Source organism: Triturus cristatus, chromosome 2_2 (genome assembly GCF_964204655.1).
Source record: "Triturus cristatus chromosome 2_2, aTriCri1.1, whole genome shotgun sequence".
NCBI lineage: Eukaryota > Metazoa > Chordata > Amphibia > Caudata > Salamandridae > Triturus > Triturus cristatus.
In genome coordinates this window covers 733,159,439-733,303,617 of record NC_140582.1, presented here as the reverse complement: position 1 = coordinate 733,303,617, position 144,179 = coordinate 733,159,439, and positions in this window count along the sequence as shown.

Genomic DNA, 144,179 nt, shown 5'->3' with positions numbered 1-144,179 from the left:
TGGAGTGGGGGTCCGCACCGTACATACGGGGGGTGGGGTGGGGGTCTGCACCATACATACAGGGGTGGGGGTCTGCACCGTACATACGGGGGTGGGGGTCCGCACCGTACATACGGGGGGTGGGGTGGGGGTCCGCACCGTACATACGGGGGTGGGGTGGGGGTCCGCACCATACATACGGGGGGTGGGGTGGGGGTCCGCACCGTACATATGGGGGGGTGGGGGTCCGCACCGTACATACAGGGGTGGGGGTCCGCACCGTACATACGGGGGTGGGGGTCCGCACCGTACATACGGGGGGTGGGGTGGGGGTCCGCACTGTACATACTGGGGGGTGGGGTGGGGGTCCGCACCGTACATACAGGGGTGGGGGTCCGCACCGTATGTACGGGGGGGGTGGGTGTCCGCTCCGTACATACAGGGGTGGGGGTCTGCGCCATACATACAGGGGGGTGGGGTGGGGCTCCGCACCGTGCATACGGGGGGGTGGGGTGGGGGTCCGCACCATACATACGGGGGTGGGGGTCTGCACTGTACATACGGGGGGTGGGGTGGGGGTCCGCACTGTACATATGGGGGTGGGGGTCCGCACCGTACATACGGGGGGCTGGGGGGATGTCGCAGACATATGGGGGGCTGGGGGTATGGCATGGACATACGGGGGAGGGTGGGGGGACGTTGCGGACATGCCGGGGAGATGGGGGTACGGCGCGGACATGGGGGGTGTTTGGCGCGTATGCGGGCACATGTTTGGACGTCTCCATGGTTGCTGTGGAGGTTCGCTCTGTACGGTGTTTTTACCATACGGTTGTGGATTCGGACGGACAGGACGGATCGTACTTGCACGTTCGGACGTCGGTTTACCGAGTCATATGTAAAAACGGCCTGGGATGTGTCGGACACTTTTTCCGACCCGAGGACGTGTCGGGGTATATTCCCAATGCGATTCGTATGGTGTTTTTTACATACGATTCGTACTTGCCAGTTTGTACGGGACTTGTACCATTCGTACGTAAAAATATCCGGATACGATTCGTACGGGGAATATTTCTCCAGGATCGGAATCGACCCCTTAATGATATACATTAATACAACTTAAACAACACATTTCACCAATTTCAAAACTAAAAAAGTAAGTAACTGAAATACAAATACAAATATTAATACATATATACAATAAAACACACTACAATGAATTATATACTAATTAACACTTACACATGATATTACATAAAACAATATTTGCACATCAATGCCTTTTACACCAATATTAAAAACAACACTAAAACATTTTTTCCCTTTGATATTCCTGTCAATGATATGTTTGATACATCTTGACATGATATTTTTGCGACACAATATTTTTTCCAATATTTTGTTCAAACACTGCCTACAGCAAAGGCTCTTTCTATGGTCCACCTGAGAGCATATCAATTTCATAATATCAGATACATAAAGCTGTAAAATGGCATAAACCAATTTGTATTTATGATAATCCTCCACATTACATGAGATTTCTGAAAAGTACAGTCAAATTAGTGTCTTTACTTGCCAGTTAAGATGGGATTGTCCTTGTCAAGGATTGCAAGATAGATAACTCTGTCCCTAATTAGAGCTCATTGAATATTAAGACCTCAAATAATCTTTCATAGATGTGCACATACCAGAGACATTTGTGTGTTACAAACAACAAACACTAATCATGGCAGGATATCAACAATAGTTCTTGCCTACGGGAGAGTTATTGACTTTGTAATTTTTTTTTAGCCATGTCGTACAACTGTGTGGCTGCTGTGCAGCTTGGCTGACAGTTAGAGAAAAAAGTTCTATGGCATGTCCAGCACCGACCGAGAAGAGCAGGGGTCTGTTTTCTTAGTATGAGATTATCGTCCACCATCACATAAAAAAATCATTTAATTATCTTACATCCAAACTGAAGTTCAGCGTTTTGACACCGCATGAAGCTAGCACCAAAAAAGCATCTTGACACCTGTCAGGATGACTTTTAGTCACCTTTTTTTCTGCGGAGATAGGAGGCAGCGAGCTATGGAGAGAGAGGGGGTTGGAGGTGGACAGGGCAAGCAATAAGACAAGAGCGTCAAACCTGGCAAGCATCAATGCAGAAAAACAATGGGCCACAGGGCAAACAACAATGCAAAAGAGGGGAGGGAAGAAGGGGGAGCAGGTAAGAGGAAACAAACATACTCTGAAATGATCGAGCAGTGGAAGAAAACTAGGCAAGGGAAGCAGTACTTGGGCCATGTTCCAGGGTAGTGGCATACACAAGACAATGAAGTGAAGCTGCATTTCGCTAACCAAAGTGAAGGAAAGTAGAGTGACCATGAAGTCAACCAATTGTAAGCAATGGATGGGTTCTAAGTCCCCTAAGTAAACAAAAGGTCTTGCAAGCGACAACACATGTGCTGTTATGGGTGAGATATGAACAATAGGGTGGGGAGAGAAGATGAGGAGGGAGGAGGCAAACTGTCAAAGAGGTGAAGGCGCCCTCCAAACAGAATGGGCTGGGTAAAGGTGAAGGGAGCGTGAGAGACTTGAAGATTCAGGGTGGGTGAGAATAAAGGGAGGTGAGGGGGACTTCAGGATTTGAGGGTGACTTGATGTTAGAGGTAAAGGGAGGTGAGTGTGAGGTGAGGGTTCAGGGGTTGGTAGAGTTAGGGGTGACTTCAGTGTTCATGAGCAGGGAAAGAGAGATGAGGATGACTTGAGGGTTCAAGGGCAGATAGAGGTAAAGGGAGGTAAGGCTGACTTAAGGTTCAAAGGCATATAAAGACAAAGGGAGGAGAGAGTGGGTGAGGGTTCAGGGGTGGATAGAGGTAAAGTAAGGTGAGAGTGATTTGTGAGTTTGGAGTGGGTAAGAGGTAAAGGGAGATGAGGGTGACTTGAAGGTTTATGGGTGGGTAGAAGTAAAGGGAGGTGAGGATGGCATGAGGGTTCAGGAGTGGGTAGAATTAAAGGAAGGTAAGGGTGACTTGAGGGTTCAGGAGTGGTTAGAGGTAAACGGAGGTGAGGGTGAGTTGAGGGTTCAGGGATTAGTGGAGGTAGGGGTGACTTCAGGGCTCAGGGGCAGGTAAAGAGAGATGAGGGTGACTTGAAGGTTCAGGAGCAGATAATGGTGAAGGGAGGTGAGGGGGACTTAAAGTTCAGAGGCGGATAAAGGAGAGGTGGGAGTGGTTGAGGGTTCAGGGATGGATGTGAGGTGAATTTTGGGTTTAGAGTGGGTAAGAGGTAAAGGGAGTTGAGGGTGACTTGCGGGTTAATGGGTGGGTAGAAGTAAAGGGAGGTGAGGATGGCATGAGGCTTCAGGAGTGAGTATAGGTTAAGGGAGGTGGGGGTGACTTGAGGGTTCAAGGGTGGGTGGTTGTAAAGGAAGGTGAGGGTGATGAGGTTTTAGGAATTTGTAGATGGATAGGCTATGTGAGAGTGACGTGAGGGCTAATGGTGGGAAGAAGTACAGGGAGGTGATGGTGACATGAGAGCTGATGGTGGGTAGAAGTAAAGGGAGGTGATGGTGAGTTGATAGTTCAGGAGCGGTCAGAGGTAAAAGGAGGTGAGGGTGACATGATTGGATAGTATGATATGGTACAGCCTGCCATTGTATAGTATGGTATGGTATAGCCTGTCATTTGGTTGTATTGTATGGTATGGGTTGTTATTGTGTGGGATGTTTTGGTCTGACCTGTTATGGTATGGTCTGTTATTCTATAATATGAGTATAATTTTGTGTGCTATGGACTGTCATTGTATTGTATAGTATGGCCTGTTGTTGAATAGTATGGTGTTTTATGATATGGTATGGTTTTGTTATTGTGAAATATGGTATGCTATGGTCTGTTATTGTATAGTATTGTATGGTGTTGTATGTCATTGCCTATTACTGAATGTTATAGTATTGTATGAGTATAGTATGATATTCTATTGAGGCGTAGAACCTATAAACTGCTAACAGCATGCGTACGCATGCATTTAGGCAAGCATCAATATCACAAGTTGGTACAATATCAAAACAGGTACCTTAAGTTGACTTTCCCAAATTAGGGAGGAATGCGGCATTACCGGGAATGTGACCAAAACAAATACAAGTCATAAATAAGCACACCCGTAGTGATGCAGCAATTACATTTATTCAAATTCGATAAATTATTTTGTTATGTGGCTCTGAAGATACGGGCCTGAGAAAATGGCTTACATAAATATGAAGTTTTGTAAACTCTGGAAAGCAAACAACAAGAGAGGGGAGTGGCGGGCCCACGATAAAGAAGACATGAAAAGGCATAAAAGAAGCTAAAAAACAAGATAGAGCTGCAGAAGAGCATGTAAAAAGAACATATAAACAAACACTACTCACTCCCCCAAAAAATGACAACCCATGCTCAAGCTTTGCGGAAGCACTCTTATCAAGAAATCAATCAACACTTGTTTCATGCTTCAGGAAAGAAAATATAACGCCTTAAACAAAGTGAAGCTGGCATGTGCTCACCAATGAAAAGGAAGAAAATAAGAGTAACAATGAAGCCTACTAATGGGAAACAACGGGCAGGCTAAAAGTATCTTCTTAGAGTTTTTTATTAGTAACAGTAGATCGTCGCAAGTGGCATCGCATGGGTGCTGTCTCAGGCGAGACCTTAATATGGTAATCTTGAATCTGGTATTAATAGTCACTTCAAAATGTTGAAACGATACACATCACAGCTCTTAGACTGATTGTTTATGTGGGGTACAGATTACATATAAATCTATGCAACATGCATGGGCAGCATTTGAAATATCTCTTCAAAACACAAAAACGATGAAGAGTTGAAATATATTGACCAAAAGAATAACTCTTAATGCTCCTGAGAATAAATGCTAATATTACCAAATTCAACTGTTTTCACCCACATTGTGTTTGTTATATATCACAGTGTGGAGGTAGCTGCTCTGTAGTTATAGTTAGGATTCCCCGAGATTGTAATAGCTCCAATCTTTGATTGCTAATATCTTTGCTGCCATTTGACAAATCTCCATGAAACTTTGCAGACCAACTGCTTTTTTCTGCAAAAAAAGGAGGTGGTCACAAAAATATTTTTTCTGCCTTTGCATTTTCCATAGACTTTGTACTTGGGTGTAGCAGGAAAACAGCCAGTGGAATTTTAATTAGGTTTGGCAGGCATATAGCTCATGATGTGTAGATGATCCTTTTTGGTAGTAGATGTAAATAGGGTAAGTATTTTTAACCCCTTCGACGCTCATGACGGAACGGTTCCATCATGAGCGTCGGTTGAGCTGTGCTCATGACGGAACCGTTCCGTCATGACCACGCCCGCGCAGGAAAAGATCAGCACAGCAGGGGAATCCGCCCAGCATGGAAGGGGCTAAGCTTATAAGGCACAACAACAGAGTGATATCTTAGGCAACTGTACACCGCAGTAATTTAGCTGTAAATTAGCCTTACTTGCCAATGACATGGCATTATATGATTGACTAATTATTGCCTTTACAAATGGCAGCAATATTGTTTTTTCTACATTTAGACTGTGTGCTAGGATAGGGCCTTAGATATAGGTAAGTGGTAGGTTGTATATTATTCCCTACCTACTACCACATTTTAAAATGGTATCAATCAATCAATCATATGTTTGTTAAGTGCTACTACTCACCCGTCAGGGTCTCAAGGCGCTGGGGGAGAGGGGGTTTCACAGGTTCCAGTCCATCAAGGAGGGGGGTCTGTCGAAGAGCCAGGTTTTGACGTTTCTTGTGGAGATGGGGAGATATGTTGTCTGTCTGAGGTGGAGAGGTAGGGCGTTCCAGGTTCTGGCTGCGAGGAAGGAGAAGTATCGGCTGCCTGATCTGATCTTTGTGGTGCGGGGGACCACAGCGTAGGAGAGCTGGGCCGATCGTAGGGTCCTTTGGGGAGCATGGAATTTGAGTTGGCTGTTCAGGTATGCTGGTCCGGTGTCGTGGAGGGCCTTGTGAGCATCTTGAAGGTGACTCTAGCTTTATGGTGAGCCAGTGGAGTGTGCGCAGGTGCTGGGAGATGTGGCAGTGACTTGGCAGGTTGAGGATCAGTCCTGCGGCAGCGTTCTGGATGTTCTGTAGCTTGCGTGTGAGGTTTTTGTTTATTCCGGCGTAGAGTGCGTTGCCGTAGTCGAGTCTGCTGATGACCAGGGCATAAGTGACTGTCTTTCTGTGTTTGAGGGGGATCCATTTGAAGGTCTTGTATAGGAGACGGAGGGTGTGGAAGCAGGAGGACGAGACAGCGTTGATCTGGCGGTCGATTTTGAGTTTGGAATCCAGGATGATTCCCAGGTTGCGTGCACGGTCCGTGGTGGAGGACGGGCTTCCGAGGGTGGGCGGCCACCAGGTGTCGTTCCAGGCCTCGGGGTGTGGGCCCATGATGAGTACTTCTGTTTTGTTGCTGTTTAGTTGAAGGCAGCTGTTTTTCATCTATTTGGCGACGGCTTCCATGCCTTCTCGAAAATTGTGTCTGGCGGTGTTGGGTTCGTTGGATAGGGAAAGGATGAGTTGGGTGTTGTCTGCGTATGACACAATGTTGAGGCTGTAGGTTCTGACAATGGGGGCGAGTGGAGCCATGTAGACGTTGAAGAGCGTAGGGCTGAGGAATGACCCCTGGGGGACTCTGCAGGTGGTTGGTGTAGGGTCCGAGAGGAAAGGGGGTAGTCTGACCCTCTATGTTCTGCCAGAGAGGAAGGAGCAGATCCAGTTGAGGGCCTTATCTTGAATCCCTGTGTCGTGGAGTCTGCGTATTAGGGTGCGGTGAGAGACTGTATAGAACGCCGCTGAGAGGTCGAGGAGGATGAGAGCTGCTGTTTCTCCTTTGTCCGGTAGGGTGTGGATGTCATCTGATGCTGCGAGGAGGGCAGTCTCTGTGCTGTGGTTTTTTTCTGAAGCCGGATTGGGAGGAGTCGAGGATGTTGTGCTCTTCTATTAATGTAGCGAGTTGGCTGTTGATGGATTTCTCGATGACTTTCACTGGGAACGGGAGCAGGGAGATGGGTCTGTAGTTTTTGAGGTCGGTGGGGTCCGCCGAGGGTTTCTTGAGGAGGGGGTTGATCTTGGCATGTTTCCAGTCATCGGGGAACGATGCGGTTGCCAGGGAGCGGTTAATGGTGTGACGGAGCATGGATGCGATGGTTTTGGCGGTTCTGTTGAAATTGTGGTGGGGGCAGGGGTCCGTGGGGGCCCCGGAGTGGATTGAGTTCATCGTCTTCAGTGGTGAGGGCTGTCCAGTTGTCGATCGTTGGCTTCATGGTGTCGGGGTGGTTGGTGAGTTCTCAGTGTGTTGGTTGTCTTTGTCGAAGTTGTCATAGATGCTCTTGATTTTGTGGTGGAAAAAGGTGCAGAGTTTGTCACATTGGTCTTGTGAGGGTATGATGTCGGTGGACTCACTGGAAGGTTGGGCGAACTTCTTGATGATGTTGAAGAATTCTTTGCTGTTGTGTGCGTGGGTGGAGATTCTGTCTTCGTTCTCTTTTTTCCTCATTTTTCTGATGAGTTGGTGGTGCCCTTTGGTGGCGGCTCTGAAGTTGTTGTGGATTTGGTGTTCCTCCAGTCCTTTTCGAGGCGGCGGCAAGTGCGTCTGGACTCTCGAAGTTTGGTGGTAAACCATCTAGATTTCTTGGTGTGGGTGTTGTTGTTTTTCTTAAGGGGGGCTAAGGTGTTGGCGCTGTCGGTGATCCATTTGTGCAGGGTTCGGGCTGCAGCGTTGGGGTTGTCATTTTCTGTGATGGTAGGGGTGGAGTTGCTGAGTGATGAGGTTAGCTGGTCGTCCGTGATTCTGGTTCAATTTCTTCATGGGAGCAGGTGCTGGTGTCTGTGGATGGTGGGTGTTCTGTAGGTGAAGTGGACGCATCGATGGTCGGTCCATAGGAGTTCGGTGGTGTGGCTGAAGGTGATGGAGTTTCCTGTTGAGGGTGTGTCCTGCTGACTGCGTGATTTCGGTCATGTCCAATCTTGTGGAGGTTGTCCAGGAGGGATGTGGTGGTGCGGTCTAGTTGGTTGTCGAGGTGGAAGTTGAGACCTCCGTTCAGGATGTAGTTGGTGGATGCGATGGCCTGTCGGGGAGATGATGTCCGTTATAGATTCGCCAAAACGTCCACGGGGTCCAGGGGGTCGGTAGATGAGGGTGCCTCAGAGGGTGGTGGTGGGGCTGGCCAGTATCTTAAAGTGAAGGTGTTCCATCTGGTCTGTGGGCTCGTCGGGGAGTGTGCTCAAGCGGAGGGTGGATTTGTGGACAATAGCGATTCCTCCTCCCGGGTGGTTTGGGCGGTCCTTCCTGTAGATCTTGTATCCTTGGGCGATGGTGATGACGATGTCCGGTCCCGAGGAGGTGTTGCTCCAGGTTTCGGAGAAGAATGCTATGTCTGGGGTGGTGCTGTCGAGGAGGTCCTAGATTTTGGTGGCGTGTTTGTGGCGGGATCAGATGTTGAGGAGGTCTTCTGTTCGGGTGGGTTGCTCTGGGTCCGTGGTCTTGGCGGTGCTGCAGGTGTGCCGGCAGCAGTGACAGCTGAAGGATCCATGGGTGTCAGCCGGTGATGCTAGCTTGCAGTTGTTGTTGCTGTCTGGGTTGAGGGCGTGGAGTGTCGCCGGGTCATAGGGTTGGCAGTGTGGAGATCCAGGGTACCTGGCACGTGTCGCGGTCGGGCGCAGATGGGCTTGCCTTTCGCCCGGCGGCGTGCCCGCTGAGCAAGGCCGCACACTGGCCGCCATTAAGTAGGGGTCGGGAGGGCTGGACAGCTGGGAGGCGGGAGCGGGCAGGGGAGCAGTATTGGTCACTCTGGTCATGCTGGGGGAAGGGGCCGCGGGGGCAGCAGCAGGTAAAAATGGACAGGAGAGGAGAAGTAAGGGGGGTGAAATGAGAAAAAGAGTGAAATAAGGCAGAAAGCAGAAAAAAGCACAGAAAGCAGCAAGGTGCAGAAACGATCTGAAAAAGGGTGAAAAACGAGTGAGGAACAGAGCAGACAGTGGAGCGAGGCAAAGGAGAACAGAGGTCCACTAGACCACCAGGGAGGCTAAGGGAAATAAGGAAAAAGTGGAAAAAATGAGAAAGGTAGGGAAAGTGAAGAAACAGAAAAAGACAGAGGGAGAAAAAAAACAAGTGACAAAAACAGAGAGGAGAGTGGGGCGAGGCAGAGGAGAACAGGGGTCCACTGGACCACCAGTGGTGAGGCGCAGGTGATCCTACGGGGGGAGTAGGGCCTCGAACACCAGCACATGAGAGTGCAAGTGCAGGGGCAGGCCTCACTTAATGGTGGAGCTGCGAGGGAGGGAGAGCAATTTCACTGACAATGAGTGGTATTAGGTAGTGAACTTTTTTATATTTTTCTACAATACTACATAGGAAATACCATAGTACTTTAAAAAGTATGTGAAAAAATTATGAAGTACCGTAGTACTATCTAAGAATTACTAATTCAAAAAATATTTTTACTCTTAGTCTGCATTCCGTGTTTTAAAGGGAAATATAGTGCACCATGCACTACATTTCCCCTTAAAACCCAGAATGCACACTAGCTGTAGTCTGAACTATTTATCACTATTTTGATTTCTGAAGGGTGAAATTTTGTTTAGACCACACATACTCCGAGTTCTGGGTTTTCAGGGGAAATATAGTATAGTATAGAGTCCTTATTTTGAAAAAATTATTCAGAAACATAAAATAACACTGTACTGCACTATATTAACCACTAATACCAGGAATGCAGTCTACGTGTAGTATAAATAATATGGTAACACAGTGATACTCTGCAACCTTTTTTTTAATATATAAAGTGATAAAACAACTTTTACTTACCTTTACACACATATAAACTGACTCAATACTTCCGATACACTTATGAAAAATCCTTGGGCGCAATAGTTTCATTTCAAAGTAAAAACCATAGTCTAGTCTAATTAATATGACACGCATTTACTTTTGTGAGGGCAAGCATTAGCCAAACATATACTATTTTGTCATCCACATGTACTGTGGATGACAAAATAGTAGACTAAAAAAGAATAAATATATCGAACAACCAACCCCCAAGGGCACTATGGGTGGTCCTAGCACCTCAACTTTCATGGGAGGTCCCCGCACCTCAAATACATCGGGTGTCCTTAGCGGCACAACTCATAATGGTGTCCTCAGCGGCACAAAATATCTGGGTGTCACTAGCGGCACAAAATATAGAAGTGCTCAACTTAATGACCTCCAATTGGGAGACGATGATTTTCAAGATGATGATGCCTCTGATTTTCCTGATGAATATATCTTGGACTTAGATGAGGATGATCAGGAGTTTAGTTCTCAACCTTTTGAGGAAGATCTCCCTTCCTCATCTAAAGACAGTATTGTAGATCCCTTAGGCGAAGAAATGTTTTCTCCCCTTAATATAAAACATCCTAGGAGTTCAGAATGGGTTCCTCAAGAAAAAATGAGCAAATTCATTAAAAAATGGTTGAGGAACCCCTTGGAGAGAGATGCTCACAATTTACTAAGAGGTGAATGCTCCAACCCTCCATTGAGGATAGAGCTTGCCAGACCCCAAATCTTCTTGACCCCGAACTTATCAAATATCTCTTTAAGCTTGGGAGGGATCCCAGGAAAGGAATGGAGAGATCCCTTAAAGGTTGTCAAGATCGGGTCCTTGATATCCTGGGTCCTTTAGCCAGGATCATCGATACAGCTGAAGATAGTCACATCAAATGCACACCCCTGAACACTGAAGTTATTAGAGGCCTGAGCCAGAAGGCCTTAGTTTTATTGGGCAACGCCAACACCAGCCTCAACTCCGAGAGGAGAAGAGTGGTTCTCACCAAAATCACCCCTAAATTGAGTGATCTGGCTGAGAAGGAGCCCTCCCTCAACCCTAAGGGTTTACTTTTTGGTGAAGATCTGATTAAGACTCTAGGTAAATATGTATCTACCTTTACGGCTTTAGACAAGGCCCATCAAAATATGAAAAGAGTCTTTAACACCAATAACCTTTTTGGCAGGGCCAGAAGAAGGGGCCTCTCTTCCGGCCACTTCAACCGCAGGCCCTACTCTAGATCTAGAGGTTACAGCGGAAGGGGTTACCAACCCTCAAATACCCCTAAATGTTTTACGCAAAGAGGAAGAGGATTTTGCTCCAGAAACTTCAGATCACAAGGAGCATCCAACGACAACAACCCTCAAAGTGAGTATAATATCTCTTTCTCCTCCCCCTTGTTCTTCCCCATAAGTAGGAGGCAGACTCAAATTATTTTATCACAATTGGAAATTAATCACTCAAGACCCTTGGGTTCTGAACACGGTAAAAGGATTTATGATAGTCTTTATAGAAACTCCCTCTCAATCTTCTTTCCCCCAGAGACATCCCTCTCACCTTAGATCAATAAAAAATAATAGAGGAAGAGATATCCTCCATGCTTCAGAAGGGTGCAATTATAGAAGTCCCCATGGAGATGTTAAGGTTTATAAGCACACTCTTCCTCTTAGAGAAAAAAGACAAGGGTTGGAGACCCTTCATAAACTTAAGGGAACTCAACAAATATCTTGTTTACAGGCACTTCAAGATGGAGGCCATTCATCTTCTGAGAGATTCATTATTAGAAGGAGACTGGCTAGTCAAACTAGACCTAAAAGACACTTATTTTACCAACCCTATGGCCAAGACTCATTAACCCTTTCTTCAATTCATGTGGAAAAATCATCTCTTCAAATTCCAAGCTCTCCCTTTCGGCCTCTCCTCGGCACCATGGTGTTTCACCAAAGTGATGAGATCAATCGCCTCTTCCCTAAGAAAAAATGGTATTCGTTTGATTATATATCTAGATGACATCCTTATTCTATCCCAGGACCATTCTTAGATCATTCAAGACCTGCAGACTGTAATAAACCTCTTAGAAAAACTGGGATTCATCATAAACAGAGAGAATTCGATACTATTCCCCTCCAGAACTCTGGAATTCTTGGGATTTACGGTAGATACCATGAAATGTCTTCTCCTACTCCCATCAAAGACAATATCCAAAATCAGGAAAGAGATAAGACATGTTCAGAAACAAGAGAATTTATCCTTGAGAGAACTAGCCAGGTTACTCGGTCTCGTTTCATCTTCTATCCAAGCTATCTTTCCGGGTCCCTTAAATTATTGTGCTCTTCAGAGAGTAAAAGCGAGGGCATTTCTTTCGGGCCTTTGGTACGGGGATCGCATTTCCCTGGACCAAGAAGCAAGACTCGAACTGATCTGGTGGTTAGAGAATTTGGATGCTTGGAATGGAAAAGCATTTTTCGGCTCAATACCAGAATTTGCCTTAGAATCCGATGCAAGCCTTCATGGCTGGGGAGCCTGTTTCCTAGATGAGAACACGGGCAGTGTTTAGTCTCAATAAGAATGCTCTCACCACATAAACTACTTAGAACTGACCGCCGGTCTCTATGCAGGGCAGAGCTGTCATTCTAAAAATGGACAATATGTCCGCGGTTGCCTATATAAATGGCCTAGGTGGAACAAAGTCTGCAGACCCCTCGAACCTAGCCAGAAAACTTTGGATGTTCTGTCTGGAACACAAGATATCCCTAAGAGCGGAATATCTTCCAGGGAAAACAAACATATCAGTGGGTTGGAACTCGAGGTTCCTCTTGGACCACAGCAATTGGAAGCTCAACATCTCTGTCTTCGATTCTCTCAACAATATTTGGGGTCCTCTGGAAATAGATCTCTTTGCCAGCAGACTGACCTTCCAACTGGAGAACTATTACAGCTGGATGTCAGACCCGGGTGCTCTAGCAGTAAACGCCTTTCTTCAGTGCTGGAAAGGGACCAACGCTTATGCCTTCCCCCCTTTTGCAATGATCCAGAGAGTTCTTCAGAAAGTGAGACATCATCGTTGTTTAATTGTCCTAGTCACTCCGTTCTGGCCATCTCAGGCTTGGTTCCCCACCACCCTAGAGCTAGCTTACGACCTTCCCTTCCTAATTCCTTCCCTAGTGGATCTTCTTACAGACGTAGACGGAGAAATTCACCCCCTAGTTCAAACAGGGAAGTTGAACCTTCTTGCCTGGAGAGTGTCAGGAGATCCAATTATCTCGGAGGCCTTTCGTCAACAGCGTCAACTCTCCTCGGAGGGTCTTGGGCACCCGGTACACACTACCGGTACAACAACATTTGGAAGTCATGGGTACGCTGGTGCTTGGAAAGGAATCTGGATTCCGTGGAAGCACCTGTCATTGACGTAGGTAATTTCCTCGTAGAACAATTCGAAAGAGGCCTTAGCTATAGATCCATCAATTGTTATAGGTCGCCTATCTCCGTGGGACATGCTCTTGTCAATGGTAAACAGTAGGTAAAAACGCCATTATTTGTAGAGTCCTCAAAAGTATTAGACTCAGGAAAACTCCTAAACCTAGATATTAGTCTCTATGGGATGTTAAGTTGATTCTTGACCCTTTCTCCAGCTGGCCTGATAATATTCATTTGAATAGGAAAAATCTAACCATCAAACTTGCTACTTTGTTTTGCCTTGTTTCTTGTTGTAAGGTCTCTAATGTTAAAGCTCTCGAAATCTCGAATGGATCCTACAACATGTTTGGAGTCAAATTTGACCTGTTTAGAAGAACTAAGACGATGTCTGATTCTATATTTTATCCACGTTTTGATCTTTGCAAGAAACTTTGTGTTGTGAATTGTATGAAAGAATATGACTGCAGAATGAATGCTCTTCGTCCTTTAGGTGTGAATCAATTACTTATTTCCTTTGTCAAACCTCACAAAGCTATTACTTCTGCTTCTTTTGCTAGGTGGGTTAAAACTGTTATGAATTTAGCAGGTATTGATTTAAAAATCTTCAAAGCTCATTCTATCAGAGGTGCTATGGACAGTAAGTCCTTCCGGTCTGGAGGTAAGTTGGATGATATTCTTAAGGCTGCTGATTGGTATAATGCTAGGACCTTCGCTCAGCATTATTGTAAACCAATTACTCATATGTCTGATGTAGTCTTACAAAGCTACCAACATGCATAATGTAGCCTCCGGTCTTGTAATGAAATAGCGATTCTCCTATTACCATGACTAGAGAATCTGGATTTCATTAAAGACTCGGAGGCTAACATTATCTCTCCCTCCCTTTCCCTTGGATTTTTAAAGACTACAGTATATATATTTACTCTAACATATCTGATGAAATTGTGAATATTGTATCCTTCTTGTTTTACTTGAAATCTTTTCAATTTATAAATGCTTGATTATTTTTCATTATACCTTGTTTAATTACATTGTTTGCCTCCTCTTTTTAGCATTTTTTATTCTGGAGTTACTTGTTTTTTTCTCTTCTTTTTCAGATAATCTCTCATAACTTCTGGATTTTTACCTTTGGTTCATCCATCGTTCTTCCTTTCCTTCGTTTGGTGATGGTTTAAAGAAATCGTTTGATGTCTGGACTCTAAACTCTTTGGGACTTATCCAGTTCTACACTGCATTTAAAAGTGGCAGATTGTTATGGTCTCATGCCTTTTATCTACTGTTAATGTTCTATTCTGGAACCTTTTTTCCTTTCTGATGTATGCCGCTGCTTGGGACTGCATTAAAAGAAATATGCATAATGTTAGCCTCCGACTCTTTAATTAAATCCAGATTCTCTAGTCATGGTAATAGGAGAATCGCAATTCCCACAGTATACCATGGCAGTATATATCACTAAGGTTATGTGACTTATGGGCCTGTTTCACCACTGTAAATTTACACTTTTCTGTAAGTTTACCATTGTTTGCTATTTACAAAGAAATGTCAATGATAGTATCTTTCTTACTGCAGAAACGTAGCACATACAAATATACTGCTTGTTAAATACAGTTATGAACAGCAAACAATTGTTAGCGTGCACAAAAGTGTAAGTTCACCTTTGTGAATCATGCCCTATACCTTTAAAACTACAGAAAAAATCCAACCTGTTAAAAAAGGACCCTTTACACCACATAATCTATGTTTTTGACATATTTGTTCTACTTCCGTTCATCCATTTTCACACTGTGTCTCTAAACATGCCACTCCACTCAATTGTACAGCACACCATCCTCTCTATCTCATGTCACTCATGTAAATCCACTCAACAGCAATCCAGCCCACTCTATGACATTCCATGCCACCCAACTCTATGACATGCTACTTCACTGTACAACATGCCACTCCACTCTACCACATACCACTCTCCTCAACATGTCACTCCACTTCATGACTCTCCCATGCAACACCACTCTCCACGAAATGTCACTTCGCTCTACGACATGCCACGCAACTCAACACTACTCCACTCTATGATATCCCAGTTTACTCTACACCACTCTGCTCTATACCTATCTACTCTCACCCACTATATCACATACCACTCAATGACACACCACTCCACTCTACAGCACTTCACTCTACAACACATCACTCCACTCTATGGCGGTCCTCTCCACTGTATCACACTTTACACCACTCCACTCTACCACATGCCACTCAATTTTAAAACATGCCACTCCTCTCTAACACATGGCACTCTGCTCTATGACATGCCTCTCCATGGTACTCCACGGCATTCCATTCTATGACACACTACTCCACTCTACTATACACCATGACCACTGTCCGCCATTCAACTGTACATGATTTCACTTTACACCACTCCAGTCTATGCCAGTCCACTGTACGCCACTGCACTCTATGCCACCCCACTTTATGCTATTCAACTCTTTGCCATTTAAATATATGCTACTCTACACCACTCCATTCTGCATGATTCCACTCTACACCACTCCTTTCTATGATATTCCACTATGCACTATTCCACTATACACCATGCCACTCCACTCTAGGCTATTTCACTCTTTGCTATTCCACTCTACCCTATCCATGCTATGTCACCATAATGTATTGCAGGCCACTTAACTGTATGACACTCTACTCTCTGCTATTCCACTCTGCACCACTATACTCTATGCCACTCCACTCTACACCACTCCACTCTACACCATTCAACTGTACACCACTACGCACTTTGCCACTCCACTCTAATCCAGTCTCCTCTCTAATGTTTGACACTCTATGCCACTCCACTCTATGTCACTCTGCACCACTATACTGTAAGCCCTTCCTCTTTACGTCACACCACTCTAAACCACTCCACTATATTCTATTCCACTCTATGCTATTCCTCTCTCCACCACTTCACTCTATGCCACTCCACTGTATGCCAGTCTACTCTACGCCACTCCACTCTACAAATGCAATCTATGGCATTTGGCTTAACATCACTCTACACTACACTATTGCACTGTAAGCTACCAAACTCTATGCCACTCCACTGTTGTGTAGTTCCTATCAATCTATATAGGATCTGCACGTTTAGACAACATAGACTGTGGGATTGGTGTACAGACTGATTCCAGAAACCCCCACTGGGTATGTTCGCCTGTATACCAGCTAGCTAACAGTGCCACTATAAACTCCTCTTACCAAGGAGAAAATAGTTCCTGGCAACTATCGAACATGACAACCCTGTCTCATCATGGATTGTGGAAACAGTTCAGTACTTTTCGCTCAGTCACTCGTGCTCACTTTGTCTCAGAGAGATACACAGAATAAACTGTGGGGACGTTTTCAATAAGCATTTATTGAACCTGCGTCATTCTAGTGTAAAATAGGTGTGCTGAAACAACCATAAGACAGAAACAGATATACATGATTATAAGCACCAACAGAGCAAATGGATGGTAGATTTCTACCATAGTGCTAAATAATGAATATAGGTAGGTATATAAATAAATTACAATAATAATGCGTACTCCCACACTGCAACCCTAACTAGATGTACCTGAGTGTACCTAGCATGTATGTAGGTGTAGAGCCAAGAATCCCCCTAGGATGAAGTCTACCCCATTACCTGGTGTGAGAGAATGAAGGACCCCATCTCGGTCTCGAGATAGGCATCCTCTGAGGGATGTCAGACCACTTCATGCTGGAGTATCTGTATGCAGGAACCTCAGCGTCTGGCGTCAGTGCGTCAGCATGGAAGTCTTTCTCATCTGCCTGCCCCAGCAAAGATATGGTGTATATATACCCAAACAGTACTATCGGGGTTCTAGCTTGCTGTGTCATGTCGACCGAGGATGACGAAAGGGATGAACCCTATACATAGTTATTATGCAGAAGATGGTAATCCTGCTGTGATTCTCAGAATCCTCCAGGATAATAAATGAGGTTAGTTTTCTGGGAAAACCACACAACATTTATGCAGTAACTAACTAGGTGAAAGGTCAATACCAAAAACCGTTATGTTGTACAATGGTAGGGAAATGTAGGTGAAAGGTTCGGTGAGTAACCAGGCCTATACTGGGGTACATTACTAAAAATAACACCCACTCCTCATCCGACCGGATGATATAGTAAAAGAGAATGTCCTTCTAATCAATCGTAAAAACATTGTTTACATTTTTTTCCAGAATAAACAATGTTTAAAAGTATGTAAAAAGTGCCTAAAAAATTCTTTAGATCCTTTATATATGTTAAAAGTCCTATGAGTCCTTTAAAATATGTTCATATACATGACTGGAGCAACTGAGAGCATCTGAAAGTCATGGTGCTCAGTAATTGTATAGAAGGAGAAAGAGACTATTTTGTTTAAAAATCCAATTTCGGTTGTTTTGGAAAAAGGCCAAATTCTTTCGAGCACACGTAGAGCTAAATGCCTGTGTCCTGTGTGGGAGACGCAACATCACTGCTGCTTGCCTTCGCAGATGACAGTCCCTGTAACACCTCATAGATCAGGTCATTTGAGCAAAGATGATCTTCATCAGTTCCCACAGCCGATGCTGAGGTACCGTTTGAAACAGCCAAAGCCTGTGTACCTGTAATAGAGCCAGTATCCAATCCAATAGGAGATGAAGCACCCTGTGGTGGCTCTAAGAATGCCGATATCAATATGCAAATACTCTGGGGACACTGCAGTATGTGGTCTATTAACAGGTCCAGCAATGCATCCCCGTCCGGTGGCACAAACGATGGAAGTGTTAGACAGAGATCCAACACAAACTCCTCTGTATGACACCATGATGTATGACACTCCACTCTACGCCACACCACTCTATGATATTCCACTCTACACACTCCATGCAATACATGTCAATGGCATTCAACTCTACTCTACGCCACTCCACTCTACACCACTCAATTTTTCACAACTCCATTCTACACCACTTCACTCTATGCTATTTCTCTCTCTTCCACTTCACTCTATGCCACTCCACTCTATGCCACTCCACTCTATGCCACTCTACTATTTGCCACTCCACTCTACACTATTACACTCTATGGCACTTGACTCTACGCCACTCTACTCTACGCTATTCCACTGTAGGCTATCCCACTCTATGCCACTCCACTTAATGACACTCCTCTGTATGACAAAACATTGTACGACACTCCATTGTAAGCCTCTACACTCTTCGCTAATCCAATCTACAAACTTCTACTGCATTCCACTCTAAACCATTCCAATCTACAGTATTCAACTCTATGACACTCCACTCTAGGCTACCCTACGCCACTGTACTGTAAAGCCACCACATTGTACGCCACACCACTCTATGTCACTTCTCTCTATTCTTTTCCATTCTACGCCACTCAACTGAATGGCATTCTATGCCACTTAATGCCACTCCATACCACTCCACTCTATGCTATTCCACTCTACGCAACTCAAGCGAATGCTACTCTGCATCTGGCTAGCAAGTTAACAGCACTGTTTTCAGATGTGCGGGATTTACAGTCATTTCAAGGTAGTGTGTAAGTTATAGATTTAAGGTATAATTATACCTTTAGAATTTCCAATGTTTGTGTAGTTATGTCAAGTTGTATAGAAAGAATAAATAAAGTTATAGTTGTCTGAAGGTGGTGCATAAAATATAAACATACGATATAACTATAAATTAGAATTTGTTAAGTTTGTGTAGTTTAAGTTTGGTTTGAATAGAAAGAATAAATAAAGTTGTTTTGCTAAATATGATTAGGTTTTAACCTTTGATTTTTCCATTGAATGTGTATGTATGTGTGTGTGTGGTTGTGTGTGTGTGCGTGCGTGTGTGCATGCTTGCGTGTGTGTGATCTAATGTTTTACCCCAAAAGTGAGCTACTGATGGGTTCATATGCTGAAGCGCTTCACACAAACTTTCCACAGGCCTCTGATTTAAGAATCCATCGAGGATCTGCTGTGCAGTACTGAATGGGATCATATCACAGCTATTTCTCTCATAATGGCATGTGCAGCGATAGCATGGAAACAAAATGACTTCCAGCTTGAAGAGAGCATTTGTAATCATATTGAAGGGACTTCAATGGGCAGTACCTTTATTCTGAACCTGGTGTGTCTTTATGTACGCGATTTTAAATCAAAGAAGTTTTTTATCCGAGAACATCCATACCGGGATTCAAAACAGTCTGTGGCCCAATATATTAATGATATTCTCAGCATTTGGTCAAGCTGTGAGGTGGACACCACTGACTGTACTCTGGATCAACAACACGATTCCCACCATTGTTTCCCCTAGAGCAAATCTCCCCTTCAGGCAGTTTATAACACCAGATACAACTGCGCAGACGTGATGACACTCAACAACACACTGATGACCACATGACGAAACTCATGCAATGAAAGTATACACTTGCGTTCTTCTAGAAAATGACCACCTTTGAACACCCTAGCCAGCCTAACCACTCAAGTCTGTCTAACTCCTTAAGAAAAGGGGGTTATAGATACTGCCGCAGAAAATCAATCAATCTGTTTATACATTATTGGTTTTAAACTAACCATCAAAATATGAATACACATAATCTGAAAAAACCGCAGTACATAAAAACAAAAAGAGTGTAATAACATTACTTACATCAAAAACCAGTTGCACTAAAACTTAATACATCACATCATTTTGTTGCACAGCTCCAGATCAGTTATTTATACATTTTTCATAATGTTATGAGCGTTCGGGGTCGAATTTATCACAGCATCAGTCAAAAGCTGTTGTAAAAGAATAAGTGTGGTTCGATATTGACTCAAAAAAAATGCATAAAACTGGTAATAATAAATGCCGTTTTAGGGATCGCTTAAAATTTGCAAAAGAACATAAGATGCAACTTGCGTTGATGGAACCGGTTGTCTCATGGCCATTTTTGAGGCTTTAAAACCCATGGGCCACACTTTGTTAAAGAAACTGAGAAGTCCACTGTATTTAGTCTAAAACAAGTCATTTGAGAATTAGTCACAAAGGTTAGCTAAGGTTTCAACAATGCAAGTGAGGTGTTGAAATAATGTAATAGGCTATTACCAACGGTTGACACTGTTCTTGGCAGGTTCAGACATTCTCAAAACTATTAAAAAATAGGTGTTTAACAGATTCTTTAGTAGAAACATTAATTGTGTCAATATTTCTGAGATACCCAACAGGAAAAATGACATTTTTATATAGTGTATGCATGAAATCCGAGCCATCTAGTGATAAGCAGCTTTGGATGATGGACCTGGTGAAACATGCCTCTTGTATGGCTCAGACTGAAACCCGTAAAACAATGTGCAGATTAAGATTTAATCATCTATATAAGGAATGAAAACTTCGTCATGACAATTGAATGTTGAACAACTTTGTGGAACCGCCAGGAGCCCTTGGATGTAACATTTTTCAGCTTTCTTTAGAATGCTTGGTCACAAACTGGTGCCGTATGTTGCCACATATAGGGGCTTGCTATTGTAAACCTTGATCAGCTCTCTGATTGGTTTCTGCCAAAGTTACAAATCAGAAACAGCCTTAACTGCTCTGATAAACTGTTGAGACCTAGCCATAAGCAAATGCCTCCAATTGAGAGCAGAATATAGTGGTATCCTCAAATCCAAGAAAGTCTGCCCTCAGCTTACTGGAGTGCCTGGAATAGTATGATTCAACTTTTCATGGATTCAGATCTACAAATCATGGTGTAGGATTTAGTTAGATTAGTTATCAGGTTAAGCTCCTCTATGAACAGTGTGAAAGCGTCAGTCAGAATCTGGAGCCCATTAGCACTTCAAAGCAACAGCACTATATCATCCACATACAGTTTTACCAAGATGAGGTGATCTCCTGGCTGGGGCATGTCTTTATCATTATTTAGCAAAACAATCTGCAGACCATTGATGTAGAAAATAAAGAGAAAGGGTTCCAGTACGCAACCATGCCACACTCCCCTGTTGACTTTAATGGGCCCTGTGCATTCTTCACAAGGGCCAAAAGGAACCTTCGTTGATACCTGTGCAACTGCCCTAATAGGCGCCCAATTGGTTCCTCTACCCCCATCATTGCAATCATGAACCAGATCTTAGTGCGGTTGACAGTGTCACAACTCAGGTCCACGAAGGCAGGATGTAACAACCCATTATCTATTTGCTGGTAACCCAGTATTTGTTCAGACTTTGCGCCACTGTTCCAAGGCCAGGCGTAAAACCATATTGAGCGTCTGTAAGAAAAGAGTTTTACTAGGACAAGGCTTCCAGCCTTTGCAGCTAAATTTGACTTGCAATTTTGACCATCAAGGAGAAATATCAATCGGTGGGACTGTAAGTTGCACCTGCCCCCTTTTTAAAATCAGTATGATAATCCACCTGGACCATGCTGGAGGTGAGGTACTCATGGTGGCTGCACTTATAACATTAGTTAAGAGTGGGGCTCTTAGGCCAGTGCTGTTGTTAAACAACTCCCAGTCTGGGGCTGGTGCTTTACTGCAGGTGCTGCAGCTGTTTTGTATTACATTCAGGAATTCTCATTTGAAGATGGCAGAGGTACAAAATAGTTACTAACACCAAATTAAAACTTGGCTGCAAATCCTGTCGTATCCCTTTATTAGTGTATACTGAGCCAACTTTATGACAGTGAACCGGCCGGTAAAATTAGCCCAAAGGCACTGCCATGATTTTATTAAATGAAGGGTTTGTCAAAAAATGACTTGCAGTTCCAGTGATTCCAAAGTTAACCCCTGCCAAGTCACCAGCCGGTTTTATACTCATTTGCCATTCAGGGTCCACTTCTGGACATATTTATATTTGTATTGTTTGTTCATTCATGTCACCTTGTTTTATAGCACATGTCCATCTTCTTTTGAGTTGATGCTTAAGGCTCAGGAGGTAATAGTAACAGTACAGTGCTTTCTTGCAGAATAACAGTTGTCACAGGGGAATTACAAATGTCAATCAACGCATTGTTCCTCACAACGGCCACCAGCCACAATAGGCAGTGGCGGGCAACACTGATTTTGAGTGGTAGGGTGGGCGGAGGGAGAGTGCGGTCGGAACACAGGGGGAGCGCACAAGGGAGTGCGGGGTTAATCATAATGATTTTTTTTAACTTACCTGTTACTGCCGGCCGACTTGCGCTCCTCTGCTTCCCCTTGTGGTCCCAGTAGTCCCTTGGACTCCTAATTCAATCCTTTGGCCTGAGCTGGCTGTATCAGCGCTCGCTCAGGCACAGGGAGTCTGTGCTGTTTCTCCCAAAAAAGTTTGGCTGGCCTCAGACAGCCGGCCAAACTGACATGCACACTTAAAAGTGCATATGTACCACTCATCCTCCCCAGCTCCCATGGCCGGCCCCACCCCTCAGCTGAAAAAATAGACAATATTAAATTATTGTTGTATTTTTAGCTGCTGGCTGTGAGCTAGTGGGATGATGCGCCTCCTTCATTGCGGAGGAGCTGCCCCTGGGTTGAGATTGCCCCATATATGTTTATATCCTTTCTATGTAATCCTGATTCCTATATATTATCTTTGGAGTTTTCTATCCTGGGGCAGGGTTTGGTCAAAGTGAGTATTACTTTCAGTAAAATTTCCTTTCTGCATTTGAATGTTTCTGCAATTTCCATCAAACTGGTCTGGTAGTTATTTACCTTGTCTAGTAGAGAGCCATACAGGCTTTTAACATGTACTTCCATTGAAGTGCAGGCAGTATTGATTTGATATAAATCAACAACAAGAGAGGGAGGGAAGCTACTGGAGCCACTCTTAATCCCCCTGGATTATACGAATCAAACAACAGAAAAGTGAATCCTGAATTCAGAATGAACTAGCATAAAAAAGTGCTCACTGTGTTTTAAAAGAACCCTCACTCACCCACCTAGTTGGTGACATGCTTCATCATTGGGTTCCCACCAGAGAGGCTGAATGCCTCTCAGGTGTGCTGCGATGCCTGAACTACATCGAAGCTGTTTTTTTTGGGGAGACAGTGCAAAAAGTGGTGGTAGTGTGAAATGTGAAGTTTAAAAAGGTGTCACAATTTTAAACAGAAACGATTTTAATGGTGGAAAACTGGACACCGTTAAAAGTTACCACGGCGGTGTACGCACGCTAAGGCGCACCCTAACCTGTGGAGTCTGGGACCATTTTAACTCACGGTTCTAAATGGCATTCAGGACTTCTGAAAGCTTTAATGTCTGTTGAGACAAAGAAAAGGAGATAGTCGAACATAATAATTCACAACACAAATGATGGTCAAGAAGCATGCCTCAGTCGTTGGTGTATACTCCAAAAGGTCGCATGCATACCATATATTGTGCTCACACAGAAACAGTGGTACGATTGTGCTAGGGTACAGTGATTCGCAGTGTCACTGTATAAAGGTATATCAGTATTTCGACAGCACATCCCAAAGAATAACACTCTCCCAGGTATATGCAGAAGAGATAACAAAATGCATTGAAATATCAGTAGAAATCAATCGTAATATTATCAGTTCAGAATTTGAGACAAAACGATTGACAGATGCCGTCAGCAGAAACTCATGCCGTGAGGTGTACTAGTACTTCACGTAAGCCCCCAAGTAGCATTTCCTTTTAACACAGTCTGTTTTATGTATGACAAGCCCTGCTTTTACCTCGTTTTGCGCCAAGTCTACTTTCGCCTGTTCTACTCAGTCTACTTTACTGAGTTTCTGCTGATGGCATCTGGCAATCGTTTTGTTTCAAATTCTTAACTGATAATATTACGATTTATTTAGAACCGTGAGTTAAAACGGTCCCAGACTCCACAGGTTAGGGTGCGCCTTAGCGTGCGTACACTGCCGTGGTAGTCCCCCCAGGTCCTGACGAATGCTTTGTCCAACACTTTTAGAAGCAGAAACATGTTGACCTCTTTTCACTCAATCTAGGACGCAACTGGTCTATTATAACTAGTTTTTACGCATCCGACACTTCCTTTTAACTGTGTCCAGTTTTCCACCATTAAAATCGTTTCTGGATAAAATTGTGACACCTTTTTAAACTTCACATTTCACACTACCACCACTTTTTGCACTGTCTCCCCAAAAAAACCAGCTCCGCTGTAGTTCAGGCGTCGCAGCACACTGGAGAGGCATTCGGCCTCTCTGGTGGGAACCCAATCATGAAGCATGTCACCAACTAGGTTGGTGAGTGAGGGTTCTTTTAAAACACAGTGAGCACTTTTTTATGCTAGTTCATTCTGAATTCAGGATTCACTCTTCTGTAGTATTGATTTGATCACATGGCTGCTGCTGCAAAGACTTTACTTCCTCCAATCAGAATCTTTGTTTTTTTAACAGACCGCCCATTTTTTTTTTTTTGCCAGTGAGGTACTAAGTGAAAACAGTTGACTGTCCAATATTATTTCTAGGGGGTCCGTGATTACACAAGGATTGCCAACAACCGAATGACTGGTTTGACTTGATTTTCAATTTCTAATCGTATAGGCGTTAGTAGAGGTGAAGTTGGTGGTACATTATTATCTAATGAGTTGATGTATGTAAGAAATTGGGTTATTGGTAGTGGGGGTGGAACCTTAACTCGGGCAACAACCGAAGTCCTTAGCAAGGTGAATTACAAGTCTTCCTAAATTAACATGTACTTGACCTTCTGGTAGCTTGGCACAAAAGCATTGAGGCTTAACTTAGAGACAATGTGTAAAGGATTTATGCTGTACACAAACAGTAATAAAGTGAAAAATTCCAAACCAATTATGAAATACTGAGAACTTGTTATCAATAAAATGATACAAGAACAATAAAAATCCAATATGTCGACCCAGAAATATTAAATTTTAAGTTTTTAAGTGAAAATAGCACTAAGATGCACAAAGTTCTACTCTTGGTAATCTAGTCAAACCGGACCATAACAAAGTCGCAAGTTCAATTTGACCACATTTGAGCTCGGGCTGGATGTTAGTTCCATTGTGAGGTGTACCTTACATCTTTGATGAGAGTTTGTGTTGCTCAGCATTGATTCAGAAGTTGCACAGTGCTACAATGTGAAGCCCTGCGTCATGCTTTATGAGTTCCGAATAGGAGCTGCGAGGGCTGCGAAACCTGAAATGTGAGGTCCTGGGTCGAGCTGCGTTGCACTGCTTGGATTCTGATCAGGAATTACGAGGGCTAAGATGTGAAGTCCTGTGTTGGATTGCATTGTGCTGTTTTGGATTGGATGGAACCTACAGTTGGGCAGGGAGGAATACACTCTGATGCCAACCAAGGGTCAAGGACCTGGGGTGGTGCCTCTTGGGGGTCAGAACTTACTCCAGGCAAGGCCAGCAACACGGCTAAGGCAGTTGCAGGTGCAGGTCCAGAAAGGTTCAGTTGCAGCAGGTCAGCTGGCCAGTTGCAAGGAAGCCTCTGGAGTTTACGTCCCTGTAGCTCACATAAGAGGTTAGTAGGCCCGGGTGGAGTGAGCAGAGTTACGCTACGCAGAACTCTGTGGAGTGACTAAAAACTCCGCCGCACTATGTAGAGTTCTGCGGGTGGGCGGAGTTTGCCAGCGTGCCCTTTCACCTTGCGATGCACCTCATAGAGTGCGTCCTCGCGTTCCAAATTGTAGGCGAAAGGCACCATGCGGTTCTCATGTGCATCCTTGCATTCCAAATCACGCTAAAGGACACCACACAGTTTCCATGGTTGCAGCCATCTTGTTTTTTCACTCTTTTATGGTGCTGAGCCTAATTTTCAATCCCTCTTTAATATCTTTAATCCTCCGCCTATCAAACTTTTCTACCCCTCATTTTCATTTATTACATTTGTGTATGTCTTTGTGTTTGTCTATTTTACATTTTTCGGGACATTTGTGTCTTGTTCATTTTTGCCCTTACTTCTCTATGTCTTCTTTGCTTTCCTTCCTTTTCCTGTTTCTTTCTTTCTAATCTTTCCTTACCCGACCCGGCGGCATAACAGAGGGTGGCCTACCTGGGCGATCTTCAGTGAGGAAGAGGTAGCAGAATTAGTTTTTTTGTGCAGCGCCACCTCCCCTCCATGCTGGAGACAGGCACAGCAGTGGATACCCCCTGCTGGAGAGTTGGTTGTGATGGGAGAGGACGCGCCGGTAGGTACGGTGCACCAGCCAGGTTCAGCACAGTGTCCAGCAGCTGATGCACCACTGGGCGGATATTCTTTACCGGGAGCAGGACCTGCTTGACCTGCTCAGTGTCAAGATTCCAGGGTTCATGTGTATTCATTTAGTTGTGTGTCTACAATGCTATCATTTTTTCTGATTATCAGACCATGCTTTGAAGTAAGTTACGCTTAGCTTACTTTTACGAATAACATTATTATGTGATCCTGTTTCTAGTTTCTGATAGGGAGATACTCAACGCTACCTAATTATGAAGCCATTGCAGACTATTCTCCAATCACCACAGTGAATCAGTGTTAGCAGTGAGTTAGCGTTCTCTCTGTGATTTTGTTTCTGTAGCTCGTACAGTTCACAGAGATGTGTAGCATACATCTATGCATTGCAAAAAAGGGAGACAGAGACTGTCCATCAAGGGGGTTCAGAAATAAGAACAGAATGAAAGGTCATTCACTGCAATGCATTAGTTCCAGATTTATTGTCGTTAACGAAATTTGGAAGGAGGGTTTTAGGATTAGTAGGGGCAACTCAACAATAGTCGATAGACTCAAAACTAGTACTATAGGTGATCTATTTCACAGAAGTACAATTATGTGACTGCATGTGCCTGTCATAATCATTTTGTGAAAATTAACTGAATCACTAATCTAATTTTTTATCTTCTTCATTTCTTACATCAGCATCCAAGGGCAAGAAGAGGGACATTGCAGAGGGTCTGAGAGTAGCTTTTCAGCAGGAGGCGCCGACACCAGCGCCACTGCTGAGGGCTCTGCTATACCCAGTAAGTTCTAATATGTATTATTATTAGCTCCCTCATGTTGTTTTTTATGATTAATGTGGGTTTAGGGTAGAATCTTTGGGTATTGGAATGTTGATGCGGGGTTCCAGGATGGGAGTTGCTCCATGGAGGCTGGTGTTGCTAGTGAGAAATAAAGTTACACTGACACCCTTACCTGCCATCTTCCTTCCACGTGGCGACGAGGATGGGATACAAACTTACTCATGCAAAGCAGAATAGATTCATTTTTTTGTTTCATTCCTGTTATCCGTGCAATATTTTTTTATTCACCTTATATTATGTGGTTTTCTTTTTTGGTAGGTGCCTTTTTGCAGTCCCTAGTCTCTGGGGAACAACCTTTACAACGCAACTTTTACAACGCACTACCATTACAACGAAACTGTTACAACGCGAGTGCATTGACAACGCAGGACATTACAACGCAAGTCTTTACATCGACTTGCACTAGATGGCGTGCTAACATTAAAAATAGTGTAGTTTACTATCCCAACACCTTCCCTACTGTTACGTGGACTGGAGTTGGAATAGTAAATTACACTTGTTTAATGTTAGCACGCCATCTAGTGCAAGTCGATGTAAAGACTTGCATTGTAATGTCCTGCGTTGTCAATGCACTCGCATTGTAAAACTTTCGTTGTAACAGCATGCGTTGTAACAGCATGCGTTGTAACGTCATACATCCCTAGTCTCTTGTTCACTAAGCTTCTGCTTTGTTGGTAATCTTTCCCTCTCTCCTATATATCTGGTCTGGCTGTAAGAGTAAGACAAAGAAGCACACATTTTTGGTACTCTTCTGTCCACCGTGAAGACTGCAGGCAAAAGTTAGCTAGTATATAAATAATATTCACAATATATGTTTGTTGAGAAGGCTTTCCTTTTAATGCTCTTTCAGTTCACAAAAGAGTGGCCATGGAACGCCCCCCCCCCATGTTGTGTGCCGTGTAATTCATTTATACAGTATACCAGCAGTTTCCATGATATTGCAACATGGCTGGAACAAGGTATGAGGTCTAATTGCATTTTCCAACCAACACCATCTGTCTTTCGTTGGCCATTATTCCACCCCTTCATTGTGCTTCAATGACTGAGCCATCATGATTAATTATCATATTAGGTTATAGCTCTGCCCCTCTATTATGAAAAGTTTGCTTGATTGACTTGATTACCTGGCTTGTCTTACATTGTCAACCAATCAAATGCCCAGAGTAATATGTTTGTTACAAGATATTTCAGTGCTAACCAAACTGTACTGATGTATTGCAGTTGTATTTTTTTTATTGGAAAAATAAGGGGAAGCATATCCCGCATTTATAATATTATGTGTAATGTTTTATTCTAACAACACAGACCACCAGTGATGCCGGCTCAAGTAGTGCAGCTGCAGGAGGAGAGTCAGTTGGAGGGGGAAAAGAGGCTGCAGGAACGGGTACTGGTAAGTCACATATTTGCTTGCTTATTGACAAGTATTCAGATTGCTTGGATGACTAAGTAAGGCAAATCTCATGGAGAGGGGCATGCTACTCACCTACTTCACGTACTTTGTTTATGTAGGGTTATCAAAGCCATGGTTCAAAGTGGGGGTATTTATTTAAATTTTTGTTCTACTATCTTGACTCATTGTATTTGATAAAAAAAGTCATATGCATCCCACCCATCATTCATCACCCCCCTCTTGGCCATGGCATTTTTCCACCTACGACCAAAGTGCAGTATGGTTCAATTCAGGACTGCAGTGTTGGCTGTGCAATGTACATCTGCTTCAGCATTTTCAAAGTTTTCAATGAATTGCAAACTGAACACACATGGTGTGTTTCTCTTTGCCCACTCAGTCACCTCTTAGTTCTTCACTCCTTTATTTTTTTCCTAATTTCTTATATACCAACCGATCAAAAAATGTAAAACTCCATTCTTGGCATGTGCCACATTTGATTCTATAACCATGTGAAGTGATTCCAATACGTATTTCATGGTTTTCCATAATAGATTTATTTTTGCTCTTCATATTTTTCCCTTTCCAGTTCCATCAACTATTACAGTGACTGAATAAGCCAAAGATGATGACTCGATGAACAGTGTAGTGACCCCTCTATTCTATATCAAAAGCTCTACCCTACCCACCTAGTCCATCTACCCTACTCTGCAGTAGAAGAAGCCAAGTTTCCTTTTCTGACTGCCCAGTAAATACATTTGTTGAAAATAACATGTGGTGGTGGGCGAGGCCAGTGAGTAAAGTGAGAGTAATTGAATGACTTGATATAAAGTTTGATGAATGGGGTACGCTGTGATGTATGTGCCAAATACAATCTATATAGACGCTTTCTTTCCCTAACGTCTACTTTTAGCAGACAGGATAATATCCGCATTTCATACGTGAGGTGTGTGACATAGAATCTTATTTATTATTCATCTGCATATTTGGAGTAAGGGTAGAAAGAGGAAGGCCTTTAGAGAAAATCAGGGCCATTGGAATTAAAAATAGATAATTGTCAACTACAACTGCCCCATCTGCAGACAGTAGCAAAATACCTGATGCGCTGACTAGTAATGAGCACAGCTCCCTTAATTTAGCACAAACCACACCTTGTGCTCTATAGTGCATAATGCCTTGCTCATCAATGAGAGGTAATTTATTTTTCCACTCAAATTGTCTGTTTAGTCACTAAAAAAGCCTTTAGAAGAAAAAATAAATCAAATCACTGTTTTTTTAACCTGGTGTTATTCTCCCTTATACTTTTCTGCCACACAGTTAGTGCTTCTTAAGTGAGGCATGTGTTGATAAAACATAAAATTGGTCTTTTGACTCTCCTAATCATAATCAAATCAAATTCCAATGGCCCTAGGGCAATAGCAGTGTACTGCTACTTTCCTGCCCACTAATTTAAAACAATTGTCTGCAAAGAGCATTATGTACAATTCATTTTTTTCTTTTTCTCAAGATAGCTACTCCTGCTGTTCTACCCATATCACCCAACAGGCAGGAGATAGCAACCCATCTGTGGCTGCTGCAGAGACTGAACCATATCCAGTAGGAATACTGGTGGCTGGTGGCCATGGAGGAAGAAGAGACAGAAATAGCTGCCTCTCAGTCTCAGTCAGGCCCCAGTGCAGCTGGTCCCCCTCAGCCTCCAGCCTGCAAGTCGTCCCATTGCAGGGGCTGCCATGAGCTGATCACAATTGTTGCTGCCTGCTGCCATTGCTGCGGCACATCCTGCAGCGGCAGGATGCTGTGGAGAGCCAGCTCACCAGGATGGAACAGAGCCTGGACCAGCGCTGGACTCAAATACATCATGCCCTCTTCTAGTCCTTTTATGATTTTTTTTGTTTTTGTGGGAGGGACTTGTGGGTGGAGAGGGTGAGTAGGAAGTTGGGTCCAGGTTTTTTTATTTGTTGGACATTTCAGATTTTTGGACATTGGTGGTTAGGTCAGTTTATTTAGGGAGAAGGGCGAGCCTGCTGTGGGTGGAGAGGGTAGGGTTGTTTGTAAAAAAACAAATGGCTAAACATTTTTTTGTATTGAAATTTATGCCTGAAGTAGTATGTTTAACTTTTACTTTGCACTGCGGCCTATAATTTGCATGCAGCCTGTTTATGTGCTTGTACGAGTGTACCACTTAGTTATAGAGATATAACTCTCTAACTATCTTGACCATTAAGGGGATGCTGCCATGACCTATATTGTCTACAAAAGCCTAGGTAAAGGATTGCCTGCAGTGGCAGTTTGCGGAAAAAGAAGGGGTTTGCCTAAATGCTCCTCCACTTTCTGGGCTATAAACAAATTCAACAATGAACGTGAAGTGGAGGAACAGATATCACAAATTAATTACATCAGTGTATGTTTAATTACTCCATTGTATGAGGTCCTAATCCCATCCAATATTGATTCATTTAAAAAAAAAAAATAAATCACATTCAATTCATTCCAAGTCACAACCGTAATTTATTTCTTATTTCATATCTGGTTGGGACTATTACTCTTTTTACATATATTCAACACACAATTTATATACAGAAAACATCAAATGCAATATACAAAAATAATATTCAAACTAATTTCCTAAACCCCAATTCTTTTAACAACCAGTGTTCATAGATAAGACTATGTCGCGGTCCTTTGTGAGGTAACCCTAATGTACAGATGAGAAACCATTCCACATCAAAACATTCTTTAGTTCTGTACACAACAATTAGTATATGCCACTTTGGTGTTCAATGGGTTCCTCCTTTCCGGTAGTCTATATGTTTCGACCCCTTTATTTGGGTCTCATCAGGATGGGGGTAAGGACCTAAAACAAAAATTATACAATATATACAAATCTGTTACTGTACATCTATTTACACCCACGAAATGCAACTGATAACATATCATATTCATATTCATATTCATATTAAGAAGTTAGAACTACATGTGTGGGATCAGCCACAACGTGTATTCCTAAAGTGTATATACAGGAGAAAAATAAGTAATATGAGCCACGTGAAATTCTAACTATGATATATCCACTCTAACCTTTCACCCATTTTAGTGGAATCACAGCCCGGTTAAACTTACAACTTCCAGCTGCGGACCATGAAAGGTACAGGAATGGCCGCTCCTGATAATGACTGGTCACTAGGTGCAACTCATTTCCAAGGTAAAAGGAATTTAGAAAACAGAGTGAGACAATGGAGATCACCGTGTCATACACCACAAAATGACTTCCCTGAGAAGTGAAGGACAATCCACTACCTTACAGATCCTTTTTTGAGATGTGGATTCAAGTCGGGTCTTTTGCCTCTGTCGGGTTGACGCTTGCTACAAAAACAGACAGTCCCGAGACCACTCACCTGTATCTGCTGGAATCGCTAATCTGCGCCGCTCTGCATAAATCAAGAGCCCCCCGTGGGGCCGGTACGTAGCGTTAAAAAATGGTGCCGGAAAAGCCCTAATTAGTATCCAGAGAGTGTCACGTGCCCGCTAAAATACTCGAGCTAGAAAAAATACTAACACGTCAAGAAACATATCTGTGCAACAACAAAACCTATGAATAGGACTACATAATTACACGAAGAAAAAAGGGAAATCTAAAAATACAACAGAAATGTGAAAAAGAAAGACAAATAAATAAAAAATAAATTATGTGTGAATTATAATATCCAGTGCATCACAACAAAAAACTATATAAATAAATCACACCGAGGTGGTAATAGAACCTGTAACCATAAAGTGCATGGAAACTGTGTAACTCAGTAACACGTTACAAGGCTAAGAGGTACCATTTAGACCAAAGGCACAGTCAAAGTACAAAAATGCAAAAATGCATTCGTAATTTATATTTCGAATGGTGAAGAGAGCATCTGTTCATTTGTAAATAATATATTTACAGATCAATCATATTTACATAAATACATCCAAATGAACCATCTAATAAGAGGAATTTCACAGTTTCATTCTGCCAGACAACAGGAAACATGGGTGACAGAATCCATACAATAGAAAATAACGCAAATCATGATATGTTAGCTCGAAAAACTATATCAATGCCCAGATCTCATCGCGGTCATTAAGGCCATGGATTGCAGTCTTATACCTTTCAATCATCATTACTTCCTTTCTATTGAGTTGGAAAGGTAAAGATACTCTATTCTGGTATTTAATCACTAATAGGACAGACCAGGACATCTCACTTTCTGTATGATTACATGCTTTATAGTGTTCATATAATGGTGTGCCAACAGTCTTGCATTTCACCCTTGACTTATGTTGGAGTATACCCATTTTTACTGGTTGTGTCATCTGACCTATATATGTCTTTTCGCATGGACATGTTTCACAACAAATTTTTGTGTTGCAGTTAGAAAAATCACACTGGTGATGTCTTTGTCCATTTATCATCACAAATTTGGATTCTTGTGTGATGTTAAATGCTACACATCTGTTGCATCTAAAATGCCCCACTACTGGCGGAAGACCAAACATCCCTCTTATATCTTTCTTAACAGTCTGTGGACATGCTGCTTTAACCAGGTACGGTCTTATATTTTTTCTTTTCTTAAGAGCAAACAAAGGTCTAGGGATGTCCAAATGTTTTACTAATCTCCAGTTTTTTAAGATTATTATCTTGATCTTATTAGCCTTGGAGCTATATGTCAACACACAAGTCAACTGACTATTCTCAGATTTCAGTTTGGTAATCAATAGTTCTTCCCTCGGGGTAAACTAGGCTAGTTTGAGAGCTGTCTTGACCAGTTTTTTTGATTACCCTCTCTCCAGTGGCAGTTAGTTACTTCTTACTAACGTAAGTAGTTCACTTCACTCTACAGCTGTCTTACCTGAATCTAGATGAAGCAATAACATGGAAGCTATCATAACTTCACAAGCGAGGTCCCACTTCCACCCAGGTGAGCTCCAACTGTAAGATTAATCAGAAGGATTATTCATCTCAGGTAAATAAATAGAAATAAAAACACAAAATTAGTGGGTTATGTCAAAGCTTTAAAAGATTGAGAACAGACTACTACTTGATGGCACAACAAAGAGCTCCTGATAGCTTAGATTAGGCATTTACGTTTACGCAACACAAGGCCCGAATGATGATACTGACGACTGATGTTCTTTGTTCTATATCTAAAATATGGATCACTTTTATGTGTGGGTGAGTAAATGGGGCATGTTTGGGCTATTGCCTAGAAGATCCTGCAGTAAGTTGATGTTGCTTTTCTTACATCCACCCCACCAAGTGTGTGATCCATTTATGGTGTAAATTAAGCCCTTCCTCAATAAATCACACAGGAAGAGGGATCGTGTTTCATTAATAGATGGAAACGGGGATTTTGGGAACGGTTTGACAAAGACAAACACTACGCAAGGACAACATTCATCTGGGCAATGAGCAGCACATCATTTGTCAGCAATCTGTTGTGGAAGGAAAGGAAGGCTCGAGTATGACACAGTATAGTTAAAGGAATTTCAAACATTGCTTCTACCCTGGGACCCCAATTATCGGATATCTAAATGTTCTGTCTTCAAGGTTGTGAGTGATCCCATCCACTCAGTTCTGCAAATATGATTGCTAAAAGAAAAATTATACTATATTGCAAAATTAGGTGGTGCATCAGCATTCTCCTTGGGAATGTCCATCACTTTTGGGTGCCTATCTGGAATGTTCTGGAAGCTAAGCAGGAGTGTTGAGCTCAGCTTTCACCTTTCGTTCCAGCAGGAAACAAGAAGGTTTGCTAATTGTAAAACAGAAACTATATTTCAGAATCAAGGAGAACAACAGAAGAAAGTAAAGCATCATGTGGAATGCATCAAGAAGACTCAGAGGCAGAGCAAAAAAGACAATATGGGGACTCAGAGTTTCGCTTTTTTCACCAGTGCAACACGCACAGCAGCATTTCTCAAATCAACGCACAGCTCTCCATTCCACAAAGTTGAGTACTTGGCCTCAGACTAATGGTTTCCCTCTGAAGTCAAGAACTTTTTGCTTCTAGCTGTTTATGAGGAAGTCCTGTAGCTCCTGCCCTTAGTTCTCTCATCTTACTCCTGACTCCGAGTAACTCTGTCCCAGACCAGTCATGACCCAAGCACGAAACATGTTTAGTGCACTGCTGTTGAAGAACAAGTAGAGAAAAATAATTGCATTATTTTGCAAAGGTTTTTGTTTGTTAAATAAAGCGCCTAGTCTGGTCTCTGAAGAACCAGAAAAAAGAAGAGGACCCTGCAAGCAAATCTGGCTAAGTGTGAAAGGGCCAATTACCTTTAGAGAAAAAAATATCACCCATCATTCAGAACCCAAAGTTAGCAAATAATCTCAAGCAAGTTCCTAAATTAACAGTTCAACATTCTCCCTCACTCTCTGCCACCACATGAATCATCAATCATCACTCACACAACCACTCACTCATCATTGCAATAGCTGTAGTTAACTCTTACAATCCAAGCACAGGTAGGTTAGGTAGTAAGTACACAATTCCTCTTTGACACAAGCAATTCATTGGAATTTGGTACTAGCACTCTTGTAAATCAATGATCATTTGGGGCAGCCCTGCTATTTCCAAGTGGTGCAAAAAAGGATAGTCATGCAAAGGGAGCAGGTATTGTCTCCAATGTCATGAAGGAATTGTTGAGGCTTCTTCAATGCATACTGGTCTAACCGCAATCTGGCAATATATATGAAAAGAAATTGATGGGGAGGATAAATCTGACACCAAAATAATAATGTTGCACTAGCTACTTTTTTTTTGCAAAGAAAGAATTTCAATGAGTAACAATTAAAAGGTTTTATTTAGGGGCTTGCATACTCAGTCCGGGAAGTAGAATTTGTCCTCAAACTCAATTGGTTCATCAAGAAGTTGGTCAGCTAACACACTTGATTCTGACCAATCCTTCTCCTCCTTCTTCTCTGCTGTTTTCGGTAATGGTATGAAATGTTGGGTCATTTTTATCAAAGTTGATCTCTCCACAGTTTGAGGCGAGAGACTGGCTCTTTTCAGTGAAAAAACGCACCAGCTGCACTGAACACACACTCAGCAAACACTCGCTACAGGACAAGCCTGATACTTTATTGTCAGCCATTGGCGCATCTTCCCATACCAATACATCAACAGATTTTGATCCACGTAGACCTCTTTTGGATCATCCAGATACTCCTGGAATATCCTGTGGATGGTAGTTGGTGCTGCCACTTACTCAAATTCTTTTGCCATTGCCTCTGCATTGGACTTAAGCCCTGCCGATTGGAACCAATACAATGCAGAGGTTGGGTTCAGTACTTCTGTTACTTTTGTTGCTGGTGTTCTGGTTGCTAGTGGCATTGGCTGCTGTGAAACAATACTGCCCTCTCTGGAAGTTGAAGAAGGTACACCAGAACTGTGGGGTGGGACTCTAAGTTCCAGCCATTTTTCTTTAAGGTCTCCAGCTTGCTCAACAATCTACCTCTTGTGTTTTGCAATATCCCCTTCAGAAAAAGGAATGAAAGTGGGCAGAATTGTTTTGTACCACGGATCAAGTGGAGTGGCACAGACGTACTACTGGGAAGAGATGATGTCATTTTGCAGCTTTCTATTACAAGTCAAGCAAAAGAGTAAGCTCTCAAACAAGGCATGGGCGTCTGTGTTTTCATTCACACCTGCAGAAGCGAACCTTTCAGACACCTTCTTTACCAGGTCCTGTTGTAGATGCAACTATGGGATAGCTTGGCCCATGGTACTGTCTTCCTTGCTAACTTTCCCTGTAAAAAACACAAAAGGGAGCAGCATCTGTGTCAGGCATATGACTAGGCCCCATTTGTCTGCATACATGGTCATAGCATTCTCAACTGCATCCCATCCTCTTGGAATGACATAGTCATTTATCTGTTTGTACTGCTGTTGCACCATGTAATAGTTTAGGTTCCCATGTGTTGGCATCTCCTGTATCAGGGCTTTAACGGGTATTACTATGCTGAATTATCCACAACTGCTTCCAGGCTTTAAAAGAATGGCTGAAAATAGCGCAGGCACAAAATGGCTGCCAGCCACATGGTCACAACAACAACAATCAGCAAGGAAGCATGGCCACAACCAAGAATACATGCAGGCCTATGTCAAAAACACATAGTATGCCTATACAAAAAAGCCACCAGTCACATGGTCACTGTGAGAAGTTGGCCTGGTATGTGCTGTCCACTAGTTATAGTGGGCACCCTGTACCAGTCCAAACAACCCCTTATTGGTTATAGGTTAAAGACAACCTTTATTGAAAGCTATCCTAGTGGTAGCTATGGAGAGCAGCCTTCAGGCTAAGTCTTGAAGGAATGTAAAGCAGCTTGTTTTACCAGTCTATAATCTCTTGAGTGTCTAAATGAAAGACATCCACACCAGGTATATATATAAAATACTAAACACACCCTCCTAGTCTCTTTATGAGACTAGAGGTCAAAACACATAAGTTACACTTCAATATTACAGTAAAATAGCACAAATACACGTCAGGCCCTAGGGGCAAGCCAAACCATATACTAAAATAGTGGTATAAGAACCACGACTTAACTAGACACAAGGCCTAGAACCTGTAGAATCGCTGGGACCCCAGGGAACCACCCAAGGTAGTGACGCAGGGGACCCACGGGCCGTGTGCAGTGTGTGAACACAGCCGCTAGCTCCCGTTAGCTTCTCTGGGGAAAGTCGCGGTTAGATTTTTAAAGATTAGGGACACTTAGAATTGAGTCAGGACCAAACCCTTTGGGATTTAGGAAGTTCTAGGGCCAACACCCACGGGAGCACCGGAGTACTTGTGTTACCTCACCCAGGGAAGCCGGGTGCATAGGTGTCTTTTGGTGTCGGGTCGCGTCGTCGATTTCAATGGGAGCTGGCGAAGAAGTGCTGCTGCCGGGAAGATGCGAAGTGTCCGAAGAGATCCAAGCCTGGATCGAAGATGAGAAGAACCTGAAAGCAGAGGGGACAGAGTCTGGATCACTAGCCCATGACCGGGAAGGCGATAGGCGGATACCCACCGATGTCAGGTGATTTCAGGTGAAGAAGGTGAAGCTTGACTCTTCAGCCACGAGGACCAGGAGACGTCGAGGATGACCAAGAGCTGGATTCGAGCTGTCCCTCAAAGGATGTCGAGTGCTGCAGTGTCGGTGCCCGGATTGGACACAACAAGCCTTGGCAACAGCAACCCAAGCAGAAATGAGAAAGATGCTTCGGTGCAGACCAGCAAGGTCTTTGGGACTCACTACTTGGTAGAGAGTCGGGGCACGTCGGGAGCAACCAGGGAAGCTCAAGGAAATTCAAAGTTACCCTCTCAGGGACCCACCAGTCGACCGACCAGGGATCACAAAGGGACCTCAAGACAAAACACAAAATGGCGGCCCACGGGTCATTCGGGGTGACTAGGCTGACCACCTTCAGTGGATTCAGTGCTCGATGTAGGGGCTATGAGACAGCTAAAGCATGACTTCAGGAGATGTTGAGAAGTCAATGCACTTGCAAAAGTGCACAGTGACCAGGAGTTCCAGTTCCACGCTACAAACGAGGGCTGCAGGTCTCAGCTTTGCTGGGGACTCGGGTTGGCCTGTGAGATGTCTAGAAATCCTTTTCCTGGGCTGCAAATACTTCAGAGTCCGGCGGGAGCTTCGGAAATGCTGACCGGCAAATTGCTTTGTTGGTGCCTGATAAGCAGGGGAGTCACTTCTTGACCCCAAGGGAAATTTCTTCATCCTCTGGTCTTTAGAAGAACATTGAAGTTCCAGGATTCAGCTTCAGAGTTTCATCCAGGGACATCTAAAGTTCTGGTTATAGAGGTTCCTTACTTATACCTAAGGAAGGGGTTGGACTAGCTCTGGGGACCCACCTATGGGAGGGTTTGGAAAGAGGGGTGGCTACACCCATTTCCTTTGTCCAGTTTCACTCCAGAGCGGGGGCTGGAAGCCCCTGAACCGGTTTGAGCTGGACTATGCACAGGGACACCAAATGTGCCTCCAGTGCAGGACTTCAAAGCACTCAGCGAGTGCTCTCACCCAGCCCCAATACACATAAGCCTGTCTGGGAGGTAGTTACACCTGCCTGTGACAGGAAACCTATTGTTCAGGCCTCCCCTGCCGGGGTTTCGGTCAGCAGCAGGAGGCCAGATCTGTGTCTGTGTCTGCAGCATTCATTTTGTGATGCCAGGGCTCTGTTAAGTTTCCACCGGGTAACCCAGTACTGCCATGTCTCTCCCTCTAGAACTGATGAGAACTGATGTGGGGGTATGATTCCAAGGTGTTTGACACCAAACACAACATGTTTCTGTGCAGCCAGTCCAAAGTTACCATTAACCATTTAAGATATAATGCACTTAAGAGTATATGGTCAGGCTGCATCACTGATAACCCCAGAGAAGAGATTCCGGAGGCTGCCGAGGAGCTCAGCTCACGCCTGGGCACCCTTTCACATATAACCAAGCACCCTGCCTTCAGGATTGATAAGGCCTGCCATAGGGGTGACTGATAGGCTTGTATGTGCAGTGAAAGGTGAGGTATAGTGAACCTATACCTCAGTAAGGGGTGCAGGCACCACCTTACCCAGGCTGCAGTAGCATACCTGTGGTGTCATTCTGGGTGGCTTTCAATTGGCGGCATAATTCATGCTTCAGCCCCTGGTAGGCCTCTGGGGTAACTATGCCCTGGGTATGTAGTATACCATACTAGGGACTCACAAGAGTACCACAGGATCCAATCTGTGGTGTACTTAAAGTACAGGGAATCAATTTATAAGAGAAAGCAGATAGGCTGGGGACCTGACTAGCAGGTTCTCAGCCAAACTAATTCAAAAACCATCAAAACACCAGGAAAGAAGTGGGGGCAACCATGCAGTCAGATTCCACCTTAGTACAGTCACAACAACAACAACCAGCAAGGAGGCACGGCCACAACAAAGAGACACATGCTGGCCTATGGTAAAAGCACAGAGGTTGCCTACACAAAATGGCCACCAACCACATGGTCACAACAACAATCAGCTAGTAGGCATGGCCACAACAATGTACACATGCAGGCTCATCGCAAAAAGCACACTGGCTGCCTAGACAAAATGGCCACCAGCCACTTGGTCAAGCAACAATCAGGAGGCATGGAAAACAAAGAACACACACAGGGCTATAGACACTAAATATAAAAACAAATGGCCCCTGGCCACATGGCATGGGAAACAAAAACAAATGGTGGCCTGTGGCAAACACACACACAAGAGAAAACAACATTAATTTAGCAATGCAAAGAAAGAAAATCAATTGGGCTAAAAAGTTTCACAACAACACACATCCTCCAAAGCCATCAAATATATTACCCCACCTATACACTGTTTGCTGAAAACAAATGAGAAATACACCAAGAAATACATATTTTGTAATGTAATCCATTGCCATCCATGGCCTAAAGGATGTTTCAATTCAACAGATGCCACAGAAACAGTTGTGTCATGTTCCCATGACTAGTAATGTGCCTACTGGCGGGAAGGTTAATTGGCAGACTAGGCCACATAGTGAAATAAATTAATATTTTTAATTTATTTTAAAAAAACATGGAGAACATATATTAAACTGTGCAACATTTTTTCTTTACAAAACAAGAAAGAATACATGCAAAAAACAACTAGGCCCCTACTGAAACTACAGGCCACCCACAACAATACATTTTAAAAATCGGTTAAAAGTACAAATAAATCCTGATGCATTACCCAATCAAACAAACAACACCCTTCTAAATACGTTTTAGAATTTACTTGTGGAATGTCAAATAAAAAAGTCCTTAAATTCAATGGTATGTATGCAGCAGACAAGAAGAGTGATCCTTCCAGTTTCAACTCACTCCAAATAAAAAGTGACTACAAGATGGACAAATCACTGGGAGGAGCTTGCTGGACAAGAACTGGAAGTTTAAGTCTATGGGGCACTTCCATCATGTTGGAAAAAAAGTTTTAAAAAAAGGCTTCTAGCACAAAAAAACAACTCCAACTGCCAGTTGAAGAACAAAATCCACTCGGACAGCATCTCAGCTGTTTCTCAAGCACAAAAGCTGCTCGAGAGGTGCATTCACAATCGGCACTACATTGGCTCCGTCGTGGCCGGAAGCGGTGCAAGCAAGCGCAAAGTATCGCAAGAGCTCGCTAGCTGCCAGAGATTATCGTGGCGCTTGCTTGCGGGCGCCAAAACAAATCTCGAGTGCAGGAATAGAAAAAACATCTGCTTCTTGCCTGGGAAAGCAAAATTCAGGAACTCAGCACTCCTCTGCAGAGCACCCGAATTCCTCAAACTCTGCAAACAGAGCTGAGTTTACCACCTTGGCCTAGAGGTTAGCTCTCTTACCCTTGCAGTCACTCTAGGTTGTAGGTTGGCACTTCTTTTAGTTATCTATTAATATGAGGCACATTGGTGAGAGAGGCCTGCTTTTAGGATAGGTACGCATACATTTTTTGTTTAATGGTGTCGTTTTCTTTACCACTATTTCTTGTAATTAGTCACGTGTGGTTCACGGGATATAAGGTTTATTTATTTCTCTTTGGAGGGGTCCTTTGCGGGATCTTGGCACTGTGTGCTCTGCTTGGTCACCATTTCGGGTTCAGAGGAGGATCTGATTGAGAGTAATGTTGTTTTTCCCCCCTCTTGATTGTTATAGTTGTCGTTCAACCCCTGTCCTGAAGAGGCCATAAGCTAATTTTGGCTGAAACGTGGTCACGTCGACAGATATTGGATGGAGGAGTCACCAGAGCTTGAGTGACCTACAGACTGTGGCTGGGACATTTGTAAAACCTTGTGCCATTGTTGCCCCCCCTTGCTTATGGTTTTTACCCTCCTTGGTTGACTACCTCCCAGTGGTCCTCCCGCTAGTCAGAAGGGGACACTGTTGGGAATAACGTATATTTGGGTTAATCGTTATGTGTAGTAGATGTTGTGTGCTATGTATATAATTTATGTTGTATGATATATGTCCTTGTGTCTTTCTTTGAATAAGCGCCTGTGTTTGTGATATTTTGAAAATGATGTCAGATATACTCTAAATGAATATTTGATACTCTGGAAGGGGTAATTAAATGTGCTCGCTTCATGAATGATTTATGTATTATTTCCTTGATACCTTCTTTTCCTAGATATATACATCAAGTAACTATGGCCCTCCTCTGGTCCAATATCCCACCCCATTCCAGGGACACCAGAACCATAGGGCAGACATAGTCCGGTCTCTTGGAAAGGCTCACCCTACACACCTGCTTGGTGTACTAAGCTGGGGAAACTAGCCTTTTCACCACCATGGTCTGGCTGGCACTGGTATCCCTCAGGGCAGTTGCAGGGATCCCATTTACTGTGATCTGATGTAATTGACGATCCCCACCCTCAGGGACCACAATCCAACCCTTGAGTCTATCTACCAACTAAGGGAGACCAGGGAACTTTCTACCTTCTGCTCCGTAAGACTACTTTCCTCTAAGGCAACATTGTCCACCCGTGTAGAGTTCCCATCAGTGGGTGGTTCCTTGGTATAGACAGAGTCCCCCTGCTGGTGTCCTAACTGAGAACAATCAAAGCACCATTGTTGGTAATGGGGCACCCTGGGCCACCATCAACCACAACCTCCCCCACTGTTTCAGGGGAGAGTCCTGGGAACCCTTTCCCCGCCTTATTCTTGGACTTGACTGGGTCACCTTGTTTTTCCCCTCACTCTGCTAAGGGGAACCTGAACTACCCTTCTTGGAATACTCCCAGGAATCTTCTTGTGGACCCTGGTGCTGAGCCAAAAGTTCCCTTTCTTGCAAACTCCCTAGGGTCACTGAGCTTGAAATGTATCGGGTGTTGGCACAGTTCTGGAAAACAGATACCGAGCATGTGTTCTGTCCAATCAAATTCTACAGCTCTTGATAACTACTCACATTCCTGGTCTTCACTCAACCATTGAGTGCCTTACTGGAGAAGTCCCTAAAATCTTCCCAGGATCTTTGAATCTTTTCAGGCTGTCCTGAAATGTCAATCTCTACTTTTCAGGAGTGAGGCCATATTTCCTAATGGCTTCCTTCATGAGTGGGTACTACACTCCATCACCCTTCCCTAGGGTAAGCAGTGCATCCCTCCTCTCATTGGGTATATCTCTCCAGAGACTGGCTCCCCAATCCTCCTCAGGGACCATGTGCATGTCTCGAGCTACTTCATATGCCTCAAACCAATTGTCTTTGTTATTCCCCAATTTAAAGTTAGGCATCAGGTTCCTGGGTATGTAGATCCTTCTGTCTTCTGTCACCAGGTTGTTAGGTATGTGGAACGTTCTGTCTCTATTGGACACTGTGCATCACAGCCTGCATTACTACTGGACTCTGTGAGCTTCTCCATCTTCAAGTCCAGTTCCTTTAGATTCACTTCATGAACCCACAACATATTTTATTCCTCCAAGACTCTTTCACACTTTCGCTACTATGCAGCCGGTTCCAGTTTGACTAGCTACACTTTCAGATCCCTCTCAGCCAGCCTGTCATCCACTTTTTCAGGAGACAGGTTGTGAGAGGACACATTGCTTCCAGGAGGAGATCACACACCTGGGGGCCCTTCTCTCTCTTTTAGAGCCATTGCCAAATCATCCTCCTGTTCTTCCTCCATTTACATGTCATTCTCCTCCTCATCATTATCACCATCCTCCTGTGTTGCAGCTTGCATCCTGTGGACCTTCTCCCAGGCTCAGAAGGCTATCTCGAAGTCGAGCTTTGGAGAGCCCATGACCAGTGTCAGCCCTCTCTCCCTGCACACCTTCCTCGGTTTTGCCATACTTCCACTTTCAAGGTAGTTGAAATCCAACTCCATCATTGCAGGCAAGAGCCACAGGTGCACAAAATGTGGGGCAGGATTCAAATTTGGAAAAATAAAAAAGTAGGCAATTGCGGAAAATTTCAAAAGGGGTTGAATCTGATGTCAGATTATTTACATGGAATTTTAGTGTTTCTCAAATCACTGCACAAATACAAGTACTGGACCCCACTGCTGCCACTAATGTAAGAAATTGCCTTATTGGTTGAGGGATTTGGAAGCCCCACTCAGGCAACAACCACAATCCTTATCGGGGAGAATCACAAAAGTCACTAAATTAACATGTGCTTTAACCCTCCGGTAGCTTAGCATAAACATTGTCACATGTATCTATTATTAGGATTTTATTGAGTTTTATACAGTTTCTATTGTTGCACTGTTTGTATAAAGGGTATTTTAATTGTATATTGTATTGTGGCATCTTTTTTATGGCTATATTCGCCAAATAAAAAAATATATTAACGATCGAACAAACGTTGTCAGGCTTAACTTGTGTAATGTGTAACTATTTATCCAGCACACAAACAACAATAAAGTAAAAACACAACATTCCAAGCCAATTTAAAAAATAGATTACATTTAATATGCATTAAATAAAGTGATACCATAATGACAACATTTAGTAGCATCACAGATATTCAGCTTTGTAGTTTTAAGTAAAAATAGCACCAAGAAGAGCAAAGCACCAACTCTGGTTATCTGGTCACTCCAGACTGGGACACAGTCACAAATTCAGTCTTGCAATAATTGGATGTGGGTCATGTACAGGGACTAGGCTAGTCCCGCTGAGAGTTATACTTTATGGGCCCGATTCACAGAACTAACTTAAGACAAAATCCTAAACTTACTACCATTGTGGTATTCACAGAAGGCACTTACTCATTTTGGTATTCACAGAAGGCACTTACTCATTTCGGTATTCACAGAAGTTAGGAGTCCTAACTTTAGGACTCCTAAATGCCTTCTGTAAATACCGAAAGTCTTAAAATTAGGATTTTTCTCAGTTTAATAATAGTATAGTTAGGACTCCTAACTTTAGGACTCCTAAATGCCTTCTGTGAATACCGAAAGTCTTAAAATAAGGATTTTTCTCAATTTAGTGGTAGTAAAGTTAGGACTCCTAACTTTAGGACTCCTAAATGCCTTCTGTGAATACCGAAAGCCTTAAAATTAGGATTTTTTTCAGTTTAGTAGTAGTAAAGTTAGGAGTCCTAACTTTAGGACTCCTAAACTGAGAAAAATCCTAATTTTAAGACTTTCGGTATTCACAGAAGGCATTTAGGAGTCCTAAATTTAGGACTCCTAACTTCTGTGAATACCGAAGTGAGTAAGTGTCTTCTGTGAATACCAAAATGAGTAAGTGTCTTCTGTGAATACGAAAATGGTAGTAAGTTTAGGATTTTGTCTTAAGTTAGTTCTGTGAATCGGGCCCACCATTCTTGATGAGAGGCTTAGCGTCGCTTGGCATCCATTCCAATCAAGATCTGGACAAATGTGAAGTCCTGTGTCAAGTTGCATTGCACTGCGTTGGTTCTGATCAAGAGCTACAAGGGCTGCGAAGCGAGGTCCTGTGTCGGGTTGCATCACACTGTGTCAGATTGGATTGAACCTACAGTAGGCAAAGAAGAGTACACTCTTACTTTTTATTTGAACATTTCTTTATTGGCATTTCTTCAAACACAAAAGAAAACATGTCCAGACAGGCACACCTCATCATAAGCAGGCATTAAACCAACAGTTACAAGGAGAATTATGTTGCTTCGTCCACTCCAATCTAGGGTTGCAAATCTCTGAGTAGTGGGGGTGGTCATCCATTACATCACAAACAATCAGCAGTACTTTGACCCTGCCCCAGGTGGGGGGATGCGAGTACCCAACCCCACAGTGAAGAAACCCACAAATGGACGACGAAGAAGAGTAAGGAAACAAAGAAAGAACACAAAACCTTGACTCAACACACAACACATAATCATCAACACTAATCCATTTGTGCACTAGCGTCCGCAGAAAGGATGGACAAACAAAAGAAAACTTCTTAAGAAAATTGGGTTTTGGGCAGTGATACACCATCAAATAGGGATAAATTTGGTGCAGCCACCTGAACCTTGCAAGAAAGGAAGGTTAGTCCCAATTCCGAGATCTGTCTCACCTAGGCCTTTATATGCTGTCATGGCCAAGGACCATCATTAGTCAGCACATCCACCCAGGCCCTCCTGTGACCTCCAGTGCAGTGTAATTTCCCACTTTGCCAATACTATTGCCAAATCAAGAAACCTGTCCCCCACCATGCAAAGCTTTTTCCATGGATAAACAACCAGCAGACAAACAGCCATGGTGCCATCACACCTCCGACCCAGCACGCGCTCCACATCAGTGATCACTGTGCTCCAGAATCACCTGATCTCAGGGCATTCCCAAACCATGTGTAGGAACTGAGCATCACTCAGGGCACATCTAGGGCATTGTGTGCAAGTAATTAAATTGTGTGTATTTAAAGCAGTTGTTACACAAACCTTGTTGACCTGCTCCATAGCCAGCTTCCACTCCCTGGCCTGAAGCCTCCTACCCACTGCTGTCTCCCATCACTTGTGCCTATGAGGGAGGTCACCCGTGATCATTTCTAACACTGATTTCTATAGCCACGAGACCAGTTGGTGCCCATAACCAAACGTCAGAAGAACCTGCAGGAACTCATTAGTCTGGGGCTCCACCTGACCCCATCCCACAGACTTTGCATAGCCTCACCCACCGCCCTGTATGTGAGGAACTGAGCACTAGGTAGGCCATATTCCTCCTTCAACGAGTCCATACTGCACATGGTGTCCTCCAGAGAGCAGTTCCTGACAGTTTCTATGCCCACCCCCAACTCACTGTTCCAGTCTGCGCTCCGTAAAGTACTCCACCCTACATGTAGAAAGTCCCACTAGGGCATAAAGTACCAAATGATGTATCTCATCACCAAATCCCCCAGCACCTCAACACAAAGGTCAAAGGTCATGATGGCAGAGCTCCCCTCGTAGTCCATTCCAATAGCCAAGCCACAAGGGCAAACCTGCACTGGAGTTCAGCAAACCCCCAAGATCCCAATCATCTCTACCCGCTAGCCACCTTACCAACCACTGCAGCTGTGTCAACTGGAAATACAATTTCATATCAGGAACACCCAGGCTCGTGCTTCTAGTAGGCCAATGCAAGGTGGTGAGAGACACACAATTCCACCCCCTGTCCCAGACTAGTTTTTAGAGCATGACATCAAGGGCCTGATACAAACCCCTGGGAATCAATAAGACCTTGACCGCGGTCACAGGCCTGCACTCTCCTCGGCAGCTCCACTCGATCCATTGCCGTCGCTGACCCCCTGCCTGGGGTTCGAGGCTGCTCTCAGCCTGCCTGCCATGGTAATTATACACTAGAATTGTATTCAAAGCCTGGTGACCTCTGAATGTCTGTTTCTCTCTTCCCATTCTTTGTGCATTACTGTGTTTTACTTTCTTCTGCATCTCGGTAATTGTACCAAGAATTGTATTCATAACCTGGTGACCTCTGATTGTCTGTTTCCTTCTTCCCATTTGTTGTGCATTGCTGTGTTTTACTTTCTTCTGCATCATGGTAATTGTATTCAATTACTTGGTGACCTCTAATTGTCTGTGTCTCTTAACCCTTCTGTGCATTGCTGTGCTCTACTTTCAGCTCCCTTCATATTTTCAGTGCTTTCACTGTTCTCCCCTGCCCCTCTCCCTCCCCTTGTCGTTCCCTTCTCCCTGGTTCCCGCCACTGCTGACCTGTGGCCCCTCCCCCAGCCCTCGCCCGTTTCCCGCCTTCCAGCTGAGCGTCCCTCCCCACCCCTACATAATGCAGACCGCTGCGCGATGCGAGCAGCTGGCACGCCGCTGGCGCACCGAAGGCGCACCAAAGGCAAGCCGTCTGCGACCCAACCCCGGCTAGTGCCAGAAACCCTGGTTCCGCTAGGCCCCTCCGCTACGACTCCGACACCCTCCATGCACTCATTCCCAGAAGACAAACCGACTGCGAAAGATCATCGCTGAACACCACCCATGGGCAGTTCTTGTTCAGACCCTGCCATAGATCCTTCACTGTCGACAAAGCCCCAACTACCGCCGAAGGCCTGCCCAATGCACGCACCGCCGAAACTGCACCGACACGCCGTGGAGATCTGGGACCTAATCGACACGGAAACTTGGTCCAAGAGCATCTCCGGCCCGACATCGCCACCGCCATCCCCGAGGGGCTACAAGATCCAGAGAAAGGACCACCCGCACCACTCAGGAGTAGGACTGACCAACACACACAAGACCCATCTCCGACTCTCCACCGCTAGCACGAGCGACCCCCACTTCAACCCAGAACACCTCCACTTCCAGACTTAGACCAGCCCCAGGACCACTCTCCGTGGCACCATCATCTACAGACTACTGGGACCTTGCACCCAGTCCACGACCACCATCGTCGAGCTAGCCGCCCCCACGCCATCACCTCCACAGACTACATTCTACTCAGAGACCTCAACTTCCACCTCGACATCAGCAACAACCCCAACTCCACCATCCTCCTCGACAACCTCACCAACCTTGGACTGAAACAGCTGGTCAACACACCCACGCACAGAGCTGGACACACCCTCGACCCCATCTTTGCAGGTGGAACCAACATCCGATTCAGCCACTCCTCCCAGCCCCATTGGACGGACCACCACTGCTTCCACTTCACATTCAACACCACCACTGCACCCAAGCCCACCCCGCGCCCGCCACGAAGAAACTGGAGCAAGGTCACTGAGGAACACCTCAACAGCATCCTACTCCAAGACCCCCCCAGTGCCACGATCGACACCAACTCCTCAGCCAAAGAACTTCACAGCTGGATCTGCTGCTGCGGCGACAATCTCGCACCCTTCCGCCACCCCGCCAAACAACGCCCTCTGAAGGCCACCTGGTTCACCACAGAACTCAAAGAAGCCAGGTGCTCCTGCAGACCCCTAGAGAAAACCTGGCGAAACCAGAAAAACATGGAAGCACAGAACAGCCCTAGGAGCGCCCTGAAGGAATACCACCAGCTTATAAGAGACACCAAACGGACGTTCGTAAGAGACAAAGTCCCGGACAACGCGGCCAACGCCAAGGAACTGTTCAACGTCATACAGCATCTCACCAAACCCACCAACGAAGCCACAGACATCACACCCTCCCAGGAACTCTGCAACAAGCTCAGCTCCTACTTTCATCTTATGATACAGGCCCTCTATGACAACTTCAGGGACCAGATGCCGGACACCACCCCCCGCACGCCACTGCAGACAAGTCAACCATCATGACCTGGAATCCGACCACCATCAAACACATCACCACGACCATGAAGAAAACCCACTCTGGGGCCCCTATGGACCCCTGCCCAGCGCACATATTCCACAGGGCCGCCGCCATCAGCGCACCCGAACTAGGATGGACCATCGACGCCTCCTTCAAATCTGGCAACTTCCCAGATGACTGGAAGCAGGCGGAGGTTAAACCCCTCCTCAAGAAGCCAACAGCTGACCCAACAGACCTGAAAATCTACCGGCCCATCTCTCTCCTCCCCTTTGTGGCCAAAGTCAACGAGAGACTTGTAAACGCCCAGCTGACCGCCTTCATCGAAGAAAACTCCATCCTCGACGCCTCTCAATCTGGATTCTGCAGCAGCCACAGCACCGAGACCACCCTCCTCGCCGCCACTGACGACATCTGCATGCGACTCGACCAGGGACACACCGTGGCCCACATCCTCCTAGACCTCTCTGCTGCCTTCGACACCATCTCTCATCACACGCTCACAGCTAGACTTCACAACACGGGAATACAAGGAGCTGCCCTTGACTGGAGCCAATCCTTCCTTTCCAGCAGAACCCAGAGGATTAGTCTCCCTCCCTTCCTCTACATACCCACTGACATCAACTGTGGAGTACCCCAAGGATCGTGGCTCAGCCTGACGCTTTTCAAAATCTATATGGCACCCCCGCTGCAACAATCAGACAGCACGGGCTCAGCATAGTATCCTACTCCGACGACACTCAGCTCATCCTCTAGCTCACAAAAAACCCGAAGACACCAGACTTCTACGAAGGAATGATGGACGTCGCAGCCAGGATGAAAGACAATTGCCTGAAGCTCAACTCAGAGAAAACTGAGGTCCTCATCCTCAGCCCCTCAACTTCCGCTAGGGACAACACCTGGTGGCCCTCTGCCCTCGGGAAGCCACCCACCCCTAAAGACCACGCACAAAACCTCGGCATCATCCTCAACTCCTCCCTCTCCATGAACCGCCAGATTAACGCCGTTGCCTCCACCAGTTTCAACTGCCTGCGCATCCTCCGCAAAACCTTCAAATGGATCCTCCCGACTGCAGAAGGACTGTCACCCACTCACTCATCACCAGCAGACTGGACTAGAGCAACATCCCATACGCCGGAATCAACTCTTCTACACAGGTTCCAAACCATCCAGAACGCTGCAGACAGACCCGTCCTCTGAACACCACGTCACACGCACCTGACCCAACACCTACAAGACCTCCACTGGCTCCCCATCGAGAAGAGGGTGACTTTCAAGCTCCTCATCCACACCTTCAAGTCCCTCAACAACACCAGACCCAAATACTTCAACGAGAGAATCTCCTTCCATGTACCCAAATGGAACCTCCGCTCCACCGACCTTGCCCTAGCAGAGGTCCCTCGCATCTGCAGACACAGAGCAGGCGGGAGAGCTTTCTCCTACATTACAGCCAAGACCTGGAATGAGCTCCTGGTGAACATCAGATGCTCCCCAAGCCTGCACACGTTCAGGCAGGACCTCAAGACCTGGCTCTTAGACTGATCCAGAGCTTCCCCCTCTTTCCCCACCCCAGCACCTTGAGACCCTCATGGGTGAGTAGTGCACCTTACAAACCCTTGATTGATTGATTGATTGATTGATTGATTGATTGATTGATTGAATCTAGATTGGAAGGGTAGGGAAGCAATACAGTACGTGTGAGAGAACCGCCATGTTGGTGAGAGCAGCTCTCGCTATAATGGAAAGTTTAAGAGACCAATAGAACCACAGCTTCACTGAGTCCCCTCAGCTAAGCATCCAGATTAGACCCCTTTGTGTCCTCCTCACATTGAAACACAGGCATCCCTAAATATTTCAGTTTGGTTGGCGACCATTGGCTATGATTGTCCTTTACAGAACAGTGTGCATCGATCCTGCCAGGGAAGAAGGGGAAAGCATATGTTTTCTCCTAGTTGCTTTTAAGACCCAATACTTCTCCCAGGTCCTCCAACATGGACATGCACCACTATATTCCCAAGCCAGGTTGTCTCAGGGAAAGCAACACGTCTTTGACATACAATGACACTAAATGCACTTCATTGTGCAACAGATTGCCCAGGGGATGCCCTCGATCCTCATTATACCTGCAAAAGGTGTCACCGCCAATGCACTGAGGGAAAGCGGGCATCCCTATTGCATTCCCCGGAACAACCCAAAGGACTCAAAGATGCCACCTCCCACCCTCACAGAAGCTAGTTCATCTGCATTCAAAAGGGCAACCAATCTGCACCATTGTTGGCCCAGGTTAATTTTACTCACCACCAAATAAGACAAGCCCAGCAGATCAAAAGCCTTGTGCAAATCTACTGAAAAGGGGGCACTGGACATATTCCTCCAGTATCTCGTCCAGGAGGTGAAACAATTTACTGATGTTGTATGAGGTATTATGCTGTGGGATGAAGCCATTCTGTACGCCTTGGGCAAGAGTGAAAGGATTATCATGTAAACGAAACACCAATATTTTAGTCAGCATTGTATAATCAATGTTTAGCATTTATAATGGTCTATACGCCCCTACCTCTGAACGATTCCCCCAAGCTTAGGCAGCAAAAGAATCAGAGCCTCCTGAGAGGTAACGGGCAGGCATCCATCTTCCAACAAGTGAGTGTATAGCACAGCAAGTCTGGGGGCCAGGCACCCCACATAAATTTGGTAAAACTCAGCGAACTGACCATCGGTGCCCAGGGACTCCCCCCCACTAGGTCCCCTTTAGCTGCCCAAATCTCCTCCTCTAGAATGTGGCCACCTAGAGCCTCCTGTTCCTCTAACTCTAAATATGGGAACTGCGCTCTGACAAGAACCAGTCCAGGACCTTGGCCGAAGGCTCTGGGTGAACACAATATAGGTCCCCATAGTAGGAGGTGAAGACGTCTAGTATCTCATCCTGGGAGTACATTAGACACCCCTGACTATGTCCTGATTTGGGTGACAGTTTGGCCACACTCGTTCTTTTCAGATCAGCCACTCCTGTAGCCTGCCAGCCCACTCTCCCTCCACATGCGAGTTGTTCAAGCAATCCCTCCAATTAAGAGAGAGCAGTTGCTCAGTAACCACCATGATCTCTACTCAGTTTTACAGCAGTCTGAGGTGCGCCACTGTGATGGTAGAGAGGGAGCACTCATTGTCCGCCAGCGTCCTTTAGAGAACTGCCAGCAACAGCCTATACAGTCCAACCGACTGGTCAAAGCAGAATCCTCTAACCACCACCTTGAATGGCTCCTATTCGGTGGCTGCATTCCTCGCTGTTCCCGCATTGTCTGTAGTTACTGATAAGGGTCGTCAGGGTCTCTCTGAAGATGGGCTCCAATCGGGATGGGGCTGCCAGTCTCCATGTAGGAATCGCTGGGATACTCCTCTCCCATATCATGCTAAGAATCACCGTTTTGCGGTCAGAAAGTGTGTATGTTAGATGTTCTACTCTGTTGACTGGCCTGCTCATGGCCAGGCTAAACAACCAACCATCTAGGTGGTCATGTAGGTCATAGACAGGGGAGTAGTATGTGTATTCTCACAAGTGTGCTTGCCACGCACATCATGCATCCAATAATCCCCAGTAGGATCAGCAACTCAGAAATGCAGCGGCCACTCTAACGGTCGGAGAGTCTGGAAGGGGTGGGACAGAACGGTCCAGGCAGGACATGCTATAAGGTTATAGTCTCATTGTAAAACTGTGGTTGGTTGACATTCGGGGCATGTATGCTGCCCGACACCAACTCTTCACCATTGAGCCATCCCTTAATGAAGACATACCTCCCTTCTTTATCGATATGGTCTGACATGATCTCCAGGGGCGTCCCCGTTGGATCCACACCAGTGCACCCTGAGCATAAGACGAAAATGCCACACCTAAACCCTCCATCTCTGTTGCAGCACTTCAGCCTCCCACTCGTCAGATGTGTCTCCTGTAGGAGAGCCACATCCATCCTCCTGTGCCATAAGTGTGAGAGGATGTTGTACCACTTTGCAGTCGATCCCCTGCCAGTACATTCCAACTAAAGAGAGTATAAGGAGCGGTTTGTGCCATAGTGATTCATCACAAATTCACCCAGCACCCTCTCAAGTCCACCCCCTTCAAAAAAATTCAGTGCTTCAGAGATTGTCCCCTGCCACCTGAGTCAAACATTCCCAACTTTCACTTCCCAGGGCAGTGATGCAGTGGCCACCCATCCAAGAATCAAACTATTAACCAGAAAAAATTGTCAACTATGTAAGCGTGTACAGGGAATTGCACCATCTGGGAGGCGTTAGTGAGGGGTGACATGTAGCTCTGCTCTGCCATCAGTCCCCGCCCCAGCTCTGCTGTTTTCTGAGTTGCAACCATGTTTATTCACACATTTTTATTTATCCACTCTTGTTTAGTGGTTATTGCATTAATGACTTCCATTCATTAGTTGTACATTGCTTGCAGTATCCAAATATTTAAATTGTGCCCAATGCATTTCGGGTCGTGGACCCTTCTTCAGGGGAATCTGTTGCTTTCGATGACTACCTCGGGTCTCCCGAATTGTTCACTAACCATCAGTGCGAGAAAGTGGATTCCCCTCCTTTGGTGTAATCAAACCAAACAAGAGTGGATAATTAAAAAAGTGTTAACAAACACACATACAACTCAGAAAACAACATAGTAAAGTTTTACTTTCTAAGAAAAAGTGGTGAACAAATCCTTCGAGTTTTGAAGCTAAGTGCAACCAGAGTTGGCAAGTGGGAATCGACTTCAACACATAGGGGCTCATTAGAACGGCGGACGGACTTGAGTCCGTCCGCCATCCTGGTGTAAACCAGGACCGTCCGCCATGCATGCGGCGGTCCCGCACACCCGATCGTGATCTGACTGCCACCGAGGCGGTCGGATCTTTATTTTTAACATTGCGGCAGGTGCTGCTGAAACAAGCACCCGCTGCGATGTCAATATGCCATGTTGTGCATTTCACAGCACTTCGTGGCAGGCACCACACGGTGCCTGCAACGTAGTGCTGTAAAATGTAAGGGGGTACCATGGGTACCCCCCAAATTCACCCTCACCTCCCCCCAACCAAAGGTGGGCCCACAACGGGCCCCCGTCACTAATCCCCACCAGCCTTTCTATGGCACTTTTCCCCACCAGCCTTTTTATGGCAGCATCATGATTTGGTGGACCGTGCCTGCTATGCACCACCTCCATTTCTGGCTATGGGGACCATCTGCCAGGCAATCTGTAAGATTGTGTTTGGCGGACCCATGGCGGACGGTCTTAGCGTCCTCCACGGTCTGAGCGCGATTCCCTATGCCATTATAATGTGGCAGGGGGAACATCACGGTACGATTGCGGAAAGACCACCATCGCTTGGTTGGCGTTGACGGGCCTTTCACAATCGGAATCCACCCCACAGTTTCATTGTTCAAACAGTGCAGGACTGTAGACATTGCACCATACACCTGAGATGCACACAGTAGAAAATTGTTCAAAGAAAACTTATTTAAAGCATTGAGAAAAATTTCAGAATTGGAGTGCACTGTGGGAACATAGCATAAAGAAGGACATATTGTAATACACCATTAGTTTGAGCCTGGCTGGAAACAGTAGCATATAGTGAACATTCACCCACTGGAGTGCTCTTTTTACTTCATTAAAAGGGGCCCTGCACCACTGCACCTCCATGGTGTAATCCAGAAAAATAGCTTCTGCTATATTGTCCGCTTGAAACAGGCCCACCTTAAAGGATCATTGCAGGATATAGTCCATCGCTGCAGAGGCCTGGGACATGTTTTAAAAGGCTACTTTACTGGGTGGCACAATGAGTGTTGCAGGCCCACCAGTAAGTAGCATTTAATTTTCAGGCCCTGGGTACATGTAGCGCCCTTTACCATGGTCTTACAAGTACATTAGATGTACTAATCAGGTAGATAACAATTGTACCATGTGATAAGGAGCGAGCACAAACACTTTACCGCTAGTTAGTAGGGAAAAAGGCACAGAGTCCTAATGCCAACAAAATGTATTCAGCAATGGAAAGCAAAAATCTAGGAAAGAACCTAAAAAATCAGACAGGTTCAACAATGTAAATTGCGCATGGCCGCCACAAGCCTTTCTTCCACAGACTCAACTTCATTATTCATTGCCACCATTGCGCTCTTTTAAAAACTTCTGATTAACCCTGTTACAGTAGCTGAGCAATCCCTCCCCCCTGACATATTTGTTTATTTTCTCTCATCCATAGCCGCTTCTGCTATTGACGCTTCTGGTATAACTTCTCAGCTATTGTCTTTGTAGTGCAAGACTAAAGAGGATGGACCAGCCCATCCTACTCCGGTCTCTGATGGGGTCAGATGGGTCTGCCTTGGCTGAGTCTTGGACCAGGCATAGCCCAGGCGTGTCCCACATGCATCCCATGCTGTGTAAGTAGGAGAAAACTATAAATTGCTTCAGGTCCATCCTCCTCCTCCTTCAGCCAGCCCTCTCTCGGGCAGCAGGAATTAGGAGCTTTGAAGTTCTCCATGCCCACGCTCAGTAAGGATCTCTCTCGTGTCCCGCACTGCAAGGTAGGAAATGAGCTAGAAAGCACTTTGGGGCCCTCCTCGTTCTCTTTCAGTCATGCCTCTCTAAGGAAACTCAAATTATAGCCTTTGATGTCCTCTGGCTCCACATAAAGCAAAAATTATTCTTGTGCCTTGCACTGCAGGAGTACGAAACATGATATAAAGTTATTCGGCCCCTCCTCTTCCTACTTCCGCCAACCCTCTTTCAGGCAGCAGGGATGATGGGCTTAAAATCTGCTGGCCTCACACACAGCAATGATCTTTCTTGTTTGTGTCTTTCAAACTGGCACCATCTCTCTCTTTGTGGTGGGATGTTGCTATTAATGGTGCCAGTGATATAAAAGGTTTCTTCAATTCTGAGATAATGGCATCATGAACCCACAGATTATGTGGGATGTGGGAAAGGCAGTTTTCAGGGAATATATGATAAGAGACTCAGCACATCAGACAAATAGGAGCACACATCTTTGTTGCATAATGTATATATTGAAGCATATCAAAGACAGAGTGCGCAAGTTGCCCAGATCATTGTGTGAATAGATTATTGGTGAATACTTATTACAGATAACAAATACTATTTGAAGCTGTTGTGTGCATTCAAAAGGGACAAATGAATATGAGACATTTATAACCTGAATAATATCTCCCGTCCCTGCTCACTACCCCTGAACTAAGTGTAATGCACATAAATTCACAAAGGAATTTGATCTCGGATTGAAAACTACATGGAAACTTTGCAAGCATGTTCATCACAACACAGACAGCACCATCTAATTGGTAACCTACCCAGTTCACATACTATATGTTGGCATGACTACCAGAAAGGTCAAGAACCACATTGGGAAACAATGGAGCAATATGCACTGCCTCTAAGCAACTACGGAGCTGACAACCCATTTTTTAGAGAAGGGAAGCAAGCAATGGGGATACATACATATGTGTCATCCTAGAGAAATTACCACTCACACCTGCCTAAAAATGGCCAGAACTATATTCTTCTCAAATGACCAATGTTGGATTTACAAACTCAAATCCTCATCAACCCAGAGTCAAAGATCCGTGGTCAGGCAAGTCCTGTGACCCATGCCCATACTTATTGAGTAACAGGTCACAGGTGTGGTCCAACATACAATATAGGCAAACACGCACCCATGGAAAACCCTGATGATCGATTCCACAGATAGATAGTTGCGCCATAATCAAGTCTGAGGTAATTAGCCCCAATAAAAACCCATTTGGCCAAAGGCTCACATTCCCTAGAAATACCAAAATCAGGACATGAAATGCGCACCACTTGTAGCAATCATGCTCTTCTCACACCAGACATCTGGACACATACACACTGGCCCACATTAGCTCTCCTCGAGGCCAAGAGCCATCTGTGTCCTTATCAGATGCACACATGTGATTGATTTACAACTAAGATGCTCTTTTGGAATGTAGAAATCACTTTATTGTACCTCATTAACTGTATAAATGTATGGCCAAACCTTTGTACATGGAGAGATTTTAAGTAGACACAAGCTCTCCCGGCTGCAGCATTTAATCAAACCAACGTATTCCTGTTTTGCCAAATGCTCTTGTCTTTTCGCTTATTTAAAGTAACTTCATATCCAAGCAATAGGATTCCAGGATTTTCTCAAGACAATCTTTATCAAAACACAGCATACACTCCATGATTTTGTATTCGTCTAGCAAAAGAATCCTTTTCTCCATTTTACCTAACAGGGAAACCTCAATACATTCAAACTTGGTCTAACCTGGCCGGTGAACTACAAAATCCCTTCTTTTGTGCCAGATCTTACAAAACGTTCTCTGGAGTAGTCTTTTTCCAAGGTGATTCTGACTACAACCAAGGCACAGCCACATACACATCAGGGTTTGGGCGGTGGGCTACATGCTCCTGAAGCCAGTCCCTATCTTCCTCTGACTCTTGCGACGATCTTGAAGGAACAGCACTGACCCCGAATGCCAGGTAAGCGACTGATGGCGTGTTGAGGCCCAATGGTCTTTGCAAATTTTAACTCTCCTAGCACAGACCACACCTGCAGGTGAAAGGAGAGAGAAACAATCAGTGCAATGAAAAAGTTGATGGTACATAACACATTTATTTGTTGTTGAAGGTATGTCAAACCACAGGAAGACAAGGAACCTGCTGGATCTTGGAAGCAGCAGAGGAGGTATCTGATAAAGCAGAAACATCACACTACAGGAGCAGAGAGTGTACAAAGGTTGAGAAGCTTGAGGGAACCTAAGAGACAACAAAATATGATGATGGGAATGCCAAGTCTGAGTGTACACTAAACTGACAAGCGTGAAGTCAACGCATTCAGCAACATTTTGGCAGGCACCTCCCAGAGGGGAAATTAGGCTTTTATTCTGTTCTGACCCAGAGTTGACCCCCAAAGTAAAAGTGTAACTGTTGCTATTAGTACACGCACCCTTAGTCTCATCTCATCGTTCCCACATGTGTAGCCCTGTCTCTCACCTGTGCTATGAGATTCTGAGCAAGTACTGTCTTCTGCATGATATTCTTTCACAGAGGTCTATCCTCACAAACCCTAACACTTCACAGCACAATGGGTGATTCTAATGCAGAGTGATGTGTTATTCTGATGCCTCGCCTTCCTCCTTGTTTGCTCTGTTTATAATGTCCATGACTGCATGTGCGCACACGTTCCGGTGGAGCCTTGTGCCCAAACTTTAGATGGGTCTGCCTGGTCCACCCTGCCTTGGTGAGTACCTAAGAGTCGTGACAGTAAACCCATTGTGCACCAGCTCCATAATTAATTATTTTCTGACATTCTACTGGACCATCAACTCCAAAGACTCTGTTTTCACTGGCAGCACTTAATGTCCAGATGTGGGACTCAGCGATGCCCCCTCTGTATAGCCCCTATTAAGATACTGAATAATGAGGAATAATAAAGTAATTAATGATGAATGGCTTGTTGGTTGATGGAATTCGGTTAATCTAACTGAGTGATAATCATTACCTGAATGCTGATTATTTGATATTATTTAGGCAACACAGTACACGTCAAAACATGACAACATGTGGCAGTTGTCAAGACAGAAACCTACCTAAAGAGATTCGTGTAGTTAATAAGTGGTCCTAACTGCCGTGCAATGCAAAGGGTTTCTCTGAATCCTGCCCCTTTTTGTCTTTCCATTCGTGCAAAAACATTCTTGCTTGAAAGAATGCCTAGCTTATAGATCAAACTCGGTAACTATACAAAATACAAATAAGTGTACTTTGGTGCAATATTTAAAATCAACTTCACTGACATTGATGCTTGTGAGCAAAACAAAATATTGAAGAACTTTTGTTTAATTAGTGTGTGCTTTATCTTCTGAATGAGTATGACATATTCTGGAATGTTATTCTTGTCGAATTTGGAAAGTAGTTCCTCTTAATGTCCTCCAATCGTATTTTTTCCAAAAGCACCAAATATTCCTTTTGTGTGGGGGAAGGCACCTAACATTTTAAATGGTTCAAAAAATAAAAAATCCACTTGAAAGCCAAATAACCATGGCATGAGAAAAATGTGCTAGCATGCACTCGAAGGCAATCAGGGAACTGGAGGTAAAACCCTACACCGCTGAGTAACAGAAGAGATCGTATGTGAAACATAGGAGCTTTGTGGCGAGACAGCTCTTCTCCCTTCAGAACGTTGTGGAGTTGGTGGTTTATTCTTTCTTGGATGAGGTCTATAGGCTTTTCGGGTGGTGTCTAGGCATCTTAAATGGAAATGGCCTTTGATAGATCTAGACTTTTTGGTGCAGCGTTTCAATGAGAGCAGGGCCACAGCTCATTCTTTGGGCCTTTGTGCTCTGATAATACAGTTCTATCAACAATTCCATCCTCTTTGTGGCCACAGTAGAGGTTACACCATCCTTCAATGCTACACTCGTCCCCCAGTCCAACAGCCTTTTCAGCTCTTTTGTGGCTGCAACTCTGAGGCAAGGACAACATGCTGCTCACGTGATGCCCCAGTGGTACTTGAACTTCGTCCTCACTTTTTTTGAAGTGCACCCGGTTGGAAACCTTGCACAGTAGTCCCTTGAGTCTTCTAACCTTAAATACCGTCTTTCTTATCGTTATAACATCGGCTAGACGTGTTGGTGACTTTTGGGCTGTGTGAGTCCTCCTTATACCCACTACTGTCCTGATAAATTAAGAACCTGGGCTTAATCTGGAACCACAGTAAACAATCCTTTAAATTTCTGTCATGCTATCACCCTTTCGCTATCCTTTGCTCCACCTAATTCCTCTAAGGAAGAAGTCACTCCATCTATTGGGTCCTAAAATAGCATTCAGTTTGTATATCAATTGTAAAAAAGGCACATCGAGTGAACGATCAGTTCTTTGTGGGGGTTTCCAAAGATACGAAGGGGAAAGCAGTGCAAAAATGAACAGTATCTTGAGGGATTGTTCTCTTCATAAAACCTGATACACATGGACCAAAAAGCAGCCCTAGAAGATTTGCCAGCTCATTCTACCAGAGTAGAAGCTGCTACCACTGCGTCTGCACAAGGAGTGCCTGTCCCTGACAACTGCTAGGCGGTTAAGTGAGCTTCAGCGTACACGTTCAAGAAGCACTACTGCCTCGACGATCCAATCCATTAAGAGGGTTATTTTGCCTGCTTGGTTGCACTGGACTTTTTGGTATGTGCCAGTTCACAAGCCCATCATCATGGCAGGTATTGCTATGTTATCTATTCACAAGTTGAGGAAGCTGCCGTCAGTAAGAATTAATCTGATGAACAAGTTACTAACATTTAGTAACAATCTTTCTGCTGGGTACTCTAGCTAACAGCAAATTCCCTTGCAGGGGATTTCCATTATAGTCATGGGCGCTGAGTGGTCCTGTACATGTGCGGGGACCCCAGAGCAGTTGATATATATTCATCTATCTATCTATCTATCTATCTATCTATCTATCTATCTATCTATCTATCTATCTATCTATCTATCTATCTATCTATCTATCTATCTATCTATCTATCTATCTATCTATCTATCTATCTATCTATCTATCTATCTATCTATCTATCTATCTATCTATCTATCTATCTATCTATCTATCTATCTATCTTTATCTCTATCTCTATCTCTGTCTATATCTATCTCCCACCTTCTCTCTCTATGTCGATCAATCTCCCTCTATTTCTATCTCTATCTCTGCCTCTATCTCTATCTCTATTACTATCTCTACCTCTAAAACGAAAAATCAAAATCTTTCTCTTCTATCCCTCCACTATCATTTTCAATCCAAAAAATAACAGAGTAACATGTTCTCCAATCAAATTAAATTTATATTTCACTATACTAATTCACCACTAATCCTTTATGGGTTCCAGTGTAAAGTGCAACTTGCCGAAAAAGCACTTCAACACCTCATCAGGGGTAGCAAGTGCTATATAAATGCAAACCTTTTTACCGCTATGCTATCCTGCTCAATACAAATAACTGACTAACATATCCACCACTCAAATTAATGTCATTTTTCACTGTACTAATTCATCACTAACACTGTATGGGTTCCAGAGTACCGTGCTAATCGCTGAAAGGGCACATCAACACCTCATCAGGGTTAACAATCGCTATATAACTGCAAACCTTTTTACCTTTTCTACCTCTTCGCTATCCTGCTCAATCGAATTAACTGACTCACATAACTCACATAACCACCACTCAAATTACTTTCATATTTTCACTATACTAATTCATCACTAATCCTTTATTGGATCCGAAGCAGCGCACTACTTGTCGAAAAAGTGTTTTGATGCCTCATCAGGGGTAGTAAGAGCTATATAAATGCAATCACAATACAATACAATGAGTTGCCTTAATACATCCCGCTCACTGTCTTTGACATGCCACAAATATGTTTTTCTTCATCATCCTTTCTGACTTTGGTGTGCCACTGATGTTGTATTGCTGTGTCTTTACTTTGTGTTGTGGTACAAGACTGGCAAACTGCATTGACTAAACAATGCATGAAACCTCTAGTTAATGCATACTTGGTTTCACAGTGAGTCAATATTAAATCAACATAATGTTGAGAATTATATTTCAATCAATTGTATTTAAATATTTTTTCTTTCATTTAGCCTAAAATATGATTGAAAAAGTAGAACAGGTATAGGACTCAATGTATTTCATGTTGTGCTTTTTTATTTGCACTCTTTTCTTGCACGTTACACAATCACACTTGCACTAACTTCCTAGGTTAATAGGAACTACAAGGGCCTCAGTCCTGAGGAAAGCTATAGACCCTTGATGGATCTTTTGTAATGGCTGAAACATGTTGACCTGGATAGGTGGGATATTTATTACCATCTATATTGAATACATTTATTTTACCCTTACCGTAACAAAACTTAACTAAAATAAAACTTTCTACTTGGTCTTTCAATGTTTTTTAGTGGTCTCTCTATCATCTCAATCATGAGACTAGGGTGAGCACTTAACAGCAAAAGATCCAAAAAGATCACATTATGAGAGCTCCTATAAGAGCACACCCTGACTCAAAGGAACACTTGTAATAGCAAGGAGCAGAGCCTAAGATGATTTTTGCCACATAGGGTGTAGATTTTATGTCCTTTGAGATAACTTATGCTGAAGGTCCTCCGTGAGATGAACATCATAATTTGCTGGCCCATTCCGGCATCTATCATATCCTCTTAAATCACTCCATGCTGGCGCTGCAACACAATTGAATGTGACATAACACATATCCTTTTATGACTGTCCAGGCACTTTACGGCTATGGTCCAAAATTGGCTTTGTCCTTACTCACAGGCTGGGGGTTTGACTTCCCCTACTGTTGCCACACCCCTAGTAATACTACACAATACAGAACACCTTCCCAAGCTCACTGACCATAAGTGCTGACTCCTGACTACTGCCCTGACTGCAGTCAAATTGTGGGCCACACTTAAGAGTCCAACTGCGTTGCACTTGTACCATGTAACGTGTATAATCCAACTAAAAACAGTGAGATTTATTAAGCCACACACGCTCACTCTGCATGGCAGAGGCGCTTCATAAATCCAGAGTTGTAAAAGCAGCGCAAACCACTGTGTTACGTTACTCTGTCCCGGGAAAGCATTCCATGGGCATTGCGTGGGTGTCCCCACGCAACTCCTATGGATTTTGACGCTTTTCAGATTTACCAGGACTGGTAAGCCGGGGAATGCACCAAAAAGCAATGCCTTCCCAGGGGAGGTGTAATGAGGGGATATAAAGATATTTCTTCTCATTACTTCCTCTTTCTATGTGTGCTGTATTTTTCAGCAAACATAGAAAGAGGAATGTGCCTCAGTAAATAGTTTTTGTCAGGAAAGTGCCCCATCCTGCACAAAAAAATCCTATATGCATTGGAGGCACCCTTGTATCATGGTGCAAGGGTGCCTGAGGTGGTGCTAGGTAGCCCATTGTGCACCAGCATTGGGGAATGTACAGGAATGGGTCATATTTGGATAAATACAGTGCATTCCTTCTCTTTCTCTGTGATGCAGCACAGTGAGGCAAGGTGTCTTGTTGCGCTGCACTGTTTTACTGTGCTATAAATGTGGCCCTTGTATATAATAGTTTTGGGGAATTTCCACAGTTTCCCACATGTGATAAACGGTTGGTTGTAATGCATAAAGTGGCTGTTAGAAATGGGTTCTTTAGTTGCTAGAGGTTTGCACCCTATTCAAGTAGGGACTGCCACTCTAGTCAGGTTAAGTCAGATACACTCTCTAAATTAACCGGTGTTCACCGTCTGGTGGCTTGACACAGAGCAGTCAGGCTTAACTTAAGGAGCAATTTGTAAAGTATTTGTGCAACACTTAAATTCCAGTAAATCAATGAAAACATATCAAAAAGACTCCAAACTGGTTTAGAAAAATTGAAAATGTTTATCTGAGTAAAACAAGACCAAAACAACAAAAATCCAATATATAGAAGTTGAGATTGGAATTTTTAAAGATTAAATGTGAAAACAGTGCTTAGAATTCAATAGTGTTCAAAAGATTACTTGAGGTCGTAAGGAACAGGCGCAGATTCAAAGTTCAGGCACACTTCAATGGAGGGCAGGCTGGCCACAGGATCCACACAGGTCAAGCTGAAGAAATACCTTGGATGGGGCTTTTTTTGAAGTTGAGAGCCTACGTCATCGTTGAGCCACGCAAAGGGGGTCCCGCGTTATTGTTGAACTCCATAAAAGTGAATGCAATGTAACGTCATTGATCCACGAAGAGCATCATCGTAGAACTGTGCAGGCTGTAGAACCACTGACGTTGAGCAGCTGCTGCGTTGGAGGGAGATGCAGCGGAATTTCTCACGCAGTAAAGGCAGTGCTTCAGTTCTTGTAGAATTCAGCTGCAGAACCCCATTCTGAGGCTAGGCCTAGAGGGGGATAGTCATGCAAGGGTAGGACTCACAGACGACATAGACCAGAGGCACCAGCAGGATTGCAGGAAGTATTTCATTTCCCTGAGATGTCAGAACACAGGAGGCAAGCCAGCAAGCCCTTCGAGTCACTTTGGGTTTAAGTAAGCTAGGTTCAGTCCTTGTCCTCAGCAGGGCAGAGATCAATGGCCAGTAGGGCAAATCAGCAAAGCAGTAGTTCTTCAGAACAGTGAGTCACAGCAAAGTGGCAATCCTTACAGCACAGCAGTCTTTACCCCAGCAGAGTTCTTCCCAGGTCCAATAGTATACTGATTTGGTAGGGTCAGAGCCCTGGTTCTTATACCCAAAAGTGCTTTTGATGTAGGAGGTGACTTCTAAGGAGTTTTCTGAAGTGCAAAAGGATCCCTTTCAACCCAGTCTTATCTTCCAGGCTATCTGTGGGGGGTAATAATTCCTTTGTGTGAAGGCAGGACACAGTCTTTTCAGATGTAAGTGTGGGCTCCCTCTCCCCCGTCCTGCCCAGGAAGGCTATCAGAATGCAGACAAATGCAGGTGTGTCCTTTGTCACACCCTGTCCTGTGTTTGTGGCTGCTAGAGAGAATGCACAAAGTGTAGCTGTCACCCAGCCCAGAAGTGTATTGGAGACAGGCTGCAGTTACACAGAGTAAAGTTAAGAGCAGAGAAATGTTCACTTTCTAAAAGTGGTATTTCTACAATAGTAATATCAAAGCCAACTTTACCACTAAAGAGGATTTATTGCTCTCATTCTAAAGATATGAAGCATGAAGTAGCAACACCTCTCCAATCAGGAATCCCAGCATAAGGGTGATATAAGGAATCCCCAATGATAGCCTATGAGAGGAGTAGGCCTCACAGCAGTGAAAAATGAATTTAGCTGTTTGTCACCACCAGGACATGTAAAACATATAAGTACATGTCCTGCCTTTTAGTTACACAACACCCTGCTCTTAGAGTGACTTATTGCCTACTTTAGTGGTGAAATATGTGTAATAAAATGGGTATTTAAGGCTTGGCAAGTGGAAGTAAATGCCAACTCGAAGTAGCAGTAAACTACACACACAGGCTCTGAAATAGCAGGCCTGAGACAGGTTTGAAAGGCTACTTGCATGGGCGGCACAACCAGTGCTGCAGGCTCAATACTAGCATTTAGATTACAGGCCCTGAGTATATTGTGTTCCACTTTAAAAGGGACGTACAGATAACTAAAAATGTCAATCAGGAGTACACCAATGTTACCATGTTTAGGGGAGAAGCACATGCACTTCAGCACTGCTCAGCAGTGGTAAAGTGCTCAGAGTAGTAAAGCTAACAAAAAGACACAGACAAAAGTGTGGGGAAGCAAGCAAAATGTTGGGGGAAAACCATCCTAAGGATGTTAGGTCTAACATGTGTCCCCCCAGCTGAAAGTGCGTAGAGCTACCCAATCTGTATATAGTTCTCATCACTGAGTTGAAAAAACCTGGAAAGAACATCAGCTTTGGCATGGTCTACCCATGGTCTGTGTACCATCCTGAAGTCCTTTGCCTATAGAGAAATAGACTAGGGGTGGGCGGAATTTGCGGAATTAACCTTCGCAAATTATCGCGAGAATGTTTAAAATTATCGCAAACAAGCAGAAATATCGCAAAGATGCGGAAGTTTTTTTCCGGCATGTTCGCGAGATTTTCTGCATGGTTGCGGGTCGCCAACTTACCCATGTGGTTGCTTGCGGGCGCGGCCATCTTGTTTTGAGTTGTTCTCGCGGTGCATGATCGCGAGAAGAAAGACGTGATCGCGCGACGCATGACGTCACTGCGGGCGCGAACTGTCGCGAGACAGCGCAAATGGCTAAAAACAATACAACATCTCATGGAGAACGCGACCGGATCAAGAAAACTTGTCGGCGAACGCAGGGATTCAGGTAAGGCGATCGCGCGCGCGCGAGAATGTATCATTTTACAGCGCGAGCAAGAAACAAATTATCGCCAAGCTGCGGAAACCGGAATTTTTGACATTTTCGCGCTCTCCGCGGAACGCAAAAATGTCAAATTATCGCAATTTCCGCGAACGGAACGAAATTTTTGCCCAGGCCTAAAATAGACCACCTAAAACATTTGGATTCTCTCCCCTCATTTGCCTGAGCCACCTGATGGGCCTGTGGTCAGTCTGAATCAGGAAGTGAGAGCTAAACAGGTATGGCCTCTACTTCTTCAGTGCCAAAACCAGAGCAAAAGCTTCTCTGTTTATTGCACCCCACCTCTTTTCCCTTGGAGTAACCTCCTGCAGATGAAGCTGTGATAGTACTAGCCATATGTCATGTTATGAGGCATCTGTCTGAAAGATAAACTACTGGGAGAAGTTAGGGGCCCTGAGCACAGGAGCTGTGCTCATAGCTTCCTTCAAGGAGTCAAATGCTTTTTGGTTTGCTTCTGGCTAAATCATATTTCTGGGTTGCTTCTTTGACATCAGCTCAGTCAGGGGGGGATCCAGGGTGCCATATCCCTTGACAAACCTCCTATAGTACCCAGTGAGGCCCAAGACTCTGACCTCATTCTGGGTTTTGGGGGGGCTGCCTGGCTATGATGGTTCCTATCTTGTCCTGAAGGAGTTACACCTTTCTCGAGCCCACCAGGTGTCCCAAGTACACCACCGACCCCTGTCCTATCTGCACTAATTGGCCTTGATAGTCAGACCTGAGTGTTTTAGGGCCTGAAGCACTTCCTAGAGGTGAAAAAGGTGATCCTCCCAACTGCTACTGAAGAAGTCTATGTCATCCAAGTAGACAGCTGAGAAGGTCTCCATAAGAGCAAGGACCTGGTTCACCAGCCTCTGAAAGGTGGCAGGGGTGTTCTTTAATCCAAAGGACATCACCCTAAACTGGTAGTGCTCCTCTGTGGTAGAGAAGGCTGACCTCTCCTTGGCACATTCTGTTAGGGCAATCTGCCAGTACCCTGATGTAAGATCAAAGGTACTTAAGTACTAGGCAGCCCCTAACCTAACAATCAGCTCATTCATCCTAGGGCTGGAATGAGCATCAGTCTTGATCATGGAATTTAGCCCTCTATAATCCATAGAACTCCAGTTCAGATGTGGTGTGGGTGGGGAAAGGGCCTGTGACTGGGAAGAGCCAAAAACATAGGGAATAAGGGTATAGCACCGAGAATTCTAAGCTCTACATTTTTTTAAAACTGCGTTTTAGGCCAATTCTGCATTGGACACCCACACAAGTGAGGTATCATTTTACTCGGGAGACTGAGGGGAATGCTTTGGGGTAGGTCATTTGTGGCATCACGGTGATTCCACACATAAATATGTAGAAAATTTGTTTTTTTCAGCTAAATTTGAGGTTTGCAGGGGATTCTGGGTAGGAAAACATTGGGGGATCCATGCAAGCCATACCTCGCTGGACTCCCCCGGGTGTTTAGTTTTCAGAAATGTGTGTGTTTGGTAATTTCCCAAGATGGCCGCTGAGCCCGGGGCCAAAAATCCAGGTGACCCCCCTAGCAAAACCAGTTTCTTTTGTGATAGGTAATTTTGATGTCTCCTCAATATGTTTTGCGCCCTTGCCTATCCCGGGTACTTGATCCACCCATGCGAGTGAGGTACCATTTTATTGAGGGACCTGGGGGAATGCTGGGTGGTAGGAAATTTGTGGATGCACGCATCTTCCAGAACTGTCCCACATAATAACTTAAGAAAATGTGATTTCTTCAGCTGAATTTGAGGTTTGCAAGAGATTCTGGGTAGGAAAACGTTGGGGGGTCCATGCAAGCCATAACTCGATGGACTCCCCCGGGTGTCTACTTTTCATAAATGTGTTGGTTTGGTAGGTTTCCCATGATGGCCGCTGAGCCCAGGGCCAAAAACCCAGGTGACCCCCCTTGAAAAAACAGGTTGTTTTGTGATAGGTAATTTTGATGTCTCTTCAATACGTTTTGGGCCCTTGCCTGTCATGGGTACTTGACCCATCCATTCACCATTTGTATCGGGAGACCTGTAGGAGCACTGGGTGGTAGGACATTTGTGGATCCATGCATATTCCAGAACTTTACACCACAGAAATATGAGGAAATGTGTTTTTTTGACAAAGTTTGAGGTTTGCAAGGGATTCTGGGTAATATAACCTGGTGAGAACGAGACACGTCACCCCATCCTGGATTCCGCTGTGTGTCTGGTTTTAAAAAATGTATAGGTTTGCTAGGTTTCCCTATGTGCCGGCAGAGCTAGGGTTCAAAATCTACAGCTAGGCAAATTGCAAAAAAGGGTCAGTTTTCACTGTGAAAATGTGTTTTGTGCCATTTCCTGATGCGGCACTAGACCTACCCACACAAGTGAGATACCATTTTGCTCGGAAGACTTTGAAGAATGCGGGGAGGGTGGAATGTTGTGGATCCACACAGATTCCAGAACTTTCCACCACAGAAATGTGAGGAAAATCTTTTCTTTTTACAAAGTTTGAGGTTTGCAAGTGTTTCGGGGTAACAGAACCTGATGAGAGCCATGCAAGTAACCCCATAGAGGTTCCCCTGGGTGTCTAGTTTTCCAATATGTAAATAGGTTTACTTGGTTTCCCTAGGTGCCGGAACAGCTAGGGTTCAAAATCTACAGCTATGCACTTTGCAAAATTGGGGTCAATTTTCACTGTAAAAATGTGGTGTGTCCACTTCACGTTTTGGGCCATTTCCTGTCGGGGGCAGTAGGCCTACCCCTACAAGTGAGGTACCATTTTCATTGGAAGACTTTGGAGAATACAGGGTGGGTTGAATTTCGTGGGTCCACACAGTTTCTAGAACTTGCCATCACAGAAATGTGAGGAAAATTACTTTTTTCAGACAAAGTTTGAGGTTTGCAAGAGATTCTGAGTAACAGAACCTCTGTGGGAGCCGGACAAGTCACCCCATCCTGGGTTCCCCTGGGTGTCTAGTTTTCAAAAATGTATAGGTTTGCTAGGTTTCCCTAGGTGCCGGCAGAGCTACGGTTCAAAATCTACAGCTAAGCACTTTGCAAAAAAAGGGTCAGTTTTCACTGTCAAAATGTGCTGTGTCCACGTTGTGTTTTGGGCAGTTTCCTGTCACGGGCACTAGGCCTACCCACACAAGTGAGGTACCATTTTTCTCGGAAGACATTGGGAAATGCGTGGTGGGTGGAATTTTGTGGATCCACACACATCCTAGAACTTTCCATCACAGAAATGTGAGGAAAATGTATTATTTTAACTAAGTTTGAGCTTTGCAAGGGATTCTGAGTAACAGAACCTGGTGAGAGGTACACAAGTCACCCCATCCTGGATTCCCCTTGGTATCTAGTTTTGAACAATGTACAGGTTTGCTAGTTTTCCCTATGTGCCTGCTGTGCTAGGGCCCAAAGTCCACAGGTAGGCACACTAATAAAAACAAGTCTGTGCCTAGTGGGCTTTCTGCCACACTGAGGGGTAATCGGGGGGGGCTCCCCAATATGCCCCCAAGGGAGGAAGAAAGACTGTGGCTATCTTTTTGGTGGGTGGGGACATTGGTATGCCCATTCAGGGCAGCCCCCATCCCCACGCATAAAAAAGCCAGCGTAATCGCTGGCGCCTAGAGAGCTTTCTGCCCCCCTGGGGAGGCAGATCAGGGGCCACTGCCCCAATCTGCCCCCTGGGGGGAAGAAATACTGTGGCATTTCTTTGGGGGGGTGGGCTGTGGCATGCCCATTCTGGGCTGACCTCACCCCTAAATTAAACAATATATATATTTCCTGATGCCTAGTGGGCTTTCTGCCCCCCAGGGGGGCAGATAGGGAGCTATTACCCCCATATGCCTCCCCAGGGCAGGAAGACTTTGGTAATTGTTTTTGGGGTGGGGGCATTGGCATGCCCATTCTGGGCAGCCCCCACCCCTACTTCATAAAAAAAGTCCCTGGTGCCTAATGGGCTTTGTGCCCCCTGGGGGCAGGTCAGGGGCTACTGCCCCATCTGCCCCAGATGGGGCAGAAAGACTGTTGCATTTTTGGGGGGGACGGGGGCATTGGCCTGCCCATCTTGGGCAGCCCCCACCCATAAATAAAACGTAAATAAAACATTGGCTTCAAGTAGGCTTTCTGCTCCCCTGGGGTCAGATTGGGGGCTACTGCCTCCCTTTACCCCCTGGGGAGCAAAAAGAATGGAATTTCTCTGGGGGTGGGGAGTGGGGACATGGTCATTCCCATTTTGGGAAGGCCCCACCCCTACATTACTAAAAAACAAATCCCTAGTTTCTAGTGGGATTTCTGCCCCGGGAGTCAAATTGTGAGCTACTGCCCCATCTGTCCCCCAGGGGAGGGCAGAAAGACTGGATTTTCTCTGGGGATTGGGGGCAATGTCATGCACATTTTGAACAGCCCCCACCCCAACATGAATACAAAAAAAATCCCTGGCTGCTAGTGGGCTCTCTGCCCCCCCGGAGGGGACAGAAAGACTGTTGTGCCAAAACAAATTGGGGGAGCAAAGGCCCTTGCCCAAGTGGCTGCTCCCCCCTCCCTTCCCTGGTGTCTAATGGGTGAGTCCCTGCTTTGTGATCACCCTCCTGGGGCGATCCCCAAGCAGGGATCTACTGGGGAGGGCTACCATTGGAAAGGGGGGATTCTCCCCTTTCCAAGGATACCTCCCCATCTTTCTAAGTGCTCGGGGGACTGAGATAGCCACCTGAGCACATAGAAAGTGGAACTGAAATGAGCGATTTGCACGCTGATCGTCATTTCAGGGAAACCAGGGGGAGAGTCTTGGGAGCTGGGGAAGCTCTTTCCAAGCTCCCGTTGCTGTTGCGGAGAAAAGGAAATCCCTCTGTTGCCTGCACCACAGGATTTCCGGTGCCACGTGCGAGGAGAGTCGGGAGCCGTCCTGCACATACGAGCACTGCTGCGCACGACGGCTCCTGGCCGTAGTGCGCATGGATGGGGTAAACTGTGTTTTTCTTTTGTTAAGTTTCTGAGATTTTATTAAACCTATGTTATATTTTTATAACCAACTGTAACTTCACTTTAACATTAGTTGTTGTCAGTAAGTTTTGAATTTTTGACCATATTTACATTCAGCAGTTCACTATACTCAATCTGCAGTGATGGCCAACTCCTAATGTGCACAGGGGTTGGCCTCAGGACCTGACCTGCGTGTAGGCTCTGTTTGCAGATACATGGTCACAGAGGATGCAAACCCCTGCTCACTCGTGTACCTTTGTGGGACCTTCTAAAAGTTTCATCAACTCTTTGCACCCAACCTGCCATGGGTTATCTACTGTGGACAGAGTTCGATACTTCCTAGGTCTGCAAAGTTTCATATACATCCATCAAAGGGTGTTTAAGTTAATAGTAAATCAAAACATTTGGGCTTCTCCTTTTACTTCTTCCGCCTCCTTTGAATCTGCATGAAATCTGAAACACTGGCACTGGATGTAACTTGCCAAATGCCTACCACGTTTTATGTAGATTCATCAAACAGTGCTAAGGTCATAAGCAAACAAAACACTTGATTCCCCCTTTTAACTTTGTTAACCCTTGATGGATTGGCTCACAACTTGACATACCAACTGCAAATTAGTCCTTTCATGCTTTTTCAAAATATCATGCAGTTCTGTCACACAGTGCCAATGTTAATTACACATGAATACATTTTGGCCCCCCTCTTCACTGATACCATTTTAGCACCCCTCTTAACTGAGACCCCCTGCTAAATCTGCGCTAATTTAAAAATATCAACAATAGGCTTTGGTGCCGATTCCGATCCTGGAAAAACCGGGTACGAACCGTCGGTCGGAGCGTTTTCTCCGTCCGACTTGTACCCGGGACCCGAGTACGTACGAGTCATACCCCCACCGTGTATGTACACCGTGTACGTACGAGTCGTACCCCCACCCGTGTATGTATACCCATGTACGTACGAGTCGTACCCCCACCCGTGTATGTACACCCGTGTACGTACGAGTCGTACCCCCACCCGTGTGGGGTACGCACCGTACATACACGGGTGGGGGTACGACTCGTACGTACACGGGTGTACATACACGGGTGGGGGTACGACTCGTACGTACATGGGTGTACATACACGGGTGGGGGTACGACTCGTACGTACACGGGTGTACATACACGGGTGGGGGTATGACTCGTACGTACATGGGTGTACATACATGGGTGGGGGTACGACTCGTACGTACACGGGTGTACATACACGGGGGGTTCGGCGCGTACTCACGGGGGCTGGGGGGGTCGGCGCGTATGCGGGCACTTGTCTCCATGGTTGCTGTGGGAGTTCGGTCCATACGGTGCATTTTCCATACGGTTGTAACATCGGACGCACGGGATGGATCGTACTTGCGCGCTCGGACTTCACTTTTCACATTTGTACGTAAAATCGTCCGGGGATGTGTCGGACTCTTTTTCTGACCTGAGGACGTGTGGGGAAATTTTCAAAATGCGATTCGTATGGACTTTTTCCCATACGAATCGTACTTGGCAGTTTGTACGCTACTTGTACGATTCGTACGGTAAAAAGACCGGATACGAGTCGTACGGGGAACATTTTTCCAGGATCGGAATCGGCATCTAAATGTGCAAAGTTTCTATGAACTTTCATGCAGACGCCTCAAAGGGTGTCAATATTAGTAAATCAGAAGAGATTTTACCCCCTCTTTAACTTTTGCCCATTTCTCGCAATTAGGGCTCATGAAACGTGAAACACCTGCACATGTATAACCTGCTAGCTGCCTCCCAAATGTGATGCAGATTCATGCAGAAGAGTCCAAGTTTTGCGCAGATCAGAATTTTACTGATCCCCACCTCCTTCGAGCAGTGGCACTAGAAATACCAACAAAAAAACTAATCCTTCCAAGTTTCTGCAACATTTTGTGCAGATTTGTCATTCAGTGCATAGGTTATTTATTTCCAAATGAACATTGCGGTGCCTGACCTTTTTACTTGCCCCCCTTGCCAGATCTGCACTTAATCTGCAGGTAATCTCAACATCCTGAGAGCCTTATTTTTGAAAAACTTGCGCCACTGGAGCATCACTTTTTTTGACGCCCAGGTGGCGCCAGCCTCTCAATCCTATCTATGAAGCAAAGCAAAACCTGCGTGGCTTTGCATTAACTCATATAAATTGAGTAAGACAAAACAGCGCAAGTCATGCCTTGCCTTACTCTGTGTCAAGAAGGCATTGCAGTGTTTTTTTCCATGCAGCACCCATGGATTTAGATGCAGTCTCAAATGTACTTAATGACTTTAACCTGTGGCAGTACCAAAACCGTATGCCTCCTCAAAGCAGGCATAACAAGGATTTTTTTTTTTTTTCGTCTTGTTTTTCCCTCTCTATGTGTGGATGGGTAAACAGCCAAAATATCGGAAAAAAAATATCGAGTGGACAGAATATCGAGTTTTAAATATAGAATGGACAGAATATCGACTTACCAAAATATAGTGGTGAAGAATATCGAAAATCAGGTAAGAAATATCGATTTGCATAATATCGACGTAAGTAATATCGACAGTCATAATATAGTTGTTAAAAATATCGATTTTTTTTATAGTGTTTTAAGTGTTAGTATATGTGTTAAAAGTATGTATTAATTTTGGAATGTATGTCTGAATATTTTTAAAGTAATGAATTTTATGTTATTTAATTTTTTTGTAATTTTATTCCGTAGCGGGTTGTGGGTTTATAGGGGATTAGGGTGGGAAGTAATTTAATTATAGTACAATAAATAATTATTTTTAGGAATTATTAATTATTTGTAATTTAAGTTTGCGTTTTACTTCTGTAGCGGGTTGTGGGTTTATAGGGGAATAGGGTGGGAAGTAATTTAATTGTTATTAAGTAATTATTAATTGGTAATAACTAATTTATTGTAATTAATTATTGATTGGTAATTAATTTGTAATAATTGGTAATTATTTTGTATTAATTGGTAATTAATTTGTATTAATTGGTTAATTGATAATTATGTTAACTGTACTAATTTATTATTCGGTGCGGGTTGTGGGTTTATAGGGTAATAGGGTGGGAAGTAATTTAATTATAATTAAGTAAATATTGAAAATATTTTTGTGTATTAATAATTAATTTATTGTTAATTATTAATTGGTATTTGTTATTATTTATCAATATTTGGTATAGAAAATTAATTGGTTGTTGATTAATTATTAATTGGTAATTAATGTGTATTATTTGGTAATTAATTTCTATTAATAGTTTAATTGATAATTATGTTAATTGTATTCATTTATTATTTGTAGTGGGTTGTGGGTTTATAGGGGAATATGGTGGTAAGTTATTCAATTGTAAATAAATAATTAGTTGAAATTATTTTTGTATATTGATAATTAATTTATTATGAATTAACAATTAATTTGTATTTGTATTTATTATTTTTTTTATTGAACATTAATTGGTTGTTAAATAATTATGAATAGGTAATTAATTTAAGAAAATATGTATTGGTATTTATAAATAATTAATTATTAAAGGTTGTGTGATTGGTAAATAATGTTAATACATTTTTTATTACTATTAATAATTAATTTATTTTTAATAAAATATTAAATTAATATTTTTCCTACTATTGCACTCACTGGAGTGGGAATAGTAATTGTTACCCCTACGCTATCCAACGCTTTCCCTACTATTGCACTTACTGGAGTGGGAATAGTAATTTTTACCTCTACGCTATCCAACGCTTTCCTTACTGTTGCACTCTTTGGAGTGGGAATAGTAATGTGTACGGCTATGCTATCCAATGCTTTCCCTACTGTTGCACTCACTGGAGTGGGAATAGTAAATTTTACCCTCCCGCTATCCAATGCTTTCCCTACTGTTGCACTCTCTGGAGTGGGAATAGTAATTTTTACCCCTACGATATCCAACGCTTTCCCTACTGTTGCACTCACTGGAGTGGGAATAGTAAATTTTGCCCTCCCGCTATCCAACGCTTTCCCTACTGTTGCACTCTCTGGAGTGGGAATAGTAATTTTTACCCCTACGCTATCCAACTCTTTCCCTACTGTTGCACTCTTTGTAGTGGGAATAGTAATTTTTACCCCTTCGCTATCCAACGCTTTCTCTAGTGTTGCACTCTCTGTAGTGGGAATAGTAATTTTTACCCCTACTCTATCCAACGCTTTCCTTACTGTTGCACTCTTTGGAGTGGGAATAGTAATTTTTAGCCCTACACTATCCAACGCTTTCCTTACTGTTGCACTCTTTGTAGTGGGAATAGTAATTTTTACCCCTTCGCTATCCAACGCTTTCCCTACTGTTGCACTCTCTGGAGTGGGAATAGTATTTTTTACCCCTACTCTATCCAACGCTTTCCCTACTGTTGCACTCTTTGGAGTGGGAATAGTAATTTTTACCCCTACGCTATCCAACGCTTTCCGTACTGTTGCACTCACTGGAGTGGTAATAGTAAATTTGACCCGCCCGCTATCCAACGCTTTCCCTACTGTTGCACTCTCTGGAGTGGGAATAGTAATTTTTACCCATACGCTATCCAACGCTTTCCCTACTGTTGCACTCTGTGGAGTGGGAATAGTTATTTTTACCTCTACGCTATCCAATGTTTTCCCTACTGTTGCACTCTCTGGAGTGGGAATAGTAATTTTTACCCTCCCGCTATCCAGCGCTTTCCCTGATGTTGCACTTACTGGAGTGGGAATAGTAATTTTTACCCCTACGCTATACAACGCTTTCCCTATTGTTGCACTCTTTGGAGTGGGAATAGTAATTTTTACCCCTACGCTATCCAAGGTTTTCCCTACTGTTGCACTCTCTGGAGTGGGAATAGTAAATTTTACCCTCTCGCTATCCAGCGCTTTCCCTACTGTTGCACTCTCTGGAGTGGTAATAGTAAATTTGACCCGCCCGCTATCCTACGCTAAAAATATAGAATATTTTTTATTAATATTACGTTAATATATATAGGTATTAAAAAAAAAAAAATTTAAACTTACATTAATTATTTATTAATTGTAAAGTTATTTAAGTATTTGTAAGTATGTTTTAATTTATTATATTTATTATTTCATTAATTATACATTACTTTTAATATATTTAAAAAAATCGATATTTTGACTAACTATATTTTTTACAACGATATTTTGGAATCGATATTTTAGTACTTACCTGTTTGTAGATAGGCATTCGATATTTTGGCATTCTATATTTTTTCCTCGATATTTTTGTAGGTCGATATTCTTGTACTCGATATTCTGTCAGTGATCCGTGTGGATGCATTCTGCCTCTCTGGACTGTTTTTGTGCGGGATGATGGCCATTCCTGCACAAACTCCATCCGGCCAGTAACAGAGGCACCCTTGCACCACGGTGCAAGGGTGCCTACGTTTGTGCTAGACAGCAAATTGTGCACCAGCGCAGGGGAAAATGACAGAAATGCACCGTATTTCATAACTATAGTGCATTCCTGCCCTCTCACATTGGCGTAGGGCAGCGTAGCAAGAAGACTTTCCACGCTGCCCTATGCCAATTCCTCATAAATTAGTCCCTGAAGGTCTACTAAATCCCATGCATGTTCATAAAATGGTTGCAACTGTTCGAAGCAAATCTACAACTGGCTTTTCAACTGATAAACACTGATAAGTTTGCAAGATAAAGAAAAGAGTCGGACCCTTTGCACTCATCGGGGCATATTATCAAGGACTGCGTTAAAAATTATCGCCGGTTTAGCGGCAAAAAACTGCAGCTAAAGCGACAATAATGGGCTTGATAATATGCCCTGGAGAATTCCAATAGAAGTCCATGTTCTGGTGTGAACCTGGGCTTCTATTGGAATTCTCTGCGGCATATTATCAAGTCCATTATCGCCGCTTTAGCGGCAGTTTTCTGCCGCTAAACCGGCGATAATTTTAACGTCGTCCTTGGTAATATGCCACTAATATCTCAAAAACCGCTGAATGTATTTACATCAAACCACAAAAAGCACTTTCTGGGAGTAAAATGGGGAAGATATCTTTTTGGCCCCTCCTCAATTGGAATTTTTTCACCTTGCAAAAAAGAGAACACAAATTGGCATGTCAGACTATGTTTATATATTTCCATCTTAATAAATATATAGATCATTAAAACCCGTGTTATCATATTATAGAACAAATACTATAAAAAGAAATATAAGCTTTTGCAGATTTACCAGGAAATCATGTCATCTCTGAAGCAGATATTCATCTGCATGATTAAATCAAGTTAGGCAAATAATGGATCTTGCCTTTTTAACGGTTTGTTATAGATTTCCAAAATAAGGCTAGCAGAAGCCAAGATAAGCTTGCCCAGGCTCTGTAATCACAAAGCATTAACGTACCCATGCTGTCACTCGAATTATGGAATAACATATGAATCTTTCACATTAAAACCTATTAAGGCAATTTTCCATTACGCCCATTAAATATGTTTATACTGCTGTTTCATAATGTCATTCTGATTTATGTCCCATTAGCTGCTGCTGTGGATTGCAGAGAAACAGCGGCCTTCTGTCATTTATGATGCTGTGGAATATGCTATTCTAGTCGGAGCCGGAAGTCCTGGCCATTCTGCGCGTGCTTAAACTGCGCTCTCTCCCCGAGGTTTCTCCAAGGTGCATCAGAGTGCACAGCCTGTGGTGTGTGCCAGTGCCAACTAGACAGCTACAATCTCGCTGCTTGTTTCATGCCAGTTCATTCTGCTACACCGTGTCCACACTGCCTCAGCACTCACTTCCAATCTTATCCTGGTATGAGACATTCCGTTCCAAAGTTAACAGAGATAGACTTGACATTTAATTGTGCAAAATGTCTTTCGTTCCTTGGCAGTCTGCAGTTCGGTTTTATCTGTCTTTACTTATGGGAGCAGTTCTGCGCCAACTGCATTATGACAAGCGAAGGGACACTATCAATGCAGACGTAATATAGGTACTTTTTAATAGTGATTACTTCAAGGGGTTTAAGGACAGGCGGTGGTACTTGCAAAATTCCTTCTCCAACTAAAACAAGTTAATTACCAAAAAAGCGTCATTAACTCATCGCAGTAGAAAGTCCTAGGCTATGCAAAGTGCTGATTATCTTCAAACACTTCAGTGCATATTTATGAGATGCTTGCACCAGCGTGGCACAAATGTCCAAATGTGTTGATATTTGAAAAAAAAATATGCTTAAACCAGCTGTGCCACGCACAAATTAAAATATGCAAGGTAGGTGTTCCGAAGCAAATGCCAATATGAATCCAACACAGTGATATTTATGGAAATGTCAATATTTGACGCATCCTCAGCAAACAATGCGCAAAAGGTGAAATGCGTTCATAATTCCTGCGCATCAGCAACCCAGGCATAGGAAATGCACAGTGGCTGTGGTAAAAAAAGACAGACCACACAGCACAATTTGACAAGCTCAACTACCCCATGGAGGTGGTCATTCTGCAGCTGGAAGTCACAAGGAGACCACCACCTTCACCATCACATAGTCAGTGAAGAAGAAGGGAACATGTGTTTTGGCAGTGCATATCCTTCATTGATCTCAATAAGGATGAGGTCATCAAGTTCTATGGACTCAGGAGGGAGTCTATCATTCAACTGTTCCACAAGGTTGGGCCAAGTCTGCAGCCACCAACTGCCAGGCCCAATAGCATCCCTCCACAGGTCAAACTGGTAGCAGTGCTTCACATTCAGATCGCAACAGCCAGAGAGGCAGGAATATCACAGCCATCATTTTCTGCCTTCCTACCCTCTGTCTTGTATGCACTCATCAGGTTCACGACCCAGTACCTCCTCTTACCTAAGACACAACAACAACAAATGGACACCAAGCAAGGCTTATATGCCATTGTGGAATTTCCCCATGTCTTAGGTGTCATTGATTGCACACATGTGCAATTGGATTCCCCTGTGGAAACATCCCAACTATACTGCAACCAGAGGCACTGCTACTCCATCAACATCCAGGCCATCATGGACCATCTTAGGATGTTCACCTATGGACTGGATCACGATATTACAATCGAAAAAACCTCATTTTGTAACCATATGTCTGAATCTTTAGTGTTTTCAGTCCTGCAAAATATTGTAAAAAACGCTTTTAGCTAAGTTCGAATATTTACAGAATAAATATATGGATGTTTAGATACAAACATCTCTGGTGTTTTCATGTGTTGAAATAGACTTTAGCCTCATTAGTCTTGACCAATAATGTCATATATTTGAATTCTAAACATTAGGAGTGCCGGGGTACACTTTGTTGTATACTAGTCTCACAGGTCACCTTTGTGGTTACAAGTGTTTTCTGCACCCAAGGTAGTGGGGTGTTTTCTACCCTGAGTGGCACCGTCTTACATTTTTGTGCCTCTTGAATCACTTAACTTTTATTTCTACATGGTAGCCCATTTCCATATGGTCAATTGTTAATGTGTGACCCCTGTATCGACCACTACCGTTCTTTAATCTGTATGTTCACCAATGTGTTGGCCAAATACCCTGGAAGTGCTCATGATGCCTACATCTTCCGGCACAGTATCAACAATGAGTGCTTACAGAATGGCCGATGTGGGGATTGTCTACTTTTTGGTCAGGAAATCTGAAGTATATACATACCAACTCAAAATTAAAAATGTATGACATAACAGCCATCTCCATGCCTGTCGATGGAGCTTAGGGCAGATGTATGAGAGGTGTGCCTCATACTTGCACCATGCATCGTGAGACATGTGTGATGCAACCTCCTAAGTCACATATTTGAAATCACGCAAAGCTACTTTGCGTGGCTATGAATGATGTTAAAAATCTGGAGTAATTCAATGCAGCGCTAAATGCTGTGTTGCATTACAGTGTGTGAGGCAGATGTACCATGTGCGCTGTGTAGGTGTATTCATGCAACTCCCATGGTTTATGACTCATGTAATGTATACCAAACCAGGTAAACCTAGGAATGCCTCAAAAACAGATGCCTCCCCAGGTGATATGTAACAAGGATAAATAACTTAAGTTAACTAAGTCACTTCCTATGTGTGTTGCATCCTGTGGCACACATGGATAGAGGAATATGCCTCTAAGTATTGCTGATGTGCAGTAAGTTGTCCCTTCCTGAACTAAAACAATCCTGCATGCAACTCAGGAACTCTTGCACCATGGTTCAAGGGTGCCTGTGTTTGTTCTAGGCACCCCATTGTGTGCCAGTGCAGGGTTAAAGGACAGGAATGTGGCATATGGACTAAATACTGAGCAGTCCTGTCCTTTCTCAGTGATGCAGGGGAGCAAGCTGACTTTGACAAACATCCGGCCCCTATTGTTATGTGCCCATAGTGGGAACAAAATACTGCAACATGTATGCAATGATTTTCCATTCGCTCATTCCCTCACTATCCCTGCAATGACAGTAGCAACAGACCATGTAGGTGTAGTACTGTGTTATCTCACACTGTGTGAATGGATGGAACCACATCATCTGCACAGGTTCATGGATAAATGCAAATAAAATGTGGCACACAAGACAAGTCAATATGAGTACAAAGTGTGCATCATAGATAAGTGTGAGACTAGTGTTTCCTCAATGGCGTACCTAGTCTCGGTATCAGTTAAAGTACCACAAAATCAATGCTGTGCGAACAAATCTTGTTTTCATAACTAAGTGTGTCACACACGGCAGTATACTTATATGTTGACAAAAGTGTCTTAAGCAACACTGGAAGAAGTAGTTGGAAAGTTCATTTGTTGCCTGTAATGTGAGTGTTTTCAACATTCATGTGTAAAGGTCGATATTGGGTAACAATGCGATGCCAACAGTACAAAACGAACATATGTCTCGCCCATACTGATAGTCTAGGTACACACACACATAGGTATCAAACTACATTGACCTATGTAACCAACATGATTGATCATCTGTGTTGTGGTGTAAGATGGCCATATGTTCTGCATATGAATCCATCAATGTTAAACTCACAAAGTCAAACACAATGCCATCAAACATGTCACACATCAGTAATTAACATACAGTAAAACACAACGTATCTGCATTCATTTCCCACATTAATGATCACAGAATCAAGGCGTAGAAGTACAGAATCCCTTACAAGTTAGAATCATACATGCACATGTGAAACACTAAAGTATGCTGACTAGGTCTGTAGTAGAAAGGTACTTGCAGCAACATCAGTGTATTGTAAATAAAGATGGCCCACATTGCAAGGCCTATGTGTCAATCCAAGTGCACCATGGCAACTTGTCTGACAAAAAGGATTTGCTGAAGGTTTGGCAACAAATTTTATAACCATCCATGTTACATCTTGAAAATGCACCCTGAGTATGAAGCAAATTTCAATTATGTAGTAATTTAGCAAATCGAAGGCTATGCCAAATTCACGTATGTGTGAGTATCAAACATATTGGCACAGGCACAACCTACCTAGGAATAAACATATGGCAGCAAACCAGATCACTAATTTTTCACTTTGCACATGTAGTTAGCACACAAAACATAGAGAGCTTAAGAACATTTCTATTGCCTAAACATGAAAGTCAGTGTATATAGTCTCAAAAGTATCACGGAATACTCTGCATTTGTAATGACAGAGAACTGGAAGAGCCGTGTAAACCAATGGGCAACTGTATGTATAACACATATTGTCAAATACTGTTAGAAATGTGTATGAGTAAGTCACTACACATACCGACATGTACAAGAATGTCTCTGTAACAATGTGCATTTTCATTAACTGTGTGTATTTTTTCTACTTTCAGCTGACCAAGGCTATGCTTTGCAGCCATGGATCATGGCCCTAACTGTATATCACCAGATGGAGCCAGAAAGACAGTACAACCACCAGGTACTTAAGAAGATCAGGAATGTGGTTGAACATACATTTGATGTCCAGGTTCTGATGCCTGGACATGTCGGGGGGAAGATTGCTTTACTCAGCCCCTGTAATGTGCAAAAGAATACTCGTATGCACCATGTTCCAAAATATATGTATGAGAACTAATGTCCCGTGGGACTTGGAACCTAAAGAGACTGAGCGAACGGATGAGGAGGAAGATGAGGATGGAGGAGATATCCAGCATACAATGACTGATCGGTGGCGACACAACCAAATTACGACAACTTTATTTTCTTAAGTCATCTGAACTGGTGGACAAATAGACTGCAATTGTCTGAAATGTTCAACATGAGAATCCATGCCTGAACTCATCCATTGTGTTGTTTGTTATGCCACAGTCAATGTAAACATCAAGTCACTCACATATTCTAAACAAGAAGTAGACCTCCACATGTAACAATCATGTTGCCAGACCCATTGAGCAACATGGGTCATGGCTCAAACAAATTCATCAACCAACACAGCAATGTAATGTAATGCAGTCTTCTACATTAAAGGTACAGGCCAGGCTTGCCACATATCCACATGTAAATATGCTATTCCTATGCTCACACACTTGAGCAGTGCTGGCTACATTGCAACACATCTTGCTGTATTCTCCTGCAGCAAAGTGTACTACAGATGGTACTCAGTGAGTGTTGGAATACAAATCACACACTATGTTCATACCTGAGACAACCCCCTCATTGGAGTGTGTTTCACCAAATGCGGTAACATGCTGACTGACAGCACTTCATTTTGTATCAGTAAAATTCTGTGGTACCGAAACAGTATATCCTCCACTGTGGAGGCTATGTGTGGCTGAGGCCCCTTATCTTGCATGCACACTGTATCGGAGATCTCACACTTGGGACTGTTCATCTCCCTTCCCCTCAATCCCCACATAGTAATACCTGAGCCAGGGGTCTCTCTATTTTGTGCAATTTCCTGGGGCACCCTCTAGCTTTATACGTCACCTTTTCAGCCACCATATAAGGTTCCATTCCAGTTTTCCATTCTCAAAGGGTGGGTGACTAGGGGACTCCTGAATGTTTAGCTACATGAAGTTTTACCACCATAAGCCCCAGGTTGCTAAAGAGGAGTTTACCTCTGAGTACATCTACATTCGTGGGTACCCCCCGCAGAACCAATTTAGGATCAATGGGTAGGCTGACATCCAGGATGTTGTTGAGTTCCTCAATCACTCTTGACCAATATGCACTTATCAAGGTGCAGGACCACAGAGTGTGTATTTAAATCCCATTCTCATCTCCACATCTTATGCAATTAGGTGTTTCTGCCCTACTGCATCTATGTAGATGGGCCCTGTCATAGTAAACTCTGATTAGAACCTTCAATTGGATTAGGCAGAGGCGGGACTTGATCGCCACCTCCCTTGGGTGCATCAATGCTACCTCCCAGTCTGTATTGTCCAGTTCTTCTACTTCACCTTCTCACTTCCTCCTGAGCTTCCCCAAAGTGTCCGGGACATTGGTAATAATCGTCTTATATGTCCAGCAGACCGCTTTCCCAGCTTTCTCTCCCTGGAGGAGCAGTCCCTTCCAGGATGTCGTCTACCTCAATCTTCCCTGATTCCCATGTGTGCTGTATCTCCAAATATTGAAAGGATTGGGTTCTATGCCATTGATATTGTTGCTGCAGGATATTAAAGGGGATTAATGTACCCTCCTCTATTTGGTCCCATAGTTTAGAAATCCCAATCAAATCCCAATCATGTGCCATTGTCTGATACCTGTTAACTTCCTAAGGAGCAAATCACCAAGGAACGGTTATTCATCGCCGTCTATCTCTGTAATTCATCGCCCTGGTAGCACGTTATCAACAACGCGTTGCTCCAGGGCGATAAAAATTCCAGAGAGAGCGGGGGAAATCGCCGTTTTGCAGGGAATATCGCTGGTTTTCCAGCAATTTTCCCTGCAAAAGGGCGATAACCTTGCTGATACGACCCTGTGGTCGTAGCAGCATAATCCACCCCCTATGTTAGGAATGGGTAAGTCAGGATTTTGGCAGACGTTAGTTTTTGGAGAAAACAGCGGTTTTCTCCAAAAACTAACATCTGCTAAAATGCTGGGGCAGACTTGTAAATATTGCGATGTGCACATCAGCGATATTTGCAAGGCTGTACTGCCCAGTGACGCCCACTTTGCATCTCATTAGAGATGCAAAGGGAGGCGTCTGGAAAAAGGGTGCTAACATGCGATTATGCATGTTAACACCCTCTTGTAAATAGGGCGATAGTTTTAAAGCCAAAAAAGCGGAGATAAAGCCCTTGTTAATATGCCCCTAATCTTTTCAAACGTGTCCCCACCCATAGGGCTGTCTCTCATGTCAGTCACTTGCTCCATTTCATCATGTTCTCAATGCCCTTCCATGTGTCAATCGTCAATTGGTTTGCTGTCAGTAGATTTTTAGACCCCGACTCCCCATATAGGTAATGAAGGTATGAACAGGTTTGGAACCAGGTCGTCTCAAGTACGTCTGTTGGATGATCTCTAGGTGTATATCTCCACTTGTTAATCACTAGTAAGTGTGATGCCCAATAGTATGACCGGATGCTGGGGAGTGAAATGCCCCCGTTTTATTGATTCCGTTCCAGTGTTCCCAGTGCCACTGTTGTATGGCCACCATTCCGTAACAGCATCCTGACCTCCCTATCTATTCTGATGAACACTTCTTCTGGGATCCTGTGATATGTATTTTGGAGTATGTATAAAAGTTCGGAAGTGTAACCATTTTAAACACGGCCACCCACTGTAGTAGTGTCAGAGGGAGAGCCCTCAACATCTCCATGTCTACATTGAAGTACGTGATTACCCTCTGTATATTATAGTCAAGGCTGACTTCCTTATTGGAGGTCACATATACCCCCAAGTATTGAAATCCTTGCCTGCCCAGAGGTAGCTGGCTAGGGCAATCTGGTTTAGCAAAGGGGCCTCCTGCAGGGTATGAGCTAATCTTATCCCTATTGATGTGATATCCTGCATTGGCTCCATACCTTTCATATATTTGAAGAAATACAGGTAATGTGTCAGTTGGTTTGGTGACATAAAGAAAGATCTCATTAGTGAACAATGATATCTATTAGTCACTACATTCCCCCTCTCTTATCCGAAGCCCAGATAGGTCTGGATGAGTTCTAATTAGGGTCCCAAATCAAGAGCAAATTGAATGGGTCATAGGGGACACCCTGTCACATTCCCCTTGCTATGGGGAATGTGTCAGGAAATTCACCATTCACTCCAACTCTTGCAAACGGGCCTGTGTAAAGGAGATCAATCCATGCAATAATTCTGGGGCCAAATCCAAACCTCCCCACAACCAGTTTCATGAAAGGCCAATGAACAGCCTCAAATGCCTTTTTGGCATCTAGGGAAAAAAGTATGTGGGACTCAAGCCAGTTGTAATGTCAGCAAAGTTTGAGCCTGGTTGATCTTTTGGGCATAAAGCCTGATTGATCTCGAAGTATTGAGTTGCTAATGACTGAAACGAGTCTAGTGGCTAATATGGTAGCTTAAATTTTAGTTTAGATGTTCAGGAGGGAGATCAGATGGTATGGGATGTATTGTTTTGGTGGTTTGCCTGGTTTATGAATTACTGCAATAGTGAAGCTGTGGAGATCCAGTGGAAGTGTACCAATTTCCTTGGCTTTAGTGAACATCTTGAGTAGATAAGGACCCAGGAGCTGGGATGCCATTGGGAACTTGGGTTTTCCTAATTTTTAAGTTGTCAATAGCTGCCAGCACCTCCGCTATGCCTACCACCTCTTCTAAAATCTGTTAGTCATCCCTCGCCAGAGTCAGGAGTGAAATTTCTACCAGGTATGTATCTATTTGACTAGCGTCTGGCAACGGCCGGCCCTCATAGAAAGCTGCATAGTACCTATCAAATTTGACTTCAAAATTCTTCTGGTGTAACTCAGGAGATCCTGTCATCCCTGACAATCTCCTTTACCCAATTGGCCTCTGCTGCTTACCTACCAAAGCAAGCTAGCAGTTGCCCTGCCTTACCGCCAGCGTCATTTAAACAATGCTGCATTGATAGGATCATAGCTCGAGCGGGCCTCCGGTCTTTCCCTTAGGTCTAGATGTGTCTGCGCCAATTCCTCCATTTCCTTCACTTCCCTTTTCTTCCTGTGCTCTATTATATTTTGTGCCCTGTCTCTGAGTACTACTTTATAAGCCTCCCATAAAACCAGGCTGGATGTCACTGAGTCCTTATTTTCATTAAAATACAGTTCCACGTCTATACAGATTTCCCTAGCCACCATTTCGTCTTTGATTTCCCAAGCATTCAACCTCCAAGTCTGCATCTCCCTATGTGTCCAGGCCCCAAACATCAGCCAAAGTGGGTAATGGTCTTATAGACTCTTGGTGAGATGTGAAGCTCTTTCTAGCTCCTTATTCCCCCCAGCCTGTGCAAAGATATAGTTTAGTCTAGAGAACACCCTGTGTGCACCTGAGTAGTACGAATATGTATGATCAGTACGCTGAAGGTGGCGCTAAAGGTCTGAAAACCCCATAGTGTTTACAAAACCTGCTATTGGGCTAGTGTGGACCTGGGATTGATCCATGTCATCATGAAAGTCACCCCCAATGATATGAACCAAGGAGTCGGTCTCCAACAATACCTCTGCCACTGCCTGTACGGTTGGTTTCTGGACCCACAGAGGGCATACACACTGACCAGGGTAACATCTTTTTGACCTCAGATACCCTTTCCTGCCACATAAGTCCCATTTGAGTCCATCTATGTTATCTCGATGCGGAGGAGGTGTTTTCCACCCCAGGGTAGCCACTCCACATGATCCTGTAGTAAATTTGCATGTGCTAACATTATATATGAACCTCTCCCTTGGAAGCTACGATGAGAGTCCTGTAAGTGTGTCTCTTGCAAGAGAACCAAGTCAGGTCTGTGTCTTTGAATGCATCTTGCCACTAGTCCCCTCTTAACCTTTTTACCCAGTCTGTTTATATTCCATAACAATGCAAAATATTTCCCATCACAGCTCACCCAGGCCCAGCATCTACCTTCTTGTTTAAAAATTCGGCCCCTCCACAGTAGGCCCCATCACCTGCACCTGTGCTTGCCAAATATGTGTCCCACTTGTAACAATAACTTATTCTTCTCAACAATGTCCCACCTAACCAACCCCCACCACACTCATCCCGACCACCCGCACATTTCTCCCAGCTTGCCAACTTGGCAACCATATCATAGGTCAAGTAAAAGAGGTCTGTATCGCTTCCCCCTCTTATGCAAACCTCCCCTGCAACTTCAACTATTCCCTCAGATGGTCCCTAGATCATTTTAAGACCTGTAGGAATTATTTTTTTTTAAAACCATAACAACAATCGGTAATAGAACTGTGTAGTGTCTTTCCGTCTTTTCACGCCCTCCCCGCTCCGTGCCGCTGCTCCCCTGTGGCCCCGCCCCCCCTTTTGCCTTCTGTACCCCGATCCCCTCCCCGCGCCACCCCGCTCCCGCCTCCCAGCTGCTCCTCCCTCCCTCCAGATACTTAAGGTACTCCAGCGCGACGGGGAGCTGTGACCTGACCTGACCCTGGTCGGTGACGGTCGCTCCACCCGCAGCGCGGCTCTCCGTGAGTGTGCCCGGTCTCCCTACCTGCCTCTACCTGCTCGCTACCAGTGCTTGTTTTTGTTTCGTTCTCGCCGTCTTTCTGTCTTTTATCGCCCTCCCCGCTCCCTGCCGCTGCTTCCCTGCGGCCCGCCCCCCCTTTTGCCTTCTGTACTCCGATCCCCTCCCCGCGCCACCCCGCTCCCGCCTCCCAGCTGCTCCTCCCTCCCTCCGGATACTTAAGGTGTTCCAGCACGACGGGGAGCTGTGACCTGACCTGACCCTGGTTGGTGACAGTCGCTGCACCCGCCGCGCGGCTCTCCGTGAGTGTGCCCAGTCTCCCTACCTGCCTCTACCTGCTCGCTACCAGTGCTTGTTTTTGTTTCGTTCTCGCCGTCTTTCCGTCTTTTCTCGCCCTCCCCACTCCCTGCCGCTGCTCCCCTGCGGCCCCGCCCCCCCTTTTGCCTTCTGTACACCGATCCCCTCCTCGTGCCACCCCGCTCCCGCCTCCCAGCTGCTCCTCCCTCCCACTCCACCCCTCCCACTACGCCATTTATGGCGGAGTCCGCACGTATGCGCAGCGTTCACGCGCAGCAGGCGTGCCGATTGTGCGCCGAAGGCAAGCCCGTCTACGCCTGTCCGCGCCTGGACCCCGCTCAGCGCCAGGACCCCTGGTCCTCTCCGACGCCAGACCACATGACGGACCTACGACGCCGCCACCCTCAATGCACTCAACGCCGGCCGAACCCCCGCCTGCTACCAAGCCACCCCGAAACGCACACACGGAACCTTCACCTGCCAAGCCTGCAAATTCACCTGCCTCCGGACCTGCAGCGCACCCGCCAAGCCAAGCACCAGCAGCAACCACCTCAATTGCATCCTGCTCAACACCCGCTCCGTCCACAGACACGCCGTCGAACTCTGGAACCTGCTCGACACAACATCGCCAGACGTCGCCTTCCTGACGGAAACCTGGATGAACGCCTCCTCAGCGCCCGACATCGCCATCGCCATCCCGGACAGATACAAGATCACCCGGAGGGACCGCGTCAACCAAACTGGAGGAGGCATCACCATCATACACAAGAACACCTTCCGCATCATGACCAGCTCCGACGACACCTTCACCGCCGCCGAACACCTCCACTTCCAGATACACACTGACCCTAAGACCACACTCAGAGGCACCCTCATCTACAGACCCCCGGGACCATGCACACAATTCAGCGAAGACATCACAGACTTCATCAGCCCGCACACCCTCCCCTCCTCTGACTACATCCTCCTAGGGGACCTCAACTTCCACCTGGAGAACAACAAGGACAGCAAAACCACCACCCTGCTGGACAACCTCGCCAACCTCGGTCTCAAGCAAGTGGTGAACACCCCCACCCACTACGCCGGCCACACGCTTGACCCAGTCTTCTCCTCCAGCAAGCACATCTCCTTCAGCCACTCCACCGGACTACATTGGACTGACCACAGCTGCATCCACTTCAGCTTCAGAAGAACCACGACCCACCACCACCCACAACAGGTCCCTCGCAGGAACTGGAACAAGATCACCGCCGACCAGCTCACCACCTCCCTCAGCCAGAACCCTCCCGCCAGCACAACGAACCCCAACGAAGCAGCCAGCAACCTCATACAGTGGATCACCAACAGCGTAGACGTCCTTGCACCTCTGAAGACCCCTCCCAGCAGACCCGGCAGCAAGAAAGCTTCTTGGTTCACCAACGAACTTAAGAACTCCAAGAAGAACTGCCGCACCCTCGAGAAAACATGGCGCAAAGACCAGACCACAGACAACATGACTGCCCTCAAGCACGCCACCCGCAAACACCACCAGCTGATCCGCACCACCAAGAAGACAGCATTCAAAGAATGTCTGGACAACAACGCCCACAACAGCAAGCAACTCTTCAGCATCGTCAAAGAGCTCTCCAACCCCAGCGCCGGAAACAACGACATCACTCCCTCACAAGACCTCTGCGACTCACTCGCCTCGTTCTTCCACCGCTAGATCGCCAAAATACACAACAGCTTTGGCGCACCAACCTCGCACCCAACCACCGAACCAATGCCCCCCACCACCACCCTCTGCGCCTGGACCCCGGTCAGCACCGAAGACACCACCCGCACGATGAACACCATCCACTCCGGATCCCCAACCGACCCCTGCCCCCACCACGTCTTCAACAAGGCCAACTCCATCATCGCACCCCAACTCCGGGACATCATCAACGCCTCCTTCAACACCACCACCTTCCTGGAAAGCTGGAAGCACGCCGAGATCAGCGCCCTCCTGAAGAAACCAACAGCGGACCCCTCCGACCTCAAGAACTTTCGCCCCAGCTCGCTCCTCCCTTTTCCTGCCAAAGTCATTGAGAAGACCGTCAACAGACAGCTTGCCGCCTTCGTCGAGACGAACGGATCCCTTGACAACTCGCAGTCCGGCTTCCGAGCCAACCACAGCACCGAGACAGCCCTCATCGCAACCACTGATGACATCAGATCCCTGCTCGACAATGTGGAAACAGCGGCCCTCATCCTGCTGGACCTCTCCGCAGCGTTCGACACGGTCTGCCACCGCACCCTAGTGCAGCGCCTCAGCGACATCGGAATCCAAGAGAAGGCACTGGATTGGATCATCTCGTTCCTCGCCGGAAGAACCCAGAGAGTCCGCCTCCCCCCGTTCAGATCCGAGGCCACCGAAGTCATCTGCGGCGTACCACAGGGATCTTCGCTCAGCCCCACCCTCTTCAACGTCTACATGAGCCCCCTCGCAGCCATCGCACGCCAACACAATCTCAACATCATCTCCTACGCCGACGACACCCAGCTGATCCTCTCCCTCACCAACGACCCAGCCACCGCCAGAACAAGCCTACACGAAGGGATGAAAGACGTCGCCGAGTGGATGAAGAACAGCCGCCTAAAACTGAACACAGACAAGATGGATGTCCTCATCCTGGGAACATCGCCCTCCGCCTGGGAAGACTCCTGGTGGCCCCCTGCCCTGGGCACCACCCCCAAGCCAACGGACCACGCACATAACCTGGGCTTCATCCTGGACTCCTCCCTCTCGATGACCAGACAAGTCAACGCCGTCATCATCGTGCTTCAACACCCAGCGCATGCTCTGAAAGATTTTCCGATGGATCCCCACCGAAACCAGGAAGACGGTTACCCAGGCACTCGTCACCAGCCGACTGGACTACGGAAACACCCTCGACGCCGGAACAACAGCCAAACTTCAGAAAAGACTCCAACGCATCCAGAACGCCTCCGCACGACTCGTCCTGGACATCCCCCGACACAGCCACATCACCGGCCACCTGAGAGACCTGCACTGGCTCCCCGTCAGCAAGAGGATCACGTTCAGACTCCTCACCCACGCACACAAGGCTCTCCACGACTTGGGCCCCAAGTACCTCAACAGCCGCCTGACCTTCTACATGCCCACTCGCCAGCTACGGTCGACCAGCCTCGCCCTCGCCGCCGTCCCACACATCCGCAGAGCCGCCGGAGGAAGATCCTTCTCCTACCTGGCAGCCAAGACATGGAACTCGCTCCCCATCCACCTTCGGCTAACCCAGGACCACCTCTCCTTCAGGAAGCAACTCAAGACCTGGCTTTTCGAGCAGTAACGGACCCCTCTCCCCCAGCGCCTTGAGACCCTTCCGGGTGAGTAGTGCACTATACAAATGTCATGATTGATTGATTGATTGAGTGTCCATCTCATGGGATGTCAGAGCCCTCGAAGTGGGGGGGGAGCAGAACACCCCCTAGCGTGCTGAGAGTTCTTGCTTGGAAATCCTGCCAGCTCGTCCTGCCCTTCAGGGATCTCCCTTGTCACAAGTTGAGTCTGTTGCCATTTCTGTCTCCAAATGTTATTGCTTGTAGTAGCGGATGGTGACTCACATTAGTCCGTTGAGCCTTCAAGATCCGATTGTTCCGACGTGGCATTCTTATTTGGCTTGTCTTGTTTATTCTTCTTTTTGGGTCGCATCTGGGCCTGCTTACCCTCTGTGTCAGCTGAGAGTACAATGTAATTTTAGAGATCCACCTTTTTTGTGGGAGAGTGGTCTTCACTCTTCTCTTGGTGCCAGCCCTTCCCCACTGCAACTACTTCATCCCCTTGGTTTTAAGCCTAGGCCCTTCTCGGGTCGACAGCAACTGTGTCTCACAATTGTCCCTTTTCTTGAGCCAAATTGGGAACTCCTCTAGCCAGGCCCACATTTCTTCTGGGTTCTGGAAAAACAACACCTTTTCTTCAAACATAACCTTAAGTTTGGCTAGGAACAGCAACATATGTTGTATAGTCAGGGCTCTCAGTTTCTGATTGGCTGAATTGAAGGGTCACCTGTGTTTTTGTACTTCCCATGAATATACTGGTAAATCTATGAATTTAGATTGGGCATGGCGAACTTCCCCTAGTTTCCGTACCTCTCTCAAGATCATGTCAATCTCGGTAGTTCAAATAACGGGCTATGTTGGGTCTCGGTGGAGCCTCGATCTGGGATTTTGCATTCAGGGCTCCGTGGGCTCTTTGGATTACAAAGCAGGAGGAATATTGTGCCTGAGAGAGGGTGTCCTGCAACCATCTAAGAAGGTACCCATGTTAGGGACCTCAACTCCCGATTGTTCCATCTCACCCTATTTTCAGCATCATGTTCCCTCCAAGCCATTTCATTGAGGGAGGTGCAAAGCTCCCTGACCTCTCAGGAGAGATCTTTAGATGAGTCTTCCATTTCTGAGATTCTACTTTCACCATGTGTTACCCGTTCTGAGAGGTTGTGAAGATCCTGGCATAGTAAGGAGACCTCAGACTGGACATAACCCAATTCCCCCTCCGAGGCATCCCTTGAATGAAAATCTCCTGGAGGAGCGCAGCATTGTCAGGTATGTCAGTCAGCCCCTCATCTTGTCCTGTTGGGGGCCCCACACCCTTGCAAATCAGTCCAGTCTGCTATGCCTGGATGGTTTAGGGTCTTTGTCTTCAGCCATGATGTTGTGGCAAGTGGTATCTAATGGGCCTCAGCTTCTGGGTGTCCCCACAAACCACCCCATCTATCCTGAAATGCACATGGTAGGCCACCATGCCCGGTTTTACATTGAGTGGGTGTTGCTAATTTTCTACTCAGTCTCTCACTGGGGTGGTCTCCCAAAGCTGTTGACTCCAATGCAAAGGCCCCTTAGGTGGCAGATCATGTCTCCCACTCAAAAGGGTTTTGTAGTGCCCCTTACTAGTGGGGGGTATCTAAGGTGGTGCATCCCAATGTTATGCAGAGAAAGAGAGGGGTGAGGGGAGATGCCCCCCCTCAGTATGGGTCTCACAGATTCACCACTACTCCACCTGTTAGGCTGCCTCTGGTACCGCGAGTAGCATGGTGGTCTAGAGCACCTCCTCTCAGAAAATTGCAGTGGACCACTCCCCAGGTCTGACATCATCGAGGCCCTGCCATGCAGATATTCAGGGAGGGGGAGTGGGCCCAGCAATGCTCTCCTTGTTACTGCATTGGCACAAGCAGCTCACGACTGTCGTACACCATGCCACTCATGGCCTGGCTCTAAGCCACGACAGGCTCTCAGTAACCCTCAAGGGTATGTTCACTGGCCTTCCCAGCGGGTCGGCTCCAGGCAGGAATAACAGGGCTCAGACAAAACCTGGGGCTCTGCAACTGTTGTGGGCACAGTCACCACTCTCAGGAGACAGGGCAGGTAGTATGATGGTGCAACATGGGCCGATCAAAGCAGGGTTTCGATGTGAGCCAGCAGAGCCAGCAAGGAAAGGTGTTAGTCAGCCATTTTGTTGGTCACGCCTCTCCCAGATTGTATTTTTAGCAGCAGTTTAAATACACTCTGTTTTCATGTTATTAAAAGCTGCACAGATGCTAAAGAACGAGTCAGAATAACTATGATTGCAGGTCTCAATACTACTCTCAAGTCATGTAAAATTCTGACGGCAAATATTATCAGGCAATGGACCTTATTAGTTGGGTTGCGTTGTCCTCTTGGATGTCAGGGATATGGCCCTCTTTATAGTTGCCTGTAGAAGCAGCCGGCTCCTCATGAGAACAAATCATATCTTGTCTGCCAGTTGTTGAACCTTATGTGAGACTGAGTCAATTTTAATACTTTGATGGGTTACTTGAAACTTATTAGTAAATTAGGAGTACAATTTGTCACATAGTTCCTGAGCAGGAATTTATGAGCAAGCAGTACAAGAGGGGTTTGTAAGCTCTCCAACAATTTTAAACATGGTATGTTTTAAGTGAAAAAAAGCTCCCCTTTGTTAAAGGCATCTTTAATTACGGTTCCCAAACAGGAACCCTGTGCTTGAAGAATACAGCTACTCAACTGCGATTTCAACAGTGAATGGCAATAGGAACAACATCTGTTTCTTTCCGCTTGCCTGACCTTTAGTATTTCAGCATTAAGAGAGGCCGATCACCAACACTGGGAGTGTCTGAGAATGTTTGGGAGACTTTTGATACATCAATCATACACCGACATGAAGACGGAATGGGAAGGTGTGGGAGCACACTGCTTCACCTCCCAGCACATTTCGCCAATTAGTATTATGGTAAATGCAGTTCTTAGTACATGCTTACTTGAGATTTTACTGGAGTGTTCCACCCAAGTTGGGGCAGGTTAGTGCTGTACATCTCTAGACATGTGTTTCTGGATTTCATCCGTCATCAGTAGAGATAAAAACAAATTTTATATGGGGTTGCTGAGCAGGCTGCCACAATCCTTGCAGGTCTCAGTTGACCAGACTGCTAAGGGGCGAGAATGGGCTGGGAGGTGAAGCAGTGTGCTCCCACCCCTTCCTGTTTGAAAAGGCTCCCTTGAGCCATTGAGCTGACGAGCATGTGGAAATGCACCTGTGCTCCAGTGAGAGGTACTGAGACCTGAAAACATTGTGGCAGCCTCCTCAGTAAACCCCCCAAAAAAGTCCGATTTTATCTGTACTGATGACAGATGATATCCAGAAACACGTATCTACAGATTTACAGCACTAACCTGCACCAACTTTGGTGGAATACTCCAGTGAAATTTGATGTAAGCATGTACCATTAACTGCATTGACCAGAATGCTAAGGGGCGAACTGTACTGGGAGGTGAAGCAGTGTGCTCCCACCCCTTCTTGTTTGAAAAGGCTCCCTTGAGCCATTGAGCTGACGAGCTTGTGGAGATGCACCTGTGCTCCTGTGAGAGGTACTGAGACCTGAAAACATTGTGGCAGGCTGCTCAGCAACCCCCCCAAAAAAGTCCGTTTTTATCTGTACTGTTTTTATCTGTACTGATGACAGATGATTTCCAGAAACACGTGTCTACAGATTTAAAGCACTAATCTGCACCAACATTGGTGGAATACTCCAGTGAAATTTGAAGTAAGCATGTACCATGAACTGCATTGACCAGAATGCGAATTGTGCGAACTGTGCTGGGAGGTGAAGCAGTGTGTGCCCACCCCTTCCTATATGAAGACGGAATGGGTTTGTTTTAATATGTGCCCTTTTTACAGGGAAAAGTAAATAGAATATTAAATTCGACAAATAAATGATCCATTATCCCATAGAGGAGGAATATCTAAATTTGTTAAGCCAGGCAATCTAAAAACAATTTTTAATGTGTGGCTAATTTGAGTGGTTGGCCCATACCAGTACCAGAGCGTGTGTTGTCATCATTACTCCTGCCTATACTGCGTATATGCATGTCTAACTGAAACTCATGAGCGTCGCTTACCAGAGCCGCGACAGCGCGGACCGGCTGTGAGGCGTGAAGCACGATCAAACCTTTCTTGGATGGCAATTGTTGACAACACCATGTTGAGTGGCTTTGATACCAGCCTAGACGACCTCAACAAGCCCTGAAGAAGTTCTTGCCTTAAGAACGAAACGCGTTGGCTGATCTTTCTTTTTAGAAAAATATATAAGAATAAAAGAAACTTAAAGGCCTTTCTATCAAGTTTGGACTTCTTACTGGTGCACCTTCCTCTTTCTCTGTCAAAAAACCAATTTGATTTAGGCCTAAAAATGTATTTAAAGAAAATAATTCTAATGAATGGCCTGATTTGGAGTCCATCCAAAGGTTAAAATAGCCCAGGATAATCACCTGGGAATAGTTAGCCAATAAAAAGCTAACAACTTCAACAATCATTTCTAAAAAAGATGCAAAATTATACTGGGCAATTTAAAAGACAGGTTAATCAGCAGTATGACAAGGCTATTGTACAGCCCATTATCTCCTCTGAACTCAAATTGAGTTAATTCCTATTGTGATTCATTCCACATTGGAAAAATCTAAAAAAAACAACCTGTGAACCTATGTGCATGTTATCAAAAAACAGTAAAATTATTATTCCTATGGCTCTCCTTAGCAGAGAGAAGAAGAAAAAAAAGGAATACAGGCAAAGGGTCACACTCATTGGGATTGCATAGGCTGAGCCGCTGGATGAGTATCATTTGCCATTCTAATAACCAAAGAGTATCCCCTCTGGATTTGAGACGCCTCCACATGGAACAAGAGGGGGGTATTGTGTTACGTGCCACACCTATGCACTACTCCTACTGGAGTAGGGAAGGGAAAGAAACTTTTTTTTATACAAACCTCACCCACTCTAACAGTGGCATGCTTCATAATTGGGTTCATCCTGACTCCTAAAGGTCAGGGTGGGCTTGACCATATTCCAGGGAGCTCTTATGAAGATTGTTAAATAGGGGGCGTAAGTTTAAATATTACGTTTCCTCATCCACTCCCAAGGTATCCCTTTAATAGTGGGGTGGATGTGAAGGTTAAAAACAAAGACTATGTAGGGGTATTAGGATGAGATGGTTCTATAAGCCTAATTCACCAACATGTTTCAGCACTTTGCTCATGGCCTAAGAAGTTACCGGGTATTCGTCAGGGTAGGTTCTTAAATATGTTACGACCCCAATGACTTGTCTTACGTGTCTTTTCTCTGAGGCATGCAAAATACTCAAAGCATGCACAAAGCATGTAATACTTGCCACTAACGGTTGTACTTTTTAAAAAAAAAAAATTGAGAACCTCACCCACTCTAATAGTGGCATGTTTCATAATTGGGTTCATCCTGACTCCTAAAGGTCAGGGTGGGCTTGACCATATTCCAGGGAGCTCTTATGAAGATTGTTAAATAGGGGGCGTAAGTTTAAATATTATGTTTCCTCATCCACTCCCAAGGTATCCCTTTAATAGTGGGGTGGATGTGAAGGTTAAAAACAAAGACTATGTAGGGGTATTAGGATGAAATGGTTCTATAAGCCTAATTCACCAACATGTTTCAGCACTTTGCTCATGGCCTAAGAAGTTACCGGGCATTCGTCAGGGTAGGTTCTTAAATATGTTACAACCCCAATGACTTGTCTTACGTGTCTTTTCTCTGAGGCATGCAAAATACTCAAAGCATGCACAAAGCATGTAATACTTGCCACTAACGGTTGTACTTGTTAAAAAAAAAAAATTGAGAACCTTTGGTATCATGTGGTACATCATTCATGACACGTACATATTCCCTCTTTGCATGCTTGTTTGCATGCTAGATGAAGAAGTGGCACGGTTAGGGTCACTCGGGTCCCACGACCACCTCTCGGCCTTCTGTACCAGATGAAGAGTCGGTCAGCCAGTAGAAGCAAACAAATCAATAATCGTTTATTTATATGCACTTAGAGTGGAGCCCAATCTGTCCAGCCACTAGGAGTGATACAGAGGGAACTGATTTGAACAGGCTTAAAGATACATTATGTACTTTTCATAGCTGGGTAAGAAGAACACACCCACAATGGAATTTTTTGCAGGCAGCTGTAGCTTAACAGTCAAATACAAAAAAAAGGTTTCGACTCTGGTGTCTTGCACAAGCTATCTACCACCCAAGGTCGTTCAATCCGACCCCGCCACTAGACAAGTGGGAGAGGCCCTCTATCTAGTAGAAAGGTATGCGCTAATAGGAACAATGTACTCATTACGAGAACAAGACTCATGTGGCAAAAACGAAACTTACAGTGGAGCATTTCTCGGAATGAAACTAGGTCAGGTTCGAACAACCAAAAATGGAGCCTGAAAGAAAATGGCGCAGCGAATGCTAACTTACATAGGGTAATGCACAAACAGGAACATTTCTATTCTAACATAGAGAATGTACTTACAATAGCATTATACTAATTAGTGTTTATTCAGTCTCATACACTGCATTCACCTAGAGATGTCCATCTACAAAAGTTAACTCAGACACTGATTTGCAGGAAGTGCTGGAGATAAATATCCCTACGGAGGCAAGAGAGGGGGACTTTGCAGTCAAACTCTCAAAGAAAAACATTTAAAAACTATTGTCAAACAGATCCATGATATATGAAGGAAACAGGGAGATCATAGTTTTAAAACATCAATTTGAGAGACGTATTTGAAGTATAGCAGCGGAAAACATGCTGTACTTACTCCTTCAAGAGTCCTAAACTATTCTGAGACCTACTTGGCTCTGCTCCCCTGCTTTGTTGCAGGTAGGTGCAAGTAGAGAGCAGTATAAATAGTCCCCAGGCCCAGCCGGAATTTCCTGGGTTCCTCAGCTAAGTGGTTAATTGGAGGTTCCAGTTGCTGCTACATCGTTAAACGCAATGCAGCTGATTTCTGCGGGGAGGGCTGGGAAAATTCCTCCATGCAATTCATATTGCCCCAGGTCATCAGTGCAGGCTTCTAGGCTCCAGGTCTCACTAGCCAAATTCTTTTTAGGGTCCAGTCTACAGTGGTCAGCTGGGTATTTGTGGAGTCCATTATCCTTAATGTCCCATTAGAAGCAACACAAGGTCACCCATCTCAGGCTTACAGAGCAGATGTAGTCCCTAGTTGCCAGCTGGAGACAGGAGTCCTCGGATTATCATTATTTCACCAGTCAGACAGAGTCGTATTCAATTCAGATGCTTCCTCCAAGTCCCAGGCTTGTTCGAAGGAGGTGGGGGTGAGGTACCAGTATTAATCTTTGCAGTAGCCAGTGACTGAGGAATTCCACACATATCATCTGGGCAACTTTTTGGTGAAAAAACACCTCTTTTTAGTGCTTTTTTTACCGGTTTGCTGAAAACCTAACTAGAGTTCCTCACCCAAAACAGTTCCTCTAACTGCTGGAACCTCACCCCTCCTTCTAGACTTTCTTCACGGGAGATGGGATCTGCTGATTTCTATCAGTGATGAAACTGATCTTTGCTCTTAAAAAACCTGGGCTGGCTTTGGGTATTAACGGTGTCCTCCCCTGAGACCCTCATTTGGGATCTCCACTGCAAAAAAAGAGCTGTGAAACCTATCATCTGTGGGAACAGCTGTTCCAATCCCCATGTGAGAGAGATAATCTCTGCTAAGTGGTCACTATTATCACTACAGCGTTCCTCTTCCTGTTGGATTCAATCTCTTTTCTTCTGGGCAGTACAAATTCACATTTGTAAAGTTACTTTTCCATGCCTTGCTTTAAAACTACACTGTCACCAATGACTTGAGTTTTTACTAACTAGTTGACTGATAGTTCCATAATTTTAGGAATTTAGGAACGAAAGATAAAAAATGTATCTTTTATTAAAATCAAATCAAATCAAGCTTTATTCGGATCATGCAAAATGTCCATAAAAGCATTCTATAAAACACAGTAAAATCCATTTATAACCCAAAAATATCCAGAAGAACAACATCTTAAAAATAAGCACAGTCATTGTACATATATACCTATAGTAATTCATTCGAAGGAAGAGGTGTAGCGACACGGCCAGGGCGGCTGACTCTGGAATCTGGGGATCATGGTTCGATCCCCGGCGGCAGATAAGCCCAGCACCATGTGACTCTGGGCAATAACTTGCCTAATCTTCCCGACAGCCCCCAGCGCCTAGAGACCCTTAAGGGTGATTGTTCGCGCTTTACAAATGTGGATTATTATATTTCAATTTTACTAAGTGAACAAGTTCATTCCTTTGTTTTTTTGCTGACATTATATAACAAATTATTGCATTGCATAGTATTCTTTCCAAATTCCGTAAATAATTAAAAGCAGTTTTATAGGGGTCCAGGCAATTATCTTTAAAAATTGGACGGAGATAAATTTTTCTAATTTCTATATAAAAATTACAAAAAAGTGAAGGGTGCTTTGTTTGGATCTACCATTGCACGGGCAGTTTGGAAGATTAGCACACCACTTGCCCCTTTTAGGGAAGGCAAAAAGACGGTGTAATGTGTTCATCCTTAATCTGGTTAGGTAGAATCTATGCTGTACATTAGTTATAAAAACGAGGTGTGGCTGCAGACCCAGGGCGTTTGGTCCCTCAAGATAAGTTATAGCAGTTTACTTAGAACCTGAAACCTCATCTCTTAAGGCTGTCCTAACATACAGGAGACTCCTTTTCAAATCAACTTTACTAATATGCTGTATGTGTTCAGGTTTATTTCCGTTCAGGGGCAAGTTACATTCATCTAAGAGACCACTATTATAACTTAACCAAGGTATTTTCTTGCATCGGTCTTGGGACAAACAGTCAAAAATAATATCCCTCGTAAAATGAGTTTCTTCCCTAGTCCAGATACAGTGCCACAGATTTAAAGCGGCCATGCTAATTGTGGATTGGTGAGGCTCACTGGTTAGAGGCAGCAGACCCGTAAGCAGAAGTTGGCCCAGGACCACGGTTCGATTCCCGACACGGCAGGGTCTTGGGCCAAGGACAGCGGACACGATAATTCTCTCGGTGCCTTCTCTCATCATGGATCCCACTCAGCAACTCTGGGCAATAGCTTGCTTAATCTCCACTTACGGCCCCATTAGCGCCGGGGATGCTTGTCTTCACCTTGGAGATTCCCAGTAGGGATCATCTCACAGGGAAAGCCAGGATGGGTTCCCCAGTTGCGCTCAGCGCTGGGACACTCTTGAGTAACTGCGCGCTTTACAAATGCAATATAACATAACATAATCAAGTCGTGCATAAATGGTGTTCCAGTTTCTCCATGCACAATAATGGAAGGGGTGGAGGACGATACGGCTAACAAATGGCTAACAAACGTCTTAAAAAATTATTTTCAAGAATTTGGAATGGCGAGGTATCCGTTTGGCCCCATAGTGCTCCCCCGTAACAACTCCTGGTGATGCACTTAGCTCCGTATAGCTTGAGAATCTCCCGTACAGGTTTTTGCCAATTTTTTGGGAGAATCTAAAAATAGCCTCCACTAATTTAATAAATTTCAACTTGCATAGAGTTATTTGTGTATTCCAAGTACCCTTACTTTTAAATAGAATCCCTAAGTAAGAAAATGTAAACGTTATCTCTATTAATGTCCCGTTAATATAATGTGATTTTGTTTTAATTTTCCTTTTACCACAGGACATAACCAAAGTCTTACTCAGGTTAATTTTTAAATGTTTTTCCGTCCTAAAACTAGTAAAATTGTCCATCAGGGTCGCTGTCCTTGAAATTAGGACGGCATCATCGGCGTACAATAATAGAGGTGTTGCCCGCTTACCAATCATTGGGACGTCCACCCCCAAATTCTGTAGTAAAATGTCAACACCATTTATATAAAGTGAAAACAGAAGAGGTGCAAGAGTGTAGCCCTGTCTTATTCCACGTGTAATATTAAAGTGCTTCGTGCATTCGCCATGTATTCCATAGCGTATCTTTGCGGACAGACGAGCATAGATTTGGGATAAGAAACTAATAATATCCTCCGGGGCTCCCATACCTCCCAACGTCTCCCATAACTTTGAATGATTCACCAAGTCAAATGCACTTGACAAATCTACAAAGCAAAGGTGCAAGGATCCTTCCCTTGCGAAGGTGTATTTTCCTATTTTTAGTTCTAAATTCAGACACTGTTCGACCGTCCCAACACCTCGTCTGAAGCCATACTGAGCTACAGATAAGATATTTTTTTCTTCTACTCATTGCTCTAGCCTGGCCAACAACATTCTGCCCATAACTTTAGAAGAAGAGTCAAGCAAAGATATTGGGCGATAGCAATTGGCACTACTCCTATTCCCCTTTTTAAAAATGGGGACTATCAGACTCTCTGCCCAAGTGGCAGGTACCTCCCCCTCAATTGTTGCATTAACAAATGTGTACAAAATGGGTACCCAAAAATCCATATTATATTTAAATATATCAATTGGGACTCCGTCGGGGCCAGCCGATTTGCCACTAGCGCTATTCTTAAGGGCTGTTCTAATTTCATCTTGACTGATACTCCTTATTTTGGTGTTTTCTAAAATTATGACGGATTTATCCTCTTTATTTAAAAATCCCTGTTCAGTTTCATTAAAAATTGCTTCAAAGTGGATTAAGCAATCCGCTAGGGTCACTACCGTTTCAATTTTTACTGATTGGACATCTTTAAAGAAAGGTTGGTCCAATGTTTTCCAAAAAAGTGCCGAATCTCTAAGATCGGCAGCTTCGATCAGATTCTCCCACGCATTATCCCTAATCTCCAATTTTCTACGAATAAGGGCTTCTTTATATGACTTCCGTAAAATACTGACCTCCTCCCTATTGCGCAGAACAGTTTTTAGTGCAGACTTTAAATGTATTTAATCTAGAGCATTGATTATCAAACTATCTTGGGGAATGCGAAACATTTGTCTTAGGATTCTTTCGCAAATTATCAGAAATTGCCGTAGAAATGCTTAAAAAAGCCTTGACTATATCCAAGCTATTTGAGGAATTATCAAGGCAGGTTATAACATGATCATTCATTTTTAATAGGATCCTGTTTGTAAAAGCTTCTGGGTCAACGCCAACCCATTTGATTGAGATCCCATTCTCACCCTGTGTTTTTATATCCATAGCATGGGTACTTACTTTCAGACAGAGGCGCAACTAGAGCCAAATTTCGCGGGGGGCTAAGAAAAAATTTCAGGGGGGGCTGAGTCTTTTAAGCCATAGGCAGAGTGGAGCTGCAGGGGCTCTTAGAAGGGGTGAAACAACAGCGAGGCCTCATTAACATGCAAATGGTCTTTTAAAGACCTGTGAAGTGCTCTGGTACGGCTGTGTGTGCGCTGGGAAGCTGTCTCCTCCCGGGCTGCCACACGCGACGGGGGGGGCTGAAACCCTGTGAGTCCAATGGGTGTTGCGCGCCTGCTTCCAGATGTTTTAAAAGGGGAGATCTTAAAGTTATCAGCACGGGATGATGATCACTGAATAAACTTGGGGAGACAGAACATTCAGCTATTGAAGTGAAAAAATTATCAATACATGAGGATGATGTTACTCCTTCAAAGGTGTAAATATTACCCCTATCCTCACGTCCGCTCCCTTTTATAACTTTCTCTGTAATTTCTAGGTTATACTTAAACATAACAAGGTTAATATTTTTGCCATAATTGTTATGTGGAAAATGTGCAGAAACACTGCCTGATTCCTCTTCATAGCCACATTGAATCCTCGCTATAAGGTTACATGGTTCTATGTTACAGTCTCCCGCCCAAATTAGGGAAGAATCCAGACCTAAAATCTTCCTGAAGTCCGTCAGCTCCTTGTCCAAAGATATGATGACATCATGTCTCGAAGCATTAAAAATATTATTATAAAAATGAATCACTATAATATCCTGTAATCCATCTGCTGTGAAAAATAGAAACTGGAAATTTGGCACCTTTCTGTAAGATTTTTTTAAAGTCAGCCTAGAAGACAATGATATAAGTGCTGCTAAACCCCCACAAGCCCTACCTGCCTTTGAAGGGATAGCATTTGTTGAAATTGTCTTGAACCCGTTTACGAATAGATTATCTGTGAGCCAAGTCTCTTGTAATAAAACCACATCGCAGAGTTGGATGCTTGTAAGCCAATTTACATCCTGCAGTTTATACCTAACCCCAGCAACATTCCATGTCATTATATGAAAGTATTCGTACTGAGGATAGCTAGAAGGATCCGTCTCAACTTCCGTGGCAGATCCTTTCTTGCATCTGACAGTGCTAGCCTCCCTGGCTATAGTTAACTGACTCATACTCCTCCCTGCATAGATTAATGTATCTAGCTCGGTAGGCAAGTTAATCTCAAGAGAAGAGGGAGACCGAACGATGATATTCTCCAACAGTGGGGGATAGTCAATCACAACCATCTAAACAAGACAATGGGGCAAATCTGTTAACTAAATTTAGATAGGGTGGTCTCTGAGTAGAACCCTGCGGTGCTCTGCAGTAATTTAAAACGCGGGGTGTTGACCACGCTTTCCAAATAAAATGGGGCCTATAAAAGAACCCTAATGGCAAAAGAGAGATTTTACTGGCATGATCCTCTAAATTAGTACTCCCTATACGATCCAGCAGAAATCTCACAACCTGCTCATTATTAAAATTGGCAACTATGCAGTCCCCTCTCACGTTCTTCCTCGAATGCCCTATCCAAGCAGAACGTCTAGCCATGATCATCTGATTACAGATGTCCTGATCTCAAACCCCGACATCCTTCAATTTAGTTGTAAGCCAGTACATAGTTTTGGCCATCAGCTGATCTGTAGTTTCTACCTGTCCTTCCTGTAAAACCGGGACATTCCGCAGAATCACTACCAACGGGGCAGTAGCTGGAGGAAGATGCAAGACCTGAGAGCCCTCCAAGGCTAGACTATGATCCATACCCTTAAACATCTGTTGCGGTTTTCGACGCTGAGGCCCCGGTATCAAACTTGGTGCTTCACCACCCACAGTCCCAACACACGGGCCACTTTCCTCCCCTTCCTGACTACAAAAGATATCCTGAGTGTGACCACTGGGATTAAACCCTTGCTCAACCCTTTTCAAACCCACATGCACTAAACCAACATCATGATTACCCGCAACATCCACATCCCTCCCAGGTGCCAACGATGTTGATGGTATTTGCCTCACTACGAGGGATTTAGGAGGAATGGAGTTTCCAAGTACCACGTTGCTCTGCTCATTAGATGTACTAACCATTAACCTATTTCTGGAGGCTAAAAGACCCTCTAGGTTGGAAAGATTATTCATAACCTTCAGTTCAAAATCGGTTAGTCTTTCCTCAATTTTAGACAGCCTATGCATTATTGGAGACAGAGATGATGCAATTAAATTACCTAATTTGGATCACACAACATCATTAACTTTGTCAGAGGAATCCCCCAGAAAATCTAAAGTCGAGTCCCGTGGCATTCTTTGCTGTGAAGACACCGTTGTTAAAGATGGCGATGCTACAGTTTCTCCATTTTTATTCATCTTTTTTAATTTTTGCCGGTTTCTGTCTCTGTAGGCCCCCTCCCCGCTTCCTCTTTCGTGAAGAATCTGGGGGTATGGCAGAGGAGTTTGTTTTACCATGAGGTCCAGATCTTGTGGCAATACGTGGGGGTGGACTGCTTCGGGTATTTACAGTAACCGTCTCAACCAGTTCAACAGATGGCATAAAATTATGTGTTCCCTGTCCGCCTTGTATTTCCGATGGTTCATTTTGAGACAATCCAGGGTCACTTTCTATGATGGGAGAATCAGGAACTGCGATCAGGGAGCGATCAGGGGTATGAGCACAAGCCAGGGCGCCCAGAGACGATCGTTTAGCTATTTGTAGATCAATAGAGACACGACGCTCTGTCATTGCTATCTGGACAGTACTGGCTCTAATTAAAAACTGATCCAAAGTCCCCGCCACGCTGCCAGAGGGCTGTACAGATCTTCCCTCACGCAAATTCATCCTCTTCAAGTTCATGAAATGATGGGAGGTCAAAAGGAAACAACTTGATAAATTCCGCCTTCCCAAATAATAACACTTTTCCCGAGACCAACCCAAGACCAACCGTGTGTCAAATTGAACTGACCTTCTGATGATAACCGGCTTAGAGAGTGAGCGCGGCCCGGCCTCATCCGGTCTCGAACGGGCTCAAACGGGTCCGCCCTGGGCCCGGCCGACGTCTGGCGTGCGGCCGCGCCTGCGCGTCACGGGAGCCGCGAGCACCTTTATGCGCCTCCGGGCGCGAAAGAATGGCAGCGGCGCCACCTGGCGCTGTAATCAGGCAAAGCAGTGTGGGCTCTGAAGTCCTGTAAAGCGGTTTTATTCATAACTGTGCCTGGTCATGGAAAATGTAACCTTACCAACACAGTGACAAACAACTTTTTGCAACCGTTTACTTTGGACTGGTATCATTCCCCTCCTTAATATCGAGCAAGTTCAACTTTTATAAATTGAGCAGTCAGCCCTGTGTGCTTACTAGGCACACTTTAGGGGTGTCATTGCTAATATACAAAAGTAGGTTTTCCCGCATGGCTATGCACTTTTCCTTGTCAGATGACACTGTAGTGCTTTTAAATTGCACTCACAATAATGCTCTCTGGAGCCTACCCGCAAGTTATATATGTGGGTGGAGTAAATTTGCACTGCAGACAATATATGTTATTTATTGCCCATGCCTGTTCTGTGCCACATTAGCATGCAATCACTGGAAAGTTTATTAAACCAACTAGATGTAGCCAGTTCAAATGTGGGGACAATGCACAAGCACTGCGCCATGGAACAGCAGTGTCACAGTGCACCAAGTCATAATACTTACTGAAAAGGAGTCCATAAAAAATGTCAAATATGGGGGTGGACATTACAGGAAAAGCAAATTTACTTCAAATAGTATCTGGAATACTAGTTCCCGCTGCAGGCCGTATTCTGAAATATATCACCTGCAGTTCACGAAACCAAGTAAATAGAGGGAGAATGCTCCTGTGCCTTATTTTACAGGATTCAACAGTTAAGAACAAAGGAGCATATCAGCAACAACCTGCGATAATTATCGCTAAGCGCACTTAGCGCTAGGATAATTATCACCAGCTAGCGTGGATTTTTATCGCTGAGATAGCGTGCTATTAGCAACGCTTATCTCAAAAGCGATGAAAATCCTAGCGCTAACTGACAAACGTGAGATTACCGCTGGAAAACCAACGATAATCCCACGAAGTTTGTTGATAGCTTGCTGATAGGGCCTCACATACTTAGCCATGATATCCACCTTCAATAGGATATCATGGCTCAGTCAGTTTCAAAGCAGGCGTAAGGAAAGTAGCGATAACAGAGGTTATCGCTACTTTTCTTGTCGCTATGCTGCTTTGCGTGAGGCTTGATAATAGGAGAAATGTCGCTTAGCGACATTTTCCCATTATCCTGGGGAGGAACGCCCACTTTGCATCTCATTAGAGATGCAAAGATGGGCGTTAGGAATTCAGGCGCTAAGGCAAGGTTTCACGCCATAGCGTGACCTTGCTAATATAGCGATAAAACTATCGCCGCTTTTCGGCGATAATTTTATATCGCCGCCTTGTAGATATGCCCTAAAATGGTTGCAATCCATTCTCTCAAGCGAATATGGATGTTGATAATAAAGTTCTATTTGAACATTTTATAGACTAGACAAACAAAATGTGCTGAAATTAAATCTGAAAGTAACTCTGATACAAAGACTGACCACCATGGGCTAGATTTTAGGACTTTCTATCTTCCACACCAGTCCCTGAAATCCTGGTGAAATGGGCTCCTCTCGCCAAGCTGACCGTACTTGAAAATCTTAGTCAAGACTCTACTTTGACCCTCCTGATCCCTCCAAAATCCATCCCCAATCCTCTCTTCTTCCATAGGACCCCTTTGTTTTGAATTTGTGGCAAGAGGATTTAGCAATGGTTTGTTCCTGTAAGGTGGCACCTAAATCCATTAACTTTAGTTATTGAAAAGTCTCTAGACATTATAAAAAAGTCCAGGTCCAGCCACAGAAACATATCTTAAAATTAAATATTCAACTGCTCTAAGCATTGTTGGGCTCCAGATGTAATAATTGGACGATCATCAATAGTTGTTAGTTAAACCAAACTGATATGTGGCAATGTGTTGGTTTGTATGGCGTGCACGAATGGTAATTTCAAATTACATTCTTTGGCTACAGTATCAGTATATGTATAGGGATAAGACAGAAACTTTCAGTAGTTGGTCCCTTAAAAGCTCCCAAGACCTCTGCTTGTTGTGAGCTCGAGCTGCTCAGGCTTGCTCCATTATTTGGCGGCCTAGGAGCAGCAAGCAGTATACAAATGAGACACACACAAATAGTACATTTCTGTGGTACTGGAATCCAACCTCGGTTCTGATACCCCTTTTATTCTCTTACTCTCTTCCGGCCCCTCCTTCACATGGGCCCTGCCAACATGCGGAGTGTCCTGGGTGTGACCCGAGACACACCCCTCAGAACATGTCTGGTGGGACTGCCCACTAGAACATAACATTCTTCCTTGGTTTAGCACAAAAACAATTGTAACATGTCAAAACATTAACACCTAACATAACTGCAACACAAACAAAAGACTAAGGAGAGATACGTTGAGACAAAAAATATAGAGAGAAAGAGAGAGAGAGTGAGAGAGTGAGAGAGAGAGAGAGAGAGAGAGAGGGAGAGAGAGAGAGAGAGAGAGAGAGAGAGAGATCAGAGACCTATTCTCAGAATCTCAGCATTAGACTAACACATAATCCCTCAAATGGGAAGGGGCTGCTAGACTAGGCTGGAAATGGTACCTCCCACTTCCGCAACATCCCTCACGGTCTGGACCATTACCTCCATGGATCACTCGGGACTGCTGAAGTTCTTCAAGGCTATTCTGGCATGCCGACCCCAACATTTGGCCCATAACAGTCTTTGTGTTCCGGGCAGCCACCAGGTCCTCCTGGCAGGTGAGGATGTTAACCTCTCACCGGGTACTGATGGTAGTGAAATGTCACCAGGCTCTGCGTCCATGTCCTCCCTTTCGGAAGGCACCCCAGTGTCTGAGTTCTCCGAAGGTCGGTATTTCTTGAAACAGGAAATGTTCCTCGTGATGGTCGCTACCGCCTTTCCGGCAGTTACCATTGTTCCTTTTATTGCCTGAATGGTCCAAGGATCCAACTCGAATGGGAGCGTACATTTTCCAAGTGGATTCTGATTCTTTACCATGACCTAGTCTCCCACAACCAGTGGCCTCTCCTTGGTGCCATGGGTTCTGGACATGCGTTCATTCTGGATTTGTCGTTGTTTTAAGCTTTCCGATACTTGCTGTAGATTCGACTGTGGATTCACTTGGGGAATAACATCTCCTACCACTCTTTTAATGCAGTGTATCTCAGGGCTGACTTGAGTCGTAGAATGGGGAGTGAGTCGATACTCACGTAGAAAGGTGTATAGGGCACACTCCATGTTTTGTCCACGAGCTAAAGCAATTCGAAGAACTTTATTCAACATGCGCATAAAACCCTCTGCCTCTCCATTGGCTTGAGGCCACCTTGGGTGATTTTCCAATGCCGCACCTCCCTTGACTGCAAGTATTCTGCCACTACATGGCTGGAGAAAGGAGGACCATGATCTTCTCCAAAAGTGGTATGGTTTTGCCCGCCGTTGTTGACTCAAGGATCTCGACCTCCTGATATTTTGAGAAATCATCGACCACCACCAGCATGTGCCCCCCATCTGGGAGACTCCCAAAGTCTGCACTCACCCAGTGCCAAGGGTGCAGTGGTATATCTTCAGTGATAATAGGAGCTGGGGGCTCCGCTGCGCCCAATGCTTGACTGAAGGTGCAGTCACAAACAGTTTGCTCTACAAGGTCGTCGAAGCCAGGACACCATACTTTACAGCACAGACGGGACTTCATTTTCACCATTCCTTGATGTGCTATATGTGCCAGATGGACCACCCTTTGTCTTAACATCCTGGGAATCACTAGACGGGATCCTCTCATGAGGCAATCTTCAGTGGATGCCGCTAGATCTCCTCGGACATTATGTAGTGCATCCAGCGTAGTGGGTGCTTCTTCAGTCCTGCAGGGCAGCTTGCCGAGAAACAGGTCCCATTTTCCTGACATCACCGCAGAGATCGCCATCTGTAGGCACTCATCCTCTTTGTTGACCTTCATAATTTCCTCCAGTGAGATGGGCCGGGGGCGGGATCACTCTGCTACCAATTGTACGTATTCCTCCACTCCATCCACCGCGGACGCCTCTTCCTCCGTGTCTCGACAGAAAATCAGCAGGGTTCTGTGCACCAGGGTGGTAAACCACCTGGAAGTGGTATTCCTGTAGTTGGAGGATCCACTTTTCAATCCTTGGTGGAGGTTTTGAGGATGCTCCCATAAATAGTGGGATCAAAGGCTTGTGGTCCGTGTGTACTGTGAATGGCTGCCCATAGAGATACAAATGGAAATGCTGGCATCCCCAGTGGACTGCAACAACCTCCTTCTCTATATGCGAGTATCGTTGCACGGCTCCGGTAGGCCACGGGCGCCCATTCTCCATCCTCCTGCTTTTGTGATAGCACCACCCCCAAACCAATAGGACTGGCATCGACTGACAGCTCTGATTCTTTGGCTGGGTCAAATTACACCAAGGTGGTGTCAGCCAACAAGGCGCTCTTGGTGTCCTGAAATGCTTTCTCTTGGCTGGGGCCCCATTCCCAGTTGGTGGGGGTCTTCGTGAGTTCCCTCAGGGGAGCAGTGAGGTCAGTCAGGTTTCAGATGAAGCACCCACAGTACGTCACCATACAGAGAAAACTCCTCACTCCGGTCACGGAGGTGGGGGGTGGGGCCATCTGGTTGTCATGGGCTTGGGACAGTCCATGACATACTTTTGGGAGAAACAATATCTGAAAAAAGCTATCTCCTTCTGAAGAAACGTGCATTTCTCTTGGTAAAGAGTGAGGCCACTGTCTCGTAATCACTGGAAAACATCTCTTAGGCGGTCCAGGTGTTCTTCTAGTGTAGGAGGATGAACAAGGATATCATTGCTGATGTTGAGAATCCCATTTAGGCCAGCTAGAGCCCCTCGAATGGTATCTTGAAATACCTCAGCAGCACTAGAGACCCCAAAACTGAGTCTTTTGTACCTTTGGAGTCCCACATGTGTTGAAAACGTTGTTATGGCCCTTGAGTCTGGGTCCAGCAGGAGTTGGTGGTATCCGGCCCGTAGATCCATTTTGGAGAACCACCGAGAGCCACTCGCTTCGGCCACAATGTCATCGACTATAGGAGTTAGATGACTCTCTCTCTTTATAGCATGATTGGGTAGCCTTATTTCGACACAGCTTCTCACCTCGCCTGGCTGTTGGGCTCCCTTGCCACGACAGTGGGTGATACCCACTGAGTCGGTCCCTCGACTCGTTTGATGATGTCCGCCTGCTCTAGTTTCCTCAGCACCTCCTCCACATTTGGCCGTGGATGAAACGCCACTCGCCGATGCTTGAAGGCTACTGGTTGAACAGTGTGATCGACGTGCAGATGGACCATGTGATCCTTGAGACATCCGATCCCTTTGAATAGTAGCTTGAATTCATCCACTAAGGATTCCACACTTTTTTGGTGAATTGCGAAGGTGAATGCCACCAGTTGTAGATGTTCGGCAGTTCGGCAGCTTAATAGCATTGCAGACCCTTTCTGGGTAACATAGACTTTGGCTCGAGTACAGCGAGAGTTATGAGAGATGTCAGTGGTGAAAACTCCAGCCAATGGAAGACGGGCGGTTGATCCATAAGCGAACACTTGGGCCAATGTTTGTCTTAGAGCCGGTGGTGTGGGAGGGTCTGTAATAGAAAGCTCACCATGATGTTAATGGACGTCCCCATGTCTATGAGTGCCTCAACTGGGTGTCCGGCAACTAGTGCACTGCACTTCGGGATCTGCCTCTTTGGACATCCGTCTGGTTGCATGGCGTGGGTCACGTGTACGGCCCCCTCAATGTCATTCTCATCAATGTCCTCCTCATCTACCACGGTCTGGGGGTGTCCACGGTGTTTACTAGTTTATTCCGCGGCCTTCTCTATGATGCAGAGCGACATAACTTTGCAAAACGATGGAGTTTGTTGCATGCCGAACATTTATTTCCTTGGGCTGGGCATGGTCCTTGGTAGGGAAACGGCCCCCCACAGCCATATCAGGTTCTCGCAGTAGATTGGGTTTTGCTGTGCTCTGGCTTTCTTGCGGGATATCCAGGTGCCATGGTGTTAACCGGGTCTGTATTTCCTGGCGATGCAATGCTGCCTCCATGTGCGCTGCTCGCACTTTCAATAGCTCCTTCTACGTCCCAATCATTAGCATGTCAGCCATTGACATCCCTGGGACTTGAAGTATCTGTTCTCTCAGTTTTGCTGATGCACATACCTGAATAAATCGCACCTGTATCTTATCGTTGGCATCTGGCAGCGTGTACGTACTCGCCAGTTCCCGGATCTGGGTGTAAAAACTGTACACGGACTCTTCGGGAAGCTGACTCACCTGCCTCAGTAGAAAACGTTAATAGTCGGGGTTAGCAAGCGGCTCAAAATGCGCTGGTAGGGCTGCTGTAAACGTGCCGCATGTGTGGGTTGGGCCGGCTTCTGTTACCGATTTTACCAGTTTGTGTATGGCAGCACCACCCAGGTTTAATAGCATAGGGCATTATCATTCAGATTCCAGACCCACTGCCACGTAGTATGTCTCTAGCCAATCCAGCCAATCATTCCACTTGGTCACTTGCGTGGAAGGCAGACCATTTAACAGGAAAGGTTCGACAGGTGGTACTGTAGCCATCTTGCGTGTACTTTGTAGGTGCTGATGAACCTGGGGTATGTGAGGTAGGTGTAGAGCTGTGTGGCTGTGGCTTTGCATGCAATGGAAATACCCAACAACACTTCCTTTCTCTCGTGTAGCTGTCCACTTACTTTCACTTTCTTTTATTTGTCCCAATTATCCTTTGTTGTTGCCCAGGGTTGTGGTGGCTGGGGTATCCCCCCTTCCTCACCAAACAGAGTACGCACCCAGACAGCAGTACAATTAATGCAGGGCCTAGCCCTGCGCCACTCCACCTAATGGCCCAGCTGTGTGCCACTGCAACGTGACTTCCTTCCAAGAGAGAATAGTGACGGTGAAGTGTACCTGCTCCTGCTCCTCCATCCTGAAGAGACTAGTGAGGGTGAAATATGCCTGGGTGGCGGTGGCACAAACGCTGCACACATGGGCACCAGGGACCTGAGGCTCATAGCGTGTAGAGAAGGGAGTGGGGCTTGAGCGCCCAGCGGCTCCGGCAAATTGTGCGCCTCCACGCGGGTGCGGCCTTTGTGAAGATGAGGCACTGGGAAGTCTAGGCCTTGGGCTCCATGCGGCAGGAACCTCACCTGACCAGCACCAGTGATGTCTCCCTACTTAGGAAACACGTCTCCGCTTCAGCAGCATACTCAAGCGGGAGGAGACAAGCGGGATAGAGGCTGCCGACATCTAGTGCAGGTAGGATGCGCCAGGGATGCTAGGGTACGACCACCTTCGTCACCAGTTGTTGTGAGCTTGAACTGCTCAGGCTTGCTCCATTATTTGGCGGTCTAGGCACAGCATGCAGTATACAAATGGGACACACACAAGTAGTACATTTGTGTGGTACTGGAATCCCGCCTCGGGTTCCAGTACCCCTTTTATTCTTTTACTCTCTTCCGGTCTCTCCTTCACATGGGCCCTACCAACATGCAGCGTGTCCTGGGTGTGACACACCCCTCAGAACATGGCTGGTGGGACAGCCCACCAGAACATAACACTGCTCTCACATTTGGTTGGAATGGAAATAGTGGGGCTTCTATCTATTTCCCTACAACAGAGTAAGTATATCCTTTTACTAGTTGAATATGCATTCTGTTATCCAGAAAAATTACCCTTACATAATACCAAAATCTTCATTGTTGCTCAAGCTATTGTTGTAAATTGGCAGCGATTGGCTTAGCATTAGCGGAATCCATCTTGTATTTAGAGGCTATCTTGTCCATTTTGCGGAATCCATTTTGTATTTCTGACAGCCATTTTGTTTGCCATGTGCTCACCATGTGCTTTGTCCTCCCTCAGTGTTGACTGCTCTTGTAATCTGCCTAGAAACGAACTATATTTAGCATCTTCCCCCTTTGCACATGCCCAGTGAGTTTTCAACTGTCCTTGCAGCTGTTAGTAGTATGTAACTGTCAGGATGTGTTTACTAGCATTGGCAAACTGTTAACTCCTCCTACTTGTCGACTGTGCATTTCTATATGACCTTATATGTACATAAAATCTTCTGCTGTACTTGTACCGCCCTCTTTCAAGCCCCTGTGTGGGTATAAAAGGACCATGCTCCTTCTGTTTGGTGTGCTACTTCATTCAATACCGAAGGGTGCTGTGTGAATGTAGTTCCACCTCATGAGGTTTAATAAACTTTGCATTTTCTATTCCAGTTTCTGTGCCAACTTCTTCCTATTGGTCTGAGGAATCTGTGCAGAGAAGGGCGAACCCCTTGCACTGGTAGGCCTAGCTGAGGTCCACTTCTACAAATTGGCGCCCAACCAGTGGGGCTCATCGGCGACTCGGATGCCCAAAGGATTGATCGCGACAAAGGATTGGAATCTCGCTCTGGATGCGATCCCTGCCCGATGAGACCCAAGTCTTGGCAACCACGGCGTTTTTCCTTTCTTTCTGATCTGACCATTCAGGTGGTGCCGGTCCCCGACTGAGATCTCTTCTGTTGATTCGCCGTGCAGTGACCATTTGGTCGATTTTAGAACTTGGCAGTTGGAACCTGGACACCAAGTGATTGGTAAGTGTCATTCTGCGGCGCTTGCTGTTGGTATTTATGCCTGGGATTGGTAAGGTAGTATAGTAACACTTACTGCGGCTTTTGTATTTTGGAATTTGTGTTGGCCAGATAGATTTCTATGTGATTCATATATAAATTGCAATTTATATAGGCAGGTAATGAGGAGAATGAGGAGAATTTTCTCTATCTGAATTGATTTGAACGGCACATCGTACTAAAGGTACCTTAAGTGCTACTTTCATTATAATACTGCATATTCTGCACTATTTTTGGCATGCCTGTTTTTTAGCACACTTCGTAGGATGTGTTGCTTTTGTAGTGGTACCAATTTGAGACTCGATAAAGCACAACCGGCCCCCCCGGAGGGGACGCCTAATAGGGATATGTATATTAAGCATGGTCTTTCTTCTATAATGTACAGCACATTATGGAATAAATACACTCGTAAGGATCCTGAGTTGCGTTGACCTATGTATGGGTCATTTGATTTACGAAAGATTGAGTATGTGGAACAATGTCTGTGTAAGCGAAAGAGTAGGCAAGATATGTTTGATTGTGTACGAATGTGGGAGAAAAAAGTGCGTGAACGAATGAAGCGTGAGCAAGCCTTGATTGAAAAAGAACAGCGAAAGAACATTTATGTGAAAGCATTAGAGCTGAAGAACAAAGAAGTAAAAGAGTTAAAAGAGAGAGAAGATAGGGAGCTCAATTTACAGGTAACTGGCCAATACGCTGTCCGGCGGCCCCTATCCTATACTTAATAAACCACAAGATGATTCCTTATTATTAGATCGTCCTCCACCTCCGTATACTGTTCCTTCTGCCCCTCATGAGTCAGATGAGGAGTCTAGTTCAGAGGATCACAAGGCACGAGAAACTCGTTCTATGTTGACCGCTGCGCGTTCGACCCGGCTTAGATCTGCTGTTTGTAAAGCAGTTCGTAGCATTGCCCCCGCCTCTGAACTTCTAGATAGTTTGAAAGGGTGGCAGGAAAGGGAGCAGCTGTATTTTACTGAGGTGTTTGCCGCAGAGGTCCTTCAGCTGTTTAGGAAATATTCTGAGGAGTTAGAGCCCGACGATGTAGCAGTTAATTGTAAGCAAATGCGTGATGGTCTTTTTGTTTTCCCCCAGGTTAATGATACAATCAGGCGTTTGGTTAAACTGCGTGTTGATGCAGTCCGTTTGCGAGAGGAGAAAAAGGCTGCAGACGTAGCTGCACAGACATCTCAGACCGGCATGGCACAAGCTTCTATCTCAGATAAGACTATGATAGTTCATGCGGAACCTATGCGGGAGGCCGCGCCTTTGTATGTTCCTCCTAAAGGACAGAGTACAAGTGATGATAAGGCCACTATCGATGCAAAGGGTTATTTTATTTATTTATAATTGGGTTTACACTCCTTGGAATAGGACGGATGTCATGGCACTTAAAACTGCATTGCCTGATCCGCGGAAAAATCCAGCTGCTTTTTATGAGGAAGTTGAGGGTGCTATTAGCTCTTGTACTATGACTTTGCCTGATATTGATTTATTTTTCAGATTGATATTACCGCCTGATATGTGGAGAACTGTTCGTAAAATTGAGGATCGTGCAGCTTTTGGGGCATTATGGAAAGAGTTAGAACAAATGGATGTAGAAAGGGAACCCGCACAGAAGCCATGTCAGTTAATTTGAGATCTTCCCGCAGCTATATTAGTTAAGTTAAAAACGATTATTCCCCCTAAAAAGATAGATTGGACTGTTTTAGCGTCTTGTAAGCAAAAGGCAGAAGAATTGGTCTCTGATTTCTTTACATGGTTTGAAGAAGGATTCCACGATTTATTGGCCAGTCATTGACAGATGACACGGGCAGACATCTGTTTGTCGATAAATATGTCGCAAACCTGTTGCCAGGAATAGCTAGTCGCTTAAAAGCCAGTGAGAGTTCATGGACTACCTCTTCTCCGGTTTCTCTCTTGACTATGGCTCAGTAGTATGAACGCCAGGAATTAGAAGCAAAGGGTAATGAGGATAAGAAGACTAAAGAATTAAAAACTAAGGTTATGTTGGCTCAGGCTTATGGTCCGCCTTTTAGAGGTAGTGATAGAGGTGGACGTGGATCTTATGGTTCGTCTTTCCCTTCTTATACTCATTCGAATTTGTCTGCTGACCAGTGCGCGTACTGTAAGAAATTTGGGCATTGGGCTTCCGATTGTCCAGCACTGTGTGCTCAGCAGTGTCCACGTGGTCGGGGACAAATGAGAAATCGTTCAGGATATTCAGGGCCTAGAGGAAGCACAGGTGATCGTGCTATGTTTGATGCTAATATACGTGGGCAGAATGGGTTTAACACTTTTGATAGAAGGAACCAATATCAAATGTCCGACTATGTGCCGTCTGATTCTCAAGATTCTGCTTATGCATAGGATTGCCTAGGATGGGGTAAGGAATCAGTTGAAGTTCCAGTAGATCAGAGGGGTCCCTATGTTACAGCAAATGTTTTGGGTTCTACTGATCAGTTTCTGGTTGATACAGGAGCTACTCGTAGCGCCTTGTCTAAACAATTGGTTCCAAGGGCTCCCCTGTCTGGCTTAACCATTACATCGATAGGTTTCGATGGAACCCCTTCCTTTAGCCCATTGTCACAACCACTCGCATTCCATGTGGATAAAAGTACTGCTCCGTGCCCATTTTTGCTTTCCCCGAATACCCCAGACAATATTGTGGGTCTAGATATGCTCAAGTATTTCAGGGCTACGATACGATGTTCTCCAGAAGGTGTACGTGTTATCTTGAATGACAACCATCCTGTGAAGGAGAGAGCTTGTCTTGTTAAAGAGGATATTGCATTAGCTTCACTCCCTAGTAATTTTTGGGCTACTTCAGACACTGATGTAGGGCAAATGGTTATTCCACCAGTACATATTAGTGTCAAGGAGGGCGCTGTGCTGCCACGTTTGCCTCAATACAAAATTTCACAGGAAGGTGAAGAAGCACTCATACGTATTGTCCATGATCTCATTGAATTGGGGGTTGTTGAGGAAGTTCCTTACAATGTTTGTAACAGTCCGATTCTTCCTATTCTGAAAAAAGATACTGACACTAGGATTTACCGATTCATTATTGATTTGCGAGAAGTTAACAAGATTGTAGTACCACAATACCCCGTGGTTTCTGACATAACAACACTTCTTACTTTGGTTCCTCCGACAGCAACTACATTCTCTGTAATAGACTTGAAGAATGCTTTCTTTTCGATCCCTATTCATCCTGATAGCCGATATTTGTTCGGTTTCACTTTGAATAATCGATTTTGTAGAGTTCCTCAAGGCTATACTGAGAGTCCTCGTATTACCAGTCAAGCATTAAAAAGACAACTTGATTCTTTTGTTTTGCCTGAAGGTGTGGCTCTCATTCAATATGTCGATGACATCTTGTTGGCAGCCGATACCCCTGAACAGTGTGAAAAATGTACTTTGTCCTTGCTATCTTTTCTTGCTTCCAATCATCACAAAGTGTCACGAAAGAAATTGCATTATTGTAGACCGAAGGTAACCTACTTAGGTCACCTTCTGTCTAAGGAGGGCCGTGCACTCACACCAGATCACATTCAAGCTATTTTAGACACACCAGTGCCCCTTACTCAGAAAGATGTCCGTGCATTCATTGGTCTTACTTCTTTTTGTAGGCAATGGATATTAGGGTTTTCACACATTGTTAAACCCTTGCTAGCACTTTTGACTAAAGATACTCCAATGCCCCTCCCATGGACAGATGAATGTGAGACTGCCTTCCGACAGTTACGACAAGCTCTTTGTTCAGCACCAGTGTTAGGTACTCCAGATTATACGAAGCCTTTTACACTCTATGTACATGAGAAAGATGGATGCGCATTGTCAGTTTTAGTGCAGACACACGGTGACAAACAGCATCCCTGTGCATATTTTTCAGCAGTACTTGATCCTGTTGCACGTGCGTTACCTGGATGCTTCCGTTCATTTGCAGCAACAGCTGTGTCAATACGTCAGAGTGAAGGGATAGTTTTGTCACATAAGCTGTTGGTGCTAGTACCCGATGCGGTTGATGCCCTTTTAAATCAGATGAAGACGCAGCATTTAACTAGTGCTCGTCTGAAAGGATACGATTTGACATTGTTGGCCCCTCACATTACACTAAAGAGATGTGCGATACTAAACCCAGCCACTTTGTTGCCATATCCGGTTACTCAGTCTCAGTCACAGGAGTCTCATGATTGTATATTCCTTACTGAGGAACAGACAAAGGGTCGTGTCGATTTGCAAGACACGCCCCTTTCAAGTGTTGATGGGGAACTATGGGTTGATGAGTCCTGTTTGAAGTCACCAGATGGTACAACGTCAGCTGCATATGCAATTACAACACTTCAGACGGTAGTTGAGACAGCTTGTATTCCACAGAAGTCAGCTCAGGCAGCTGAGCTAATAGCTTTAACACGAGCATGTGAACTTAGTACTGACTTATCTGTGAACATTTATACAGATAGTCGCTATGCTTTCAGTGTGGCTCATGATTTTGGGCTACTCTGGAAGGAGAGGGGCTTTCTTACATCCCACGGGATGCAAATAATGCATGGAGAATTAGTACATAATCTCTTGACTGCTTTAACATACCCAAAGAGAATAGCAATTGTTAAATGTAGCGCACATAAGAAAATAATTGATAAGATAGGACAAGGCAATGCTTTTGCAGACCAAACAGCCCGTGAAACTGCCATGCAGCGAGGCACCACGTCTATATACCAGACAGGAAGTGCTAGATATGCAGAGATCTGCTTCTGCAGAAGAAATTGAGCAATGGTCTAAGGAGGGAACATTGGACGATGAGGGCTGTTGGAGGAATAAAGAGATGAGCAAGTGGAAACTGCCTACAGCCTATTTACAACCTATGATTCATATGGCACATGGGCCGGCACATGTTGGAGCCTCCTCGATCACAAAATTGCTCACGCAAGTTTGGGAGCACCCAGAAATTGCCGGCACAGCTAAAAAGGTGGTGCAGTCTTGTCTGATTTGTCTTTAGCATAATCCTAGTAAAGGAACACAAACTCCTACAGGAGTGTTTGCTACGCCAACCGCACCTTTTGAAGTTTTGCAAATGGATTACATCCAGCTTGAGCGCTGTAATAACTTAAAGTATGTTTTGGTAGTGGTATGTGCCTTCAGTAAATGGATAGAGGCATACCCTACGAAGGACAATACAGCTCTCACTACAGCAAAGGTACTTTTGAAGGAATTCTTTTTTTTTTTTTTAACTTTATTTTGAAACTTTACAGTGAACATAGAGCTGTAAACCAATTTCGACCAAGGGTTCACATTTTCAGCAACATAAATACAGAGGAGGCAGTGAAGAGACACAGAGATGACATGGCAGACAGTGCAAATATAACAGTCCCAACCAGACACAGCAGTAGCCCCCACAGGTGGACACTCACAGAAGGTGCTATCGCGCCGACCCCGCCTCGGGGGGTCCCCCTCTTGGAATCTCCAGTAATGGTATTATGCCCGGCAGAGCCGAGTGGAGACACAACAGACCCATAGTACACCCACCAGAGGGCCCGCAGCCAGGATCCGGGCCATCTCCCGTCCGAAGCCCCCGGAGCATCCTGCCCCCACGGGCTCTATGCAGTGACCTATGTGCCCATCTCGACCTCGCCCGCCAAAAGATAGCATCTCAGCGGAGCCCAGATGTCCCTAGGCCGGGACGTTGGCGGCATAAGCTCAGAGAACGTGCAGTTCTGTTCTTGGCAATAGGTAAGATCCCGCACCCAGTCCTTGAATTTTGGGGCCCTGCCCCTGCCCCAGCGACACGCAACTCTCCTCTTAGCCAGCAAGAAAGCGAGCGCGATGAATTTGCGATGTGACGCTTGTATCGGCTCCACATACCCCAGCAGGGCCAGAAGAGGTGAGGGCTCTACATCTGTGTCGATCATTTTAGAGAGTGCTGCAAACACCTGACACCAGTATAGATGCACTTCCTCGCAGGCCCAGGCCAGGTGAAGAAAATCCGCCATAGGGGCCCGGCATTTATCACAGCGATCGTTGTCTCGGAGCCTATAGCCATGAAGCCTGACAGGTGTGTGGTATAGTCGATGAATGTATTTGTAATGTATGATTCGGAACCGGCTACTGGAGGAAATGCGCTCCGTCTGTGACAAGCAGAATCGCCATTGTTTGTCCGTCAACGGGGTCTGCAACTCCCTGTCCCATTTTTCCCTAGCTGTAAGCTGCGGCGCTGGCATTAACGAATGTACCGACCCATATATTTTGGAAACCAATTTAGTTGGGGCGTCGTCGGCTAGAATGCGCTGTAACGGTGCCATCTGCGGGGGTTCCTGCGGAAAACTGGGCGTGAGCGCCCGTATCCCCTGCCGAAGCCGGATATAGAGAAAGACGTCAAGCGGAGAGGTGTCCCAGCCCTCAAAGAGGTGCTCCATAGAGCGAAATGTGCCATTGTGATACAGGTCACCCCAAGTCGCGACGTGGATGGCGTGAAGCAGCCTCCGGAACCCCGCCTCCTGCAGCAGGGGCATACTGGGGTGGTAAGTAAGGGGCAGAAGTGGTGCGTACAACAAGTCTTGCCCCAAGGAGGCAGCGAAGTGATTCCATGCTGACACTGTGCTGAGTACCGTTGTCGGCGTTTTATCTCTTCCCAGCACTGGGATATAAAATGCGCCCTCCACGGGGATTGGGTGAGCCAGCCAGTGCTCAGCTGCGAGCTGTGGCATATATCTGGGCTGTCGTATCCAGAAGTATGCGAAATGCGCCTGGGCTGCCCGATAATACAGCTCAAAATTGGGGACACCAAACCCACCCTGATCATACGGCCTGGTAAGAATTTCCCACTTGAGCCGGGGCGATTTACCGCCCCAAACTAGTCTTATGAGCTCGGTGCGGAGTTGCTTAAAAAAAAAGGCACCAGGATGGAATGGGATATTCAGAAACAGATAAAGCAATTGCGGTAGTATTATCATTTTAATCAGCGATGCTCTGCCTGCCATCGACAAAGGCAAGGCGATCCAGCGAGTAACGTAGTCCGTAATGCGGGTAATTGATGTACCATAGTTAGCCCGCATGAGCTCCTCCCTATTTTTTTCTATGTGTATACCCAAGTATTTAAAATCCCCCTCGCACCAGGCGAGGGGGAAATCCATCCCGAATCACCCAGTGGAGGCCGTGAGGGGGAACAAACACGACTTGCTCCAATTTATCTGGACCCCGGAAATCACACCAAAGCGGATGAATTCCCGAAGAATCGGGTTGAGATTATCCTTTGGGTCGCGTATATAGAGAGTGATGTCATCCGCGTATAGAGATATCAATATTTGTCTCTGGAAACATCTCAACGCCTTCTCTTTGTGATGTTGCCGCAGTTTCGCCGCTAGAGGCTCCATGGCCAGGGCGAATAGCAAGGGTGACAGAGGACACCCCTGCCTGGTGCCTCTGGTGATGGGGAAAGAAGAAGAAAGCTGACCGTTCACCAGTACTTTGGCGGTAGGAGCCGTGTATAACAACTTGATCCACGAGATAAAGATGCCCGGAAACCCCATGCGTGCCAAGACTTGGAACAAATAGTCCCACTCTAAGGAGTCGAATGCCTTCGTGGCGTCAAGGAAGACAGCTGCCATGGGCTGGTCGTCATGCACTGAATTCAGAATCGAAAAGAAAGTACGCAAGTTATGAGATGTAGCCCGACCAGGCACAAACCCAGCCTGATCAGGTAAGATCAGATTGGGGAGAAGTAGATTGATGCGAGCTGCTATAAGTTTTGCCAGGATTTTCACATCGCAATTCAGCAAGGACAGGGGTCGGTAGGAGTCGCAGTCATTAGCTGCCTTCCCTGGCTTGAGAAGGGACATGATGAGGGCCTCACGCATCGAGGGGGGAAGGTGGCCCACCTCTAACGCAACTTCATACACCTCACGCAAGACCGGCGCCATAAATTCGATGTACGTCTTATAAAATTCAATTGGTATCCCGTCCAGTCCTGCGGCTTTGCCCGAGCTCATATGCATAATAGCCTCGCGCACCTCGTCCAACTCGAAGGGAGAACTCAGAAACTCTCTTTGCGCGTCGCTAAGCCATCCCAGTGATACGTCCTCAAGATATTCGTGCAAGCGCAGTTCCTCCGACCTGGCCGAAGTGTATAAGTTGCGATAGTGTATAACGAACGCGTTTAGTATGTCTGCGGTATCTCCATATAGGGCACCGGCGTCTCCCGCCACCTCCATGATAGTGTTATTCGGCCGCAGCAACCGCACTGTTGCCGCCAGAGCCTTCCCCGGTCTCTCGCCCTCGCCGTACCGGCAGGCGGTCCAATGTTTGCCTCTAAATTTAGTTTCCCTATCGGCTTCGGCCATATACTCCGAGAGCTTCTCCCGTATACAAGCCAGAACCGCATCATCAGGGTTGTCCGCCACCGACGCCTCAAGCGTCTTCAGGTCAGTTTCTAGGGTGCGAAGTCGTGTGGTAATACTCTTCAGTACCCCAGACCCCTTGGCGATGCAGATACCCCGCAGCGTCACCTTGAACGCATCCCAGATAGTTTCCACATCTTTCACAGAGTCCTTATTGCGCTGAAAGAAATCTAAGCAATCTTCCCTAAGTTCCTCCTGGAAAACAGCATCCAGCAGCATCGTGGGTTGGAGACGCCAGGCCGTCCGCGGTGGGGCCAAGTCAGCCGCCCGTAAGCTGACACGCACCGGCGCATGATCCGAAAATGTTGTCGGGAGGTGGTGTGCTCGAGCCAGCGCCGCATGAAAGTGTGGGGCCAGGAAGACGTAGTCTAGCCGCGCCCAGGATTTCGCCTGTGCCGTGAAGTGTGTTCCCTCGCGGTCTACAGTGTGTAAGTGTCTCCACGTGTCAATCAAGTGATGCTCCGCTATTATCTCTAACAGTGCCTTTCGGGACTGGGTGTAGTGGTGTGGGGCTGGGTGGGACCTGTCCATGGGAGGATGGAGGGTGGTGTTGAAATCCCCTCCCCATATGAGGCGCTGTGCGCCTATGCCCACTATGAGGGCGCCCAGTTCTGCAAAGAGGCGTGGGTCGTCCACATTGGGACCATAACAGCAGACCAGGGTGACTGTCCTATGTCCTAATCTTCCCCACATCAGGCAGTATCTGCCCTGGCTATCACTCTTGGAGCCCGACAAAATAAAGGGGGTCCCCTTTTTCACCAGGATGGCAACCCCACGAGCGTACAAAGAATAGGAAGAAAAGGCAGTATATTGCGCCCATCTGCCGGCAAAAGTAGGAGCGGCCTGTGCCCGGAAGTGTGTCTCCTGAAGAAACGCTATGTGTACAGCATGACGATCCAGATAAGAAAGGATTTGTCTACACTTCCTAGGGTCCCCCAGGCCCCTGACGTTCCAAGTGAGTATATTCAAATCATTGTCTCCCATAGGCGGGCAGATACAAACAAGAAATAGCGTGCATTGGTATAGGGACCAACAACAGTCTCCTCCCTCTGGACATACCCGTCTGCAACTCCACTCTCCCCGCGCAGGGGCCCCGCTTCCTGTGAGCAAACTCAAAGTTCTGGGCACAATGGCATCCATTTCCAATACTTACACGCGTTAGAAAGCACTCTAAGGGGCCTCTACCTAGTCCTATGGCGTAAACCCATGTCAGCTTAACAAGTAACATCTCTGTAAGGTTGGCTTCGCCCAGCAGTGCATCATTAGTGTCAAACAACATTGTTCCCCCGCCCAGCCCCAAAGACAACCCCGCCATGTATCCTGCATCAATCGAAATAACAATTCTATATAAAGGCCTAATACAATCCCCTCTATGGCATTCGATGATAGAGACTCACGCACCCACCCGGGAGTGGGGGCCCAGGGGCCTAGCCATTACCACAGTGCATCCTCTACCCTCATACCAAAGCCAGGTCATTAGTGACCCCAGTGCCGTCATCCGGCAGGTCGCAGCTAAGACTAGAAACATTAACACCACAACACCCGGGTGGGCCACAGAAAGGTCCAGCGAGGACTCAAAAGGGCCCCCCCCCACCCACTGAAGCAGCCCCAACTTGCCAGGAAATACTCCCCCCCCCCACCCCAGCACAGCCCACACAAAGCTCAACAGGAGCAACAAAGTCCGGTCGTACATAGGGGTACACCCACCAGGGGACCTCCAGGGGCGCACAGATTCACCCTCTACCACCCGCTCCCGAACAGCAGCACGGGAAGGGGAGAGGATGATGCCTGGAGTACTTTACCAACCGCCGACCAGCAACCGATCCAAGCAGTCACGATCAGTCACAGCACTGTCCCAGAGGGGGGCACGGATGGAAAAACACTAGGAGAAATGTCTGAAGCACCCCCTCGCGTGCAGGGGACAGGCCCTTGAGGTACCGCCTGGGTGTAAAGTTACAGGGTGCAGGCACCAACTACGGTCGTGCTTTGCAGAGCAGGAAGGCGATAGTAAAGAGGTTAGAACGCCCCTGCGACTGGTTGGTGGCTGGTATGTGGGCCCATAGCCCCAACTAGTCCTTTTTTAAGGTGTGTGTCCAGAGAAGGTGAACCTTGACCCCTTCTTGCCCTGATGAATTTGCCACAAATTAACTGGCAATGAAACATGTTGGCCGTCATTACTAAGGTATGCAACATGCTGTGTTTTTAAGCAGTGGGATAGACTCCTAACCAGAATAAAACAATTATTTGAGAGTCTATAACCCCTCACCATTTTTTACTGTCTTTGTCCGCACAGTTTGTGTGTCTCTCTGTTTTTACACTACACCGTCTTGTGTTATGTGTTTTTTTCACTGGACACTGCACACTTTGTTCTTGAGAGAGAGTTACCAATGATGAAATAAACGTGGGCAAGCTGGTGAGAACCAACCAGTAGCTCCTCTGGTGGTGCGCACGTGAGGTACTCTCTCTCTCTCTACACATTTTTTCACCTCTTTATCATCGAGGGTTTGTGTAGAGTGTATCTTGCTGTGGACTGACTTCACATTTCTTTCATTCTGACTTTTCTGACTTACACAATTTTTAATTTTGTAGCATTCTGGATGGGGTGTCTCCATATAATACAATATAAATGAGCGTTGGTGGTTTGTGATAAAGCACACTCCCTCCACCTATTCCAGAACAAAAATAAATTTTTGCTACAGTGTGCCAGTACTTTTTGTGTTGAAACCCTTGAGAAAAGCAGACAAGCAGTTATTGTTCGTCCCTCAGATCAGCATCTTCCACGTCTGGCTGCGCCGCTCTAGCCCTTCGAAGGGTCTTCAAGTAGTCCTCCACTTGTTGCGGGTTCGTAAAAAAATGTTGCTTTGCTTGATGAGTGACTCTCAGCTTCGCTGGATATAGAAGCGCGTAGTCAATTTGGAGGGCACAGAGTTTTTTCTTGACCTCAACGAATTTGCGCCTCTGTTCCTAGACTACAGGCGTAAAATCTGGGTAGACGGTGAAGTTGACCCCCTCGCAGGAGAGATTTTGATTCAAGCTTGCGGCTCGCAGTGCAGCATCGCGGTCTCGATAATTTAAGAGCCGGGCGATGATGGGCCTAGGCGGGGCCCCAGGACGGGGCCGCGGCCCCAGAGAACGGTGAGCCCTTTCAACAAAGAACTGCTTTGAAAATGTCTCAGGGCCGATGGAGGCCAGGAGGATCTTTTCCACGTACTCCTCCATGCGGCCAGTGTTGGTGGATTCGGGCACACCTACCACGCGGATATTATTGCACCGGCTGCGGGCCTCCAACTCCTCGTTCTTGGCCGCTATAATCTTAAGCACATTGTCCATTCTGGAAAGCTGCGTGGTGTGAGAGGCCGTGGTGTCATCGTTATCGGAGATCCGCCGCTCAGCCTCAGTCAGACGGTCCTCATGGGCATCTAACTTCTGCGCAAACGCATCCATGCGTGACGAGAGGCGGTCCACCTTGTCCACTATGGTGGCAAAGCCTTGTCTCATCTCCTGCATCATCTGTTGGAGGTCTGATGGTGGAGAGGCCCCGTCCACATCCGAGCCCCGCGGGGCCTCTGCATCCGGCGCAGATCGCAGTCCCAACTTAGCCGTTTGGGCAGCGAACGTAAGTTTCGGCTGCTTGGTATCCTGTTTACCCATCCTGGTGTGGAAATATGGATTTTTCTGGTCAGTTATGTCCCCTATCTTGGACCCCAACGGTTCTATGTGCATGTTACAAGTACATGTATGTTCCCTCCAGTTCCAGTTATGAAGACGCAAATACATGTGCGTCCACCGTTAACATGTCCTCTGTCAGATCCGCCATGAATAGGCCGGATATTCCATTCCTAAGTATGAAAGGCCACCGGCTTTATATGGTTCACTTATGCCATTTTACAGTCCAGGCAAGTAGGCCCTGATTCTGTCATCAAACTCTTCTTGCCTTCTGCCTCTGAAAGCTCCAGTCTGAGCCTGCATCTGTGACCATGAACTTTGTCTCATTCTCTGCGCGGCTCACGAAGCCTGACATCAGCCTGCTGCCTGCCAAAAACTGTATTTCACCTTCGAAGTTATCTGCTCCGATCCCTGCCCAATGCATTCCTGTCTAGTAGTTTAAGTAAACATTCTGCCAGCTACCGAGCAAAGGCCCGGTTTCTCTGTCTTCATGCAAGTAATTCATAGCCCTATTACTATGGAAGATTCCGCCCTCGCATCTAGTATAGACACTTAGACGCTTGTACACACACTAACAGTCAGTATAGTCAGTATAGAATAAGATTCTACTCGAAGAGACCTCTCTTTTGGATAACTTAGTTCTTTAAACATAGGATGTTAGATATGATTTGGGATTAGGTTGACTTGACCCTCCAGACTTCTGTCGCCACATGTAGAGCTAAATGTCAAGTCCCCTTCACCCCCTAGTTGCACGTCAATTACACGTCATGCTGCTGCGCGCGCATATCTGCCAAATATTTCTGCTGACATTGCGAAATTCTTTCATGTAACCACCCTCTTATGACATCACATCTGATGACGTTCTTTAAACCACTCCCAGTTACGCCTATTTTTGCTACGTACGAATATATTATCACCACTATCAATTGTTACGCCTCTTGTATTTGCCTCACTGTAATGCCTATTGTATAAAAGTAATTGATTGTTAATAATGTATGTACTTCACTTCCTGAACCTTCGTGGTGATGGAACCTGGAGCAACCGATTATAATCGACCACTGGAATAAAGCCCATTCCGAACCTCTAATACCACGGATTCTGCCTCTTATTTACTGAGCTATTTTATTATGTTTCTGTATCAAATTAAGTCCCGGTAATTAAATTATTTACCACATGAATGGCGCCCGAACAGGGACGCTTTCTCATCTCACGCGCCGGCGGTGCGTTGCAGGCCCGGTCTCCTGCCACAGCTGGACGGACAATAACGCGTACCAGCAGGATTTCCTGTATCTCCCTCCGGTCAAGCGGGGGCGACTGAGGCTGCGATCAACACCCAGACGAGGCGGTGAGAAGTGCGAAGTATCCCGACCAGAGCCTAGCTGAGAGAGCAAGATCCGAGGTATACAGAGGCCCACCAGTTTTCCGAAGTCCCAAGTCGAGTCCAGTGTCCGAAGTGTTCGAGTCGAGTCCAGTCCGGTTCAAGTTCAGTTCAGTTTCCGAGGCCTTCCGTTCCGAGCTACCCGGTGAGTACCATTACTGGGGAGGCGTTCTGGCGTGCACATAAGTTGTGCCGGTCCAGACGGGTTTGGGTACACAAATCCGGTCTGCACTGTTTCAGCAGTGTATCTGTACTGTTTAGCAGTATATCTAGTATATCAAGTATATAAATTCAGAATAATTCAGTTCAAGTCGAGTATTATGTTTAGTGATTAAGTTTTTCTTAGATCGTCATCATCATCATTGCTCAGTTAAATGTTAAATGTTAAATGTTTTAATAACGTTCTGCATATTGTGGTGTGAATGACTGTTCATTATTGTGTTTAATGTATTAAGTTTGTTCAAAATCAAGTATCAGATCAGTTTTCAATATGCCGCTCTTCTCGAAATTAAGACAGATCACAACAAGAAAAGGGGTACTCGAAGAAGCCGTTCCTATTCCTCCTAGGGACACTCCAGGGCACTTCATGTATCATAAACATGGCTTAGACGCTATATTATTTCTTGATTTATGGGTAGACTACACTAAGGAATTACCAGAAAGTCAGAGGTGGCCCGCGGCTGGGACCTGGGATGCAGAGTGCATCGTGAAAGTAGAGGAAGAATTATGGAAAAAGAAAGCTAGACAATCACAGAAAGACGCCATTGAATTATGGCGTAAAGAATCGTATAGACGTACAGAAAAAGCACGTAGACAGGAAGAGAAGAGTAAAGAGAATTCAAATGAAGTCCGAGAAAATCTATTAATTGAAGAAGGTGCACGAGTGAAATCAGAACAAGTAGACAGACAAAGAAATGCCCTTATGAATGGTATGTATCCCCTTCTGGCTGAAGGATTACCTAAGGCTACTCCAGGGATACCAAAAGACTTGCCAACCCCATTATTTCCAATAAAGGTACATCCTAAGGGGCATCCTAGAACCGCAGAAGATGTTTTTCTTTCCTCATATTTAGATGACGCAGCTCCCGAGTATGCTAATCCCGCCCCACATAGACCGCCTGCCAGGGAGGTTCAACGCCAAGATCCAGTACCCGTATCCCTACAGCAACAAATTCTGACACAAGTTCCGGCAAGCACATCTGTTTCTGCATCTGTTCCTACAGCTACTTCTATAGCTGTATCCACACCTATAGTTGCTGTATCACGTTCAACGAATCCTTTCACACCCGATACCCCAGACGGGGCTACCGGAGGTGCTACCAATATCTTTTCTACGCCACCTAGAATAAATAAACTTACTTTTCAAGAGTCAGCACATTCACGTACCCCCAAACTCATAAATGCCCGTACGCTTAAGGAACTTCTTATAGATTGTAGATATGACCCTGTGCCCGGAAAAGAGGACGAAATGACCCTAGCATCATTACGTATCAGACGAGCCGCGGTGTATTTAGGGAAGTTACCAGGAATGACTGCCCATCTAGATAATATATACCATTTTGTCCAAACAGGGCGAGATTCTGAATGTATTAACAGAGCTATGGAATACCAGAAAGTGGAAATACAGGGGGAACTGTTACGTTTCCTCATAAATTGTGTGATCAGAAATCAAGACCGACCGGGGGTAGACCCGGAAGCAATGCAAATTCTTACCAGATGGAGCCAGAATATATCAGAAGGGAGACATGATAAGCAAAACTGTATAATAGCCATGTGCCGAAAGATCCGTAAAGAAATAGAACGCCTACACGAAGAAAGATTAGCGGTAGACCAGTTCGAACAAAGCGAGGAAGAAGCATCAGGACTGCCCACAGGACAGTCAGAAACTATAGCCTATGTAGGTAGAGGAAGATCTTGTAATAGTACTAGATGTCTTACTGATCCGATACGTCCGATATGTCTAGAAAATAACAGGAATTTTCAAACACCAATAATAAATATAAGGTCTAACGAGCATTCATTCCAAGCCGCTGACAAATTACTGCGAGAACGAAGGGGTTATCATTTTCTCGATTCTATGGATGAACAAGAATTAGCCAGGTCAGCTGTCCATTGGGTTGACAGTCCCGGAATATATGGTGATAATACAGTAGCACACACATTTTTGAATCTCACCCCAGATGAACAGCGTTTAGCTGGGATTTATATGATTCAACAACTTCTTATACTATATAAAAGCCAACATTCAGATCCTGGTCCCTTACCTGATATATTGACTGAATTACTCACGAATAAATGGAGAGGTTCAGGTACTAAGCTAATTAAAGAAATACTAGAATCAAGAAAGCAGTACATTCTTTTTGTATGTCCAGGACATGTCTCACTGCCCATTAAGGAAAGAACCACGTATTACATGGACAGACAGAATCCCTTACGAGAAGTACACCCAATAAAAGGCGAGGACAATGAGTTTAAACGTGTATTTGTATATACACCCATATCGAAAATAGAATTGTTAGAAATGAAGAAAGTGGTACCCAGTCATGACAAAGACCCAGCGGGTTTCCACCGAGAAATTAAAGACATGTTACTCATGGGAGAGTATACCTATCCCGACATTATGACAATATTAAAGGTATTAATGCCTGCTGGCATTTATGAAAAACTCAAGGAAAAAGAGTGGGAGGTGGGAGACCAAAAGATAGATTGGACAGCATTAGAAAATGAAGAAAAGGCCCGAGGTCCAGGTTCGGGGCTTGGGGACAAAACTAAAGCACTACCAGGTTTACTAGTACAGGTACTGCCACGTTTATTAACCACGAAAAAGGAAGACTGGGGTGCAATTTCAGCCTGTAAACAAAAGCAAGATGAAGACACTAGTGATTTCTATGCACGATTTGAAAAATGTTTCGGTATAAATAGTGGCATAAAAGCAAGTAGCGAATCATACCCACATCTGTTTGTGACAAAATTAGTTGAAAATTCCTTGCCCCAAGTGAAGAATAGAGTATTAAAATTCGAGAGTACCTGGCAAGGTAACACTCCATCACAAATGCTACAAATGTTACAGTATCATCACAATAGAATTAGAGAGGAACAAGACCATGAACAAAGACGCATGAAAGACACGAAAATGAAAATGCTAGTCTCCCAGACAGTTCCAGCTGAAGGACATAAAAAGGGTACGACACATTCTGGCGATTTAGCAGGACCTGTAAAAGGGACATGCAACTATTGTAAACAACTAGGTCATCATGTACACGATTGTCCAGTCCTGAAGCGTAATATCGCCACGGGTATTACAAAAGAAAGACCACGGCCACTTAGACAGGATCAGAATGAACAAGGAGCCTTGCAGCATGCACAGTCCATGCCAGCTCCACAACAGACTATACAGTTTGTGCCAGCTGCACCAGCGCTGCCTGTTGCTGCCACGCAAACCACGACACGACAACTGTACCAGACCGCACAGTATGACTATCCTGATTATCAACGATATGCATGAACCAGCCTAGAGAGGGAAGTTGACTTACCCCTTATCAAGATCCCTTTAGATCAAGAAGGACCTTATGTACATAGTGAATTATTAGGCCAAGACAGAAAATTTTTACTCGATACAGGGGCAAGTCGAACAACTATAAAACGTAGTGAAGTTCCAGGGGCACCCCTCTCAGGCTCACAGAATATTTCCCTTGGTTTTTCAGGAAAACCTATTGTTAATGAAGTGTCACAACCTCTTCCACTTACGATAGAACCTTTGACCCGAACTACAGATTTATTGCTTACTAAATCATGTCCAGAAAACCTGTTAGGAATAAAGACATTGAAAGCTCTAGGAGCTATAATATGTTGTTCTCCGGAAGGAGTAAGATTGTTTTTACGTGATTTTAAAGGTCATTATGTGTCTAGAGACATGGATCCCCGATTGCAGACTTTACCTACACATCTATGGGCACAAGGCCCTACTGATGTTGGTTGCATGAATATTACACCATATCGAGTTACACTAAAGGCAGGAGTGGTACTACCACGAATGCGACAATACAAGTTACCACCAGATGCTGTAGTGGCTTTACTACAAATCATTGACGAGCTCATTGCCCAAGGAGTGGTTGTAGAAACAGACTCCAATGTATGTAATTCACCGATAATTCCGATTCTCAAACGAACAGATCCGAAGGCCCCGCCAGTATATCGATTGGTTATTGATCTGCGTGAATTAAACAAGTGTATTGTGCCACAATTCCCTGTGGTCCCCGATATCTCATCATTACTGACAGCTATTGATTCCGAAGCAACATTCTTTACTGTAATTGATCTCAAAAATGCCTTTTTCAGCGTCCCAATAGATCCGGAAAGCCAATATTTGTTCGGATTTAGTTTAAATGGACGTAGCTTCAAATTCTCACGCGCACCTCAAGGATTTACAGAAAGCCCCAGCATCTATAGCCAAGCACTGAAACGAGAACTCGACAGTATCCACATGCCAGTTAACACTGCCTTGCTTCAATATGTCGATGATCTGCTGATCACCGCTAGAAGCGAACCCGAATGTGAGAAAGCATCACTGACAGTTTTACAATTTCTAGCCGAAAAGGGGCACAAGGTGTCCCCTTCTAAGCTGCAATTCTGTGTCCAGCGAGTTGTTTATCTTGGACACTCGCTGTCCAAGGAGGGAAGGCAGCTTACACCCGACCGCATTCAGTTAATAGCTAACATGCCAATACCCAAGACACAAAAGGAGGTACGGGCTTTCATAGGCCTCACTTCATATTGTAGGCAGTGGATCCCTCAGTATGCATTTCTAGCAAAACCACTCATTCAGTTGACAACACAGGAGGCAGCCACATCGACTGTTCTCCCTTGGACTCAGGAACATACACAAGCTTTTGAAAGCTTAAAGAAAGCTTTATGTCAAGCACCTGTTTTAGCAACACCATGTTACAGTAAACAGTTTACACTCTTTATTACAGAACGCGAAGGTACTGCCTTGTCAGTACTCACACAGGAACAAGCAGGAGCACACAAACCATGTGCTTATTTTTCTAGTACATTAGATCCCGTAGCTCAGGCTCTGCCTGCGTGCCTGAAATCAGTGGCAGCGACAGCTTTAGCAATCAGACAAAGCGATGCCATAGTGTTAGGACATCCATTGACAGTACAAGTACCACATGCAGTGGAGGTTCTTGTGAATCGAACGCAAACACAACATTTGACTATAGCAAGACTTACAGGGTATGAACTAACACTGTTTCAGCCACATATAGAAATCAGACGTTGTAACACATTGAATCCTGCCACACTTTTACCTGTAAATGGAACAGACCCACTAGCCCATGACTGTATTGAAGTTATTACAATCACGACGAAACCCAGACAAGATTTAACCGATGTCCCATTATCAGCCCCAGACCTGACGTTGTATGTAGATGGTTCATGTATGAGAAAAGGTACAGGAGAACTAGTGGCCGCTTACGCAGTCACAACAGACACTGAAATCATTGAAACAAATTGCATAAATACCTTGTCCGCTCAAGCAGCAGAGCTCGTCGCTCTGACACAAGCCTGTATTCAAGCCACAAATAAAAAAGTCAACATATACACTGATTCACGTTATGCATTCGGAGTCGTACATGACTTCGGCGTGCTGTGGCGAGAGAGAGGTTATTTAACTTCTCACGGTGCCCACATTCAGCACGGACCCCTCATTCATGCTTTATTAGATGCAATACATCTACCCACTGCAATATCAATTATGAAATGTAAAGCTCATACGAAAGTTACTGATATCATTTCTCAAGGCAATGATTTAGCTGATAGAACAGCTAAACAGACTGCTCAAACTCAAACATCCGACATGACAAAGACAATAGTCCTGACGCCAACACATTGTATGACGGTTAAAGATCCTACTCTTGACGTAATTGACATACAGACACATGCTACACCAGACGAAATAAAGAAATGGACTGAATTAGGAGGGATCCAAACCGATCAAGGATGGATGATGAAGGAAAAGTCTGTGTGGTTCCTTCCTGATTCAATGGTCCAAGTTATAATTAACACTGTACATAGTCCAGCACATCTAGGAGAAAAAGCTATGCTAGATAGCATTCAACACATTTGGTTTAATAAACATTTACGAGCTGCAGCCAAACAAAAAGTTCGTACCTGTATGATCTGTTGCCAGTTCAACCCAGGAAAAAGCGTTCCCGTAGAACAGGGTGGATTTCATCCTCCTGATCATCCTTTTGAAGTCCTCCAGATGGATTATATCCAGATGGAACGATGTAGAGGATTCAAATATGTTCTCGTAGTTGTGTGTGCTCTTTCCCGTTGGACGGAGGCATACCCGGTTTCAGATTACACTGCCCCGACTACTGCCAAACAGTTGGTTCGAGAATTCTTCCCACGATACGGTTTACCACGTGTTGTTCACTCAGATAACGGCCAGCCGTTCTCATCCGAATTAATGAAACACGTTTCACTTTTGTTAGGCTATCAGTGGAAATTCCACTGTGTCCGACACCCCGAAGCAGCAGGTCTCGTAGAAAGACATAATCAGACTCTGAAAATAAGATTATCCAAAATATGCAGAGAGAAAGGTGTCGACTGGGTAGTAGCATTACCAGTTGCACTCTTTTACACAAGAATGGTAGCACACTCTCGAACAGGGCTATCCCCGTATGAAGTGATCTTCGGCAGACCACCAAATATGTGGGGGACGCCTATACCACGCAAAATAACTGATATTGACTGTAACATGCTGACAGATTACTTGGCTTCCTTGATGTCTGCACTACAATCTTGTCGTTCACAGGTAGCTGCAGCTTTTCCTGACAACACTGAGGTGAAACCCCATGACGTGGTTCCGGGAGACTTGGTCCTCGTGAGGAACTTTGATCGAAAGACTCAGCTGGAACCTAGGTGGAGGTCACCTCAGCTGGTGTTGCTCACCACAAGAACAGCCGTGAAGATCGAAGGCAGAAAAGGATGGATTCATTCAAGTCATATCGAGAAATTTCATGGACTAAAATCAGATGTGAATACCACACCTTGTGTGTCTTCACCCATTGACTCAAAACTTCCTTTTGTGGAAAAAAGTGATTCCGAACATTATAAATTAAAGCTCAGGCCCAATCAGTCGAGCAATTTGATTGTTTAAGTCCTCTCCAAGGTGAAGCGGTTGAATTGTCTCTGACATGTATCCCTTGGACCTGAATAGAGAAAGCACCCGAAAAATGTTGAAACGACAGGCGTACTGTAAATCACTGCGTAGTCATTGCATAGTGACGTTATTAATTTTATTTTTCTCAAGTCTTTTAATAATTACTGCAAGTATATTGTTGCACATATATTATCCTATTTCTAGACATGTTTACAATGTTACTGCTGAACATTCTTTTAGTGAATTACCTCCGCTTGAGTTGTCTTATAGATTTGCACTGCGCAATAACACGTTTATTAGTATGTTGCATCATTCCCATCAGGTTAGCAATGCTACAAATTGTTGGATATGTGGCCGACTCCCTCCCTATCAGAATTATAAAGGAATTCTACCTCTCTTTCCATACCTGTTCACACACAACGGCTCCTGTGGAGCATGGTTTAGTTTAATTAATTCTCTAGATTCGAATTCTGCAGTTTATCAAGATAACTGGGTATGGGGAAATTTGAACTTAGTTTTACTTAAGGTCTGCTATCCTAACAAGGAGGGATTTCCCCAGAGAACAGGAACTGATCTAGAAAATGAAGTGTATGGATTAGGTAATTTTACGCTTAATCTTATGATCCTAAATGTCGAATCCGAAGCTACTCCAATTTTGCCCGCTATGTCAATATTTCCAGTAAAAGGTGAATTATGTATAAGAAAGAATGGTTCCATACACATGGGCCATAGTAAATGCACCACTGTAGTAGAATTTAGTGATCAAGGCAAGTCTACATTTAGAGCTTCCCGCCATTCCTATTTCATATGTGGTCAGACGGCATATGTACGTTTACCTCTAGATTGGGATGGTACTTGCTATATTGGATTCCTTTTGCCACCTGTTTTTCTAGCTCCTGCTGATTATCACAGAAATATTCATTTAGTATATAATAGAGTAAGGAGAGATCTCCCGATAGTCGATTACACTGAAACAGCATGGGAAAAATACACAGATTTCAATAAAGGTCTCTTTCCCTATATAGGTACCGTTACTAATAGTAAGCTGATACGTAGATTAACTAGAACCCTTGAAGCAGTAGTGAACGAAACTATTTCCGCCTTAGGCAATTTAACAGAAGAGCAGTCTGCTATGCGGATTGTTGTGCTTCAAAATCGTCTTGTCCTTGACGTCATCCTGGCCGATAGGGGCGGAGCTTGTAGGGTCATCGGATCAAGCTGTTGCATTTTCATACCAGAAAATTCGCCATCTGTATATAAAGCCATAACTCGTCTTCATAAGATTGTAAGCCAGATACACCAGAATCCAGGCACCTGGACTTGGTCCGGTTGGTTTTGGAGTGTATTATCTACCTTTGGATGGAAGGTCCTATCTTTCCTAGGTATTGGCCTTCTCATACTATTCAGTTGCTGTCTATGTCTACAATGTGGACCAGCGATTTGTGGTCTGTGTGCCACATCGTGCATTCCACATCAAGATTTTCATTCAAGATCCCGGAAGAAGAAAGAAGAACAAATGATGCTATATGAACAGATCAATGGATTAATGAAGATTGATATCTCTTGACGGGCAAGTAGGGGACAAGGAGGGAATGTGGAAATATGGATTTTTCTGGTCAGTTATGTCCCCTATCTTGGACCCCAACGGTTCTATGTGCATGTTACAAGTACATGTATGTTCCCTCCAGTTCCAGTTATGAAGACGCAAATACATGTGCGTCCACCGTTAACATGTCCTCTGTCAGATCCGCCATGAATAGGCCGGATATTCCATTCCTAAGTATGAAAGGCCACCGGCTTTATATGGTTCACTTATGCCATTTTACAGTCCAGGCAAGTAGGCCCTGATTCTGTCATCAAACTCTTCTTGCCTTCTGCCTCTGAAAGCTCCAGTCTGAGCCTGCATCTGTGACCATGAACTTTGTCTCATTCTCTGCGCGGCTCACGAAGCCTGACATCAGCCTGCTGCCTGCCAAAAACTGTATTTCACCTTCGAAGTTATCTGCTCCGATCCCTGCCCAATGCATTCCTGTCTAGTAGTTTAAGTAAACATTCTGCCAGCTACCGAGCAAAGGCCCGGTTTCTCTGTCTTCATGCAAGTAATTCATAGCCCTATTACTATGGAAGATTCCGCCCTCGCATCTAGTATAGACACTTAGACGCTTGTACACGCACTAACAGTCAGTATAGTCAGTATAGAATAAGATTCTACTCGAAGAGACCTCTCTTTTGGATAACTTAGTTCTTTAAACATAGGATGTTAGATATGATTTGGGATTAGGTTGACTTGACCCTCCAGACTTCTGTCGCCACATGTAGAGCTAAATGTCAAGTCCCCTTCACCCCCTAGTTGCACGTCAATTACACGTCATGCTGCTGCGCGCGCATATCTGCCAAATATTTCTGCTGACATTGCGAAATTCTTTCATGTAACCACCCTCTTATGACATCACATCTGATGACGTTCTTTAAACCACTCCCAGTTACGCCTATTTTTGCTACGTACGAATATATTATCACCACTATCAATTGTTACGCCTCTTGTATTTGCCTCACTGTAATGCCTATTGTATAAAAGTAATTGATTGTTAATAATGTATGTACTTCACTTCCTGAACCTTCGTGGTGATGGAACCTGGAGCAACCGATTATAATCGACCACTGGAATAAAGCCCATTCCGAACCTCTAATACCACGGATTCTGCCTCTTATTTACTGAGCTATTTTATTATGTTTCTGTATCAAATTAAGTCCCGGTAATTAAATTATTTACCACACTGGGCCTGCGGCGGGGGGCCAGCGCCGGGCGCGAGAGAGCGAGGGCCACCCCCCACAGGACGCACTTGAATGAAGAGTCTCAGGGTATGGCGTGGGCGCAGCCGGCGCCCGCCGGAAAGAGGGCCCAGGCAAGCTCTCCGATGCAAAGGGCAGGAGCGAGGGCCTCCCCAATCCACCGCCACCTCCGCGGCCACGCCAGCCAGCGCCTCCCCACAACAGCCAGGAGTGCCTCAAGCGGGAGGGAAGGGGTCCACAAGTCAGCCAGGGGCCCCGAGTCAGCACTCGTAGTCGCGCGGCAGGGGCCTCTCTGCAAGTGGTCCCAGGGCTCTCTCCACCAAGTTCGCGCCCAGGTGCCCGCACCTCGGCCCCAAGCGCATGCAATCCGGCAATCGCGCCAACAATCCAGGTCAGTAGCCCTGAGATCCCGGGGTACAGCAACCAGCAAGGCCGCAGCGTCTGGAAGGGCAGCCCTCGGCGTCCAGCAGCCGTTCCGTAGGGATGTGTGCTCCGGCCAGCCACGCCGCAAACCCTCCGTCGCTGCCCCACAGCTCCCACCAGCACGAGGGGTGGGTAGGGGGTCCGGGAATCCCACCTCACGGACAGTCCCACGCAGCGTCTCCGGGCCCGGCAGCCTCACAGCCAGTCGAGGGGGCTCCCGCCACGGTCACCAGTTCCAGCGATATCCGGACACCCCGGCCGCCGAGCACACCAGGATCTTGCCAGGCACAGGGCACGTCCTCAAGTCGGGCAGCCCCCGTCAAGCCCCACACGGGCGCAGTCTCCACGGAGCACACCCACCTGGGCTCCACAGCGTCGGCACCCTCACCGGGGCACACCCGCCCCGCGGCACACCTCGGCCCAGCGTACAACAGCAGTCCGGGCGAGCGCTCCACAAGCCTGAGGCCAAGGGCGCCGGTCACTCCGCGCCGCAGATAACTTCGTTCTCCCGCGGCGTACAGCCTCCAAACTTTAATCGGAGCCGCAGGAGGGGAATCATCACATTTATCTTCGATCAGCGCAAGAAAGGCGGTCAGGGAAAAAGGATAAATGTCGGATTAATCATCCAGGCTGCAGGAGCCTCACAGGAGTGCGGCCATACTGCGTGCGCGCCCTCTAGCGCCCCACTTTTGAAGGAATTCTTCCCTAGATTTGGTGTCTGTAAGCGTTTATGGAGTGATAACGGACCCCATTTTGTTGGCCAAGTTGTCGACTATGTCCTGAAGGGATTAGGAATTAAGCACAAGATCCACGCTGCTTTCCATCCACAATCAGCAGGGCTAGTGGAAAGGTATAACGCCACACTTAAATTGAAACTGGCGAAAATACTGGCTTCCACATCCTTGAATTGGCCAGACGCATTACCTTTGGCACTGTTGTCCATTAGATCAGTGCCACATTCGCGATCTGGTCTTACACCATATGAGGTGGTGTTTGGAAGGCCTATGAACATTTGGGGAATTCCTAAACCACGCCCCATACATGATGTACCATGTGTGTTGCTGAGTGACTACCTATCACAATTGACTGACAGTTTGGTTTCTATTCATCAACAGGGTCGAGAAGCTCTTCCTGATAGGTCTGCAGGTGAAGGCCATGGACTTCGACCTGGAGACCAGGTGATGATCCGAATATTCCAGAGGTTGAGCAGCTTGGAACCGAGGTGGCGCGGCCCAGAGCAGGTGCTCCTTTCACAGAGAACTGCGGTCCGAGTGACGAACAGGAGGAACTGGGTGCGCTCCACCCATTGCAAGAAAGTACCGTCTACCTTGGTGGATCCTGCTGTCTTAATCGACCATCGGGACATCCTGGATACAGAGAAAGGCCAAGCCATATCACCTGACGAACTTGAGGGAGTCTTCCCGGACCACAGGATTCCTGGAGTATCGCGATACCAACTGAGACAACGGAAAGAGCCCGCATCGTCGAAATAGACTGGTTGAGCAACCGCCCTGGGTTTGTGAAACGGAATGCCGATGTGGCAAGGGGGTAGGATCAGTCTTGTATAGTGTAGCGACACCCGTCTTGACCCTCGGTGAATAAACCAACGGCTTCCCAGGGATAAGAGCTCCAACGATTGTTTTCAACGACAAGCTGATCATGTCCACAATGAAATCAACTGTTGCTAAGAGAAAGATCATTTGTGCTATAGGGTTTGTTGTTACTATGGTGGCTGAAGCGGTAATAACCTGGTTCATTGAGAAAGTGGCTCCTGCTCAAGAGCTTTTGATCGCCACTACTCCAGTATCAGTTGAACACCACTACTTTACGCCTCCCTACCATGAGCAGAAGAATCGACAATCTTATTTAAATAATACCTTTATCCAGATGTTGCATCATACTCATAATGCCACAAATATTACCAACTGTTGGGTGTGTGGGATGATACCTGCACATCAAAAGAAAGGAGGAATACCTTTTATTCCTCTTCCCTTTTCTCATAATGGTTCTTGTCAAGCTTGGTATGCACTTTTGTTTGCATCTGGAAGACGCACAGTAGGCAGGCTTCTTTTTCGCCTTAATACAGTATGCTACCAAGATAAAGATAGTTATCCTCAAGCCAAAGGGACCAAATGGGAATGGGAAGAGTATCAACCGGACAATATTTCAACACCATATGTCTTCACAAATATAAGAACTTTTACCAGTAATGAACAATTTGTAATTTCTGTTACTAGAGCTAAAGCAGATCTATGTGTAAGCAGTATTGGGAGAATTCCAGTGGGGAAAAGCGAATGTACTGTATTTCTGACTATTGAAGGTATAAATAATAGCAGTTTTATAGCCTCACATAATACCTATTTTGTCTGTGGTAGCCACGGATATTATCAACTACCTGCTGGGTGGTCAGGTGTGTGCTATGGGTCCTTTCTATTGCCCCCTGTGTTTCTGGCACCTGCATCATATCACCGGGACCTTAAATTATTTAACGATATCTCTAGAGATACAAGAGGACAATAAGTACTGATGAAGTAGACCAAACTGATACCACTCTGCAACAATATGTCGATTTTAATTTAGGTTTGTTCTTCTTTGTGGGTGCTGCATTAAACAGTAGGAAAGTAAGACGATTAACTAGAGTTGTGGAAGCTCTTACCAATTAGACAGCTATGGCACTTGGGAACATTATGGAGGAGCTGTAAATTGCAAGGATTGTAGCTCTCCAGAACCGAATGGTTCTAGATGTGGTTCTGGCTGATCGAGGTGGTGCATGTCGCATCATCGGTAGCAGCTGTTGCATATTCATACCGGATCACTCACCTTCAGTATACGATGCAATATCAAAACTGCATAAGATTGCTGCAGAAATTCATCCAGAGACTGCCACTTGGACTTTTGCTGGATGGTTTTGGACTCTTGTTTCTGCTTGGGGCTGGAAGCTACTGACTATCCTGGGTGTAATGATTACGATACTTTTTACATGCTGTGTATGTATCCAATGTGGTCCAATGCTTTGCTCCATTTGCATCTCTGCCTGTATACCTGTCAAAAGGAATGTTGCAGAAACAGAAGCCCAACAAATGTTGAATAAAGAGGTGGCCGAAATAATGCTAATAGATGTACGGGATGCATATTTAGATTACCCCAGAGGAACAGATGTCTTCAGCTAATGCTAAAAGGGTCGTCTGTTGTAAATTGGCAGCGATTGGCTTAGCATTAGCGGAATCCATCTTGTATTTAGAGGCTATCTTGTCCATTTTGCGGAATCCATTTTGTATTTCTGACAGCCATTTTGTTTGCCATGTGCTCACCATGTGCTTTGTCCTCCCTCAGTGTTGACTGCTCTTGTAATCTGCCTAGAAACGAACTATATTTAGCATCTTCCACCTTTGCACATGCCCAGTGAGTTTTCAACTGTCCGTGCAGCTGTTAGTAGTATTTAACTTTCAGGATGTGTTTACTAGCATTGGCAAACTGTTAACTCCTCCTACTTGTCGACTGTGCATTTCTATATGACCTTATATGTACATAAAATCTTCTGCTGTACTTGTACCGTCCTCTTTCAAGCCCCTGTGTGGGTATAAAAGGACCATGCTCCTTCTGTTTGGTAGTGCTACTTCATTCAATACCGAAGGGTGCTGTGTGAATGTAGTTCCACCTCATGAGGTTTATTAAACTTTGTATTTTCTATTCCAGTTTCTCTGCCAACTTCTTCCTATTGATCTGAGGACTCTGTGCAGAGAAGGGCAAACCCCTTGCACTGGTAGGCCTAGCCGAGGTCCACTTCCACACAATGATTGATGTATTTGTTAGATTGGGATTTTACCATTAAATTCTAACAGATAAGGGTAACCTCTTTACATCCAATCTAATTACCCAAATCTGTACATTGATGGGGGTTCACCAGACAGCTGCATTCCCAAGCCTATTACCTACTGGAACCTTTTAAAAAACTCAACAAGTCCCTCCTAAGAAAGACAGTTGCTGGAGGAGGATAAGGACAGGGAACAAATCCAACAGCTAGTTCTCTATGCAATTAAACCCAGAGATCCAGGTTTTTCCTCTTTGAGATTTTATTTGGCAGACAGTCAAGAACATTCCTGTACATGACCACAGAATACTGCGAGAAGCAAGATGAAAACCATACGTGACGGTATTCTGCAGTTACAGAAAAAGATGCGCGACATAAGAAAGACTGTCCGCGCCCATTTATAACAAAATTGAGACAGGCAAAAATGGCTGTAAGACACAGGGGTTAAACTGATAAGTTCTAATAATGGGCTACGGTAAATTTAATATTACCTAGCTCAGAACAGACAATTTGTAGTGTCCCTTCACTATTATAAAGAGACTAGATCAGAGGTCTTTTAACTGTGGGGAGTGCCCCTATCGGGTCTGTGGCTGTGTTCCAAGGGGGGTGCAAATCCATCCTCAAATAGGTGTAAATGAAAATGGGATAGAAGCATGTCCTTGTTTATCTGGCGCGTTTCCAGGCTGTCTTTATTTACATGCAGAGTTTGTAATGCTTAAATAAGTGTGGAAGCTGGGATGCAGCCAGATTAATTACCAGTGGCTAAAATTAATTGGGGGTGCGGCCGAGCTCTTTGCCAGGCCTGATTTTTGGCCAATTTTGTTACAGGGCCGATTTTGCAGCTATGCTGCAAAAACGGTCCTGTAACAAAAGCGGCCCCCAGGGGCCCAAAACCTGCCCCCACCCTTGCAGCGCACCGGGGGATTGTCCGGTGCCCGCTACGGCCAGTATGGCCCTGTATGTTGCCCTAAGTGGAATGGATATGCCCAGATGTGGGTCCCACGCACACTATGTTCCTGGAACCAAGCTATACCTGGCAGAGGAGCCCTAACTAGTCTGTAAACAGTTTTCAATTGGTTGTGTCTCATTCCAGGGAGGAGCTGGCCTGCAGTTTGAGCAGGACTGTTTCCACTGGAGCAGGATCAAGACTGATTTGTATATGGCTGGGTGAAAACTAAGAAGGCATGGTGTACAAAAATAACAGAAATGCGGTCCCAGTAATTACCAGTAGCTCAGATTAATCAAGCATTCAATCTACGACTTGTTCTATGCTTTACTGTGTCACCCTACATTGGAAAGGTAAGCCGTTTTGTCAATGGAAGCAGGCTATATTTGCCCTAAATAGGGTGAAACCAGTCCTCAGTTGCTTGTGTTCCAGTCCAGGGAAGACCTAGGATGGCAGTTTGTGCTTGATTATTTCCATTGGAGCAGGGTCAAGACTGATTTGCACATGGCTTGGTCCAAACTGAGATGGCATGGTGGACAAAATAACGATGCACTATCATGAGGCCCTGTTTAATTACCAGTGGTTGAGATTAATCCAAGCCATCACTGTTTTGTATACTTTTGCGTTCCCGGGGGGCACAAATGCGTCTTCAAGTAGGTGTAAATGAGGATGGGCTGGAAGCTCATTACCAGGCTGTTTTCATTTACATGTAGAGTTTGCAGTGCCTAAATAAGTGTGTGAACTGTAACCTGTGCTGTAGTAGCAGGGTCGAAAATGTTGCTAAAAAGAACCAAATATTGAGTCTTGTTGTTTTTTCACCTTCAGGAAACTGCAAATAAAAACGCACAAACCGTAAATGCAAAGAAAATGTGAGTTAAACTAATCATTGGGAAATGCAGTCTTGTTATGAAACCTCGAATGCTTAATGTAATCACAGATGATGAATCCGTGTGTGCTTAGAGTCACAGAATTGAATCCTGATTGGCACAGTGAGGAAAAGTGACATGCATGTTTATAGTGCTGTGAGGTCTTATTCTTTTACAAAAGCACTGTGAATATACAAGTCGTTATTTTAAAATTACTTTACACACGGTATAATTTAGGCTGCTGCAAACCTATTCAGTTTTTAAGATATAACAAGTAAGAATATATTTTAGTAATATGTAGAATATACATAATGTAAACATTTGTATATGTCAATCAAAAGTACACTTTCGGATGATTCCCTTATATTAAATCTTTGTAACCATAACAATGCAAGTGATTTCATGGATTAACGCCTATATTGACTTCTAGGCAGCCTACAGATTTTGTGACTAACCATATGCACACATTTACATTTCTTTAAGGTAGAAGACCTGTTTCTTCTTTAGCCCTCTGTCCTTTATGCCAGCTACACAGGATAACACCTCTAAACCTCTCCCTTCACTTTCACCCAGTTGCATCTCAAGGCCCACATTATCAGCTGAGGGACAGTTGTTTTTCAACAAAAAATATGGGAACAATTTTTGACAATTTAAAAAAGCATAGGCAAGTCTATCCCCATAGATTTCACCCACTTCGACCTCGGTTCAGATGTTCTTCCAGGTGAGTCGAGGGGGACAATGGCAGGAAATAGGCCAGTAGGATTGCATTCTGATCCAGAGCATTGATCAGAATGCAACCCTACATGCGACCTTAGAGTAATGCCCCAAGTGAAAGAGCAAGAGAGAGATAAAGTGTAGCGCCAAAAATAGATGGCCCAGAGGAGGGTTCCCTATTAGATGCCCTGAGCAGGGTGGAGGAATATTGGGGCTCATTTTTTCAAGGGCCGTCATTGCCATTTGTGCAACAGGTGC